Source organism: Maylandia zebra, linkage group LG3 (genome assembly GCF_041146795.1).
Source record: "Maylandia zebra isolate NMK-2024a linkage group LG3, Mzebra_GT3a, whole genome shotgun sequence".
Lineage (NCBI taxonomy): Eukaryota > Metazoa > Chordata > Actinopteri > Cichliformes > Cichlidae > Maylandia > Maylandia zebra.
Window position 1 is genome coordinate 12283945 of NC_135169.1, and position 144179 is coordinate 12428123.

Genomic DNA, 144179 nt, shown 5'->3' on the forward strand with positions numbered 1-144179 from the left:
AGATGATTTACTGACTCCTCTGCTGGTTACAAAGCTGTGATTATACTTTGGAGTTTTGTGTTATACTGTGAGGAACTGACATGTTTGGAAGTTGCAGTAAGAAGAAAACATGTCTGTATATGATGTTGTGGATAGAGAGAGTGATGGATGATTTTATTTATTTCAGAGATAAATGAGCATTTACAGCACGTCCATGCAGAGACTCTTAAAGACATGAGCGTGAGAAACAAGCTTTTCACCGTTTCTCTTGATGCCCACATGCTTTATTTATCCTTTAGTCCAGCATGTGTCATCACCACAATAAAGCTACTTTTAACCTGTTTTCACACATTGTCATACCTGCACATTTCCACTGTGCTGTGTTGAAAGATGAACGTTAGATTTCAGGCTGAAACCACAGGCTGCATTTCCTCTTTTCTTGGAGGCCCAGACAGAAATTTTGTGGTGTCTGATTTTCAGCAGATAAAAATAAACCAAAAACAGTCTTTTACACACATGCAGTCATCACAGTCTGTCCGGAGGGGGGTGGGGGATATTAAAGGGTGACCTGAACCACTAGACATGTCATATGTAGCCATTTGTCAATTACTATTATTCTGAAACATCATCACTCCCCTCTTTCTTCTGTGTGTGTGTGTGTGTATGAAGATTTGTAAAGTTGTGCCTTTAATCTTCATAATATCAAAACCCCTTAAACAACAGCAAAGTGCACCATGGTGAGACTCAGAATCGAAACATTACAGCAAAGCTGAATACACTAGTGTATATAACACCCAGCAGTGTGGTAAATTGTGCTTAGAGAGTATCTGCATCTCATAAGTCCAAGAAGCCAAGAGCACCAGCATGCTGTGTGAGAAACATGGATGAAAGTCAGAACACCTCTGGTGTCTTGCCCACAGTCTTGTGGGTTCATGTGGCTAGTGGGTTCTCTCTGTGGCTGACTGGCAGTTAACCCAGTGAGTGAGATTCTCCTGCTGCTCCGACCATATCGCTTTGCTGTACTGAAGGACAGTGCTGCAGCCATGTAGCTCTGCTCATCTCACATGTGGCCTTCTCAGGACTATGGGGGTTGTGGCTTGCAGTGCCGTGCAGGGAAGGCGGTTGCACCTACACGGCATCCACAATCACGCCCCGCTGACTGAAGTATTGTACTGGGCCCTGTGATTGGGGTTGTTGTTGATATGTGTGCTAAATTTGTCCACCCCTACAAACAGTCACGTGTTAGAGAGCACAGCTCATGCAGGGAAAACCTTGTGTGCTGTCCATGGTGCTGAAATAATAACAGTATAATGAATTTAACATCACTATTTGTTAGTTGTGTTCAATAATACAAGATTTGGTATCAATCTGATACCAAGTAAATACAGGGCCTGTATCGCTGATACTTATATTAGTACCATTACTTTTTAATAATTAAGGTACATGATCATTGTCACTAGTTCTGAATGAATTTTCATCACCTTTAAGACAGCCAGGTTGCCTCTTTGGTGAAATTGCAGTAGTGCGTACAGGAAAGAAACACAAAGTAAAGTATCGAGTTCATTACACTCGTAAGGAAAAAGAACGTGTTGGTTGACCAGGTGGACTGGGAGACCATGACAGATACAATAAATTCTAAATGGATCAATGTCTTCCTCTATTGGCCACCAGCTGTAAACACAGTCCTGTGATTCTACTTGGAAGCTGTGTTAAGAGTCTGACATGGGAAATATGGGACAAGGAACTATATCTGTATATCCACACTGACACTTAACTTTATTTACCATGGGCCCACCAGCGGGTGGGCTCATGGTAAATAAAGTTAAAGTTTTTTTTTTCTTCAAACCTCTTCCATCCACTTGATTAGCAGTGGTTGATGAAAGCTGCAAATTTACGGAGCCCCGCAAGGGACAAAAAGAGAAAAAGAAAATTAAGATGACCTAAGATTAACTTTTGTGAGCACTCGCAAAACTTTTGCTAGATCTTTTGCAAGACCCCGTGCTTACTAACATCACACTCATTCATAGCATGCATAGATGCACCAGAGAGCAACTTAGGTTAGTATCTTACCCAAGGATACTTGGCATGCACACTGGAGGAGCCAAGGATCGAACTGATCAGTAGATGACCTGCTCTTCCTCCTGAGCTACAGCCACCCCCCTGTTCTTCTGAGGAAAGAAATGCTGGCAGCTCTGCTCTGTGTGGCAGGTTAAATATATTGGCAATGCTGAGGTCTTATTGAGTCAGTAGAGGGCGCTCTGGTGCCGTTGTGAATTCAACAGACAGCCTGCAGCAGGCTCTGCGCATGTGCAGCTCAGCAGTAAATAAAACAGCTTCCCAGATTTGGCTACATCTGTGACTTCAGTAACACTTTAACATAAATACTAGTGAGCATAAGTGATGTATAAGCAAATATTGACTTAATCTCTCATAAAGCTTTTCTCCTCCATTACTACACTTTAGTGTGTAATTTATAAACATGGGCAACTATATTATTCTTTATTAAAAATATGTATGTAATATGCTTAAGTAATGTCTGATGTTATAAATGATGATGTAATGATTTTTAAATAAAGTATTACATGAAGTACAAACCTATTACTATGGTTCATGGGGTCATTTTGAATTACCATTTGGAAAACAGAAAATGTTATAGACTAAATTTAACATTACAGTCTCCTGCAGTGGAAGCTGCTGTTAACCTCTTGTTGTTAGTTTGGGAATAATCGTACACACTGAACCAAAATCAATGTAAAACATTCAAATGTAAAAAGACTTTACTCTCTACCTTCTAACTATACAGGTAGAAAATTATAAATTAGGAAAAAAAACAGAAAAAAAATACATGAAACATATTTATTGCATTTAAATTCATACAGTACCGATCATATCATTTGTATCAATTTAGACCAATAAAGATATTTGTTGTTGCCCATACCATTACGTCCTAATGTGAGTCGTCCTATCAGATACTAAAGATCACGTTTCAAACTTTCTTCTCACTGCTCTTGAAAAAGTCTTTAACAAAAGTTTTAAGAATGAATATAAGAAATACCTGACTATAACGTACAAAACTCAAATATGAATATACCTCCATTTACTTTTTGCTATAAGTAAGTATATGATATTATGATTTAATATTGTAAATGTACATAAAGCTGAGCATGTCTGATATTTGGGCAGCAGAGGAGCAAGAGTGGCTTCATAAAAAGCTTCTTCTTGGCTTTGCTGCTACAGCTCTCCTCACTGACCTGTAAGACAAGCACAAAAAGACAAAGTGATTTCCACAGAGATTTCCAACATGTAAAGATATTATGAGCTGAAGACATTTAATAATGTGAAGAATAAACCAGCCTGCATGGCAGCAGAATTACTGAGAGAGAGTAAAAACATGAGAGAAACTGTTTAGTTTGGTGACATATAGATGGACAATACCATACTGTACAATAACAACATCATTCTGTATATGAAGCAGACAAACTTACCCTAAACTCTGAACGGCCCTCGATGTGTATAAGATCGGTTTAAGTGCTGACCAGGATGAACAGAGTCGTACACATGAGTTTCATCCTGGTTGACTCCATGATTTGTGGAGGAGCCCGGACTGTGACTCTCAGACTGGATCGACCTGAAACAGGAAATAAACACAATAAACTCAAAAGTAACTGATGTTTGTTTAAAATAATAATAAAAAGTATTTTACCAACCTGGTGAAGCAGGAACCTGTGAAAGAGACAAATGTTATGACACATGTTTGTGATGTGAATTGTTCGATCAGAATACATGTATATGTGTGAATAATTAAAGTGTGTGTAGTAAATAAACTCTCTAATACAGCATGAAAAGAAGAGGCTCTTACACTTGGACTGTCTGCAGCGATACAACAAGAGCAGGAGAATAATAATGAGAGAGACTCCACAAACCAGTCCAACCATCAACCACACAGGAGACGAAGAGCTGTCAGCTCCTGACACAGTTACTGTGACAACAAACAAAAATTAATTATTAATCAACTTTTTTATGTTTAATATTTCATAACATAACTTTATAAAAGATCCAGTTCATCTGTTTTCCTTGACTAGATTCTGAGTCAACCCCTGCTGTGTTTAAATGACTTGACCCTCCACAGTGAACACATCAACACGAGCCGAGTCTCTTAAAATGTCCTAACAAACTCACAGGTTTTGTTAATCTGAACTTCTTGGCTGTACTCTGTGTAGTAAACTGGGTTTCCTCTTCCTCCTCTGCACCTGTAGAGTCCTTCCTGTGAGACACTGATTTGTCCATTTGAGTGGAAAACTGCATCTTGTGTGGTCAGGGCTTCAGAGTAATTTCCATCTCTGTACCAGTAGTATTTCCATCCAGATGATGATGATGGGTTCACAGAGCAGGTCAGGGTCACACTGCCCCCTACTGGAACAGCTGTGTTATCAGCTCTCAGTTTGGCCTTTGGTTTATCTGCAGTTCAGATTAGACAAAGAAAAAACAAATAAATGACTCAATCTAAACAATTTAAACAACTAGATGGAAATGGTGAACATAAACAATAAACTGTAAACTAATTTAGATTGACACTGTGAAACTTTTTTATTTTCTTTGATGTATTTAAAAAGTAATTTGTCATGGTCTGTTGACTCTGTGTTTAGGTTTTTGATTCTTTAAGATTCTTTTATTTAGTGGTTTTTCATGGTTTTGCCTTTTCTATTTCTAGTTCCCTTTGTTATTCCTTAGCCCTTAGGTTTGTGACTGTGCCTCTCGTGTTCAGACATTACATAATTAAGGATGCATTAATAACCACCAGTGTTGGGGAGTAACGGAATACATGTACCACCGTTAGGTATTTAAAATACAAAATATAAGTAACTATATTCTGTTACAGTTACCGTTTAAAAAGGTGGTATTTAGAATACAGTTACTTTGTTGAAATAAATGGATTACATGGCGGTCTTTTCCTGTTTCATATTGTCACGGGTCAGGACTGTTTGGGTTTTGTTTGACTGCTATGTTGTGTTGTTCCAAGCGGCAAGGTTATGGTTGCCTTGGTTACAGGGTGATGCGCTCTCGCTGTAGTGATGGGATTTCCGACTCTTTTTAGAGAACTGGTTCTTTCGGCTCACTAAAAAGAGCCGACTCTTTCGGCGTTAACTGAACTTCCAAAACAGAGCTACCTAGATCACTTAAATTACACAATTGAAAGCATAAGTGTATTGTTTGTATATTTATACACAAGCACTCAAATATATTCAAATTATTTAAAAAAAATGTTCATTTACCTTTTACTTTTACACACCAAATCTGGTCGTTGGTACTTCTTGGCTTGTGTGGCCATTAGGTAACAAAAGCTCAACACTGCCCTTAGCATCGTGGAGCACTTCTGTTGTGTTTTGTACGTGCTTCTGAGTTTTTACGTGTTTTGGAATTTTTACATGCTTCGGGGTTTGTACGTGCTCTGTCTCTAACGGCCACCGTAAGTATACTTTTATTTATTCACTCCACATAAAATGTAATAAATAAATCATATAATACAAAAACCAACTATTTACATTTCAACTTTTAACTATTAAAATTTTCGCTTTTTCCTTTCCAAAACACTGCAAACCACAACACAATTAAATATAAATAAAAATATGAAAACAAAAAGAAGATGCATATTCTCTGTCATATAGGCCTGCATGAATAAACATTCTGATTTCTTTATCATCTGCAACTGAAAATAGTTGTGGATGATTGCTATGCCTTTCTAATTTGATGTTATTGTCCCTGGCTCTCTTTCCCTCCCGCTCTGTTCCTGTGCTACTGGGAGTGTAACTACTGCCCCTCCCCCTACTTCCCAGCAAAGCACAAGGCTCGCGTGCGGAGTGAAGCGGAAAAAAAGTGCGAGAGAGAGGGTGAGAGAAAGAAAAAAAAACCACGGCTCGCGATAAGGAGACGACTCGCGTCGTTCACTTCAAAGAGTCGGCTCTAAGAGCTGCTTCGTTCGCGACCGACACATCACTATCTTTCCTGGGTGACAGAGCACCTTTTTTTTGTTGTTGTTGTGCTAAGCTAATAGGCAGAGTGTTACAGGCATAGCCCTAAAGAATGTAGCCTCATGGACAGTGTAGTCCGTGCAGCAAGGAGAGTGGACTGCCATACCCGTTATGTGTCTGTGAGGGGGAGGAGGGAGAAAAAGGAGAGTGGAAAAGTACGAGTTGTCATCGAGCAGAAATGGGAGCTGGAAGCATGTAAATATAATAATAACCACTGCAGCCAAGAAGAGTGCCTGACGAGCCCGGTTGTAAGTACGCTATTAAGACTCGACTGTACACTGTGTTCGTGTTTTCCTCCGAAACAATAAGTTCCGTTGGAGCAGTCTTTCAACGCCTCTCTCTGTCTCTCGCTAGCAAACTTGACCCAGACAACAAAGTAAAGCTATTTTTCGGCTACGAGCCCGACACAGAACCTGACATATAAGCCAGAGGTCCCTTTACTACGGTTTGGAGCTGCAGACCTTCAGTAATAGTAATAAATCACATTCATGTAGTTGTAAACAGCATGAATATATATTAAGTAATCCAAAGTATTCAGAATACGTTACTGTCATTGAGTAACGTAACGGAATATGTTACGAAATACATTTTTGGGGCATGTATTCTGTAATCTGTAGTGGAATACATTTTAAAAGTAACCTTCCCAACATTAATAACCACCACATGCAGGAGACTCTGACAGCACTGAGCAGCTCCTTCAGTGGCAGGCTGTGGCACCCACAATGTGGGACAGATGTAGGTGTTTCCTTCCTGCTGCTGTCACACTCCACAACAAAGACTTTGCAGCTGACCAAACACACACATCCACACATGTGCAATAACTCTAAGTACAATTCTCTTTCTCTGACAACATTGTATTTTACTCAGTTGTATATAGCATTTGTATTCTATTGTTTATAGTATTTTATTTTATTCTATTCTATTGTGTACGGTACAGTGGTCCCTCGCTATAACGCGGGTCAACTTTCGTGCCCCTCTGTTTCGCGGATATTTTTTGTGCAGCTTTCATGCTTTTTTATTTTTATTTTTTATTTTCAGCGCATTGTGTTCTGCGTCCTGATTGCCTGTAGACCATTGTCAGTCAATCTCGTGCAATGTCTCCTGTACAGAATGCATTCAGCTTGTCAAATTTACATAAATCTTTGATTGCTAGCAGTGACTCTGAAGTGCTGTACTGTAGATTTGTAAGTTTTCTCCCCAACAAACACAACAATGTTCATGAAATGTTTTGTACCATCAAAGGCAACCTCAGTATGCTAGCCTCCTACTGTAGGTGAATGGTGGCGGTGAGGATAGTAGTCATATCAACAGTAATATTATTTTGATGTTTTTCTTTTGACTTCCTTCCCTCGATTCTCCTCCATCTGCTGCTTTGCCCTCAAGCTGGTGTGGCTCCAACCCTGAATATTTTCACTAAAGCTCCAAATCTGATTGGCTTTGTATTAAACCCAGTCATGTGTCTGTTTTATTTTAACAAATGGCAGTGCTTTATGAGATCACAGGCCAGAATGACTTATTCTTTCTTATAAAAATTGTAGATTTGCTGCTATTTGTTGGAAATTATCATTATTATTATTAGTAATAGTAGTAGTAGTATTTGTATTTCTGTTTATTTCTGTAATTATTGTCCTCAGGTGATGTAGCATCGGGGTAGTATTGCCGTCACTATACCAGGTGAAAGGTTCCACGGCTGGACTCCGAAACTCTGAATGTCACATCATTATTGTGTGTCCACTGTGTGGTTTCACCTCCTTCCTGCACCTCACATGTCAGAGTGATCGTCTCACCTCTGAATATCTGAGGCCAGTTGGGTTGTTGTTTTACAACAACTTTATTGGAAACTGTTTACACATATTAACAGTTGAGATACAAATAGAAACATGAAATCAACACAGAAAACTTAACATTGTATGTTTGATAATCATGAGTGAATGTATATTTCAAACTAAATGACTGAACTCACAGGTTATCGTAACAGTGACATCATCACTTCTATCACTGTAGTAAACTGGGTTTCCTCTTGTTCCTCTGCAGCTGTAGATTCCTCCTTGAGATACTCTGATATCTCTGTTTTGTTGACCTCTTATTGGAACTTCAAAGGTTGTTTGGGTTCGTCTGAACCACTCATATTTCCATCCATCAGAGCTCTGCACAGAGCAGGTCAGTGTCACACTGCCCCCTACTGGTATGATTGTGGTTCCTGCTGTCAGTGTGGCCCTGGGTCTATATGCTGTTATGAAAAAGAAGAGAGGACAATGTACACCTGATCCATTATAAAGATTTAAAAAATCCTAAATTTTAAAAGATTTTTTTTTTTCATTTGACTCAAATTCCAACAAAACAAAATCTCCAAATGTTTTCATTATATTCTAAGGAGCTTGCAAAGAAAAGCGTCTGGACTTCTTTGAGTTGCTTGAAGACGTTTCACCTCTCATCCGAGAAGCTTCTTCAGTTCTAAGGTCAAATGGTGGAGAGTCCCAGATTTTAACCCCGGGGGAGTTTCCCCCCAAAGAGGGACAAAGAACCCCTGATGATCCTCTACCTAATCACATGAGCCAAGGTGTGAAAGCGGGTGTGGGTCACATTCAGCCAAGGTTTTGGGTGAGCTCATTGTGAAACCTGGCCCCACCCTATCATGTGATTTCCTGAGATCAGATGGCCCAGGATGTGAGTGGGCGTTAAGGTGTCTGGGAAGGGATCTCAAAACTGGATTATAGATCGCACACAGTTGGTGTCGTAAACCACCGCCTCTGTTCAAAGATGGTTGCTCACAAACCATCTGTCATGGTTTGAAAGAGGAGTGAAAGAAGCCATTTGGGGGGAAACTCCCACGGGGTTTAAATCTGGGACTCTCCAACATTTTACCCTAGAACTGAAGAAGCTTCTCGGATGAGAGGTGAAACGTCTTCAAGCAACCTAAAAAAGTCCAGACGCTTTTCTTTGCAAGCTCCTTAGACTACGATGACCTGGATGACTGAGAACCTTCACAGACATGTTTTCATTATATTGTTTTTTTCTTTCCTAGCAGTTTAAGACATTTCAAATGTTTGCCATTTTTCTGTCTCAACATGGTGACAGAGCTGCAGTAATTCAGGTTGTAGATCTCTAAATAAACACAGTATAAATGTTTGTCCAAGCTCAGGCCTGAAGAAGTCACACTGGATGTAAACTAATGCAGTTCACTGTTGAAGGAAACACAATGATGGGTTCAGAGGGATCTGCCTAGTTTCAGGTTTAGACAACAGAAACATCATCACCCTAAATTTTATGAAGCTTTTGATGCTTCTTCTTCTCCTTATTTAAAATTAATTTAATCCACAGTTATTCTTGTTATACATTAAAATACACACGTTTAGTAATAATGAATGACAGTCTGTGAGTTTTGTAATACTGTGTATACTATGAGCAAAGTAACCAGTAAAATACAGAAGTTCTTGTTAAAGTTTCTAGTTTCAATGTATCAGAAAAAAACAAGTTTCAGTGACAATATTCATTAAATGTCAGAATTTTATGATTCAAATGATTTTCAACATGAATCATCACATTATTGGTCATTGAGGACTTACCTAATACAGTTATAGAGACAGTGTTACTGATCTTTGTATAATATGATCCCTTCATGCGACCAGAGCACTGATATTCACCACTGTGACTTGAATATTTAATTTCTAATGTGTACTCTTTGATTGTGCTGTAGCGGATTAATTCTCGACCATCCTTGTTGGTTTTGTATTCCCAGTCAGTGTCTTTTCCTTCATTCATGTCACATTTGAAGGTAACAAACTCTCCAATGAAAAAATTGGACCAGCTGGGTTCAATAGTTAGCACAGCATCTAGAATCCAACACAACCACAAAGTTAACAACCTGAAAAACATTTATGCACGACACAATCTGTGACAGTACGTTCATACACTGTTCATATACTGAATAATAAAAAATATAAAACACATGTGAACTGTAATTAAGATTTATGTAGTATTTTAAGATGAATATTTAACAAATAAATTAAATAAAAGTGAAAACCTCTCAGTCACCTTGAGCGTGTCCAGTGCAGAGGAGCGTACATAGCACTACAATAAAGACAGAAACTTCAGACATTATCAAACTAAAGACACTCAAATGTGGCTGTTATCGCCTAGGGATGTAAGGAGGTAACATCAGAGACAGCCCCAGTCAGTGTCAAAGGTTTGGGCTTTATTAACAGAGGCAAACACAAAACACACACACAACAGAAAACCGGCAGCGGTCGTGTATTTGACCTCACATGTAGGGAAGCGGCCAGTGCCTGTGTCAGCGCTAACACCCTAGTCACATATCAAGTGAAGGGTCATAATCAGAGTCTCTAGAGGTAACTGGGGTGTGCGTGTGGGGAGGGGGGGGGGGGGGGGCTGGCAGCCTCAGCACCTCACAAAGTGCCTGTTTCGCTTGGCACATCATCCTCCTTTTATAACCGTGGAATGCCAGGACTGCCAAAATGAATTAATTAAATACACCGTTAAATAATTAATTTAATGTGTCATTAATTAATTAAAATTAGAATTTATAAATATGTATTTAATTAATTAATTATTGACACATTTAATAGTTTTTTGACACATTTAATTATTTATTTATTTATTTCACATTTTAATTAATTATTGACACATTTAATTAATTATTTCATGGTGTATTTATTTATTTCATTTTGGCAGTCCTGGCCCTAGAATATCTTTTTTTTTTTTTTTTTTTGAAGTCAGAAATCCAAATCTTTATTAAAAAACAGGCGGCGGTTACAAACAGGAAGACAAGCAGTCCATCAAACAGTCTACAGGGATGGCCCTAGAATATCAATATGACCCGTGAATTAGATTCGTATGACCATTTTATTCGTTTGATACTACCGACACTGTTAACCCTGGGTTAACATAACGTGCTCCAGTGTGACATTAAACTTCAGTAAAACTATGCAGTTATGAAACGTAACTTTAATCTGAGCCAAACCGATTTGCTCAGTGTTAAATAAAACAGTGAAGTAAACATGACCCAGCAGACAGAACCTGAGTAAATTAAGTCCAGTGTTCATTCGTTTTAAAGCTGTGTGCCAGTGACCAGATATCAGCCGCTGATAAAGTGCTCTGTAGTTTTCTAGGTGTCCATCGCTCTCGGTTTAAATTGTGTTTGTCGTCTGTAACCCAGGTCAGTCACTGTGAGGGAAACACAAGCACCAGCAGCTCTGAACTAAAAAAAAAACAACTAATTTACTTGTGCACAATATTGTGACGACATTACGTTATATTGAACTTTAGCTGCCCACGTTAAACAGTGAATATCACCAGGTAACGTGGGCGTTTCCTGAATAAGCAGCAGGTGTTAAACAGCTGACAGGTGAGCAGGATGTGTGCTAGAGCGCTGAAGATATCCTGGATATGCTGACATCGCTCTGAGGTGTACAGGGCTGCAAGGCAGCAAAGTGAGCTTTCAGTTTACCCTCATGATCAATATTCACAATAAAAATATTTGTCGAAAAGCATAAGGTCTGTACGTGTTTCATAGTGTCTAACAAGCTTTGTACAGTTAAAGCTAATGGTTACTACATGACTGAAACACCAACGTTATCTCTTTTAACCCTTGTATGGTGTTCGGGTCTGTGAGACCCGTGTTCAGTTTTTTTCAAAAGAAAAATTAAACAATTAATTATTTTTTCACGTGTAAGTGTGTTGTGTCTTTCCACTCACTCCACTTGATTATAACTGATTTATTTATAACATTTTATATAAAAGAAAAACGAGAAGCACATTAATTCATAAATGTGATCTAACAAAGGTAAAGGGAAAAAATTAACCATGTTTGCTGTTCATATGTCTTGTAATTGGGATGAAGTAAACATCTGTTGAGTAATTTAACATAAAATTGTTTGATAGTGTTAATTTGGAAAGCCAAAACTCTAGCGGGTCCACCAGACCCATGAACACTGGCTGAGTAACAAAAATACGAACACCACACAAGGGTTAATGAAGTTTATGCGTTTATACACAGGTCACGATGATTACTGAACAAAAAGCACAAAGATCTGATGTTAACTTTAACAATGTTAACTTTATCACACACTTTGCGGTGAGACTGGGCGCTGAAAATTATTTAATCGTGTAGTTAATTTATTCATTTAATTCATTTTGGCAGTCCTGACCCCTAGGGCCAGGACTGCCAAAATGAAATAAATACATCATGAAATAATTAATTAAATGTGTCAATAATTAATTAAAATGTGAAATATATACATACTTAATTAAATGTGTTGATAATTAACAAATTAAATATGTCATAAATATGTATTTAATTAATTAATTTAAATTGTTATTAATTACTGACACATTTACTTAATTATTTAACGTTGTATTTAATTAATTCATTTTGGCAGTCCTGGCATTCCACAGTTCCTCATTGTGTGAGGCATATAAATAGAATAAATAGTCAGTTTATGATCTTCTTAAGGGACAAATGCCATTAGGGTTTAAACTCAAGTCGCTTTCCTAACCAAGCTTCTTAAATTGCTTGGAGTCTTATCAGTGTCTAGTATGATTGGTTACATTTTATATTACAATACAAAATGCATCAAATTATCACTGATGGAGAAACAAACCTTTCTTAGATAAACTAAACCAGCTCCACTCTGATCTGAGTCAGTGCACTCAAATCTAATCCAGTCTACAAACAACCATGTTGATAACAAACATGAGTCCTCTGATCACATGACCTGCAATGGTACAAATGACTGATGCTCTGTTCTTCTTACTAAAACATGTTTATGGATCAGTATGAATCAAACAATAGGAGTCAGTGATGTACTCACAGAATAGGCCCAGCTCACAGAGCAAAGTGGCTCCCATCCTCACATCCAGCAGTGACACGTCTGAAAACTTCTACAACTTTCTGTAAAGAGAGAGAGTGAAGCAGCAGCACAGCAGATACCAAAGAGCTGAGAAGGAAACAAAGAGGTTTTAAAACTTCTCTCTGCTTCCTTCCTTTTACACAGAAATAACAACTTAACAAGGTCTGACCATGTCTGTCAGATTTTTATGAAAAGGCCTGTAATATGCAGACTAAACTGACCAATAACAGACAGACAGTACGTTTTATTACACATATGTATAATTTTAATAAATATTTACAAACCTCCAAGCGCACATATATATGAATGAAAGATAATAATTATCCATAAATAATCTAAACAGTAAAACCAAACTCCTCTCCACCTGCACTCATAAACTGCTGGAACTAATTAAATGTGTTTTTGCCTCTGAAAATTAATTTGAACACACTGGGAGATTAAAATAAATTAACAAATGAATGTCTTAAAACTTGACTGAATGAATTATCAAAATTGGTGCCATTCAAACAACGACAGAAATGTACTTACAGAATAACCCCGTCATGCAGAGCAAAGTCTGCCATCATCACTGACTCTGATTCACTCTGATGTGATGCAGACGATCACAAAGTGTTTTGTATGAATAATAATAAATGCAGAAATAGAAGCTGCACTTAAACCAGATAAGATCAGATTTTCATCTCTCTGTGCTTCTTTCGCTGTTACACTAACCTCAAACAGTACCTGTAGCTTTGACTACAGCAGTTGTTTGACGTGAGTACATTTCCTGTCCATTGCAAACACATATCCGCTTCTTTCACATGTTGTGTTTCATGTCTTTCTCTATGATATATAAATGTGTTGTTTTCCTTCAAGTCAGGAAGTCAGTTTTTGCCTTTTTCTTCTTTGAAAACTCTCAAGTCATTCTTGAAGTGAAACACTTTTAAGCTGCAATGTTCCTCTTCTGTCAGGTTTTGTATGGTGCCATCTATAAATCTAATATATATATATATATATATAAATATATATATATATATTAGGGGTGCAACGATACTCGTATCGATATTGAACCATTCGATACAGTGCTTTCGGTTCGGTACGTATATGTATCGAACAATACAACATTTTTTAATTTATTTGATCAACTTTTCTTCTGAGGATGCTGTCTGTGTTGAGAGCTCAGTGGATCTGCGTTCGATTGCTCCGCCTAGGGTGCACTGTCGAGCGCAGATTCACTGAGCGCAGCGCAAGCTAGCAAGACAGAAGCTAAGCTCATTGCAACATGGCAAATTGAACCTCCCCCACCCTCATTCAGATCTGGCCTTTGGAATTATCTTGGTCTTCATGTGAAGCATGACCCTGAAGGTAAGTGTGTCATGGACAAAAGTAAAACAGTACGTTGGATATGCCACGCAATGCTCAATTACATGGGTGGGAACTAGTGTGTTAGCGCAGTTAGCTCGTTAACGTGTTGGCCGTCCAGCCCCACGCACGGGGCGATCCGTGGTAGCTCGTTAACGGAGATTTGCCGTGTTGTGGCGTTAAGGTCAATTCAGCTTAACGCTGACAGCACTAATGGGAACACAACGAATATGACTGCACATTTACTCCGACAGCATCCTAGTGCAAAGACAAGTGGAAGCAGACAAAAACAACAAGCACGCATGCTACAAACTTTACCCGAGTCATTTAGACAGCCGTTAGCACATGATTCTCCTCATGGGGACCTGATATGTTTAATATGCTCCTGAGAATATAGCCCAGAAGAAGCGTATAGTATAGCTTTTATTTTGGAAAGAGAAATTTTTCTGTAATAAACTCTCTTTTCCAAAGATGAGTGATTCCTCAATCAGATAGATTTATTATTTTATCCCTTTGTTGTTTCAGCAACATTAAATTTAAAAACTGTACGTTTGAGTTAAAATATATATTTATTATTTTATTAAATGACAAATTAAAAAAGCATGAGCATTTTTTGTATCGAAAAAATATCGAACCATGACACAAAAGTATCGAACCGAACCGAATCGTGAATTTTGTGTATCGTTGCACCCCTAATGTATATATACATTAGGGGTGTGTCACAGTTCGATATTTTTTCGATATAAAAAATGTTCATGCTTTTTTAATTTGTCATATATTAAAATAATAAATATATATTTTAACTCAAACGTACAGTTTTTAAATTTAATGTTGCTGAAACAACGGCGTCAACACGTTAACAAGCTAACTGCGCTAACGCACTAGTTCCCACCAATTGAGCATTGCGTGGCACATCAGACATACTGTTTAACTTTTGTCCATGACGTGCTTACCATCAGGGTCATGCTTCACATGAAAACCAAGATAGTTCCAAACGCTAGATCTGAATAAGGGTGGGGGAGGTTCAGTTTCGGGTAGCGTTGAGGCAGTTGCCATGTTGCAACGAGCTTATCTTCTGTCTTGCTAGATTGTGCTGCGCTCAGTGGATCTGCACTCGATAGTGCAGCCTAGGCGGAGTAGTCGAACGCAGATCCACTGAGAGCTCAACACAGACAGCATTGTCAGAAGAAAAGTTGATAAAATAAATAAAAATTTCGTATTGTTCGATACATATGCGTACCAAACCAAAAACACTGTATCGAACGGTTCAATATTGATACGAGTATTGTTGCTCCCCCTAAAAAAAAATATATATATATATACATATATACATTGATTTGGCTTGATATATATATATATATATATATATATATATATATATATATATATATATATATATATATATATATATATATGTTCTTATGCAGTGCCCTTTGCACTGTCTGAGACAGAATTAATTAATTAATTAATTAATTAATTAATTTATTTATTTATTTATTTATTTATCTTTTTAAGTAACTGTTAGTCTGATGTATCTCTCTCTCTCTCTCTCGTTCTCTCTCTCTCCTTTTTTTTTTAGCTTGACCTCACATTTATACTGTATTTTGCATATAGAAGACCGCTCTGGTGAGTTGTAATCTAATTTGTTCTTCATGCACAGATCTTCCTATACCCTTCTCATCTTTCTTAAAACTAAAAATGTGATTTTTGAGTCATTCTGGAGATTCTTTACGTTTTTATGTTGTGATGCCGACCATCAGACTGAGGTGGCAGGTATGAAACTGAGAAAGGTCTGATTCACAGCATGTTTTATTTATGTATTTAATGCCCGTTGGATAATGGAAATCACAGGTGTATTTTTATTGCTGTTTAAATAGTCACAGGGTTTCTAACTTATGAAGTATCAAAGTCTCACCTTTGTTAGAGTTTTTTATCTTTGTAGTATTTGCTTTTGATTGTTTACAACAGGAAATATGTTAACATCCTTCCTCCATACTTCATAAAAAGATATAAAATATATTTGACTGTTAGATTAAATATTATCATGCAGCACTAAAGTGAAAAAGCTCACTTAACCTCAGAATAGATCTGTGAATGTTCTCACTTTGTGCTGGAAATATGTTTTAAATTTGGCTGTGACCCGAAACACAGGAAATGACTCACTGTGTGGCTGAACTGAAGCTAAAGCTTAAGATGAAATCTAAAGACAACATTTACATTCACAGTTACATTTATTATCTGACGGCATAGCAAAGTAACATTAAGTACTAACACATTTAATCTGAAACGATTATTTGTATTACTTGGACATAAACGTACAGACTAGACCTGAACATCTGACTAAAGGTCAAAAAATAGTTAAGAGAATCCAAATATGTGATGTGAAATTTTTGTTTTTTTTAAAGCTGCAATAAAAAAAAAAGGTTTGTTTTGAAAACTGCATGTTGTGGATCAAGTTTATGTAACTCTACCATGTGGAAATGTAAAGTATGCATTTCTAGTATTTAACTTACAAATGTTTTGAATTACATCCTTCATAAAACTAAAGAAATAAACTGTAAACTTATGTATACTTATGTATATTGTATACTTCCATAAAACCAGTTCTACAAAGTCCTGCCCTCTTTCCAAACTATTTAATTGCATGTATAACACCCCATCAGAAGATGTTGTGGTGTATTACCAGCAATATGACTGAATTAACTCTGAACGGTTACCAACACATGATACATTTTTTATTGTAATGTGTAGTTTGTTTGTTTTGTTGTTCTTTTTTTTCCTAAAACAAATAACAATTTAGCAAATTTGTTGTCGGAGCTCAAAACAGAGCTACTGTAGAGGTAGAAGTATTCTTTTTACTGGTTAACTGTATCCTCAGTTTAAGTGAGCAGAACCTGGACTATACATTGTGTAAGTAGAGCACCGCTATTCCCTCCTGAGTTGACTGAGGGGTTTTCCAGAATCACTTTGGCGATGACAATAAGTCTCGTTCTCTAGCCTTATTGTTTTTGCTTCAGCCACTGCCAGAGCCACACACCATTTGGCCCGTTGGTACCTATCACTTGTTTCCTGCGTCCCACAACTTCACCCACCACTTTAACTTGATGGCTCCATGCACCTCAGGTGTCCACCTTTTGGTTCGTGGATCATCACGAGAGGCAACAACCACTTTGCAGCCACAATTTAATACAGTAGTTCTGATGCAGAGCATAAGTTATTTGAATCCCATGTCCCCAGTCTCCCTATCGAAACCCTATGCTATCAAAACTGTGCTGGAGGGGAGAATTGAAGACCTTGCCCCCAGCACACCCTCACTTCACAGTATGGTGTATCAGGCCTGTCTAGCATCCTTTCCCACCATCTGATCCAACTCACCATCAGGTGGTGATCAGCTGACAGCTGAGCTTCTCTCTTTATCAATCATTATTACAGAGTTCAACAGAAGGGATCTAAGAACACAGACACATGTAACTGAGATTTCTATGAGCATTTACATCATGTCAATGCAGAGACTTTTGAGGGCAGTTGCTTATCAATGTGGGAAACAAACTCTGCACAGTTTCTCTTGATGCCCACACAGTTTTTATCAGTAGTCCACCATGTGTCATCATGACAACAGTTTTTGATCCGTTTTCACTGAATGTTATGCATGCTTACATGTAGCAGTGATAATTATTACTATCATTTCAGTACAGATAAATCATAAACATAAACATGTGCCATCCACACAGAGATCAAAGTGAAACTTCCACTGTGCTTTTTGCAACTCGCTGTTGCTTGCTGCACGCTGCTCTATGCACGTTTTAACAGACCCCTTTTGGCTGAAACCACAAGCTGCATTTCCTGTTTTCTAGGTAGCCTGACTCGAAACCATGATGTTTTTCAGTAGATTCACAATAAGCCTGAGGCAGAATAGATCATAATCTACAGTTTGACAGACATGCAGGCATTGGAGCCTGCTCAGAAGAACAAAAAACATTATGCTGCATCTCTATGTTTCCAGTTTGATCTTTTAATGCTTGATATTGTTTCTCAAAACTGTATTTTTAGTAGATCTGGATTTACTGTATTTTTGTTTCATTGTTTAATTTTTTTTTTTTTTTGCATTAATCAAAAAGTCTACTGTATTCTTTATTTCTCCAAGTGACACAAACAGAGGTCAAAAACAGTCTGCTCTGGTGTCCAACAGCTCCAAAGTTCTTCATGTCAAAAACGAAGGTTGTTGATTTTGAGTAGAAATGTCTAAAACTGATATCATAAAATTGGACATCTGCTGATACTGATATGAATCCGATATAGTGTATTTTATAATCAATAAAAGTCAAGTTTTAAAAAAGAAAACACTAAAGCTATTCTTTTATACCTGTATGCAAAACATACTCTGCACCAAAAATATTCCACAGTTCAGCAATACGGATCTTTTTATTTAAACTATTAGCAGAACTTTAAATGTAAGTATTTAAGTAATATTCAAAAAGTAATTTAAAATGCAATTTTATGCAGATTCCAAAAACTCTTTGGTTCTGAAAAATGTGTGATATCAGCACAAAATAATGTTTGCATTCAACAACTTAAAAACAAACAAACAAAAAACAAGAACTTGTAGAATGGACGCTTTTATACTTACAGCTCAACATAAATAGACATCCAGTGGTAAGTATGAAAAAAGTCATTTTCATAGTGTTTTTGAACCACAAAAAAATTGTTTAGCCTGCAACACTGCGTTTTGCAAAGTAAAACTTGAGTCTATCCATTGTACAGTCAGACTTGACAATGCAGAGTCAGGCCATGAAAACGAACAGACGTCGGCGCTCCACATATCGGTTGTTAAGCTTAACATAGGAATGCTTTACAAACATTCAGAGATGAACTTAAACACTTAATTTACTTAATTTTTAACCCTTTAAGACCTACCATAGAACCACGTCCGCCAGGGCTTATAGCATATTTTTATGTTGTAGAGCCATTTTTTGGAGCATTTCAAGTTGCTATACATCAATACAAGCATTATAGCCCAAATTTTAATAATATGTCTGCATTAAGTGCATAGTAATTACATAAATTGCAAAAAAGTGCAATAAACTACAAAATAATTGAAAATCGTTTTTGATTTTTTAACGAAATTTAAGAGGCTTATCCCTCAAAACTGTAAATACAAAAAAGTTGCACAAACTAGTTTCCCACCAAAGGAAAATTATTTTAAGTGTCTTCATAGTTTTATTTTTGAGATACACGAATTTTCATATACTGCAGGAAAAACGAAAAAATATATTATAGTGCAAATTTTCAAAATAACAGCATATGCATCAAAATAAAATATTTCCAGCAGTGCAATATGAGTCCTCAGCATCCCAGAAACGACACAGAAAGTCATAAAGTCAAACATAACTTTTAAAAACACAAGTATAGGCTCATAAGGCCACGATGGTAAAAAACTACATTTCCGCAAAATGACGTCACTTCCGGTTTCGGGCAGGTCATGCGGTCATGTGATAGTTCACGCTGATCGACGTAGGAAGTGTTACGAACAGCTGATTGGATCGGCAAAGCGTGTTTCTGGAATATTATGTTTTTGTTCCTGCAAGTGCTTTTTATGCAGTTTTTGCAAAGCTTTATGTGGAAGGAAGCTGATGGCATCAGATGTAAGTACAACTCCTCCGGTTTCATATGCAAAAAAAATTATTGCGCTAGCTTATGTGGTTGCAGTGCTACCGGGATTTAAAAATAGTTATGCAAAATGGAGCGTGTCCGCTCCGACCAGCTTTAAAGGGTTAAACAATGGATAATTCGTATATAAACAAATTTATGCTTTTCTCCTCAACAGAGGGCGTTCCCTGATTGAACAACAGCGCCGTAAAATAAGAAGAATGGCGCCTAATTACAGAGTTAGTAATACAGACTTTGTAACATGTCACGTGAAGATTCATCAGCCAGATGAAGTGTTTACTGACAATTGACAGTGATAGCAGACATCATCATCACTATTCCAATCAATCCTCTCCACACAGACAGGCATTAAACACACTCGACTATCACTAAATCTAATTTAACACACGTTTGTAATGACGCTAATTCGGTTTACAATAGGGTTCATTCACTCGGTCAGCAGGTGGCAGTATCCTCGTACACTGGGGAGTACTTTGCACATGCGCAGTAAGGATCGGTGAGTCCTGATCCATAACTATCTTTTTATTTTTCATTTTTGTCTACATTATATTGAAATGATTGATTATTGCAAACATTTTAAGAGATACTTATTATTCTTAACATCTTAACAGATACTCTGACCTGTAACTATCGTAAAACGCTTCGACCGGAAGTAGACACCTTTCGCGCATGCCGGGTACCAATCGGGTTTCTGGTACGGATCGGGTAGTGACAGCCACATCCTTAAAATTCAGGGAAATGAAGGACGCATTTGAGGGCCGCATTTCGAGCAGCTTTTGAATTGGGACAGCCTTTGTTGCGTCGCTGTGACGTAATTAGCCTTAAAATGCAGCTTTTGAGGCTGCAGACCCTGAATTGGGATACAGCCTCTGTCTTATCATTTCCCTGTTTTGCGGTAAAACTATATTAAAACATTGTAAAATATTGATAAGAAACACAGCTAAATGTGGGGGTATAAATCAGTGGGTAAACCCTGTTATTTGTTACGTTTTATAAAGTAGAAGGACTGGAAAAATGCCGAAGCCTAGCCAGCCGCGGGCGCCATTTTGGTTTTATTTTGCACTTGTTTCAGGACGTTTAGCTGAATAAGCTCCCTGTTGTATCCTGATATTGTGAATATGAATGTTAATATGCTGTTGGCAGTGAAGAATGACTGTTTACTGGTTCTAAAAAGTGATTTTGAGAATGTTAAAGCTAAAGCTAAGCCTGCCCTGCCAGCATACACATGCCTCTTTCATGTATTTGTGAGCTACTAAGCTAAACTGGTTTAAGACCAAGCACTGGTATGGTGGTTAAAACAATCAGAATACATAGGTATTTGGGTTAAAAGTTAAATACAGGTAAAAATGTATTTGAACATGCATTTGTTGCAAAATGGTGCCAGAGATGTGATGATGCTTTCTGACCTTTAATTTACACTTTCATTCTTTAATCACACAGAACTGCAAATTTAAGAGGCTCGCTATTTTATTCAGACACCACAACAGAAACACAACATAACTAAAACCAGTCGTGATTCTGCTCATCAGCTCCACAAAACTTTGAAACTTTAACAATGATGTCACACATTTTACTGCACATGTAATCTGATTACTAATGATTCAGTGTGTGTAGAGTTCACATTTGTACATGAGGCTGATTCAGGATTCACATTATTGTAGTCAGAGCTCTCCTCTGTGCCATCATGTCTGCCTGTTGTGATGATGGATTATTGTAGTTAATAACATGGAGACTGTCTTCCTCTAAAATTACACAAGTTACAAAAACATTCGACCAATTATTACATTTCATGTTTCTTGTACTCACTCCTCTTATCAAGACCTTCAAGCTGAAATCCAGATGTGACGTTGTTGTATTCATCTGCTGAAATAATGAAGTTTGATCAGTCAGAATAAATATTTACATTTCTTACAGCTCTGCTATTATCAAAGTTTATACTGTTTGTACCACTTCCAGTGTTTCCAGAGCCTCTGATTGATTCATAGACTGAAAGATCACCTACAAGTCATTGAAAATAAGAAAGAAAAAAAAATATTTATTTTTGTTTTTGTTTAATAAAAGATGTTTTTTTTTCTAAAGAGAAAGAAAAAAGTAATAATTTCTGGTCTCACCATGAAGAAGAGAGGAGTAAACCTGAGTTTCATTCTGGTTGGATGTTTGTTGTGAAGCAGAGCTTTGATTGGTGCTCTGAGACTGAGTGAGACTGAAACAAATAATGAAAATTTAATGAGGAATAATTCAAAGTTAGCTTCATTTGAAGTTATATAAATGAAAATAAACTGCTGCACCAACCTGTTGCAACAGGGTTCTGTAAAAAGCACAAAGATTATTACATCAGTTTGTTTAAAAGTGTCACAGCATCAAAATAAATTATTTTTCCTTTAAAAAGTCAAACAGAAAATCTCTCACCCTTTATCTGTTTATAGCAACACATCAGCAGCAGCACGACAATAATTCCACTAACAAGTCCGATGATGAACGGAACGATAAATGAACTTCTTTCACATCCAAAACCTGAAACTAGAAAATGTCAGATTTTGGATCTGAAATCTTAATATAAAGAAACAAAAACTGATGTTTACATTGAGATTTTCTGTTTCCTGTCCGAAACTGTCAGCATGACTCTGCTCTGTGGTTTCATGTTGTGACTCCTGTTCTACACTACTTGCAGTCTTACTTGTAGAGTTGCTACAGAACTAATTGTGAATTTATGTTGATTTGGAGATTTGCTGAAAATGATTGTTTCACATTCATAATCCCACCTAGTCTCCTCTCCTTGGATCACATTCCTGACACTGATTCTCTAGACTCCACATTTTACATGACTATTTATGTTCAACCATTTCCAATATGAACATTATTACAATGCCAAAGAGGTTACCATGAGATATAATGCTGTTTGACCTTCATAGTAACCCTCAATCATCAATCTATTCAACATTGTTGCTGAATCCAAACTCACCAGTTGTGTTAATCTGAACTTCTTGGCTGTCCTCTGTGTAGTAAACTGGGTTTCCTCTTCCTCCTCTGCACCTGTAGAGTCCTTCCTGTGAGACATTGATTTGTCCATTTGATGGGGAGACAACATCCACTGTGGTATCATCTCTGTACCTGTACTGGAACTGTTTGTATGTTATTTCTCCAGGCCTATAGGGGGCGCAGGTTTGCACAGTTTGCTATGTTGAGCCAATTAGTCACTAAAAGAAGTGTGATAGGAAGTGTTTGCTCATGAGTGAAGCAAGACATGGTGTGTTTTCCTCCGATCCAAAGCCATCCACTCCGTTAAATCCCTTTGAGTGGCAATATGAGTAAGTTTCTTAATTGTGTTTACCTTTAAGAGAGGGTATATGACATTATTGAAGTGATTTGGAAACTTTTGATGTGTTTTATATGTCCACTTAAGTTCAACCCAAGCTAATGTTTATGTGACATTTCTGTATTCTGTATCATTTCAGTTTCACACTTTTTTGCATTAAATCCTGTCCAAATACAACACGTGCCTGTTCCTTGGAGGAAGTGATGCAAGAGAGAGTTTAGCTGGCTGTGAATCTCAATATAGGACACTGGGTCACATTGGGTGCAACAGTACAGTACCAGTAATATTTCCATCCAGATGATGATGATGGGCTCACAGAGCAGGTCAGGGTCACACTGCCCCCTACTGGAACAGCTGTGTTATCAGCTCTCAGTTTGGCCTTTGGTTTATCTGCAGTTCAGTTTAGAAAAAGAACAAACAAATAAATGACTGAATCTAAATAATTTAAAAAACTAGATGGAAATGGTGAACATGACCAAATCTTGATGACAAGATAAAATAAACTTTAAACTCGTTTTTATCAACACTGTAAAACTTTTATATTTTCTTTGCAGTATTTAAAAAGTAATTTGTCATGGTCTGGTGACTCCGTGTTTATGAACAAATGAATGAAGCCCATATTTGTCACTTCCAGTTGCCTGCAGTGAAAATGGACCCTTCCCACCTTGCATATATTATACAAACATCACATTACAGGTCAGAATAGGTAGCATTTAAGAAAGGCAATGAAAATACACAACATCGGGGACAGGAGGAGAAAAAAAGGACTCGACTCAGACTGCGTTCCACTAGGAGAGCAGTTTGTGTGTGTCTGTGTCAGTTACACGCATATGTCAACAATCAAGAATCAAGAAAGCCTTTATTTGTCACATGCAAGTTGCCCTGCAGTGAAATCGACAGCATTATGGAAAAACACTGAAATGTACAACACAATGGGCAAGTCGAGAGAGGGAGAGAGTGCGACCACCTTCGTAAAGAGCCAGAGAACAAGAAAAAAAACTGTGTGCGTGTGTGTGTGTGCATATGTGTGCGTGGGTGCATGTGTGTGTGTGTGCATGTGTGTGCATCTCATGTTCAGCTGAGAGAAAGTGTCACTATGCCCGGTTAAGCTCAGCAGTCTCCAGTGGACCCAGGTGGCCTTGAAGGAGGGACAAAGAGTTCCAACAACGGTATTGTACGGAGCCCCGCAGGGGACATGGGAGGAAAAAAAATTAAGACGGACTTTTGCGAGAAATGTAGTCAAAGTTTTATAACCTTTTATAACCTTTGACTACACTTCCTGTAGTTTTGAAGGAGGCCCTGCTGAGGAGAGATGAGATTATGCTAATGATCCTGTTACAGAGGTTAAGCACAGTAAAAGTGCTAAAATGGTTCAAATCTTGCTTGATGTATTCAAAGACACTGTTTCTTTTAAAGCTGTGCATGTAGAAGCCCAATCACATGAAGTTGCTGAACTGAATTGATTTTTATTTAAACAGTGTTGGAGAATAAACTCAGCAGGCAAAGCAACAGCTGACTCATCTCCTCGTTGACACAACACAGTTTGCAGCAACAGTGTGAGGCCAGACCGGCTACACACAGTGAAATCAAATGGCTTCTTTCTTTGGCTTTGATCCCCCAAATTTCATAAACTGTGTCCTGGTGGTTTTAATGTAATTGCACTGAAAGACAAACAGACTGAAGAACTGCTGGTATCACTGCTGTGATTGTGCTTTCTGCTCTCAGTGTGAATCTGACTCTGACTGGCACCAAACACAAGGTTATAATCTCACACAGGCAATCTGTCTTAGCTCAAAACTACACAACAGACGCACCTGATTTATTATTTTTTTTCTTAAAAGTTTCCTCTCTTTACATTCCCTTTTAAATAAATCATTGTAGAGTCACAATGCACTCAGTTGTGAGTCTGTTTGCACAGTGAGTCTCTTGGAGGGTCTGAATTGTTTTTTGATGTCTTAAAACAGGAAACTTCAGTTTGATTCATAGACCAGCTTACATGAAACTGTCAGTCTGAAGGCATCACTCCATCCTGTTAAGAGATAGTCACTGCTACCCCGACATCTGTAGTCTCCACTGTGGGACACTGAAACTCTGCTGATCCTGTATTCACTGGATGTTGGAGGGCTGTTTGTGTTGGGTGCTGTCCATTCATATTTCCACACCTTTCCTTCACCTCCCTGAATCTCACATCTGAGAGTGATTGTCTCACCAGTGAATATCTGAGACCAGCTGTGCTGCAGCGTCACATCAGTCCTGTTGGAAACTTTCCACAGCAAAATTCCTCAGGACACAAAAGGAATAAATGAACATTTTTATAATCCCTGTGGCTGAAACTCCTCCTGCTGGCTGATCTAAGAAAAGGCTGATTAACCAGAGTGAGAAGTTTGCAGTTTGAAATCCTAACAGAATAAAATCAGATGCAGAAATCTGGAATGAATGTTTTATGTTCATGTTTCTGTTCAGATCAATAATTTTTAAACAGCTGAAGTCATTTCAAACATTTATCCTCTGATATAATATATATTATATCAGAGGATAAATGTGTGTGTGTGTGTATATATATATATATATATATATATATATATATATATATATATATATATATATATATATATATATATATATATAAAAATAAATAAATAAATAAATAAAAGGATGGAGTGGTTTCCAGTAAAAAGGAAAAGTGAGCAAACACTGCATCATCAAAAACATCATTCACTGTTATTTCCATCTACATATAAAATAACATCGAGCTATGTAATTGAATGTTTGGGTCAATTATTAACACTTTTTTAATTTGTGTGTGTATTTAGTATCAGAATTTAACACCAAAGGGCCGTAGTCTGTGACAAACATGACAAATCTCTGTTTGTATTTTTATTCCAGAACCATTATATCATTAAAAATTCAGCTGAGTGGGTGAGCAGTACGGCCAGGTTCAAGTCCCAGCTGCACCCCTACAATGTCTCTATCCAATAAAAGATAAAAGGCCTAAAAAAAAAAACCATCTTTAAAAAATTAGGAGACGTGGCTCACACACATGTAATTATTGCTTCACAGGTCATGATGATGTCGATGACTGTAGCCGTGCTTCTAGGTCACATGTCTGTGTACAGAGCCACAAACAACCAGTACAGAGGTCTGATCGCCCAGTCAGTGACTGGACAGAAAATGTGCTGCTCACATCTGCAGCTCATACCTCAGCATAGCAAACCATTTTGTTTCAGTCATTAAATATTAAACTATTATTATTGTTATACTTGTCTCATTGTTTGTCTCACAGAAAAAGATGTTTGATGGTCCCAGAACATGAAGTTCTTTACACCCTCGCTGTGTTTCGCCCTCTTCACTGATCCTCAGTCAGTCCTGTTCATAATCACGTGAGAATCACAGGCTCAGAGAAATCTTTATTAAACTATCTCTCATCTCTGAGCTGACTCTTCAGAGTATCTTCAGAATAATTCAAAAATGTTTCTATGACAGCTCCACAGCCATTGGTCAGGATGGCCTCTGAAATGAGCCAATCACATAGAGAGACGTCACTCTGTCCTAAAACTGTAACTGATAACAGCAACTGGTGTCATGGTCTGTGTGCAAAATGCAGACTCAACACAGAAGCAAAGCTTGAACTCAAAATAGCAGCTTTATTGCTGCACACAAAAAAAAAAAAAAAAAGAACTAAACTGGAAAACAAAAATAAACTTGACAGGCTTGTAGGCAGAACACACAGACATGGATGAGGGAGATCAAACACTGAAAAAGAGAAACACAGGGCTTAAATACACTGAGGGATAATGAAGGGAATGAGACACAGTAGGAGAGCACAGCTGGGAGTAATTAGGCAGGACGAGACAAGGGAAACAAAACTAGAAACACTGACATGAGACGCAGACCTTCAAAGTAAAACAGGAAACACACCGACTGAACTGTAGACACGTAAACTTAACAGAGACTGTGAGACAGAACATAGAGACCTGAAACGTGGGACAGAAATGCACAAAGTAAACACAACATGAACACATAAAACAAAACCTAAGAACTAAAACCGTAACAGCCATAACTGAGCCTGGGGTAATAATAATAATAACTGCAATAATCAAAACAGCAAAGGACTCAGAACATAAAACATATTATAAAATACCAAAACACACGAGACTCAAAATGCTGAACCGTGACAACTGGAGCATCAGGGGCCAAATCACAAAACACGTTTATGAACGACTGAGCCACACATTTAATTTCTGACTGATTAACATATTATCATTAAAAATAAAAAACAATATTATCAAATATTATAACCCAATTATTGTTTATTATTTTTTAACTTTATAACACTTTATATATTCAGAAATAACTTGGCAGGTTGGGGCCGTAAATCACTTTGTAACATAAGTTTTTGTCATAATTTTGTCCCTCTCTGATCTCCAAACTTTGGAGAATCCATGTTGTTTTATTTCATATGACATTTTTAAACTCACCAGTTTCCTGAATGATGACTGGATCACTTTGTGCTATGAGTAAAGTTGTGCCTGTTCTCCGCCCTCTGCATTGGTATTTTCCTCCTTTAGAGATCCTGATCACTTTATCTGATCCAACAGCTTCTGTGGACTTTACTGCAGATGAGGTTTCTCTGAACCACTCATATTTTAAGTCAGCAGAGTGTTTCACATCACAGGTCAGTGTCACACTGCCCCCTGCTGGTATAGTTAATCTGTCTGCTGTCAGAGTGGCCTTCACTCCAAGGTCTGTAATTTAGAAAAAGATCAAAAGAATAAAATTGTTGCTCTGAATGTTTGATGCAAACTTAAATAATGTGAATCATCTTTTGCAGCCACACAATTCGACACACTGAACATCTACAGAGACTTTGGAGTGACGTGTTAGAAATCCCAGTATATCATCCAGCATACAAACCAACAACATAACTCGTGAGTGAGATAATCTGCACTACACACACTGTTGATATTTTCAGATCAGATAAACATAAAAAGAAAATCCACATGTATGTGTCACGGTCGGGCGGATCACACACAGTAATTCGGCGTGCCCGTGTGGCGTGCTGGCTAGACCCAAGCGCGGCGAAGGCTAGCGGTGGGTTTGGAGCAGACACGCAGTTATTCTAGTAATGACCAGTGCACGAAGCGTGGCTTCGGAACTGTCGTTACAGACAGAGAGCGAGCGGAGCCGGGAAGAGAAAAAGGATTGAAAGGGATTGTCACTCACGGTTGCTGAATCAGGCGGAGACTGACGTCGGCAGAGTTTCGGAGCTCCTGACACGAAGAGACTGATGTCTGAGCGGCGAACAGGTGGGTGGCGTCTCTCTTTTAACCCCGGCCCCGTGATCAGCTGATCACAGCCGATCACCGGCTGACAGTATGAAGCCACAGCTCTTCAGTAAATATACAGTTTATATCGTGGGTGTGTGTTTCAGTGCTCACACACTTAACATGGTTATATTAACATTTTAACCAATAAATCAATGAAATGTTTGGTTTATGATACAAAATATAACACAGAGGACGTCATTTAGAGCAACACAAGAAGAAAAAACCGTTTCTCACCTTCAGTGTTTCCATGTCTGACTGTACTGAGCACTAAAATAATGAATGAAACATCATCAGACATTATACAACTGACAAAATCACAATAAATATATAAACTGAGGCTTTTTAAATCTTCACATGGCACAGTTATTGCTCATCACCAAATTGATGTGTTTCTATTAGCTGTGAAACAGGCTGGAAACATGAAAAAAAAACTAGCCTGCTGTGTTGAAGCTGTCAGATAAACAGGTTAAAGCAGTGATACACTGTAATTGTCACCAGTGAGAAACATTTTCCTTCATCGCTGCCATCCAAACAGTAAAGGTGTGTATTGTACTCACAGAATAACCCCAGCAAACAGAGCAAAGAGTGCCCCATCCTCACGTCCAGCCCTGCACGCTGATCTGCATCTAATCTCAAAGTGTTCGACTTTGCATTGATAAAGAGAAGCTGCACTTAATGGAGATAAAACCAGAGTTTATATTCAGCTCATCCTTTTATCATCTCTCTGTGCTTCTTTCCTTTTACACCAACCTCAAACAGCTCCTGTAGCTTTGACCACAGCAGTCGTGTGACGTGTTCACATTTCCTGTCCACTGCAAACATTTAAGTTTCTTTCCTGTTTAGTGTTCCTACCTTTCTCTGTGATATACAAAGGTGCTCTGTTGCTTAGCGACACACTTTGCAGGTCATAGTTTTATCTTTGTTGTCGTGTCCTGCCTCCACCCTTCAGTATCACAACTACAGACTCACTGATCTGTCTGACTGAATGTGAACAAATTTATCTTTGTCTCCTCTGACAGAAGAATATTCGACCAACATTCATCAAGTTTCTTTTCATCCTCTTTAACAAAGTTTGTTGCTTGGCCTTTTCTGCTCACGTTAATGAACCTGATGTCTACAGACACACATGCAGTGCACAGATTAACCAGCAGGGATCAGCAACTCATGCAGTGCCCTCAGCTGAGACATCCAACATGGCTGACATCAGTCAACGAGCCTTCAACGATTCCTCAAAGATATTTTTACCAGTTTTCTAAAAGATTTTTGAACATTTTGAAAGGAAACTCAAAGTTTAATGTGTTAAAAAAAACGTTATGTTTTTATTTGAAGATAAACTGAGCAACAAATTGTACAAAAATGCCAGATGCAGCTAAAAAAGATTTTTTCCACCTCATGTGAAAAATATTTATTTCTCATAAGGTTAAAAAAACACACCAGCTTATAAAAAAATTCATTTTATTTATGATTCAGTCTTAAGAGGGTTAATATCGGAGCTTCTAATAAACAAATAAACAGAGGTCTGATATCAGGACTGTAATAAAATAATTATTACATTTTTCAGAATCAGAATCAGAATCAGAAAGGGGTTTTATTGCCAAATGTTGAGCAGGTTAACAACATTAGGAAATTGCTGCAGTGCTTCAGTGCAAACATACTGTCATAAATTGCGCTTAAATAGACATGAAAAAAAAAGTAAGAATAAGAATTAAAAGTGCTACGTAGAAAGATATATACATGATATATACATGAGTGCAGGTGGTGATCAGTGCCAAACATGGAATGATGCAGTGAACACAGCGTAGGGTCATGTGTTAGTGGTGGGAACAGTCGTACGTTTATTGTTCATGTGTCCAACAGCAGAGGGGAAGAAACTGTTCTTATGGCGAGAGGTTCTGGTGCAAATGGACCGGAGCCTCCTGCCTGAGGGGAGCAGGTCAAACAGACTGTGTCCAGGGTGAGAAGGGTCAGCTGTGATCCGAGCTGCACGCCCCAGTGTCCTGGAGGTGCACAGGTCCTGCAGAGATGGGAGTCTGCAGCCAATCACCTTCTCAGCCGAGTGCACAACACGCTGCAGTCTCTGTTTGTCCCTGATAGTGGCTCCAGCATACCACACGGTGATGGAGGAGGTGAGGATGGACTCGATGATTGCGGTGTAGAATTGTATCATCGTCCGTGTTGGCAGGTTGAATTTCTTCAGCTGCCTCAGGAAGTACATCCTCTGCTGGGCTTTCTTAATGGTGGAGGTGATGGTGGGCTCCCACTTCAAGGTGCCTTTTTCATTGATGTTGCCACAGTCTGTCACAGCTCCACAGCTCTTCCTTCTCAGTGGGATGTGTTAGTTATCTTCCTCACCTGCTCCAGTCAGCTCAGGTTGGCACATTTGTTCTCCATCCTCAAATAGCTGCACATAAAAGGGTCGACTGTTCATCCACTCACTGAGTTACAGCACACTGAGGAAACTAACCTGACTGCAGAGAATCATCCTTGTAGTTGATCCACTTAATCCAGTCTTCTTCTGTCTCTGATCTTCTCCAGTGTTCAACCTGCAAACCTTCAGTTGTGCAAACACACACCTGCTGTGGAAAACACACCTGCCTGTTTACTCTCTACTCATCTGAGCTCTGTGTGATTACATTTAGAGAAAGTTGGTCCTGTTTTAGCATCTTGTTTTAGATTTTAGATTCTTATGGTTTTCTTTTTCTGATAATAATAATAAATATTAACTATTAACAGTAAATTAACAATTAAGGCAATTTACACACCGAGGTGTTATTTATAGTAAAATGAAGACCAGTAAACATTCTCTCATGTTTTAAGGAGTGTGAAAACAACAAACCAGAACGTGTAAAACTCTGAGCTCTGTATTCTGCCTGTTTAACGTCTCACAGTCTCCTCATCATCTGTCTGTGCTGTCAGAGCTAAAGCATGTGATCTGGAAGGCAGCTCATATTTAGCTTCAATTGTTCTTCCTCATTTTAGTTCTGCAGGCTGATGGAAATAATGAAGTCACTGTAACGTTTAAGTGCAGAGATGGTGCAGATAAGCCTGCAGCTATGAGGTCACCAACAGTTACAGAAATATCCACACAGTTTTTTCCACAGTGTGTGGAACAGAAAAGTTTTCTTAAAGTGCAAAAAATGAACAAAAACATGAAGAAATTTCATTTTCTTTTCAGTTATTAGCTTTGAATAAATTAACTTTGGTGCAAATGATTGTTTGATTTGAAAAATGATGAAGAAGTTTACAAAATAATCTCTTACTTTAGCGCGACATGATTTTATAAAGATAACTGAATATTTGATGATCATTACTGTTATTCCAGTACAGGCACATCATGTAAACATGTGTCATGCACACAGAGGTCAAAGTGAAATTCATACTGTGCTCTTTGTCTGTGCTCCTTGTTAACTCTTTGCTGTGAGCTGATAACATAAAACTAAACATCAGCTACACCGAAGACTTGAGGCTGAAACCACAGGCTGCATTTCCTCTGTTCATGGTGACCCAACCAGAAACCATGAGGCCTGTCAGTGGATAAAAATAAGCCTGTGGCAGAAAAGATGGTGACCACCAACAGTCTTTCACACACATGTAAGCTGCTCAGAAGAGTAAAGACGTTATTCTTTGCAGTTTGATCTTGTGATACTGTTTGATATTGATTCTTGAATAAAACATAATCAATGCATTTCTTTGCAGATCTGAATTTATTTGAATTTTCTTTCAGTGTTTTAAAAGTTTTACATCCATCAGAAATATACAACATTTTCCATTTGCAAAAACTTCAAGAGATTTATTCAAAAACACAAACACAGGTCAAAAATAACCTGCACTGGTGCTCAACAGCTTTAAATGTTAGCAAATCTTTAACTGAGGTTGTTGAGTTTGACTGTACGCTGTGTATTCAGACACATGATGGCAGTGCTGAGAAGTAAAACAGAAAGACTGTAACGGCAGCACAATAATCACACACTCAGAGTAAATGCATAAAACAACAACAACAAAAATCGCTCTCAGCTGTGATTCAGTCAGTCAATTTATTTCAAACACATAATAAACTGAATTATTGCTGATCAAATAAACAAAAATTAGTTTGTGGATAATTTCATACAGGAAACAAAGGAAACATAAAATGTTCAAATGTAAAAAGATTTTATTTCTACCTTCTAACTAAAAGATGCAAAAAATGATCAGAAACACAAAAATATACATGAAATACATTCAAATGTATTCACTGCCTATGATATAATTCTTATTTATATAATGTAAACAAACACAGTTAAAGTATTTGTTGGTGCCCATATCAGTATTTACACTGCAAACACTGACTGTAAATTGTGCTGTCAGATACTAAACATCACATATTTCTCACTGCTGTTGGAACATGTTAGATACAGTCAAGGTTTATTACAATTTTTTTATAAAAGTAACCGAAGATAAAGAGCATGAATATTGAATATGAATACACCTCCATTTGGTTTATACTGAATTATATGATGTTATGATGTAATATTGTAACTGCACATAAAGCTGAGCATGTCTGATATTTGGGCAGCAGAGGAGCAAGAGTGGCTTCATAAAAAGCTTCTTCTTGGCTTTGCTGCTACAGCTCTCCTCACTGACCTGTAAGACAAGCACAAAGAGACAAAGTGATTTCCAACATGTAAAGATATTATGAGCTGAAGACATTTAATAATGTGAAGAATAAATCAGCCTGCATGGCAGCAGAATTACTGAGAGAGCTTCCTGATGTGACTTCAGAATAAACTGCTGCATCAGCTGCAGGACTTGATGTTCCTGTGAATGAAGAGAAGATCATTGAAAACAATAATATCATTAACCAGGAGGAAACTGGATGTCTGCAATAATGCAAAGATAGAACTAGATTTTATTAACCAAGTAATTAGTACGCATGAAGACCTAAATAAAAATATTAAAATAAACAGATTTACATTTTAGGAGCAGATAAACATGTTGAACAATATTCAGTGGAGATGATGGCAGACTTTGCTCACCTTTGTTTTTCTTGGCTTTTTCTTTTTTGGGCTGTTTGACCTCAGCATACATCAGACTGTCCTCTAAAAGAGACGTCAGAGCTCAGGACACATTTGTTCAGCACAGATATGATACAAACATGTTGGATACATATGAACTTTAAACTTTTTACAACTACAGGGAAAGAAATCTAAGTAAAAATCATTTGTTGCCTGTGACACTTCAGCTTTGCAGGTGTGTGTTTTGTGATTGAGGTCTGGGTCAGAATCTGTGGATGCTGTGATTCAGTAAAGCTGAAACACTGATTAGTAAGTGAATAACTAAACTCCATGTTGACCTATAATTACCTGCAATATAATGATGTGATGACACGTTCAAGTACAAACACTGAATGAGACTGTTGTGACTGTACCTGCAGCTCCTGTCTTTACATTAGTGTAAACAGCACTCTGCTCTGGTTTATGATGCTTCCCTGTTAAGATGATCGAATTCACAAAGAAATTTAATTAATACATTTTTAAACATTTCAAAAACTTTCCAGGCTTTTCTTCTACATTCTATATGTTTTGTGTACTCACACTTATTTCCAAAGTTTTCCAGTTCAATATTAGAGTAAATGACATCTGGGGGTTTATCTGCACCTAAAATGTTCATATTTTAGTTACACAATTGTAAACCAATGACATGGTGCCAGTTACCTTAAATTAAAAGACTGTTTCATCTCTAGCTGCTCTGTGCTTTTCACATGATGTCCTGCACCAGTGTTTCAGTGGCTCACATATGAAAAACAACATGACAGATTTTTCAAAGATAAATGAAAAAACAGAAAAACCTTTTACAGAGTTTCATTAGTTGTGTTTAAGTCAACAACAGGACTATCAGATATTTTCAGAGCATGAACCCATCATGGTGTTACTGTTTCTGTTGTTCTGATATGAAACAACAACATTTGTGGATTCTTTCAGTCGAGTTAAAGATACAATCAGGTTGTAAAATCCTGTTTGTTTCTGATCTTTTGTGCATGTAGTCAGTTGGTTATTTGGATGAAACTGAACCTAAGAAAGGTTCCTGTCAATGGAGATGAATGAAGAGTCAATATTAATAATGATAATAAAGATCGGTTTAAGTGCTGACCACTTACTCGAGGTCTCAGTGTCAGTCATTTCCTGTTTTATTTTCCCCTGTATCTTGTGTCATTCTGTTAACATGTTTTCCATTAGTAACTAAAACACAGTTTTCAGGGTTTTCCATCAGATCCAGTAGTACCATTTTAGTATTTACTCAGCCGGAGTTCCAAGTGATCCGAGGTGATCCCAAAATGTTACGTCAATAGCGTACATGCCGATTGACTGGTCAGTGGCACCACTTGATGAGTTATGAGAGCGTCTTGTTGATAAAATAAAAAAGCCATTTTTGAAACCCGGCAACCCAGAAATGGCTACACAAGCAACACCGTGGCCCCCGAGTCTATAGAAAGATGACCGAGCAACAGGTATATCATCGCCGTGATGTTCACCTTTGTTGAATCATTTGTGACAAATACTAATTAAGTCATGGGGTGCTCGACCACGTCACTATGACGATGACCACACACATTAGGTGGTACTTGAGCGTGATGGAAAACCAGTCGATCTGAGTAATTATTAATGGCAAAGAGGCTTTAGTTAGTTAGTTAACACCTGTTACTCATCATCTCATTATCATGTGTTTTATAAACTGCCTCAGTTTTCCTTTGCTTTGTCACATCTTTCCTCATAGTTTGTTTTCCTAAGAATTGTAGAAATGTGGTTTCCAACTTTTATTTAAATTTGGATTTGTACTGAGTTTAATTTCTACAATAAAGTCATCATTTAGTTTAGTAACCCTGAAAGATTCCTAATGTAATATGAATAATAATAAAAATAGAAAAGAGGCTCTTACACTTGGACTGTCTGCAGCGATACAACAAGAGCAGGAGAATAATAATGAGAGAGACTCCACAAACCAGTCCAACCATCAACCACACAGGAGATGAAGAGCTGTCAGCTCCTGACACAGTTACTGTGACACAAAACAGAAATTAATTATTAATAAATTATAATCTTATAAACAAATGCATTTATAAAATAGAGCCAACTGACTTTGAGACTTAAATCAGACAATCTAATGTTCCTTCTCAGTCATTAAACTCATCTACAAAATCCATCAAATGTCTTGATCCTGCTCACCTTTAACTGACATCCAGCTCTGTGCTGACTCTCTTCCTGAGTACTGACACTTGTAGAAACCTTCATCAGACTTTGACACTGCAGAGATCTTCAGCTCCCCTCGGGGATCATTTTGAATAAGTTTGTCATTGTGATAGAAAAACACATTGGAAAGTATTTTTTGTGTTCTCAAACTGCAGCTCAGACTAACAGAAGCTCCCTCAGTCACAGGATGAACAGGACTCACCAGGATAGGACCATTACCATCATCTGTGACACAACCACACACAATTGTTTCAGTCACATCAGCTGGTGCACACTTTGAGAAAAAGCTGACAAACAATAAAAAGAACAGATTGTACAAATGTTCATCATGAAGATCTGATCTTGTGTATTTAAAAACTGCTATTTCTCCAGATAAAATGACTTCACATACAGCAAAGCTGGGACAAATGTTCATGTCACGTCTAAATCATTCAAATCCAAGTAGTAAATGTATAATAACATACTCTGTACAGTGATGTTGACTGCACTGCTGAACTCTCCTGATCCAGACTCACACCAGTACACTGCAGTATCTGACTTTGATGTGTTGATGTCACATGTGGATCCAGTCATTCTCCTACAGACAGAGAGTCGGCCGTCCTCAGAGAACTTCCTCACTCTCCACTCAGTGAAGTTTCCCTCACAGGTCAGTGAGACAGAGTCAGAGGTGAAGTGTTGCACTCTGTCAGGACTCACTGTGAGAGACGCTGCTGAATGAACATCTGGAAACAACATGCAGTGAAGAGACAAAGCTCACAGATGTTAGGATCAACATATCACAGTGGAAATATTCTTTTACTTTAATGTTTAAAGGTCAGTGCTAAAAGACGCAGTGTTCGTATAATTTTCACCTTCAATGCTACCCCCCCCCCCCCCCCCAAAAAAAAAAAAAACCCATCAATTTACATTTTTTTGCTGTTGCATTACTTGAAAAAAGATAGACAGAATCAAACTGACCTGCAGACCAGACAAACTTTGGTTGACTGTGATCAGTGTGATACTCTGGGTCTCCTCTTCCAGCTCTGCACACATATCCTGCTGTGTGTGTCTGTCCATGAATGATGTAGGAGTCCTGTGCAGTCCCACTGCCATCAGGTAGCAGCTCATAACTGGAGGATTTCTCTGATAGATCAGGAACAGCTTTATACCAGTAGAAGCTCCATCCTGCAGACGGATGTTCAACCTCACAGTTCAGAGTTACTGAGGCTCCAGGACTCAGCCATGATGGAGACACAGTGAGGACAGGACGGGGTTCATCTGTTCAACAAAGATTTTCTCTCAATCTTTCATCTCTTAACTCTGAATTCAATGTCACTAAAATGTTGACTCACAAATATTTATGATGAACTTTAAGAGTGAGACTATCTAAACATGTCAAATATCTCAACATGTACTAATAAAAACACATTTTTACAAACTGTTTCTATTTCCAGGTTAAATGAACTATGACTCTACTTACTGTCAGAAACTGTCAGTGTGACTGAATCACTCCACTCTGTTGTTTCATGCTGTGAACTTTTCATTCTGCCCTTACAGCGATAGTTTCCACTGTTGGATGATGAAGCAGATCTAATCCTGTATTCATTTTGATTTGGAGCTTTTATCATGCTGTTTGTTTCCCACTCATAATCCCACTCAGTGTCTCCTCCGTGGATCTCACATCGGACAGTGATCGTCTCTCCTCTGTATATCTCAGACCAGTTTGGATACAGAGTCACAACAGGCCTGTTTGAGGCTGTTACTGTTCAAGAAAGTACAATAAAAACACGTGAATGTCAAAAATGTTGAAGTTTTTTTTTTTCTTCATCTTCCTCCTTAATCAGGAATTTATCTGACTTCATGTTAAACTGACCAGTTTTCCCAATCCTGACTGACTGGCTGTCCTCTGTGTAGTAAGCTGGGTTTCCTCTTCCTCCTCTGCACCTGTAGAGTCCTTCCTGTGAGACACTGATTTGTCCATTTGAGTGGAAAACTGCATCTTGTGTGGTCAGGGCTTCAGAGGATTTCTCATCTCTGTACCAGTAGTATTTCCATCCAGATGATGATGATGGGCTCACAGAGCAGGTCAGGGTCACACTGCCCCCTACTGGAACAGCTGTGTTATCAGCTCTCAGTTTGGCCTTTGGTTTATCTGCAGTTCAGTTTAGAAAAAGAACAAAAGTCAATGACTGAATCAAACCAGTTGAAATAACTTGGTGGAAATATGTAAATAATAAATATCACATAACTTTAATGGTGAAGCTGCAACAAACTGTACAACTGTCACACAAACACAACACTAATCTTTCATATTTAATTTGCTGCATTTCTAAGTTAAAAACACACACGAGGAACAATCAGTGGATTTAATGTTTCTTAGTGGATGTGGTGGAGCAGCTGAGACAGATTCAGCATTTGTTCTGCATTTCATCTTTCATGTATTAGAGCTGCACAGCAGAGAAGTTACTCTCATATGTTTTGTTCTCTTCACTGTGAATAAAAAGCTGCTGTTCAGGTTTTTGTTGTTGGAATAAAAACTAAACATTTTACTGACCAACATGAAAGACAGTTATAAAGCTGTAAGAAAGAAGAAGTGCTTTTTCCTTATTTAGATACTCTGGATGAAAGATCTTACATGATACAGTCAGTGTGATGATATCACTCCACTCTGAGAAGAAATAGTCCCTCCTGCCCCGGCAGCTGTATCCTCCACTGTCAGACTCAGTAGCTCTGATGATTCTGTATTCATTGGATGTTGGAGGTGTGTTTAACTTGGCTGCTCTCCATTCATACGTCCACTGAGCTCCTTCACCTCCCTGAATCTCACATCTGACAGTGACTGTCTCACCGCTGTATATCTGAGTCCAGGATGGCTGCAGGGTCACAGTGGGCTTACTGGGAACTGTTCACAGAAAAATATCCAGTTAGAGACAAATAGAAACATAAAAATTCAGATGTTTAAAACATGAGAGTAACGTGAGTGGAAAAAAAATCAACCTCAAACAGGCTACAGGTTTAAACCACACCTCGGGCCAGTCTGACCACAGGTAACTGTTTTGATCACGGCCACATCCCACTTAGTAAAATTGCTACAATCAGCACAAAGACAGTCAAAACCAGGCCAGAGGCAGGACTGTTTCATCAGGATGCACTGAGATATTTTCAAACACCCTGACCTGTAGCTGGTTTTTGATAGCATACTGTGCTACATGAAGAACTGTATAGCACAGCTGCACAGTAGCACAGAGGAAATAGCTCCACAGGGTTATACAGGTCACCCAGAGGATAGTCGGCCATCCTTTGCCCTCACTTGAAGACCTGCACAGCTCCCGCAGTCTCAGGAACACGAAGAAAATCCTTCAGGATCCATCTCACCCAGGTCATGCACTGTGTGAACGTCTACCTTCAGGCAGACATTTCAGAGCCATAAAGACAAAAACTAACTAACAAACTAAGGAACAGCTTTGATCCCTCAGCCATCACCATGCTGAACACTGAACAATCAGATCCAACACAACTCTCATATACAGTGTTTACATTGTTACAGCACAGTCTCATGTTTACACCTGCAGGTATGGCTGGTGTTTACATCAACACTGTAACACAGAAACATTTGTTTTGTTGTTTGTTATTAAAACAAAATCTGAAACTTTTCACTGCAAGGTCTCATTTTTCTTTGGAATTTGAACTTTTGTAGCTAAAACACATTTTTTAAAGGTCTGAATTGTTTTGTTGATGTTTTTTGGAGAGCACATTCTCTGTGAGGGTGAGTCCTTAATCTCACAATTTTGGACTTAAATCAAAAACAAAGTTGAATAAATGTTTCTATTTTCCCACCTCTCCAAGTAATCTTAATGAGCAGAAAACTTATCTGAGGGTTAATAAACTCACAGCTATTAGATAAAGTTGTTAGCACACATTACATAATGACCTCTTAGTGTTGTAGAAATAAAATAATTAAACTCACGAGTTTCTGTAACAGTGACGTCACTGCTGTCCTCTGTGTAGTAAACTGGATCTCCTCTCCCTCCTCTGCAGTGGTACAGACCTCCTTGTGAGACACTAATAACTCTGTTTGCTTCATTTCCTCTCATGAGCTGAGCTTTAGAAGAGACTGAATCACGTCTGAACCAGTCAAACTTCCAGCCAGCAGAGCCCTCCACAGAGCAGCTCAGTGTCACACTGCCCCCTGCTGGTATGACTGAACTTTGTGCTGTCAGTGTGGCTCTGGGTTTACTTGCTGTTGAAGAAACAAAATAAGTAAAACATTAAATCACCCTCAAGAATAAACTTGTTACAGCACTGATCAAACTTTAAACTTTCACTGATTAATTTATCTACAAACAGAAACAAAGTAGTTTTTGTTGGAGCTCTTTAAAGCACCTGCAAGGATAGCATGCTAATGCTAAGCTAGCCAATAACCAAGAGTGATGAACTTCATCCTAACAAACTGATGAGCAGTCAGGCTGCAGCTCCATTTCTACCTGTTCATGTTTCTACTGTAGAATCACCATGACAACCGATGTAAGGTCTCTTTGTGCTGATTTTGTGTAAGAGCTTTTTTGCTTTACATTTTTCTAGTAATGATCCCAACAAAGAGGAGAAATACCTCCAACATGCACAAACATTTGCCCTCACAGCCTCTAATTTGCATGAATGTCTTTGATATTCTGCTTAGAGATGGTGGCGACTCTCAAAGTGGAGCCAGTGAGAATCAATAAATTCTTATCCATTCCCATCCCTACCTGCATGTGACACATTAGACTGTCTAACAAACTAAAGATTTCACTGATTTATCATCCTCTTATCAAACTGTCATCTCTGTACATTCCTCTTTAAACTGCTGATATTTTAAGAGCCTCCATGGTGTCTCTCCTTTCTGTTTCAACAGTGAGAAAAACTGTTGTCCTGAGCTGCCTGCAGACAGCTGGATCATTGTTGGAGTTTTCCTGTTAAGACAGATGTAAACATGAAAACATGAAATGTCAGCATGAATCATGGTCCAACTCACATGAAACTGTCAGTCTGAAGGCATCACTCCATCCTGTGAAGAGATAGTCACTGCTACCCCGACATCTGTAGTCTCCACTGTGGGACACTGAAACTCTGCTGATCCTGTATTCACTGGATGTTGGAGGGCTGTTTGTGTTGGGTGCTGTCCATTCATATTTCCACACCTTTCCTTCACCTCCCTGAATCTCACATCTGAGAGTGATTGTCTCACCAGTGAATATCTGAGACCAGCTGTGCTGCAGTTTCACAGCAGCCATAACTTTCCCTAACAAACAAATAAACACAAACATTAAACTGAAAAAATCATAAATTAATTGTTACTGTTATTGTTACAGTTTAATCATGATGTTTCGTTTTATTTCACAACAAAATTTCAGCCTCACCTTGTTTCTGAATTGTAACTGCAGCACTGTCCTCTGTGGAGAAAACTGGATCTCCTCTCCCTCCTCTGCAGTAATAGATGCCTCCTTCTGAAATACTGATCGTGTGCTCTGATGTTCCAGCTCCTATTTTCTGAGCTCCAGAAAACTCTGAATCACGTCTGAACCAGTCAAACTTCCAGCCAGCAGAGCCCTCCACAGAGCAGCTCAGTGTCACACTGCCCCCTGCTGGTATGATTGAACTGTGTGCTGTCAGTGTGGCTCTGGGTTTACTTGCTGTTGAAGTTACAGGAAAGACAAAGATCAGATTGTCAGTTGCTTCAGGAAAATCTTTGTTACAATAAATAAAGATTTTAAAGAGAAAGTAAAAAAATTCAAGAATCATTTTAGAAATATGCAATTTGTTGTTTTTTTCAGTAAGTGCTTAATAGTAATGATCAAACTTTACACATTCACTCAGTCATTTAGCTTCTAGCACCAAACAGAAAACATTTACCTGCATGTGACACATTAGACTGTCTTCATGCACAACTACACAACAGATTCCCTCTGATTTATTCTTCATCTATTCAAAGACAAATGTCACAAATACAAAGTACTTTATCCATGTTTAATCCATGGTCAGTTTGTTTGTGTCCTCTCTACATTTCCCTTTAATAATAGTCTAAAGTCACACTACACTGAATGGTGTCTGTTATTGTTCGAGCACCGTGACCATCGCTGACATGGTTCCAACATCAAGTTCATGTAGTTTTCTATGATGTAATTTTGAATAATGTAAACACCTTATTTACAGAGGAAAACTCAACAATCAGAGAGGCTGACAGACTCCAATGAAGCCTCCAATAGAATAAAACCACACAGGAGTCCTTTGAGTTTAATTCAGCTAAAGATGGAGTTTGTGTTCCTCATGAGACCAAACTTGCCAAAATGTGATCAACCTGTGGAGGGTCTTGTTTAACGCTGCCACTGCAGCTCGTCTAACATCTGATTGGTTACCATGTAGAGTAAGTCAGCACAGATCAATACTAGACAATCGACTGTGATGAACTGGTGGTACTGTGGACGTGAGGCAGCCAGGTATCCCAGAATGCATTTCAATTCACAAGCAGTAATTATAGTGCTATCGAGTATAAGTAAAGTTTTAAAATACCCTGTTTGTCTCTCACCAAGTGTACTTTTTTAATCCATGGTCAGTTTGTTGCTGACGGAGTGTTTTGAGCTCTCGATGCCACAAAGCATGACTCCAGTCACACAGTTTAACACCCACACTGAGTGAACACTGGACATAATTCACTGAGGTTGTATCTGCGGGGTGATGTTTATTTCATTGATTTATTTAATGCTGATTAAATCAGTTTGACTCAGATTAAAGTTTCATAACTGCACAGTGTTACTGAAGTTTACTGTCTGAATGGAGCGCTTGTTGAACTGAAACATTCACTTGCTTTTTCTTTGATGTTTATATGTGTTACATGTTTTTAACCATTAATTTTGAATTAAAACTAACATTAAAAATATTTTTATACAAGAAGAAAAGAAATAATTTCTATCCTGAGAAGAAACGTCTGAACCAGCATGTTGATGCTGTTCATGGACACTGAAGACTGCAGCCTGTCCACAAATGGTTAAATGATCAGTTTTGTAATATAAACACAAACTGTCTGTTATCATGTTTGAAAGTTACTGGAATAAAAAAGAAATAAATTAACATCTGATTTGTGATTTTATTTAATAGGCAGATGAATCATTTTCCCAGTTAAAGGTTAGATTAACACAATAAGTAATTTGAAATAATCTGGATGAAAGATCTTACATGACACAGTCAGTGTGATGATATCACTCCACTCTGAGAAGAAATAGTCCCTCCTGCCCCGGCAGCTGTATCCTCCACTGTCAGACTCAGTAGCTCTGATGATTCTGTATTCATTGGATGTTGGAGGTGTGTTTAACTTGGCTGCTCTCCATTCATACGTCCACTGAGCTCCTTCACCTCCCTGAATCTCACATCTGACAGTGACTGTCTCACCGCTGTATGTCTGAGTCCAGGATGGCTGCAGGGTCACAGTGGGCTTACTGGGAACTGTTCACAGAAAAATATCCAGTTAGACACAAATAGAAACATGAAGTCATTTTGAAGCCTGGTTTTCTTTTTTCTGTTGTTCAGAGGAGAAAGATTTACTGCATCCTGGTGACACTTTGACTGTAAATGAAGCTGGATTTAAAAGTCAGTGTTTACATTTATTTACCGTGTGGTACACATGTGTGGTGGCCCACTGGTGTATCTGACTCACACAGCCTGTTCTCCACACACTCCACATTTATAAAGTGATCTACAAATCCTAACATTACAGCTAACAGCTGCATTTTCCCTTTGAAGAACCACTTACTGCTACAGAGACAGGGAGTGAAGGTGGACAGTATATCCTTGTTTTTATGGCAACAAATTTACCTTGAAAGTGGTACAACTGTGTATAATATGATTCACAAGCAGAAAGTAAGATTTACAGATGTGTGCAGTGATTTGTGTGAAACTTTTCAGGTCTCCAGTTCACACAAACTATTGTACAAATGTGTCGACACAAACCTGAGTAACTGCTGATCATTGAGGCACAAATTTTAACGTCTGGATTGTTTTTCAGATTTCTTTCTTTAAAATTCATCGTCCATAATTCAGAGATGATAATAAATATACTTAATACAATACAAGATGTCTTAATAAGAAGAAGAGCTTTTTTACCTTTTAAGAACTTTTTAACAAAACTTTAAAGAGGAGAAAAACAGCACAGGCCTGTGCAGGCCTACTTTAAATAAAGCATCATTCTGCAGGTCTGTTTGAGTTCAGAATAAGTAAATAAAATGTAGCTGTGGTCCAATAATTGTAAAATAAGAAGAATAATCATGAAAACTATTTGTATATAATTATGTCTTCAGTCCATTTCAATGAGCGATCATCTTCTGTTGTTTTCATGCAGCCACGGGCAGCCCTGAGTATAAAATACATCAGCTCAGGGTCGAAAACATAAAGATATTTATTGCACAATAACAGCATATCTGGTGATAATACACAGCTCACAACACCTTAAATACATGTGGACGAATCACCTGACACGCACAGATCACGTCTCGTGCCCACGTGGGGTTTTGAGTCTAATTTAACTGCCAGCTTCACACAGATCCACAAATGTGAGCTGCTTTCAAGCCACAAATCATTGCTTGTTGATCATGTCGTGCACATTTGTAACACTTTCAACACAAATTTGTCTCCTTATGGAAAGCAGACTTTGTCATGTTGACATGAGTGTCAGAACGGCAGGTTTCTCTCCAGATCCACGGCTCTGACCCACGGAGACCTCTGGCTGATGCTCAGTGTTCTGAGTTTGGCTCATAGCTGCTAACTAGCTTTCTGCTCTGGGTCAACTTACGGCAAAGTGCAGAGATGGAGAGAGGCGTGGGAAGGTTACAGCAGCACACTTTCTTCCTCTGGAGGCGGTGAACACAGTGAACAGCTGGATACTAACATGTGGCTCACAGCTGGGCCTGTCAGACTCTCTCTGGCTGCAGTAGCTGCTGCTATAAACACACTTTTCTTTTTCTCACTCTGTAAACTTCCTCCTGCAGATGTTGGGGATGTTGTGTGGGACTTTTATTTTTCATTTTTTCACCCAAAGCTTGCGGGAGCCACAGCTGAGGGGCGGAAGAGCCGCTGGTTACCGACCCTGATCTGACCTGATGTTACCTCGGATGACAACATGTTCAGGATTAACCTTTATTTTTGTTTGTTTGTTTGTTTGTTTTTATGGCTCTGTGGCTTCATACATGTAGTCTTTCATGTCCACTTAAAGTCAGTTTAAGGTGAAGAAGCATTTAAAGAGAGGCCAAAAATATTTAATACAACACAATTTAAAGACTAACAGCAGCTAATGAGCTATAAATATGCAGGTTTTTTTGGAGGTGATGCCACAATGTTTATTTTTACATTTGTATGAAACACATGAAAAACTTAAATAACAGAAAGTTTAAAACTCACAAGTCTCCACAACTGTGACGTCACTGCTGTCCTCTGTGTAGTAAACTGGATCTCCTCTCCCTCCTCTGCAGTGGTACAGACCTCCTTGTGAGACACTAATAACTCTGTTTGCTTCATTTCCTCACATGAGCTGAGCTTTAGAAGAGACTGAATCACGTCTGAACCAGTCAAACTTCCAGCCAGCAGAGCCCTCCACAGAGCAGCTCAGTGTCACACTGCCCCCTGCTGGTATGACTGAACTTTGTGCTGTCAGTGTGGCTCTGGGTTTACTTGCTGTTGAAGAAACAAAACCATTAAAAAAATTAAATCATCATAAAGAATACATTTCTTACAGCACTAATCACACTTTAAACATTCACAGAGTAAATAAAAAAAATTAGTTTCCCTGCATGTGACACATTAGACTGTTTAACAAACTAAAGATTTCACTGATTTATCATTCTCTTATCAAACTGTCATCTCTGTACATTCCTCTTTAAACTGCTGATATTTTAAGAGCCTCCATGGTGTCTCTCCTTTCTGTTTGCACAGTGAGAAAAACTGTTGTCCTGAGCTGCCTGCAGACAGCTGGATCATTGTTGGAGTTTTCCTGTTAAGACAGATGTAAACATGAAAACATTAAATGTCAGCATGAATCATGGTCCAACTCACATGAAACTGTCAGTCTGAAGGCATCACTCCATCCTGTTAAGAGATAGTCACTGCTACCCCGACATCTGTAGTCTCCACTGTGGGACACTGAAACTCTGCTGATCCTGTATTCACTGGATGTTGGAGGGCTGTTTGTGTTGGGTGCTGTCCATTCATATTTCCACACCTTTCCTTCACCTCCCTGAATCTCACATCTGAGAGTGATTGTCTCACCAGTGAATATCTGAGACCAGCTGTGCTGCAGTTTCAAAGCAGCCAAAACTTTCCCTAACAAACAAATAAACACAAATATTAAATTGAAAAAAAAAATCATAAATCAATTGTTACTTCAGTTTAATCACGATGTTTCGTTTTATTTCACAACAAAATTTCACCCTCACCTTGTTTCTGAATTGTAACTGCAGCACTGTCCTCTGTGGAGAAAACTGGATCTCCTCTCCCTCCTCTGCAGTAATAGATGCCTCCTTCTGAAATACTGATCGTGTGCTCTGATCTTCCAGCTCCTATTTTCTGAGCTCCAGAAAACTGTGAATCACGTCTGAACCAGTCAAACTTCCAGCCAGCAGAGCCCTCCACAGAGCAGCTCAGTGTCACACTGCCCCCTGCTGGTATGACTGAACTTTGTGCTGTCAGTGTGGCTCTGGGTTTACTTGCTGTTGATGTTACAGGAAAGACAAACATCAGACTGTCAGTTGCTTCAGGAAAAACTTTGTTATATAACAAATAAAGATTTCAACATAAAAACTCAATAGTAATTTAAAAAAATCCAATTTATTTTTATTAATTTACAATTTATGTATTTTTTTAATTCAGTAAGTGCTTAATAGGTCACGACCCTGGATGATGGGTTAAGAAGATGGATGGAGTTCAATAATAGATCTCAGGTTTCTCAGGTAGGTCGGTCCCTGATCTCAGTGTGATCATCACACTTGATGCAAACAGGCACCAACAGCACAAAAACAAAAAGTGACTTCAAAGCAAATTTGATGAGAATCAACAACTGGCAGCAGCACACATGAGGACAGCACAGGTATCTCAGCTAACTGTTAGCCAGCTAGAGAGCCAGGAGCTAACACTGGATGTATATAACATGATGAAAACTTTATCAGAGTGAATCAAGAATCAGGTGAGACTGTTTTTATGCTCTGTCACCAAACTGTACTCCTAAATGCAGAGACAGGTGAACTATACACTGTTAGCTGATCTGAGGCCAGTTGATTGTGGTCGCTCTTATTATCAGATTTTTTGTTAATCTGTTTTTTATTTAAATGTTTGTTTTAAGGATCATGATCACATAAATATATATGCATAAAGATAGATAACCAGTGCACAGTCAGCAGCATTTATCAGTCATAATTCACACAAAATGTTTTTCATACTGTATGCTATCCCCGACCCCAACCAGGGCTGTGATGTGGTAACAGAACTCTTCTCTGTTGATGATCAGCCTTTTCTTTTTTCAGCATCTGTATTTCCATCGTCAGACAGCAGCTCTGCTCATTCTGTATTTATTGATCATGTTTGATCCACAACTTCAAATAAATTATAAAAACAAAATAATTGTGTCATAATTCTGAGCTGCAGTGGTGGAAACTACACATGTGCAGGTACTGAAGAAACTGAGATCATCACATCTGTGTTTAATGTTTGTTACGATTTTCTCTGATTTTGTTACTAAACTAAAACAAAGAACAATATGACTCAATGAAATGTGTCCAACTTACACGATACAGTCAGTGTGATGATGTCACTGCAGACTGAAAGAGTCACGTTGCAGCAGCTGTATCCTCCACTGTCAGACTCAGTAGCTCTGCTGATTCTGTATTCAGATGTTCGAGGTCTGATTAATGTGCCATCTCTCCATACAACCAGCGACTGACTTCCTCCACATCTGACAGTGACTGTCTCACTGCTGTATATCTGAGGCCAGGATGGTTCGAGGATCACGGTGGGCTTATTGGGAACTGTTCACATAAACACATCAAGTTAGAGATTGATGGAAGCATAAAGTCATTTTGAAGCTGAACTGATTTTTATTGCTGCTGTTAAGAGTCAAAAGATTTACTGCATCCTGGTGACATTTGGACTTGAAAATAATAAGATGTGTTTTTATGAAACAAATTAAAGCAGTTAATTAATATTCTGAGTAAAACCACAGAGTGACTGCACAGACCTGCAGGATTTAACTCACTCACTGTTTATAAACCCATTTAGTATCTTAAATAAAACGATGCACAAACAGAGAAACAGGATGTGATTTAAAATGGTGCATGGAAATATCAGAGCAAAATTATTCATATTTGATAAATATGAAGAAAGGAAAATGAACCATTTCTCACCTTCAGCATTAAGGTAGAAGAGAGAACCGAGCACTAAAGTAAAGATTAAACATCATCAGCATCAAACTGACAGAAAATCAAACTCAAAATGAACAAAAGTGTTTTTTAAAGATTAATTTTCACATGACACAGTTACTGCTCATCAAAATATTTCTGTGCATAAAACACTATTAATATATGAACTTGTACACAACAATGAGTCAAGTGCAACAAGCAGCGATGTATCCAACACGATACTCAGACTAAACTGAACCAAGGAACCAGCCAACATTTGTCTGTAACTTTCATAAACATCACAAATATGCTTTGTTCAAACTCTCACATAAACACTTCAAACCAGTGATACACTCTAATTCTCACACATGAGAAACACTTTCATTAATCAGTGCCATTCAAACAATGTCACAAATGTACTTACACAATAACCCCGTCATGCAGAGCAAAGAGTGCCCCATCCTCACATCCAGCCCTGCTGCACTCTGATCCTCAGCTGATCTCAAACACTTTGACTTTACATCAATAATAAAAAGAGAAGCTACATTTAATACAGATAAGAGCAGAGTGTTTCTTCTGACTGTGGCCTCTCTGTGCTTCCTTTCCTTTTATACAAACCTCAAACAGCTCCTGTAGCTTTGACCACAGCAGTTGTGTGACGTGTTCACATTTCCTGTCCACTGCAAACATGCAGGCTTGCTTCTTGTGTTTGCTTCTTACCTTCTGTTGTTTCAGGTCAGGTGACATATTTTACCAGCTCATAATTATGTTTTATTCTCAGAGACTTTTATGTGATGTGTGCAGTGTGCTGTGGATCATCATAATGTTGGAATATTTTATCTTGAGTCATCTTATCAGTCAATGTTTGTGTAGATCCACAGACATTTATTGTGCGATACATGAATGCTGTCTTCCCAAAATGTGTTGTTTTCAGTTTCTGGCCACCACACTCACTCCCTCTCCAGGATTATGCACAGACAATGATCTCCAAATATTTATTTGGTTTCATCTGTTCCCAATATCATATCAAATATCACTCATAGGTGCCAGTGTTCACATTTGAACAGACTAGTATGATGGTTTGAAAGAGGAGTGAAAGAGGCCATCTCTACTGTGAATGACCATCATTAACCAGAGGTGGTGCCTTATGGCGTCAGCTGTCAGCCAACTACAATCCTGTTTTGAGATCTCTTCCCAGGCACATCAACCCCCACTAGTATCTTTCTTCAGGTGACCTCAATACATCACATGATGGGGTGAGGCAACCTCTCACAGCATTCTCACCCAAAATCTCCGATGATAATTTCTGAATAAGCCAGAAGTTGGAAATTTCTTTTTTTTTGTGGAACTCAACTCACATTTACCGCTTGGAAAGGCTGAGCAGACACACATACTGTGAGTTAAAACAATGGTAAAATTGTAAACTTTCATCTGTACGGCCACTCTTTTCTATTTTTGACTCACTAAATAAGTCATACACAGAGCACTGATTAGCTTTGATTCATGAATGTGTTTTTTAAGTACAAAAAGCTCCATAACGGCTCACTTTCTTTTTTTTTTGCCTGTCCCATTTAGATCTTTAGCCATCAGAATTGTTGTCTTAAGGCCAAGAAAGATTTACGTTACCAAGTGGATCATCATGGCCTTGCCATATTGGTCCATTTGATTGACCTTTATTATAATTATGTATTTATTTTATTTTATTTCCTGTTGTTACAGACGGGACAGACATGATTAGGGGATAGGACAGGGAGAAAGAATGAAAGAAAGAGAGGGAGAGAAAGAAAAATAGAGGGGAGAAGAGACGGTGAGAAAGGGGGGAGAAAGAAAAACAAACAAAACACCTGGATCAACTATGTGGAGAAAAAAAAACAGAAGAGAAAACAAACAAAACAGAGCAACATAATAAATACAACACCATCACAATGAACTAGCTAGCAGTAGATAACAGTAGATACTAAATATTAAATGTTATTGTGCAGCACGCAAGATCGACAGCGCACAATGTGCTTTGAGGTAGCAGCCAAGAAAGGTGTAGTTTGTGTCTGTGAACACCCGTGTGTACACCTGTGTGCACACCTGTGTGGATCAGCACACTTGTATTCAAAGGGTTTCTCCATGTAACGATCTGCTAGGGCAGCGGTCCCAAACCCCCGGGCCTCGGACCGGTACCAGTCCATGAGTCGTTTGGTACCAGGTCGCGAGAGTTGAGGCTCAGGTGTGAAATGCATGGTTTTGAGGGTCTTTATCGGTTTTCAGCGTTATTTTGTTATCGTTTTTATCGTTAACTCGGTTTTCCTGGGTCTTTTCACGTGTGTTATAAATCAATCTTCTTTTTTTCGGTACCGGTACTAGTTTTATTTTGTTGTATTTATCCGCGACACCTTAAAGGCCGGTCCGTGAAAATATATATCGTATATCTCTCCCCCACCTGCAGAGTGAGCTCCTGTAGAGAGGAGACCTCCTGCAAAGATATAACAGCCTCCTCACCAGTTAGAGAGCCCTCCAGTTGGGCCGATGCACCAGGGGTCCCCTGCACTGGGCTGAGTCCCCATGCACCCACAGCTCCAGCGACACAACAACCAGGACCTAAGCCCCCAAGGCCCAGCCAGCACCCCAGACCAGGGCGGAGCACCCCAGACCCCCAAGCCTCCACGCCCGTCCCAGACCCACCCAAGGGTAGCCAGGCTACCAGGCCAGTAACCAACGTCCGCCAGCACAGACCCTCCCCAGACGCTCGCACCTTTTTTCACAGCTTGGTTCATGTGATGACTCACGTCATTAATTGTGGGTCTATGACCCACTTAAAGTAAAACCCTCACTGAGGTTGAAATACCTGAGACTCTCTACTGTTTGCTTTTAGAAATGAAAGAGCCTCTTAGATGAGAGGTTACACGTCTTCAAGAAAGTTAAAGAAGTTTAGTCACTCTCCTTCCAAACTTCTTAGACCACCATGAGCTGAATGACTGTGGTTCATACTGTTGCCTCACAGGAAGAAAGTTGTTGGTTTGAATCCACCAGCTGGGCTGTTTGTGTGAAGTTTGCATCTTCTCCCTCTACCTATCTGACTTCTCCCCAGAGTCCAAAGTCATATATTATTATGTTAACTGGTGATTCCAATGATTGCCTGCAGGTGTGAATGTGAACATGAATGGTTGTCTGTCTCTCCATAACCTGTCTAGGTGATCTTTTACACAATGAAAGCTACTACAGGCTCCGCCCACATTAGAGTCCAAAAGGACAGCAGAGCAGTGAAAGCTTTGTGTGGTAACTTTGTGATTGGCTAATCCCCTCCATATGAGAATGCGGTGTACCTCAGTTTCTCACTTCTCATTCTCAATATACAGTGTATAATATTAATAATAGTTAAAGCCTGCAAACACAGCATCTATCCTTATTCTGTCAAACACTTTCTTACAAAGATAACCTTTGATTAAGGTTTGTTGCAGTATCATCTACACACACTCACAAACATGTTGATATCGAAGTGTTTTAGATTGTTGAACAGCAGGTGTGTTTTTCCTTCCCTCCACTTTTCTGTGGGAAAGGTAAAATACATTAACATGTTACTTCATGTTTTTATGTTATTTGCAGTTTATATGTAAACATAAGTGCAGAAGTTTCAGTACATATCAATATGTTATGAGGCTTGAAGACAGCAAGTCTCTGTGATACTGCAGAGTCCAGCAGACAGTTTGGAGTCAAACACTGACGTCATCATCACAGGTGTAGGAACCATTTCTGTAACAGCAGCCAAACAGACACATTAGTATCAGTAGGTATAGATGATTTACTGGCTCCTCTGCTGGTTACAAAGCAGTGATTATACTTTGGAGTTTTGTGTTATACTGTGAGGAACTGACATGTTTGGAAGTTGCAGTAAGAAGAAAAGCATGCAGGGAGGAACAGAAGTATTTGAACACCCTGCAAATTTGCAAGTTCTCCCACTTAGAAATCATGGAGGGGTCTGAAATTCACAATGTAGCTGCATTCCCACTGTGAGAGACAGGATTTTGAAAACAATTCAGGAAATCACATTGCATGATTTTTAAATTTATTTGTATCACTGTATCTGTATATGATGTTGTGGACAGAGAGAGTGATGGATGATTTTATTTATCTCAGAGATAAATGAACATTTACAGCACGTCCATGCAGAGACTCTTAAAGACATGAGCGTGAGAAACAAGCTTTTCACCGTTTCTCTTGATGCCCACATGCTTTATTTATCCTTTAGTCCAGCATGTGTCATCACCACAATAAAGCTACTTTTAACCTGTTTTCACACATTGTCATACCTGCACATTTCCACTGTGCTGTGTTGACTTTAAAGAAGACAAACGTTAGACTTCAGGCTGAAACCACAGGCTGCATTTCCTCTTTTCTTGGAGGCCCAGACAGAAATTTTGTGGTGTCTGATTTTCAGCAGATAAAAATAAACCAACAACAGTCTTTTCCACACATGCAGTCATCACAGTCTGCTCAGAGAAACAAAGAACAAGCAGGGAGGGGGTGACGTGCACCATTAGACTCATATGTACTATCATCTACAGGTTGAGGAATCTGCAGTACTCTGAAACTTCCTTAATCCCACCCCAAACCCCTGATTTATTTTTTTAATGAAACTGATAACTCTGTAGGATGAACAAGGATTGCATAAAAAATGTGAGAAACTGAAGCATGTTTTAACACAGTCCCAACAGTGGTGGTCTCACAGGGGCTACATCGAGCTCTCCATCGGTGGAGGGTACTCAACCAGCCTGGAGGAAGGCCAAGGGATGGGTCCTGTGACTTACCACTAGTTGGTCCTCACAGATGACTCCCCAACAGGTTGGTGCACAGTCCATGAAGGCTCTCGGCTCAGCAGCTGTTAGATCAGTCATTGGTTGTCTCAGACATTTACAGTGAGGTCAATAAGTATTTGATCATCCTGTGATTTTGCAACTTCTCTTACTTAGAAGTGATGGAGGGGTCTACAATTTTCAGCATAGGTGCATTTCCACTGTGAGAGACAGAATCTAAAAAGAAAAATCCGGTAATCACATTGTATTATTTTCGAACAATTTATTTGTGAATTACTGTGTCAAATAAGTATTTGATCACTTGCTTATCAACCAGATTTCTGACCCTCAAAGACCTGTTATTTTGCTTTCAAATAGTCCAGCTACACTCTGCTCATGATTCTAAATAAGTAGCACCTGTTTGAGGTCGTTAGCTGTCATAAAGACACCTGTGCACCCCACAATCAACCAAGTCTAAGTAGCAGCATAGGCAAAACCAAAGAGCTGTCAAAAGACACAAGAGACAAAACTGTAGACCTTGCTGGAAAGGGCTACAGGGCAATTGCTAAGCAGCTTGGTGAAAAAAGAACAACTGTTGGAGCAATTGACAGGAAATGGAAGAGGCTAACGATGACTGTCAATGTCCGTCGGCCCCACGGAAGATCTCTCCTCGTGGGGTTTCAGTGATGCCAAGAATAGTGAAGAATCAGCCCAGAACTACACGGGAGGAGCTGGTCGTTTCCAAGGCTACTATCAGTAATACACTAAGACATCATGGTTTAAAATCTTGCATCGCACAGAAGATTCCCCTGCTTAAGTCAGCCCATGTCCAGGCCTGTCTGAAGTTTGCCAGGGATCATCTGGATGATCCAGAGGAGTCATGGGAGGAAGTCCTGTGGTCAGATGAGCCCAAAGTAAGTAAGTAAGTAAGTAAAATTTTATTTATATAGCACATTTCTAGATAGAGATCACAAAGTGCTTTACAAGATATAACAGATTAAAAAGACAAAATACAAACAAAGTTAGCAAAAGGCAGTTTTAAAAAGATGTGTTTTTAGCTGTTTTTTAAAAGTAATCAATGAATCAGCGGATCGTAAGTCCTGAGGAAGAGAATTCCACAGTCTGGCGGCCACAGTAGCAAAAGCTCTATCACCCCTAGTTTTCAGTCTCGTATACTGAATGACAAGTAGGCCCTGACTACTCGACCTCAGAGACCTACTAGGGGCATAGGGCTGTAAAAGTTCAATGATATATGGTGGTGCTTGTTGTTGAAGAGCCTTGAAAGTTAAAACCAAAATCTTAAACTGGACTCTAAATTCAACAGGAAGCCAATGTAACTGCATGAGCAACGGTGTTATATGTGAAAATTTAGAAGCTTTCGTCAAAAGTCTTGCTGCAGCATTCTGAACGATCTGCAGACGCTCCAAAGAACCTTTATTTAAACAAGTAAACAGGGAATTGCAATAGTCCAGTCGTGAAGAGATAAAAGCATGAATAACAATCTCCAGTTCGGTATAGGATATAAAAGTAGAACTTTTTGGTCTTAACTCCTTTCACCGTGTTTGGAGGAAGAAGAATGATGAGTATCATGGCCTGCATTTGTATAGCGCTTTTCTAGTCCATAGGACCCCAAAGCGCTTTACACTACATTCAGTCATCCACCCATTCACACACACATTCACACACTGGCGATAGCCACAGCTTCCCTGGGGCGCACTGACAGAGGCGAGGCTGCCGGACACAGGCGCCATCGGGCCCTCTGACCACCACCAGTAGGCAAACACGGGGTTAGTATCTTGCCCAAGGATATTTGGCATGCAGCCAGGATGCAGCCTGGGATCGAACCACCGACCTTCTGATTAGTGGCTGACCTGCTCTGCCACCTGAGCTACAGCCACCCCATCATCCCAATAATACCATACGTACAGTGAAGCATGGGGCTGGAAGCATCATGCTCTGGGGGTGTTTTTCTGCATAGGGGACGGGACGACTGCACTGTATTAATGAGAGGATGAACGGGCCATGTATTGTGACATATTGGGCAAAAACCTCCTTCCCTCAGTTAGAGCATTAAAGATGGGTCATGGCTGGGTCTTCCAACATGACAATGACCCAAAGCCCACAGCCAGGAAAACCAAGGAGTGGCTCCGTAAGGAGCATATTAAGGTTCTGGAGTGGCCTAGCCAGTCTCCAGACCTAAATCCAATAGAAAATCTTTGGCGGGAGCTGAAACTGTGTTGCTCAGCGACAACCCTGAAACCTGACAGATGTAGAGAAGATCTGTATGGAGGAGTGGGCCAAAATCCCTCCTGCAGTGTGTGCAAACCTGGTGAAGAACTACAGGAACCGTTTGACCTCTGTAATTGTTAACAAAGGCGTCTGTACCAAACATGTTTTGACTCAAGTGATCAAATACTTATTTGACACAGTAATTCACAAATAAATTGTTCGAAAATCATACAATGTGATTTCTGGATTTTTCTTTTTAGATTCTGTCTCTCACTGTGTAAATGTACCTATGCTGAAAATTGTAGACCCCTTCATGATTTCTAAGTAAGAGAAAAAAAATCACAGGGTGATCAAATACTTACTGACCTCACTGTAAATGCTGGAGCTGCAAGCTGTCGTCCTGGCACTCAAGTAAGTTCTGTTGTGTCTGCAGGGGCACCATGTCATTGTCATAACAGACAGGGCAGAAGACAACCTTTTTCTTTTTTTCCAGGGAGTCAACATTTTACCATCTGTTTGTCTCCCTGCAGAACGATGTTCTTCCCCTTGTGTGTGACAACCTGGCAAACCCTTTTGCCTTCCCTCCATACTCCCTCCTCCAGTCATTCCTTTGCCAGGTCCAGACCAAAGAGGTGGGGTTGATCCTGGTGGCCCCACTTTGGCCCCACATGGCCTGGTTTCCAACTGTCCCACCACTCAGAAAGGGACACCCTTTTCTGAAGGTCCTCCTGTCCCAGGTGAAGGGGGTCACTGTTCCACCTTTTCCCAGTAGGGCTCAGGCTGGCAGCCTGTTGTTAGGTATAGCTATGGGTGGACTCAAGAGCAGAAAACATGGAAGTTCGGGGTTTGCAGTGAAGGAAGTTTATTTACAGTGAAAGGCTATATACAGGGAAGGAACGTATTTACAAGACAGGACATGTATGGAAACACGGAGCCAGGACGTGCAGGGTGAACATGCACTGGTGGCGCACTTGATCTCAGGGGGAGGGATAATAGTGTTAGTGGTGTTTTGCCATAAACCGAGAAGAACACAAACGGGAAAATAAACGAGAACTGGAGAGCTTACTTGATACAGTCTGACATATAGACACTGGGGAAGTTATTAGAAGCCAGACTTAAGAGGCACGGAGGGAGACTGAGAGGTGAGGTGCTGGGACATGAACTGAATCTCCGTATAGACTCGGAGAAGATGATCTCCACAAGCTCCGGTAGGCGGGCGCACAGTTATACAGACACCCCTGAAAAGGACAATACTCTGACACTAGACGACCATCGTGCAGCTCCTTAAGAACGCTTCTGATGAAAGCGTCTGACGAGTAGCAGGTGTGCCAGAGGCTCAGTGAATTGGTGCCCTGCCTACCTGTGCCATAAAAAAGGAGACAAAAAAAAAAACACAACAATAATCCGGCTCCACAGTTGACATTATCCTGCAGTTTCTGTAGTCCCTGATCCAACTTGATCCAGAAGTGAGAACACTAAAGGAGTCTTTTACACCGCCCACCAGGACTACTAATCCTTCTGCTGGTGGCTGTTGGCCTCCTGGTGTGGTCCACCAGCTGGACCCCCACAGTTGACATGATCCTGCAGTTTCTGCAGTCTCAGCTGGAGGTGATAAATGTGCAGTTACCCTGCGAGGCATGGTGGCAGCAATCAAGGCTGTTCTCTTGGGTCATTTAGCACTTAATGAGGCCGACTCCTCCTTAATTTCCCAGTTTCAGATGGACACCCAGTGACTTACAAGTAGAAGGACTGGAATATTTAACAGTCAGCCAAGCAGACTAATTCATTGCAATAAATAACTCAATTGCGCCCTCTGTTGAATACCAGCTCTAAACACAACCCAGTGTTTATATTGGAGAGGTGTTTTTGCATGAGAAAGATGGAGAATGACAAGGATCTGACTGTCTGAAGTTACACAAAGATCTGGTTTTGTGGGCAGAGAGAGTGACAGATTCTCTTGAGATTTCTTATTTCAAATATAATTACACTGTTGCAGTGACATGATGTAACCCAGGGACAGGGACCCTAGAAACAGTACAACAGTAAATTATTTCATTTTTCTTTTTAATGAAAATTATTAACCTATGCCCATAAATGTGAAAGAGAGATCTATATGTGCATGCAGCTAAATTTGTGCAGGTCCACCACGACAAACAGTCACGTGTTAGAGAGCACAGCTCATGCAGTGAGAACCTTGTGCGCTGTCCATGGTGCTGAAATTGTAACAGTTTAATAAATTTAATATTTCACTATTTCTGGACGTGTGCAATAAGATGTGTGTGCAAGATTTGATATTAATCTGATACCAAGTAAAATACAAGGCCTGTATCGCTGATACTGATACCAGTACCAATACTTTTTAAGTATTAACTACATCATCAGATTGCTAATTCTGAATGAAGGAGTTTTCATGACCATTAAGTTTTTTTCTTTTGTCCTTTGGATTATTAATTAGTTAAAAACTGGGACCGAAATAAAAAACAATAATCTAGCACATCTAATAGTATTTTAACTACAGTAATCATACAGTATCCTTTTCACATTTAGCACAACAGGGTAATTATATTGAATTAAATCTGAGTCATACTATGTTTGGTATATTTGTTTCAATTCCTGTAATTGTTTTCATTTAAATGTTTCAGTCAGATAAATGTATTATATCAATGTTTTAGCATAAATGACACTTTATGAGTAAGAATCAGCCGGTCCCACTTTGAAAATTAAAGTAATATAACTGAAATATTACTATTACCACAGTTATCTACATAGATATTCTCTGCTTACTGCGTTGCTGGACGGTCCTGGTTAGCTGAGCACACTCGGTTACTTGTTTGCCTGGCACTGCTGAGTCAGTGACAGTAAAACATAAAACACAAGAGAGGAGAAGCAAACTGTGGCTGCTCTGTGACACCTGAAAGCAGCAGCATTTACACAGACAGCCAGGTTGCCTCTTTGATGAAACTGCAGCGGTGCACACAGGAGAACAGAAACTGAAGTATCAAGCTCATTACACTCGTATTGATCAACATTGATACAAATGCTGGTATCAAAATTATCAATATTTGGATCGATCCGCCCATGATTACTATTTATTTGAGTCCAATAAAACTTTATTAATGAAACTGTATTTTTAAAGTTTATTAATGTAAATGCTTTGATCACTATGACATCCATCCAGGGCCTGATTATTTTCATGATAGGGTCCAAAGTCAATATCATTCCTCTGTTCTGTCTGTTCTTCGGTCATATCAACTCTTCTCACTCCTTACAATAAATTATAAATGAATTAATGTCTCCCTCTATTGGCCACCAGCTGTAAGCACAGTCCAGTGATTGGACTTGGAAGCTGTGTTCAGAGTTTGACATGGGAAATATGGGACAAGGAGCTATAACTTTATATCCACACTGACACTTAAAGCCCGTCACAGGACCAACCTTGAACACTGATGTCTCTCTGATGTGGAGAATAGATGACTTCAAATGTTCTGTTCGCAAGATTTCGGGGAGCAATGAAGTGAAAACAGAATAACTAAATGAACATATCATAAATAATGATAAGAACAGCTGTTAGGAAGCTGGAGTTCATGGAGGAAACCCACACAGATGCAAACTAAAATGAATGTGCATCTAAAAAGTAAAATATGAGAACTTACATTAAACGACTTGATGGTTCTTTGATAATAAATAAATAGCTTCAAATGTTCGAGTAACACATGTAGCAATAAAGTGAACACAGAAGCACTAAATAAACAGATCAAACAGCTGCTCATGAAATTCCCGCTGTGCTCTTTGTCTGAACTCCTTGTTTCCTCTCTGCTGTGTGAAGTTTGATGAGAACATGAATCAATCATAAATCTGCTAAAAGGAAGACTTGTGGCTCAAACCACAGGCTGTGTTTCCTCTTCTCTATGTGGCTCAGTCAGAAATCAGGAGCTCCTTTAATTTCAGTGCATAAAAAAGTCATGAAGCAGAAGAGAAAGTTAGAAACTATATTTTAAGTAGTTTAAAAGCGATTTGATTTTATGTGTCACACACAGAGTTATCATGGTCTTGCTGAACATGTGATTGACACTGTCAAAATGAATCGGTATTACATGAAAGTACAGGCCGGACCACCTCGAGAAAACTGGAAAAACTGCTACACAGTAAAAAGGCTGCTGAGCATCATCAGAGCAGTTGTTACTTCCCATCATGTTGATAGCTTTAGTTCATTTTGGAGGGTTTGAAGCTGTTTTAAATGACAATGAGTGATTTTAAATGAAAGCTCTCTTTCAGTGGATTCATGTACAACAATGAACAGCTGTAACATTGTCAGGGGTTGACATTTGTTCAAACACAAGTAAGAGAAATGAGACACTGTAGACTGACTCTGAGAGTATTAGAAAGCGTGCGCACGGGTGTGAATGCCTCTCAGAAGACACACACCCCGAGTGCAGGCTCGGTTGCTTTATTTATAGTGAAAGTAAGTTTACATAGTACTTCCTCTTTCTGTAAGCAGTCGGGGAGAGTTTAGACGTTAACTCAGTGCTTATCTTGACCTCACACCTACTCACATACTAAAATATAACAATACAGAAGTATATCATGCTTATCTGACATCACATATTGAAGTAAGTAATGCATCATGTTCTCTTTAACAATAAGCTTGGTTATGTGAAAATATATGAACACACAAAATATAAGTCACACTTGATTATATTGTATTATAGAGATTTGGTTATATTGTATAATGAAGAAAATCTCTTGACAAACATGTACTCTCAGTCTGACACACAACAACAACAACACACTTTATTTATATCACACTTTTATTAACAAAGTTGCAAAGTGCTTCACAGAAAGACATTTATAATATATTACAAATAAAATAAACAATTAAAAAGATTTAAAAAAAGATCTACAGTACATTAAAGTAAATAAAAATTATTATCTAAGGGGAGAGAAACAAGTGAAACACACTAAACGATTCTTTCTGAAGGAAATATAAACTCAGGCATCAGGATCATTGCTTTGAATTCAAAATCTTCTCCTTTTCACTCAAAGTGACTTCAAGTATTTAAGAGACTTTAAAGAGAAAAAACAGCTAAAGAGCTGCTGTTAAGACTTTAGAGCTGTGGCTGAATTTGGATTTTGTCACAATCTGTGGCTGCAGACTCTGTGGCTCTTTGTAAGGATCCAAATGCAGACAATGAGAGACAAAATCAAGATTTTAACAAAAAAACGTTTTTCATGGCCAACAAACATGAACCAAATCAGGTTAACCAAAAATAAATAAAGAAAAAAAAACTAAGCTGGGAAAGCTAAAACTTAAACTAACAGAAAATGTGGAACACTGGGAATACCTTGAAACACCTTGGAAGGATTGAGAGATGATCAGTGAAGTGGAAACACATTGGAAAACAGCTCTGATGAATTGAATATAACGAGACAGGGAAGCCAAACCAAACACACTGAACACATGATGAAATACTGTCACACTAAAACAGGAAGTACACGAACGCACGAGCTTGATGCAGAAACAGGGATAAACAAACAGAGAGACAAAAGACGAAACAGAAGGAGAAGACAAAACACACTGACACTACTAAGACACACGGAGGGCGAGTGAGCAGAGACATGGATGACACAACAGACTCTCACAAGCGACACAGGGATGAGACAAACACACAAGTGGAACCTCACAGACAACAAACCATAAACTGGAAATACAAGAAAACTCAGAAACACAGAAAGAACTAAACTCCTGCTTAAACTGTATAAACTTAAACTTAAACCATCTTCACACTTTCACAGAGAGACTCACAAAAGCAAAATAACCTCAGAATCTTTGGTCAACGACCCAGCACCCTGACAGATTGACATCATTGTAGTCAGAGCTCTCCTCTGCGTCACCACGTCGCCCTGTTGAGGTGATCAAATGAAAGCATTTCAAAACAAACACCTTCTGTTCTCTGCTTAAATACATTTATTATCATTGAGAATAATTACCAATGTACATTTTGCATTTTAAATCTCACATTTTGTGCACTCGTCTTGTTAATGACTTTGAGCTGAATCACAGATGCGACATTGGCAGCAATGAAATAATAATCTTACTGATGTTAATGTTCCCTTCCGTGAATCTCTAAATTATTATCTTGGAGGGGTTTGTGTGTCCCATGGATCCCAGGGGCTGTGTTGTTGTTGGAGGAGGAGGGGGGGGGCTCCTGGTAGGGTCTCCCATGGCAAATTTTATCCGGTCCCTCACCCAGGACCAGACAAAGAATAATAAAAAAAAAAACCTGAATGAAAGGAAAAGTTCACTCTGCCCTTGAAAGGGTTAATGGGGTCCCGCCATGAAGCAACGTCTGGGGAGGGTGCCTAAGAGCAAGCACCTGGTGGCCAGGCATTGGTCCATGGGGCCCAGCTGGGCATAGCCCAAAAAAAGGACATGGGTCCACCCTCCTATAGGCCCACCACTCGCAGGAGGAGAGGGGAGTAGATTGGTGCTACGTCCACTGTACCGGTACGTCAAGATGAAGAGAGAACTGACCGTAAATGTGAAGCGCTCAGTTTACATCTCTACCCTCACTTATGGTCACAAGCTCTGGGTTAGTGACCCCAAAGAACGAGATCGTGGATATAAGCAGTGGAAATCAGCTTACTTCAAAGTTTGGCTTGCTTCTCCTTTAGAGATAGCGTTAGGTGTTTGGCCATGTGGGAGGGGCTCAGAGTAGAACCACATTTGAGGTGGTTCAGGCATCTGACAAGGATGCCTCATGTGTGATTTTTTCAGGCATGTCCCACTGTGAGGAGACCCTGGGGCAAAACAAGGAAATGCTGAAGAGATTATATCTCTCGGCTGGTGTGGGAAGCCTTGGTGTTCCCCCAGACAAGCTGGAGGATGTGGCCTCTCTGTTTAGGATGCTGCCCCCACGACCTGGTCCCAAGTGTAAGAAAATAGTTGGACGCATGGACTTCAATGTTAAACACAGTTATTATATAATCATCCAGCGTCCACAAGCTCAATATTAATGAAAGTTTATACTTTACCATTTTCAGAGTTTTCAGACCTTCTGATTATCTCATAGCCACAACGATCACCTGCAGGTCAGAGAAAATCAGTCACCTCATGTCTGTGATGCTATTTTAAAAAACAAATATTATTGAAAATATTATTTATATTAAAAGCTGCAGCAGATTTAATAAGTACAGTCTTGTTGCAAACAGCAGCAAAATATTATAACTGGATGAAAAACTAACCAGCAAGAAGAGAAGAGTACACTTGCTGCTGATGGTGTTGATTAAACGTCTGCTCATTAACAGCACCTTTATTAAAAATGTAGAATAAGACTTTTGCTTTTAAATGAACCTCATGATGCATTTGTGTCTTTGAAGGATAAAGAGTTTGTGTTAAGTAAAGGAAAAGGTCTCACTGTTGGTTGTTGTGCAGCGATACAACAAGAGCAGGAGAATAATAATGAGAGAGACTCCACAAACCAGTCGAACAATCAACCACACAGGAGACGAAGAGCTGTCAGCTCCTGACACAGTTACTGTGACAACAAACAATAAAGTTTAACTATACTTTATAATTCATAAAATCATTTTAGGAAACTTCTCAGAAAATAAATTGAGGTGACTTCAAGCCTTAAACCAAAATTCATTTATAAAAATCCATCAAATGTTTTGATCCTGCTCACCTTTAACTGACATCCAGCTCTGTGCTGACTCTCTTCCTGAGTACTGACACTTGTAGAAACCTTCATCAGACTTTGACACTGCAGAGATCTTCAGCTCCCCTCGGGGATCATTTTGAATAAGTTTGTCATTGTGATAGAAAAACACATTGGAAAGTATTTTTTGTGTTCTCAAACTGCAGCTCAGACTAACAGAAGCTCCCTCAGTCACAGGATGAACAGGACTCACCAGGATAGAAACATTACCATCATCTGTGACACAATCACACACAATTGTTTCAGTCACATCAGCTGGTGCACACTTTTAGAAAAAGCTGACAAACAATAATAAGAACAGATTGTACAAATGTTCATCATGAAGATCTGATCTTCTATGTTTAAAAACTGCTGTATGTGTTTTATTTTTCCCACATGAAATGACTTCACATACAGCAAAGCTGGAACAAATGTTCATGTGACGTCTAAATCATCCAAATCCAAGTAGTAAATGTATAATAACATACTCTGTACAGTGATGTTGACTGCACTGCTGAACTCTCCTGATCCAGACTCACACCAGTACACTGCAGTATCTGACTCTGATGTGTTGATGTCACATGTGGATCCAGTCATTCTCCTACAGTCAGAGAGTCGGCCGTCCTCAGAGAACTTCCTCACTCTCCACTCAGGGAAGTTTCCCTCACAGGTCAGTGAGACAGAGTCAGAGGTGAAGTGTTGCACTCTGTCAGGACTCACTGTGAGAGACGCTGCTGAATGAACATCTGGAAACAACATGCAGTGAAGACACAAAGCTCACAGATGTTAGGATCAACATATCACAGTGAAAATATTCTTTTACTTTAATGTTTAAAGGTCAGTGCTAAAAGACGCAGTGTTCGTATAATTTTCACCTTCAATGCTACCCCCCCCCCCCCCAAAAAAAAAAACCCCATCAATTTACATTTTTTTGCTGTTGCATTACTTGAAAAAAGATAAACAGAATCACACTGACCTGCAGACCAGACAAACTTTGGTTGACTGTGATCAGTGTGATACTCTGGGTCTCCTCTTCCAGCTCTGCACACATATCCTGCTGTGTGTGTCTGTCCATGAATGATGTAGGAGTCCTGTGCAGTCCCACTGCCATCAGGTAGCAGCTCATAACTGTAGGATTTCTCTGATAGATCAGGAACAGCTTTATACCAGTAGAAGCTCCATCCTGCAGACGGATGTTCAACCTCACAGTTCAGAGTTACTGAGGCTCCAGGACTCAGCCATGATGGAGACACAGTGAGGACAGGACGGGGTTCATCTGTTCAACAAAGATTTTCTCTCAATCTTTCGTCTCTTAACTCTGAATTCAATGTCACTAAAATGTTGACTCACAAATATTTATGATGAACTTTAAGAGTGAGACTATCTAAACATGTCAAATATCTCAACATGTACTAATAAAAACACATTTTTACAAACTGTTTCTATTTCCAGGTTAAATGAACTATGACTCTACTTACTGTCAGAAACTGTCAGTGTGACTGAATCACTCCACTCTGTTGTTTCATGCTGTGAACTTTTCACTCTGCCCTTACAGCGATAGTTTCCACTGTTGGATGATGAAGCAGATCTAATCCTGTATTCATTTTGATTTGGAGCTTTTATCATGCTGTTTGTTTCCCACTCATAATCCCACTCAGTGTCTCCTCCATGGATCTCACATTTCACAGTGATCGTCTCTCCTCTGTATATCTCAGACCAGTTTGGATACAGAGTCACAACAGGTCTGATTGAGGCTGTATTCAGGAAATGAACAAGTGAATGACAAAAGGGGTCAATTTTCATCAGGTAGTGATTTGGGGTTCATTAACTTTGAACTGACCAGTTTTCCCAATCCTGACTGACTGGCTGTCCTCTGTGTAGTAAACTGGGTTTCCTCTTCCTCCTCTGCACCTGTAGAGTCCTTCCTGTGAGACACTGATTTGTCCATTTGAGTGGAAAACTGCATCTTGTGTGGTCAGGGCTTCAGAGGATTTCTCATCTCTGTACCAGTAGTATTTCCATCCAGATGATGATGATGGGTTCACAGAGCAGGTCAGGGTCACACTGCCCCCTACTGGAACAGCTGTGTTATCAGCTCTCAGTTTGGCCTTTGGTTTATCTGCAGTTCAGTTTAGAAAAAGAACAAAAGTCAATGACTGAATCAAACCAGTTGAAATAACTTGGTGGAAATATGGAAATAATAAATATCACATAACTTTAATGGTGAAGCTGCAACAAACTGTACAACTATCACACAAACACAACACTAATCTTTCATATTTAATTTGCTGCATTTCTAAGTTAAAAACACACATGAGGAACAATCAGTGGATTTAATGTTTCTTAGTGGATGTGGTGGAGCAGCTGAGACAGATTCAGCATTTGTTCTGCATTTCATCTTTCATGTATTAGAGCTGCACAGCAGAGAAGTTACTCTCATATGTTTTGTTCTCTTCACTGTGAATAAAAAGCTGCTGTTCAGGTTTTTGTTGTTGGAAAAAAAACTAAACATTTTACTGACCAACATGAAAGACAGTTATAAAGCTGTAAGAAAGAAGAAGTGCTTTTTCCTTATTTAGATACTCTGGATGAAAGATCTTACATGATACAGTCAGTGTGATGATATCACTCCACTCTGAGAAGAAATAGTCCCTTCTGCCCCGGCAGCTGTATCCTCCACTGTCAGACTCAGTAGCTCTGATGATTCTGTATTCATTGGATGTTGGAGGTGTGTTTAACTTGGCTGCTCTCCATTCATACGTCCACTGAGCTCCTTCACCTCCCTGAATCTCACATCTGACAGTGACTGTCTCACCGCTGTATATCTGAGTCCAGGATGGCTGCAGGGTCACAGTGGGCTTACTGGGAACTGTTCACAGAAAAATATCCAGTTAGACACAAATAGAAACATAAAGATAAAAAAAAAAAAGATGGAATAAATTCTTCTATTTGTCAGGAGGTGTCTCTCATTTCAGGGTTATTAAACTCACAGTTGGTGAATGAAATTGTTAGCACAGAACACAAAATGACATCTCTCAGTTTGGCAGAAATAAAATAATTAAACTCACAAGTCTCTGCAACTGTGACATCACTGCTGTCCTCTGTGTAGTAAACTGGGTTTCCTCTTGTTCCTCTGCAGCTGTAGATTCCTCCTTCAGATACTCTGATATCTCTGTTTTGTTGATCTCTGATTTTACCTTCAGCGGTTGTTTGGGTTCGTCTGAACCACTCATATTTCCATCCATCAGAGCTCTGCACAGAGCAGGTCAGTGTCACACTGCCCCCTACTGGTATGATTGTTGTTCCTGCTGTCAGTGTGGCCCTGGGTTTATCTGATGTTATGAAAAAGAACAAAATGTACACCTGACACAATATAAATGTATAAAAGTTTTAAAAAAAATCCTCTTTTTTTAAACCCCCCCCCAATAAAATCTACAAATGTCTTCATTATATTTTATATATTTTTTTCTACAGTTTAAGTCACTTTAAATTTTTCTGATTTCTGTCTCAACATGGTGACAGAGCTGCAGTAATTCAGGTTGTAGATCTTTAAATAAGCACAGTATGACTGTTTGTTCATTCTCAGGCCTGAAGAATTCACACTGAATATAAACTAATGCAGTTCAAGGAAACACACACACACACACACACACACACTTAGACAACAGAAACATCGTCACCTTAAATTATATGGATCTTTTGATGTTTCTTTTTTCATTATTTAAATTAAGTTTCATCCACAGTTATTCTTGTTATACAGTAAAACATGCACATGCTGTAATGACATATTGTCTGAGTATTTTGGTTGTAGTGTGCACTGTGAACAAAGTTAGGTAAAATGCAAGGATCTTTGTTAAAGTTCCAACACATAAGAAATACAATACTTTCAATGAAACATTTATTAAACACACATTTTTATAATTCAGATGTATTTTAACAGAAATCATCACAGTATTACAGTTTTTTACAGCCGCTAGGACACATTTCTCAATACTTAGGTCACTTTTGCAAAACTCTTCACACAATCCTCCTAACTGACCGTCAGCTTGGCAAAGCAGTTCATTTCACATTCAAAATGCACTACAACTACCAAAACACTTCATTCAGGTCTCAAATAACCTCATTCTTCCAGAACACTAGCAAAGGTTGACAGCCGACAAACACACTTTGTCACCCACAAAACAATGACCTAAAAAACACTAACAACATGTAGCATTACACAGTGTTTTCTTGTGTAAAACAAGGACACATCTCGGTTTATAATTTCAATATATGTTACTGGAATGAATCAGACATCATGCAGAATTCGTTACAGTTTTTTCTGATTGCTTAAGCACATTTTTTGTAACTATTGGCTAATTTTGCAAAACTCTTCACACAAATAAGAAAACCTGTCACCCAATAATCAAAACATTGTAGTTCTCTTGCAAAAGCAAACACAGCTAGATTAACTCTTCACACCTTCGTAAAAATGGTGTTTCCGTAACAACCAGTACACACAAGCCATCATCTACTAAGCACACAATGCGCCAACTGCACACTGATGGTATGAATACAAAACACATCTGGCTTTTGCTTTCTCTGTGCACAAGGTAGGCTATGTCAGTTTGAGCTCATACTTCTGTCATAGATCCATAAGCATAGAGGGATCCAAACTTCAAGTACTGGTGTGTATTCAAACACATCAAAACAAACACAAGTGTTTATTTCCAAGTATAGGATTATTTGCAGTCGCCATAATGACTATATGGGTTACTTGGTCTGCAGTGAACATGCTTCCTCTGCCCCACAGGATCTGGTCATCTAGCAATTCTGTAAAGTAACAATTTCAGTATTTTTACATCAATGGTGTTGGTGTGTTTCTCATTGGCATATGGCAGTGCTACAAATCTTTGTGCGAAGTGACTGTACTCACCGATTCTCATTTCAAGATGTCCTTATGGTACTTGCTACAGTGTAGCGGCTCGAGTTAGGCTGGACCCGTTGGCCAGCTACCCTCAGGGTCATTCCACGGTTGATTACATGGTCCACTATTGTAGCTCTGATGTCATCAGCAATTCTATTTCTTACTCTTCCTACCCTTCCTCTCCCCCCCTCCTCATCTTCCTCTCCCCCCTCCTCGTCTTCCTCTTGCTCCTCCTTGTCCTTGTCGTCCTCTTCATCCTACTTCTTCACCTCCACGTCCTCTTCCTCGGCCTCCTCTACTTCTCACTCTTTCTGCTCCCTCCATTGTACTCCGCACACACAGCTTACCTGTATTATAGTGCTTAGGCTGATTGCAAAGTGAACTAATTATCTAAAGAAGTTTTCACATGTGAAAGTGTGCCAGACAGTTGGCAAATTGGTGTTAATGATAGCCATACATGTGTATACTTTTGCTAGGAGTGTGTTGGAAATTTGGTAATTGAGTGTTGTGCAGTGAATTGTGCCTACAGTTTTGCAAAGTGTGTGTTACAAAATTGCAAACTGAGTGCAAAGCAGTTTTTGTGCTTTTAGTTTTGCAAACTCAGTGAGTGGTTTTGCTATAAGTCTGAATAGTTTTAGAGATTGTGCTACAGGAATCACAGTTAGGGTTTAAGCATTCAGAAAAAACTGTAAGACTCGACTGTACACCGTGCTCGTGTTTTCCTCCGAAAACAATAAGTTCCGTTGGAGCAGTCTTTCAACGCCTCTCTCTGTCTCTCGCAAGAAAAGTTGACCCACACAACAAAGTAAAGCTATTTTTCGGCTACGAGCTGACAGGGACCCCGCCGTATTAGTCAGAGGTCCCTTTACTACAGTTCGGAGTCGCGGACCTTCAGTAATAGTAATAAATCACACAGCAACAGTACATTCACGTTGTTGAGTAACGTAACGGAATACGTTACAGAATACATTTTGGGGCATGTATTCTGTATTCTGTAATGGAATACATTTTAAAAGTAACCTTCCCAACACTGTGCATAATGTCACCATTTATAACACTTAGACCTAAATTACAATCAGTGATTGAAATAACATATAACTACTGTCAAAAATGGGAATGTATTGTAAGAGTAACACATGTAACATTAAATGTGTTTTTTAAAAGACCAAACAGTCACCCACTCCAAAAAAGGTTCATGCCAGACTGGTTCAAACTGGAAATATTTTTTGTATGTCCTTAAATAAGCGTCCCAGTGGTCCATCAGGGTGTCGCGAACCAAGCCAAGATGACCACTCAAGAACCATCAGGTGTTCCTCCAGCAACTTCTTAGTCTACGGACATGTCCTTTGATGGTCATCCAAGCCCTTTCGATATGCTGTGTATGACTGCCAGATTGAGGATCTACAAACCACCTGCTGTGATTTACAGTGTAATGTCTGTACCCTATGTTTGTCAAAACATTCTTGTAGGCTCTCCACTCATCACTGATAATGGCACTACCCAACTTAACATGCTGTCTGATCAGAGGAACAAGGTGGCGCCTTGATCGTTTTTCAACAAGTTTTAACACGAGCCTTCGCCTTTTGTCTTTAATTCCCATCATTCCAAATACCCATTTCTTCCTTTTCCATGCATTTCCAAAGCGTCCACGTGCATACTGAAAACAAAAAGAATAAAATTAAACAGAATATCTACAAAGAAACATTCAAAAAGATGGTTGCTTCTACTAATTTTTTTTACTTATGGTAAAGGTTTCCATGTTTAGAGGACACCTTCAGATGTGCATTGATTCTAACAAACCTGTCTGAGAGTTTACCAACCTTTCGCTGATGACGGAGACAGCTTTCATCTATAACCACAAATTCTCTGTCACCACCAAGACGGTGTCCATTGTTTATTCTGTGTCTTTTAATTGCACGTATACAAACATGTCGAATGTGTCTTGCCATGCTACTTAGTGTTCTGGAGCTGCCAGCCACTTCATCATCCATCATATCTATTTGTCTGAGCCTGAGCCCTTGTGAAAATCTGTGATAGAAATTGAGGCAATTATTACTTACTGAGGCCCTAATTTTATTTCACAAGTTTCGTATTGGTGTTCAATTATGAAAGGTGCATTGCTATTAATGTCTACATCTACATATACCTGTAAATGAACTTCATCCAACTGAAAAGAGATGTTTTTGATTTCTCAAAGAAGGAGCCAGTTCTAATTGTTCTGGAAACTTTCCTATGACTTGCTCTTTTGCAGCACCTGAGAACATACCAATGAGTTAAGTAAAGAAATGGACCCTTAAACAAGAGCATTAATTGAAAAGATAATCACAAAATTAAGTATGAAGAAAATAATAATGAAAAGAGGTTAATGCTCCCTCTCGCATTGATAACCGAAATACTTTGTTATATTTACTACATGCACTACATTATCATGCATTATACATACCACATATATTGGTCTTTCTTCACCACGGAAATCATTTTCATCTTATGGTGACAAACAGGACATCTAAGCTTCTTTTTTAGCAGGCGTTTCTTCTGCAGCCATTTAATGAGCCTTAGTGCCTTATATTTAGTTTGTTTTCCTTCTATTCTGGCGCGCAATCTCATTCCCAGAGACATTCTGGTGGAAAAAAATGAGTAATTTATTTTATTATCACCTCGAAACACCGTAAAAATACTCTATGGGAGTCTAGTGCAAATCAGTTCAGAGTTAAAGAACTTCACATGCTATATAAAACAAGCCCTATAATCAAAAATAGTCCCACGCAAAAAAGAGGATTGTCTCACCTGTTATAATGTATCTCCGACTTTGTTATGTAGATCTAACCCGCTGGATTCATGCTAAAGAAATATGTTCTGCCGCCAAAGGGAGGGAAAACAAATTTAATTTAAACGCAGAGGAGCTTATACAACCATCCAATCACAGTTAACTTTATTAAGGAAAGCCCCTCCTCTCAGAGCGCGACAGGCAGTGGAGCGCTCTGGAAGGTCAAGCCAAAGGGGCACGAACAGACACACTGAAGGCGCTCGTTCAAGTTGCTGCGCCATGGATGGAGCAGAAGATAAAAATTTGTGTGCGTCTGCGACTTACACAGTTAGCACACGTTCGAAGAGATACAAAAAGCAGAGACTGGATGATCTAGATTGCACTAAGCCAACGATGTCAGCAGTTAGACATGAAGGTGAGTATAATGCTAGCTAGCTATCTACTGAGCCATTTGGCTGCTAGCTACAGTGGCTAACTAACATCACATAACATGTGAATAGCTCTATTACTATTGGTTATTCCAAACGATTTATGTATCTTAGTTGTATATTTTTATTTTTGTTTATGTGCATCATTCAATTTATATTAAACACCCTGGTAAGGCAGTACACATAAGAATTATTTGCCTTGTTTTAGAAATAAATTATTTTAGTATTGTAATTTAATAATTGTTTGTTCTTTAGATTCTTCTTCTAATCCTGCCCCTACTGCAACTGCCCTTCTTAACAAGGAGCGAGAGAAACTGACTTTTCTTAAGGAGAAACTGGAGTGGCAAAAGAAGAGAATTGAAGAACTGGAAGGAGAGAGAGATTTTCTCCGAAGTCAGCTATCATCCCTTACAAGTATGAAACTAGACTTGTTCCATGAACATTGTTTTTATTTTACAGTCTTCAAATAAACATTAGATAATTTATCAATCCCAGTGAAGTTCCCTTATTGTCATTGTGTTGATTAAAAGATTTTAGTCAGTTAACTTTAAGTGTTGTGCTAGTTCATTCCTAAAGAGATCTGGTTCCAAATTCAGTTCAGCCAGGTCTAACTTGATTGATTCAATTTCATAGTTCATAAGATCATAACTCCAACTTGAACTAGTAATGTAACAGCCTTACAATCAGAATCACACACACACACACACACACACACACACACACACGTTCTTGCTCTGCTGCCAGAAAATACCGAGCACACCCCTTCGACATTTTCGCCGACCAATCAGAGGGTTGCCGATCACTGTTTCTGCTATCGATGCGTATCCCCTTTTATGGCACCCAGTGATCGCACATTACTTCATCCAGCTGTACTAATCGTCAACAGCAGGTGTGTTCGGGGAACCGGATTAGCGAGCTCACGGTTAGCGCGATGATTTGATCTTGGATGTTTCATTTGATCTTGGATGTAGTAAGCAACGTACGAAGCACAAGGCCCAGAACTCAAAATGCAGCTTTATTGCTGACAGGTGACAAACGATAACAGAGATACAAAGCAATACAAAACTAAACTAGGAAGAGCTAATTGTAACACATACCAGACGACAAGGGGAGACTCACACACAGCATGAGGGACGACGCGACACTGACTCAGAGAAACACAGGGTTTAAATACACTGGGAAGTAACGAGGGGAATGAGACACAGAAGGAGGGCACAGCTGGGAGAAATCAGGACTGACGAGACAAGCAAAGGAGGACACATTTACATAAGACACGGACCTTCAAAGTAAAACAGGAAGGATCACACAGAGACGCGAACTTGACACAGTGGAGACAGCAACTAAGAAACACAGAGACATAAACCATAAGGCAGAGGACTCTAAGAACAGAGGGGACACAGAGAAACATGAAGGGCAAGGGATCGAAACTAGAAACCATAGAATAAATCACACACATAAGTACAATAATACAAAAACCACAAAGAACTAAAAACGCTGGGTCAGGAGACCCAGGACCGTGACAAAAAGAGCTTGCCTGGTACATATGCTTTTATATTTTCTACCCTGTGGTGCAGAAGCACACGCACACACGTGCTAAATGTGAACAAACCTTTTTTTTGTACATTTTTGGAACATGAACAGAGCATTGATGTTCTTTATTAATGTGACCAGAAAGTCATTAAAATGTATTATGTGGTATTTGTACTTATTCACAGTTTTGGAGGCGAGAGACGTGCTGAATGAGAGCCAGGTGTCACAGGCTGGGTCTCTGACCCAGCGCTCTGAGTTCATGTTTGTATTTGTCTCATTTTGTTATGTGATTAGTTTTTGTGTCATTTCCTATCTGTCTTTAGTTTGGGCAGTTATTGTTTATTGTTCCTCTGGTTTTCTATGTTTTGGGTTCTTGTATTATTCATCACGCATTAGGTTTGTTAAGTTTGTGTTGTCATGTCTAGTTTTAGTGTTTCCTGTTTTATTCTGACAGTGTCATGTGTTCTTTGTTCATTGTATTTAGCTTTCCTCTCCTGGTCCTGTCATTAGGTTTATGTCAGTCAGGTGTTCCCCCATGTGTCTCCACTTCCCCTGATCACCTCATGTATGTATTTAAGCCCTATTTAAGTTCTACATTAGTCATAGTCTTTGCCTGTTATTTTCCACCACAGTTATAGTTATAGTTTTTGGTCTTAGTACCGCTTAGTGTTTTGTTTCTTAGTGTTTTGACAGTTTGCTTTGGTTTCCTGGTTTTCCCTTGCCGTTATCATTAAAGGATCACTTTTCTGTTCAAACTTACAACTCATCGTCCTCATCTGCTTTTGGGTCCTGTTTCATCACACATCGGCGCACCCCGCCGTGACACCAGGAGCCATGTGACTCTTATGTTAAGGTATGTGCTACAGAACAGAATGATGAAAAAAGCCATTGTGGAAACTCTAAGACAGTAGTTAGTACTGTTTTTTTTTTTTTTTTTTTTTCCCCTCTTCTCCTCAGGTTGGCTTGTTTCCAGATTCTGATCCCTTAGAAAGACAGAAGACCCCGCTGTAGGAACCCCCATCTTCTTACGAACCTTTTACTTGTAAGACTTTATCCAGTTGCTCATCTTGCATCATTTGCATTAATGTGATAGGCTGCAGTCTCTGATGTTGCCCTGACAGTGACTAGGGCTGTGCCATATCATACTGTTTGTATTAATACTGTTATAAACATTCATGCCAAACATGATGTTCTTTTTGTCCAAACATGATGTTCTTTTTGTCCAAACATGATGTTCTTTTTGTCCAAACATGATGTTCTTTTTGTCCAAACATGATGTTCTTTTTGTCCAAACATGATGTTCTTTTTGTCCAAACATGATGTTCTTTTTGTCCAAACATGATGTTCTTTTTGTCCAAACATGATGTTCTTTTTGTCCAAACATGATGTTCTTTTTGTCCAAACATGATGCAGTGTTGGTTAAGTTACTTTAAATTAGTAACTCGGGTTTTACTCAGAATTCTCTTGTTAATTTGTTGCTTCCGTAACTGGATACCCAGCAAGATTACCAGTCTTCTACCTTGCTTACTTACCACAGTGCACTATGCCACCTACCAATAGAAAGGAAAAAATAATGTGCACATTTCCACGAGAGAAATCCCACGCCTGAGTCTATCCTAGCCTGCTTTTTACATCCAACACAAAAACTACAGTCGTGGCGCTTTCGATTGTACTCGGAAATTCTGCCTTCTGAATAGGAAGATGTAGGTAACACCAGACTGCAGATGAGCTGCATACAGGGCTGGACTGGGACAAATAAATCGTCCCGGGCATTTTGCCCACCATTATAGGAAAAATCATAAAGCCTTTGAATGAAAATAAACACTGTTGTGACAGTAATGTACACTGTTCTGATGGTATATATGTATCAATCAATTGTTTGTTGTAAGACTAAGATAATTCTTTTTTTAAAAGTGAGACATTTTAAATGAGAATAAGAAAGTATTTCCTTGTGCCCCCCCTCTCCCTGTTAATGCCCTACATGGACCCCCTGGCAACACTTTGCTAGATCCGCCCCTGCACAGTTACCAGCTGTCAGCTACTTAGAAAAGGATCCTGGTGTTTTTTGTCTCTCAGAAACAGTTCATAACTTCCCTTCAACTCATTCATGTTAACTAAAAGGTAAACCTGTTTCTCCATCACAGCTCTGGTGATTCAGTGAGGACATCTTCTGGTTTCATCTTCATGTTTCCCTCTCACCACATATTCAAACTGATATCATAACCAGCAGCTTTACAGCTGTGGCTCCAGCAAACATCAGCTGATACTAGAAATTAATATTAAATAAATTCTAACAACAGCTGATCAAGCTTAAAAGTGATGCTGTTGTTTACCGCGACATCCGCTGGTTTCCTCTTTCTGGCGCAAAGTGGGAGATAAACAAACAAGAGAGAAAAGCAGTTCAGCTGATCATTGATCAGTTTCATGATTGAAGTAGAAACAGGAGAGGGAGAGGAGAGAATGAGAGAAGAAGCGGCAGCTGTGCAGCGTAAACACAGAGTAACTCCAGCTTTGTGTCTTTTTCATTGTAGCTGAAGTCCGGGACAAACTGTTCCTTTTCACCTGAATACGAAACGCGTAATATTTTTTCTGATTACGAGATGATTCCGTTTTTTACGGGACGGTTGGCAACTCTAATAATTAACCTTATGAACAAAATAAAGTTCAACATCATCATAGCACCCACCCAGCTGTATAGAAACTCCGTCATGCTAGCTAGCACGCAGTACGAAAAAGTCAGCATAACGAAAATAAACTCCACCTAAACTTGGTTCATATCTGACCCAGATGGACTGCAGGTTACAACTTCTTACCTGAAGTTCAGTTCACCTGACACTCTCGGACCAGCGGCCGCTTCGGGTCTCTCCTCTTACCTCCCTTTTCCTTCATCCACCTGCTGGCCTCCACCTCTTGCTAATGTTACTGAATCTGTGGATTCAGTAACATTAGTGAGCCTTTCTAAATCCCAGTAACGAGTAACGCGTTCCTGGTTTTGGCATAATAACTAGTTACCGTGCTCGTTACCACAATAATAACGTAGTTACTGTAACGCGTTACTTAATAACGCATTAGTCCCAACACTGACTGTATGTCAGGAGCCGGTATTTTTTGCGGTGTCACCATGGCAACAAACACAAAAAACATTTAAAATATGTGACAGACGTAATATTTTTTGTAAAAGTTAATCAAGTAGTTTCGTGATGAGTGCTCAGTCATCCTGGTAAGGAAATCCCCAAAAGCTGATTCTCTTATTTCCAAACGTTTCTCCCACTGAAAACACTAAATCCAGATGAACAGAATAAACTTTTTGGGATTAATCAAGTAGTGTTTAATGGATAAACCTAATTGCCTAATGACAACCCATTACTTTTTAAATACATATTTTTAATCCATAACCCTAAGTAAACAGCATTTGTAATTACCAATGTATTTAAAAATGTTGGGACTGTTGGGACTTATTTTGCTGGTTTGAAAAGTTTTCCCAGTTTTCAGAGGTGGACTTTCTCTTGCTTTTTATTAAGAGCACATGAGAAAAAAGGGAAACAAAATACTGTTTTGAAACTTGTGTTGAGCAACACGTCAAGATACATATGAGATATAATAAACTGTTGTAAGGTTGGGCTGCTTTACATATAAAATAATCAAATGAGATAAAAACTTAAGACAAGATGACAGAATTTAAGAACATAAGAAAACCTGAGAAATAAAAGGAAGAAACTTAGTATTGTGGATGTAAAAATCACGGTGAGTTGCTGGTCATTAAAAGGTGTTCCGAATGTACAGATCATGAGAAACTGCTTGCCCCTACATGAACTTCTATTATAGGTTGAAAGTATTGGAATCAGTGAAATCGAGCAAAATATGCAGTGTTGCACAGCACTAATGCTTACTCTATCGGATGCACAACAGCTAGACAACCCAAGACATGTCTGAGAGCCAAAGCAGTCAGCACCCCCGTGACCACAGCTAAAAAGGGACCTGTAACAAAGCGCAGTGCTTTGCAAAATATGCAAGGAAACTGTTGCCACTAGAGGTGGAAACCACGCGAGGCAAATTCACACCATTGTGCAGTGGAGATACACAAAGAAGAAATGCTAGCAGCTGGTGATGTGTGATCCAAAATTAAACAAATGACTCAGTGAAGCATCACTGGAGCGCTTGCTAGTTGCATGACATGTGAAGAGCAAACGGTGGATGGAAATTACTACTCTTGATGCTCTTCTTTCCCTGTGGGAAAGAAGAGCATCAAGCAACTGGTTAAAAAAGTCAAACTCGGCAGGCAGAAAAATGTGTTTTATTATATGAAAATATTGTGCAGCTCATAACGAGTTGCAACGTGAACCTAATTTTTAGTGTTTCTTAAACAGAGACATAAGCAGGTATTTTATAATTTCACTTAAGATTTCCAGGGAAAATACAGCCTAGGCTACTTTTGTGCTTACATTTGACTTTGCTGTGTATCTACTTTTGCACTACAATGCTGAAGCTTCTGGCACCTTGTGGCAGTCGATTCACATTTTGAATTAGGCAGTCTATCATCAATGGCACAACCTCATTGGGAAAGAAGAATGAAAAATGCCCTTTCATTTTTGTTGCACTAATAAATACTGCTGCCTGCCAGCTGCAATCACTGGTAAAATGTACAGTTTTTTATCTTTATTGTCAGAAATATCACTAATGCAGAGTTTCTTGAAAAATTATTGTAATATAACGTCAAGGCTATATTGCCTAACAGCAACTGTATAGACATTTTCAGAAGGCAGCTAGCAACACACACACTAATCAGGAGTGCATCTGAAGTCACAGTGGACCCCCCGATTTCTTTTTTTCCGTTCAATCCGCTCGCTCTCCTTTTCCCGTTTGTCTCTTTGCTGTGTTGAAGCAAGAACAGGCCCCAGGATAAGCGGCACATTTTTGGCTCAAGTTGAAATATTTAAAAGACTGATGTGTAAATTGTGTCTCAACATTACCTTTCCACCATTTGTCTGCATAAACACACTGTCTCAATTTAGAAAGTACTTGACCTAGTTTCCTTTCTTTGTTTTCAGTGTTGTCAGTGAGAGGGGTCTTCATAAGAGACTTCTTTTTACAATGTGGAACTCCAACTCCAAAACAAGGTAACTGCTGGGAAAGTTAACGAAGGTGATGTTGCTGACGATAACGTGACAGTAAAAATTATAATGGTTTTATATAATAATGCCTTTTTTATACTTGTGTTGAAATGTTGCACATTGGTGTTTCTACATCTTTGCAAAGGCACAACACTTCATGTATTATTTTATAATTAATGCTGCTGCCTGCAGTGTGTGTAGTGTTTTTCGTATCTGAGTCTGGCAGAGGGAATGTGTTACTCTCGCCTGCCTGCAGACTTAAGCTGAAACAGTGTCATTGCTGGGGATGGAGGACACATGGTTGAGTGAGTCACAAATTTCGTTGTGCAATGTTGTATTGAGAGAAAAGAAGAAAAGTCTTTCTGTTATTTTGGAAATGCTGAAGAAAACACTTCATGGCTCCTTCAAGCCTCTGCTGAAGAAAACAGTAAAAATCTTCACGCCAATCTTCACAATATTTTCCTTAAATGTCCTGTTTTCTGCATTAAAAACAAAACAAAAAACAGCCCAATATATATTTAGCAAGTATTCCAAAAGATGCAGTTGTTTTATATGCAAGGGGCAGACTTACATTAGTGGTCAAGTTCAGATCATGGAATGATTATAAAGATAAAGACCTTTTGGGAACAGTTTCTGGGACACAGATTAAGAGCGATTTTCGCATCTTTGGTAAGCAATTAAGCCTCATTCACGCCAAATGTCTATATGGTATGAGGCCGGATCAAATCTCTGCCTGATTGCTTTGGTATCTTTTTTATCTTTTAGTTATTTCTTGGATTCCAAGTGTAATTTTCCTCAACCGGTAGGCACTAAGCCCTCCTTCTGGCCAGGTATATCCATTAAGTTAAAGATTAGATGTTCTGATTTTCATTGTGCAGAACAGAGCCCGGGTTTTGAAGATTTACTTGCGTTTAGCAGGCTTTGTTAACACATGTAAACAGAAAGACATCTCATACAGAGCTGTGGATTCTTCAGATGCTCTGTAAAGCAAGGACAGTGTTACAGTCCCCTGTAATAACCCAGGGCAGCATCTGTTCAGTGAATGCAGTCTGTCACTTCAGATGAACAATAATCATCTGACCGTTTTCTACAGTAGTTCAAGGAGGCCGATCTGTTGAGTCCAGTCTCATGCACTCAAGGGTATTTTATGTATTTATTTCATTCAAAGTAATATTCATATTTTTGCACATTAAAAAGATTGGTTTGGATCTTGTCAGTGCATCTGCAGACATGGTTCTGGTTGTTGTTAGCAATCATATGTATGGCTTCCACCTGCCTCTCATGTGTGATATAAACATACACAAAACGATACAAGGGACAGACAGAAATTGAGACAAGTGCTTGAATCACTCTTGATTTGGACTGTTTGTGCATGTACATATTATAATCCTGCTTCTTTATTTTCTCTGTTCAAATCATTCTATTGTATCTAAAGAAAGTCTACATTGTACCAAATCTGTCTCGGGTGGCCTGCTGCCAGCACAGCAGAAATGTTTATTCGCAGCTGTGGCATGCTCTAAGCTTCACAGTGTTTCATCAGTGCTTGACTGTATAATTTTGAAAACAAAACAGAAGAAAAGAGATAAAAAATACTGTAACAAAGACTCCTTTGGATGTGCTATAACCATTATGCATCTTTTATTTTCTTAAGTAATTTGTTTTGCAGAGTTAGTTGTGATGAATCTACAAAGTACCAATTTCTCATTATGACAGGTGGCTGGCAATACAATATTGTGTATATTGGGTGTTGATGTGAAAAGACCATCGCTCTCTCCTTTAGCACCAAGTCTTTAGCACTCATTTCAAAGGGATTTGTGACAACAATAAAAACCCACTTATATACCGTACATTTACATTATTAAATGTCCAACAAACAAAACAGCTTAGTACTCTTGTTTAACATCTATCACGAGATACAGATTGGAAAACAATTTCCAGTGATGCATTTGGTGCACTAATGAATATTTAAATATGTTTATCATAATAAAGGAAGGTGCCACAACTAGAGTGGTGAAGCAATTTCATCTGTTCTATACCATTTTGCATGCACCCTAATAGACTTTAGAGGAATATCTCTTACATGGTGAAGCATGTGCTTACACTGAGTCTCCATTCAGACACTTTTAGAAGCATTGTCTCTTATCAAGGTGTCTCAAATCAAAGATCACGATAAGTGTAAGCAATCACAATTACATCACTGAAACAACATTGGAACAATTACAACATTTTCTGATGTCACAAACTACAAAACTCTTCTTTACCAAAGGCAACCGTTTAACATACATAAAGACCTCATCTCATTTATCTGTATTTGTTTTTCTATTGTTTTCTCTTGTTCTTAATTATTTGTAAAGCACTTTGGTCAACTTTATTTCTTTTAAATAAATGTGCTATAGATCTAAATTTGATGTTGATATTGATAAAGACCAAATAACGATACAGCTCATATAATGTGGTAAAAAATAATATGCCAGTGTTAGTTAAGTATCTTTCAGTGGCAGAAACCATGAAACCAACATCGCTCACCACGTGTCTTCCTCCAAATGGTTTAAAAGTGGTCAGTGTTTTTTTTTCTTTCTTTGTTAAATACTCACAATGGTAACCACTGAAGATCAGAGGTGTACGTCATGTCCTGTTTGTTTTTCGACAGTATTCAGCTATGCAATACTGTGCAAAAGTCTTGAGTCACCCTTCATTTCTTTGTAGTTTGCTAGGGATAAGGGAAATAGGAGCAGTGAGTTACTGACAGATATGCAAACATACATTAAATACTTGAAACCACTTTGAGTGAAAAAGAGAAGATTTTGAATTCAAAGCAATGATCCTGATAGCCTGATTTTATATTGTCTTCAGAAAGAATCACTCAGTGTGTTTTGCTTGTTTCTCTCCCATTAGAAAATAATTTTAATGGACTTTAATGTTCTGTAGGTCTGCTTTTTTTTAACTGTTTCTTTTATTTGTAATATATATTATAAAGTCTTTCTGAGAAGCACTTTGTAACTTTGCTAATAAAAATGTGATTTAAATAAAGTGTGTTGTTGTGTGTCAGACTGAGAGTACATGTTACAGCTGTTCAGTGTTGTGAATCCACTGAAAGAGAGCTTTTATTTAAAGACACTCATTGTCATTTCAAACAGCTTCAAACCCTCCAACATGAACTAAAGTTATCAACATAATGAGAAGTAACAACTGCTCTGACGTTATGCTCAGCAGCCTTTTTACTAACTTAATTGAATCACAGGTGGAGGTGATTCTGTGTGGAGTTTGCATCTGTGTGTGTTTCCTCCATGAACTCCAGCTTCCTCCCAGTGTCCACTGTCCCTCTGTGACCCTAAACTGGAGACATTGTTACAGAAATGGATAAATGTGTTTCATGTTTTTCTGTGACTTGTGCTACTTTTGCAGTCTTCATGTGGTCCTCTTACATTTCATCGCAGCACTTCCATCATGTGTCACTGTTCACACTGTTTGGTCACATCAGCAGCAACAAACTCATCTGAAGAGTGTTTTATCAGAGCAGTTGCACACCAGAGCAGGTTTGTTTTCTGTAGGTGATGTTTGTGTCTTTTATGATGCTTACAGTTTAATGTGCATCAAATAATTGTGGTGCTTTTAAAAATGCAACATTTTCTACGAAATAATATCACACAACACTTCTTTGTTCCTCTAAGTAAACTGTGATGCTTACATGTGTATTAAAATGTCATTTCTAACTGCAATATGTTGTTTATTAATCATCTGAAAATGACTCATGATTTGTATCTGAGCCCCAGAAAAGTGGAGAGAAGAGAAAAATGTTTTGTTCAGTAAATAACTTGACAACTACATGCTGTAATGGTCAAATATAAATATAAAGTATTTCCTTAGTTGAAGGCATAAAAAGTGTCAGGTTGATAGGTTTGTAGCATAAACCTATTCGCTGGAATGGTCAAGACAATTCAACCACACAGCGAAAAGCATTGAACACCAAGCAGGCAAAGTTCTTTATGTTTCTCGTGCACGGGAGAGAACTGGACAAACGCCGTTACTTTGCTTGACCCCAGTCGCTCTCGTCCGCTCCCCCCGTAATACTGCTCTGTATTGAGGTTACATGAGTATGCATAGGTTCATTAACATATGACGTATGCATACAAACAAAGAGCACCTTGTCTGTGCGTTGTGTAAGTATGTGTGTGGTGGTGGGGGGGTGTCAAGATGTGACCCCATAAACGACTTCCCTAAACCTGCTGGTCTGGAAGTCCAGAGTCTATTAAGAGTCTATTAAGAGTCTATTAAGTGAAGGAGGACAGAGTGTCACATTTTGACAGAGTATCAGTGAATCCTTACAGAATGGTTATGATTGGACTGTGTGAGCACCAACATCACTGTGCAGTTTGTTTGTACCTCTTCACAGCAGTTTGATTGATCAAGAGAAAGCATCGACCCCTCTGTGACATTAAAAGGTGGCCATGAGCATAAAATGAAGGCGAGTGTGTCTGTGAGAAATTCAGGGCTCACAAATGAACATTAATATGGCAACTTTTTCTTAAAATGGTGTAATAACAAGAATGGCCAGTAGGAGGCAGTGGGTTGATCATTACTGGAGCCTCTGTGTTTCCTTCCCATTAACTATTTTGAACTGAGCTCAGCAGCTACAAACTACAGTCAGCTGTCCACCTCAAACATATCAGCTCGTTTCTTGTTCAGAAGTTTACACAAAATTAAATCATATCCCATCATGCATCTGTGGTTATTTGCTGAATATGCTCAGTGCTCTTGAACCCACAGTGCCTGTCATGTGTTGTGTGGATATATATAACACTATGTGCAGAAATTTTGCATTTTGCTAACTGTATGTGAAATAAATTGATTTCAGTGAGTTCTCACCTCAACACCTAGTTATTATCACAGGATGGAGGCCCTAAACCACACACTCACACACCATTAATATTCAGTGTCATGTTTGCTGTTCTGAGATCAGCTGACAACATGCAAACATGGAAAACCTGAAGCAACAGAACAGGATCAATGAGCAGCTGTGACATCGACTGAGTCAGAAACAACATGAACTCAGAGATTTGTTGTTTGTGGATTTATATTAATTATCCTCGTTCTGTTGTTGTGTGGCTAAAGGGTGAAACGTTTCTTGATAATTGGCTGAAAGTGATTCATAATTTCTAATATTGTGACACAACATGTGTGATATTATCTTATGTTGTGTTGAGACTTTTTCTTGTGGACAAATCTTTTTTTAATGGAAAAATAAACACCACACTTAATACTTTTGCTCTTTCCTATTCTGCTGATAACCACCTGGCCTTCCTGATCCCCGCCCCTCTGCTTCCTCCTCCTAATCTGCTGGTTAACTTGGTGGTTTGGACACCATACATTGTCTTTGTTTTTGCCTCCAGGTGGAGAAAAATGTAGATTTTTTTTGATAAATGCAAAACTTTTGCGTGACCTGAAAATATATACAGTGATCTGTTTTATTTAAGAAGCAATGAGCAGTAAAAATACAAGATTAAACCATATATAAGACAATACAGAATAACATCTTTGTTCCTCTGAACAGACTGTGATGCCTACGTGTGTAAGAGATAGTTGTTGGTTAAGTCTTTTCTCCAACAGGTTTATTTTTATCTGCTGAAAGTCAGATACTCTTATAAGAGGAAATGCAGCCTGTGGTTTGTTTCTTTAAAGTCAACACAGCAGAGTGGAAATGTGCAGATATGACAATGTGTGAAAGCAGGTTAAAAGTAGCTTTATTGTGGTGATGACACATGCTGGACTAAAGAATAAATAAAGCATGTGGGCATCAAGAGAAACGGTGAAAAGCTTGTTTCTCATGCTCATGTCTTTAAGAGTCTCTGCATGGACGTGCTGTAAATGTTCATTTATCTCTGAAATAAATAAAATCATCCATCACTCTCTCTGTCCACAACATCATATACAGACATGTTTTTCTTCTTACTGCAACTTCCAAACAGGCCAGTTCCTCACAGTATAACACAAAACTCCAAAGTATAATCACTGCTTTGTAACCAGCAGAGGAGCCAGTAAATCATCTAAACCTACTGATACTAATGTGTCTGTTTGGCTGCTGTTACAGAAATGGTTCCTACACCTGTGATGATGACGTCAGTGTTTGACTCCAAACTGTCTGCTGGACTCTGCAGCATCACAGAGTCCACACGTTTTTAGATATTGTTAGTTTTCATATCTTGAAGCATTACAATATTAAAATATTGATAAGTACTGAAACTTCTGCACTTAACTTTTACATATAACCTGAAAATAAGCTAAAAACAGGAAGTTACATTTTAATGTATTTTATCTTTCTAAAAGAAAAGTGGTGGGATGAAAAAAACACACCTGCTGTTAAAGAATCTAAAACACTTGGATATGAACATGTTGGTGAGTGTGTGTAGATGATACTGCAACAAACCTTAATCATAACCTTTGCAAGAAAGTGTTTGAAAGAATGAAGGATGGTGACTGAGTTTTCATGCTTTTACTATGATTAATACAACAGCCTGAGTGACAAACTGAGACACACTACATGCTCGTGTGGAGGGACTAGCCAATCACAACGTATTCACTGTTTTGTCCTTTTGGACTCACTGTGGGTGGAGCCTATAGTAGCTGTCATAGTGTGAAAGATAACCTAGACAGGTTATAGAGAGACAGACAACCATTCATGTTCACATTCACACCTGCAGGCAACAACCTGAATCACCAGTTAACATAATAATATATGACTTTGGACTGTGGGAGGAAGCCAGAGTACCTGGAGAGAACCCAGACAGACAACCATAGTGGGAGTTGTCCCTTATGAGGGTCATGAATCTCATGTCATGACACACATAATTAATAATGTGTGTCATGACATGAGACAAGGTGTGAAAAGTGGGTCATTGTGCTGCGTTCCAGATACCTCCAAACTTGGATGTTGGAAATCGGGCGTGGCATCACTCCCGAGTTGCAGAAAAAGACAGGAAACACAGGATTTGTGTTGGTTCTTGGCAAGTTAGAGCAATGCAGGTATGATAGTAGTGCAGTATGATGCTTGTTGTTGTGACTAATCAGTGTTCAAACATAATCATGGCTCATTCAAGGAGTTAAAAATACACAACAGTGTAAAGTTTTTTGTCAGGTGGCCGGTGCGTGGTGTAAGAGTAAGAGCAGATGTTCGAGACAGGAATGAACAAAAACTGAGACGTTTACTTTAGGTTGGACCAACAATATAAATGAAGAACGCAAGGAAACTAGGACGATGTTAACAGCAAACTAAACTGGACAGAATTAACACTAGACACAGTGAACATGAAACTTAAACGTCACCAACATGAATGACATGAATACCTGAGACATGACTCGTGATGAACAGAAACATGGCCCATGGTGAAAAGATGACCTGCCAATGAACGAATGAAAACTCACATCACACAAGGGTGACGAGGGAAGTGGAAACACAGCTGGAAGCAAAACTAAACACAGAACGTGATACTGTCAAAATAAAACAGGAAACATGCAGACTAAGAAACACAGACCTGAGACTCAGACCAGGGAAGAAACAGACATGGAAGCAGAAACGGGAGATGAAGAAAAAATTACATAACTGGATGCAGTGCGAGGGACACAGAGATCTTCTGTGTTATTTAGTGCGTTTATGAAGTGTAGAGGTCCAACACCTCGCTGCATATGTCATGACAACACACTGCACAAATCACATAAACGTCTCTGAGAATAAAACATAATTATGAGCTGGTAAAATATGTCACCTGACCTGAAACAACAGAAGGTAAGAAGCAAACACAAGAAGCAAGCCTGCATGTTTGCAGTGGACAGGAAATGTGAACACGTCACACAACTGCTGTGGTCAAAGCTACAGGAGCTGTTTGAGGTTTGTATAAAAGGAAAGGAAGCACAGAGAGGCCACAGTCAGAAGAAACACTCTGGTCTTATCTGTATTAAATGCAGCTTCTCTTGTTATTATTGATGTAAAGTCAAAGTGTTTGAGATCAGCTGAGGATCAGAGTGCAGCAGGGCTGGATGTGAGGATGGGGCACTCTTTGCTCTGCATGACGGGGTTATTGTGTAAGTACATTTGTGACATTGTTTGAATGGCACTGATTAATGAAAGTGTTTCTCATGTGTGAGAATTAGAGTGTATCACTGGTTTGAAGTGTTTATCTGAGAGTTTGAACAAAGCATGTTTGTGATGTTTATGATAGTTACAGACAAATGTTGGCTGGTTCCTTGGTTCAGTTTAGTCTGGAGTATCATGTTGGATACATCGCTGCTTGTTGCACTTGACTCATTGTCATTGTCTTTAAGGTCATATATTAATACATTTTAAATTAAACTTTTATAACATTTTTTATAACTATAAGTTTAAAAATGTTTTCTCATGTGTCAAACACACTTTTTATGCACAGAGACAGAAAAATGCTCTTAAACTCTTAAAACTAATGTCCTAATTTAGTTTGTTTTGTTTGATTTTCTGTCAGTTTGATCCTAATGATGTTTGATCTTTACTTCATTACTCTCTTCTACGTTAATGCTGATGCTGAGACATGGTTATTTTTCTCTCCTTTTTGATGCTCAATAAATAATTAGACTTTTATTTTTACTTTTTAATGCTAAGAAAAGACAATCAGATTTTAGAAATTCAAACATCTGCAGTGAAATGTCAGAGACAGAAAATATCAGAGTAGTGTTATTATCATAGAGACTAGAGTCTAGAGTAGGGTTAGATATCTACACTGTGTTGTTAATCATTACTAAAACAGAATGAAGATACTCATTTGCATCAATGTTGATATCCATAGTGTTGTCTTGGCTTCCTGAGGCACAATTTGATGCATAAAGGAGCCATCGCACGCCAGATTTACGCTCTCGCATGTGTGCATTGTTGACCTTTGAAGTGTTTTTTGTGCTTCTTCCTTTCCTGCTGTATTTCGCTACACTTGCCAACCAATGAACATTCAGCAGACGCTGACATCATCAACTTCAAACAGCGTGCAGTCAGGACCTTAGAGGATGCATGAAAGCATGTGTTGGGTGGGTGAAAGTCCCTCCCCCTCTTTGTCCCAATGAAAAGTCTACACAGTCGACACATTTGCAGGACTCTGCTCTCGAAGCTGAATCCTGCTTCTGTGAATCAGCTGAGCTTTGATAGTTTGGAGGGACACATAGTGCCACCTGCTGCAGAGATATTATTAAATAGTGACTAAAAATCTTTAAATAATATCAAACTTAAAACATTAAAATGTAACACTGTTGTAAAAAAGGACAAGATATGAATGCTGTAGAGACTCATTAATCTGATGATGTAGCACACAGAGCAGTAAATTAAACATTTTTATTCCCGTTAACTATTTTATCATTGAGTCCAGTCTCAGTGCTGCTGTTGATTTCTGAGGCTCTGAAACTTTAGACTGGATCCATTTAAAATAAAATAATTGTTTTTCACACTTAAAACAAGTCTTGGACTTTTGTTTTCCTTATTTCCTCTTTAACCCTCAGTCAGCTCACATATGTGTAATGAAACTTAATGTCTGTCTGTTATTGGTCAGTTTAGTCTGTGTGTTAAAGGCCTTTTCATAAAAATCTGACAATCATGATCACACCTTGTTAAGCTGCTATTTCTGTGTAAAAGGAAGGAAGCAGAGAGAAGTTTAAAACCTCTTTGTTTCCTTCACAGCTCTTTGGTATCTGCTGTGCTGCTGCTTCACTCTCTCTCTTTACAGAAAGTTGTAGAAGTTTTCAGACGTGTCACTGCTGGATGTGAGGATGGGAGCCACTTTGCTCTGTGAGCTGGGCCTATTCTGTGAGTACATCACTGACTCCTATTGTTTGATTCATACTGATCCATAAACATGTTTTAGTAAGAAGAACAGAGCATCAGTCATTTGACCATTTCAGGTCATGTGATCAGAGGACTCATGTTTGTTACCAACGTGGTTGTTTGTAGACTGGATTAGATTTTAGTGCACTGACTCAGATCAGAGTGGAGCTGGTTTAGTTTATCTAAGAAAGGTTTGTTTCTCCATCAGTGATAATTTGATGCTTTTGACATCCTAATATAAAATGTAACCAATCATAGAAGACACTGATTAAACATATAACAGCAGTGATTAAAGCCAGTGCTAGATTTAAATAGCCTTTTAATGCAGACTAACAGTAAACTGCTTCCTTAGTCAAGGTATAAAAGAGTACTACACTGATCCTACTCCTTACTAAATGAAACTTGCGTCCTAAAGGAAGATTAGAGCTCGTCCAGCCATAAATAGAGATCTTTTTTTAAACTCCCAGTAGGCAGGTTTAACTTCAGCTTAATGGTGTTTGCTGTTGAAGACATGTAAATTATTTCCACTTTATATTATATATCACCTTCTAGAGAAATTCTTGTTGAGAGAAGTGACCTATTACAATTTGTCAATGACATCAATTTTTGAGATGTCATTGATCTCAAAAATACATTTTGAGATAAGTACTGAAAAGTCAAATACATAAAGGAAATACTGGGGAGATCATTTCCCTGTTGGAAGCCAGTCGTTCATCTGTTGCCCAAAGAGGATGGACTGTACCGTTTTTAGGACACTAATGTTTTGTTATCACCATGTTTGTTTGTAGACTGGATTCTATTTTAGTGCACTGACTCAGATCATAGTAGATGTAAATCTCCAAGTGTTTTAAGGAGCTTGGTAAGAAAGCGACTGCACTTTAAACCCTAGTGGGATTGTCAATTAAGAAGGTCATTAACTCACTAATGATCAAGAAATGAGACACATCATTACCAACAGTGTTTTATTTATGTTACATTTCAAATCTAACATCAACAAAACACTCACATGATTTGAGTGTCTTTAGTTTGATAATGTCTGAAGTTTCTGTCTTTATTGTAGTGCTCTGTATGCTCGTCTGCAGTGGACACGCTCAAGGTGACTGAACAGTTTTCACTTTTTCTATTTCTTCCTTTTTATTTAGCAAATATTATTCTCAACCTGTATGACTCTACATAAATAAAGTATTAATAATCAATCAACATTCTGCCTTGAGCATAAAGTGTTTCAGATTGTCTGTTGTCTGATTGTTTGTGTTGGATTCTAGATGCTGTGCTAACTATTGAACCCAGCTCGTCCAGTTTTTTCATTGGAGAGTTTGTTACCTTCAAGTGTGACATGAATGAAGGAAGAGACACTGACTGGTATTACGAAATCAAGAAGGATGGTCGAGAGTATGTCCCCTACAGTGAATACAAAGTCTACACATTCAAAATTAGCTCTGCAGATCAAAGTGGTGAATATCAGTGCTCTGGTAGCTGGAAGGAGTCACATTATACAAAGAACAGTAATACTGTCTTTATAACTGTATTAGGTAAGTCCTCAGTGATTACAGTTTTTTACAGACGCTAGGACACATTTCTCAATACTTAGGTCACGTTTGCAAAACTCCTCACACAGTGAGCACAACAGAAGTCTATGTGGGCTAAACTGAGGATCAGTTATCATTGTTTTGGCACAAAATGCATTCAATGACTACATCTCTCAAATTTCATGAATCATCTTCTCACTCAGACACAACAACTGCCAAAAATATTTGTACGTACAGGACATTTTGCATGTGCTTACATACTGTTTTCAAAACTGTTAAACTTATGGCCAAAACAATAACACAATGCAAAACTTGAAAAGACAGCAAAATTCAACAACAATATTTTATTGAAACATATTTTAAATCTAAAAATGCAGTTTAACCAGCCACAGCTTATTCTCATTGTAGATGAACATCTACACAGGTGTTACTCCTTCAATTTTTCAACTCCTTCAATTCTGGCATGCCAGAAGATTCTTTCCTAGGTGTGTTGCCCTAGATGACATAAGATGTGATGTGGATGAGAACATGTGGCCAAATGGAGAAGACCGAGTAGATTAGCATTACTATTGTATGTGTATCAGTGGATGGTGTGTATACAAATTCTTGTACTTTGGGATTACTTAGTGCAAAAAAATAAAAAATACATAAACAAATATTACAGTTTTTTCTGAATGCTCAAACCCTAACTGTGATTCCTGTAGCACAATCTCTAAAACTATTCAGACTTATAGCAAAACCACTCACTGAGTTTGCAAAACTAAAAGCACAAAAACTGCTTTGCACTCAGTTTGCAATTTTGTAACACACACTTTGCAAAACTGTAGGCACAATTCACTGCACAACACTCAATTACCAAATTTCCAACACACTCCTAGCAAAAGTATACACATGTATGGCTATCATTACAGTTTTTTCTGATTGCTTAAGCACATTTTTTGTAACTATTGGCTAATTTTGCAAAACTCTTCACACAAATAAGAAAACCTGTCACCCAATAATCAAAACATTGTAGTTCTCTTGCAAAAGCAAACACAGCTAGATTAACTCTTCACACCTTCGTAAAAATGGTGTTTCCGTAACAACCAGTACACACAAGCCATCATCTACTAAGCACACAATGCGCCAACTGCACACTGATGGTATGAATACAAAACACATCTGGCTTTTGCTTTCTCTGTGCACAAGGTAGGCTATGTCAGTTTGAGCTCATACTTCTGTCATAGATCCATAAGCATAGAGGGATCCAAACTTCAAGTACTGGTGTGTATTCAAACACATCAAAACAAACACAAGTGTTTATTTCCAAGTATAGGATTATTTGCAGTCGCCATAATGACTATATGGGTTACTTGGTCTGCAGTGAACATGCTTCCTCTGCCCCACAGGATCTGGTCATCTAGCAATTCTGTAAAGTAACAATTTCAGTATTTTTACATCAATGGTGTTGGTGTGTTTCTCATTGGCATATGGCAGTGCTACAAATCTTTGTGCGAAGTGACTGTACTCACCGATTCTCATTTCAAGATGTCCTTATGGTACTTGCTACAGTGTAGCGGCTCGAGTTAGGCTGGACCCGTTGGCCAGCTACCCTCAGGGTCATTCCACGGTTGATTACATGGTCCACTATTGTAGCTCTGATGTCATCAGCAATTCTATTTCTTACTCTTCCTACCCTTCCTCTCCCCCCTCCTCATCTTCCTCTCCCCCCTCTTCGTCTTCCTCTTGCTCCTCCTTGTCCTTGTCGTCCTCTTCATCCTACTTCTTCACCTCCATGTCCTCTTCCTCGGCCTCCTCTACTTCTCACTCTTTCTGCTCCCTCCATTGTACTCCGCACACACAGCTTACCTGTATTATAGTGCTTAGGCTGATTGCAAAGTGAACTAATTATCTAAAGAAGTTTTCACATGTGAAAGTGTGCCAGACAGTTGGCAAATTAGTGTTACAGTTTTTTCTGAATGCTTAAACCCTAACTGTGATTCCTGTAGCACAATCTCTAAAACTATTCAGACTTATAGCAAAACCACTCACTGAGTTTGCAAAACTAAAAGCACAAAAACTGCTTTGCACTCAGTTTGCAATTTTGTAACACACACTTTGCAAAACTGTAGGCACAATTCACTGCACAACACTCAATTACCAAATTTCCAACACACTCCTAGCAAAAGTATACACATGTATGGCTATCATTAACACTAATTTGCCAACTGTCTGGCACACTTTCACATGTGAAAACTTTTTTTAGATAATTAGTTCACTTTGCAATCAGCCTAAGCACTACAATACAGGTAAGCTGTGTGTGCGGAGTACAATGGAGGGAGCAGAAAGAGTGAGAAGTAGAGGACGCAGAGGAAGAGGACGTGGAGGTGAAGAAGTAGGACGAAGAGGACGACAAGGACAAGGAGGAGCAAGAGGAAGACGAGGAGGGGGGAGAGGAAGATGAGGAGGGGGGAGAGGAAGGGTAGGAAGAGTAAGAAATAGAATTGCTGATGACATCAGAGCTACAATAGTGGACCATGTAATCAACCGTGGAATGACCCTGAGGGTAGCTGGCCAACGGGTCCAGCCTAACTCGAGCTGCTACACTGTAGCAAGTACCATAAGGACATCTTGAAATGAGAATCGGTTAGTACAGTCACTTCGCACAAAGATTTGTAGCACTGCCATATGCCAATGAGAAACACACCAATACCATTGATGTAAAATTACTGAAATTGTTACTTTACAGAATTGCTAGATGACCAGATGCTGGGGGCAGAGGAAGCATGTTCACTGCAGACCAAGTAACCCATATAGTCATTATGGCGATTGCAAATAATCCTATACTTGGAAATAAACACTTGTGTTTGTTTTGATGTGTTTGAATACACACCAGTACTTGAAGTTTGGATCCCTCTATGCTTATGGATCTATGACAGAAGTATGAGCTCAAACTGACATAGCCTACCTTGTGCACAGAGACAGCAAAAGCCAGATGTGTTTTGTATTCATACCATCAGTGTGCAGTTGGCGCATTGTGTGCTTAGTAGATGATGGCTTGTGTGTACTGTTTGATACGGAAACACCATTTTTACGAAGGTGTGAAGAGTTAACCTAGCTGTGTTCGCGTTTGCAAGAGAACTACAATGTTTTGATTATTGGGTGACAGGTTTTCTTATTTGTGTGAAGAGTTTTGCAAAATTAGCCAATAGTTACAAAAAATGTGCTTAAGCAATCAGAAAAAACTGTAATAGCTTACTTACAACTGGGCTCGTCAGGCTCTCTTCTTGGCTGAAGTGGTTATTATTATATTTAAATGCTTCCAGCTCCCGTTTTTCCTCGATGACAACTCGTACCTTTCCACTCCCCTTTTTCTCCCTCCTCGCGCTCACAGACCCATAACGTGTATGGCAGTCCATTCTCCCTGCAGCACGGACTACACTGCCCATGATGCTACATTCTTTAGAGCTATGCTTGTAGCATTCTGCCTGTTAGCTTAGCACAACAACAACAACAACGAAAAGGCGCTCTCTCACCCAGGAAACACACAGTCGCAGAGAGAGAGAGAGAGAGAGAAAGAGAGAGAGCGTCACCCTGTAACCATGGCAACCGTAACGCTGCCGCCTGGAACAACAGAACGTAGCTGTCGAACAAAACCCAAACAGTCCTGACCCGCGACAAAATGAAACAGGAAAGTACCGCAGTGTAATCCATTTATTTCAACAAAGTAACTGTATTCTGAATACCACCTTTTTAAACGGTAACTGTAACGGAATACATTTACTCATATTTTGTATTTTAAATACGTAACGGCGGTACATGTATTCCGTTACTCCCCAACACTGATTATACATTTAAGACTCACTTTTGGCAATTAAATGTTTATTAGTGATTAATAAAGGGTGTTATGCTTTACACTTTACAATAAGGCTCCCATTTGGCATTTATAAATGTTTATTTGTCATTAATAAATGGTTTTATGCTTTACACTTTACAATAAGGCTCCCATTTGGCATTTATAAATGTTTATTTGTCATTAATAAATGGTTTTATGCTTTACACTTTACAATAAGTCTCCCATTTGGCATTTATAAATGTTTATTTGTCATTAATAAATGGTGTTATGCTTTACACTTTACAATAACGCTCCCATTTGGCATTTATAAATGTTTATTTGTCATTAATAAATGGTTTTATGCTTTACACTTTACAATAAGTCTCCCATTTGGCATTTATAAATGTTTATTTGTCATTAATAAATGGTGTTATGCTTTACACTTTACAATAACGCTCCCATTTGGCATTTATAAATGTTTATTTGTCATTAATAAATGGTTTTATGCTTTACACTTTACAATAAGGCTCCCATTTGGCATTTATAAATATTTATTAGTCATTAATAAATGGTTTTATGCTTTACACTTTACAATAAGGCTCCCATGTGGCATTTATAAATATTTATTATTCATTAAAAAATGGTGTTATGCTTTACACTTTACAATAAGTCTCCCATGTGGTATTTATAAATATTTATTATTCATTAATAAATTGTTTTATGCTTTACACTTTACAACAAAGCTCCGATTAATAGTTGTGGATATTTATAATACATTTATGAAGTAAGTAAGTAAGTAAGTAAGTAAGTAAAATTTATTTATATAGCGCTTTTCACAGATAAAAATCACAAAGTGCTTTACAACACAGAAAATGGGAATATAAAACAATATAACAGTAAATAAAACATTGTAAAACAATAAAACTATAAAAACAGCATAAGAAGAAATTAATCAAATGCTTTTCTAAATAAAAATGTCTTCAGCTGTTTCTTAAAACAATCAATGGAGTCCGTGCAGCGAAGAGACAGTGGGAGAGAATTCCACAACCGTGGTGCCACAGTCTGAAAGGCCCGATCACCAGGAGTTTTAAAACGAGTGCGTGGTACCACCAACAGTCTCTGATCTAATGACCTTAAAGCCCGAGAAGATGTATGTGATTTCAGCAGGTCAGATAAATATTGAGGAGCCTGACCATGCAGGGCCCTAAAGGTTAGAACTAAAATTTTAAACTGAAACCTAAAATTTACAGGCAACCAGTGAAGGGAGGCCAAGACTGGAGTGATATGCGATCTTCTCTTGGTGCCTGTTAAGAGACGTGCTGCAGCATTCTGCACAGTCTGAAGACGATTTAAGGCTGATTTGTTAAAACAAGTAAAAAGGCCATTACAATAGTCTAAACTAGAAGAAATAAAAGCATGAATAATCATCTCAAGTTCAAGCTTTGATACCATTAGTCTGAGTTTAGAAATATTCCGTAAATGATAAAAACAGTTTCGGACTAGCTGCTTAGAATGCTGCTCGAGCGACATCGAGCTGTCAAATAAGACACCGAGATTTCTAAGGCTTGATTTTACGTAAGGGTCTAAGAAGCTGATATGCTGTCTAATTTCTGGGACCATATGGTCTGGAGCAATAATTAGAGTTTCTGTTTTATCAGAGTAAGTACAATTTTATATGATAAAAAATATGTTTACAAATGCTGATTGTGCTTACAGGATAGTAACTTAGTCTGAAATGTTTAATATAGCAACTCTAGATTAAATATATAGATGAACACATTTGGCTCACTATTTGGCAAGAAACCGGTCAGTTTTTTTTCTTTTTCTCACCCTTAACTAATGCATAATAAACCATTAATAATGGTTTATAAAGCATTTACAGATTAATTAATAATATAGCTATAAACTATTTATTAGCATCTATAAGGGGAGACTTATTGTAAAGTGGTACCCAACCATGTTATAACCAACCATGTTACAACCATGTTATAACCAACCATGTTACAACCATGTTATAACAAACCATGTTACAACCATGTTATAACCAACCATGTTATAACAACCATGTTATAACCATGTTATAACCAACCATGTTACAACCATGTTATAACCAACCATGTTATAACCATGTTATAACCATGTTATAACCAACCATGTTATAACTAGTGTTGGGTAAGTTACTTTAAATTTTTAACTTCGTTATATTACTAGTTACTTCTATCAAAAGTAACTCAGTTACTTCAAGTTACTCGTTACTTTCAGAGTAACTAGTTACTAGGGAAAGTAACTTTGGTTTTACTCAGAATTTTCTTGTTAGGTGGTTCAAGGTTGGTGGTTCAAGCCCACAAAGGGACGATATCACTGTTATTGCCAGGTGCTGCACAAACGTGCAGTGCAACTGTTATGTTGGTTATAACCAAGCATGTAATAACCATGTTATAATCAACCATGCTATAACCAATCATGTCATAACCAACCATGTCATAACCAACCATCTTATAACCATCTTATAACCAATCATGTCATAACCAACCATGTTATAACCAACCATGTTTGAACCAACCATGTTTGAACCAATCATGTTATAACCAACCATGTTATAACCATGTTATAACCAACCATGTTATAACCATGTTATAACCAACCATATAACCATGTTATAACCAACAATGTTACCACCATGTTATAAACAACCATGTTATAACCATGTTATAACCAACCATGTTATAACCAACCATGTTACCACCATGTTATAACCAACCATATAACCATGTTATAACCAACAATGTTACCACCATGTTATAACCAACCATGTTATAACCATGTTATAACCAACAATGTTATAACCAACCATGTTATAACCAGGACGGCCGTTTGATGAACGCAGTCAACCGTTTTATTAAGGGTGATATGCATCTTTGGGGTTGTGTTGTTCTTCAGCAACTGCATACTTACTCTCAAGTTCATTACCTACAAGTCACATATTTTAATTAATCAAGGCAGTATGGAGAGGAAGTACCAGAGCACCTCAATCCAGCCACCCGGTCCTCTGTCGACGCCCCTGCTCTGCTTTACTCAGTCTCTGTTGCACAATCGTTTACCCCACAACCAAAAAGACCGTAACACCCTCCCCCAGTCCCCCGTCCAGTCTCGACACCTGTGGGTTGCGCATTGTCAGTCTCTGTGGCGCAATCGGTTAGCGCGTTCGGCTGTTAACCGAAAGGTTGGTGGTTCAAGCCCACCCAGGGACGATATCACTGTTATTGCCAGGTATTGCAGAACGCTTCACAAACGTGCAGTACAATTGTTATGACCGCTACGTTGGTTATACCATGTTACAACCAACCATGTTATTGCCAACCACGTTATAACCATGATATAACCAATCATGCTATAACCAACCATGTTATAACCAACTATGTTATAGCCATGTTATAACCAACTATGTTATAGCCATGTTATAACCAACCATGTTATAACATTATATAACCAACCATGTTACAACATGTTATAATCAACCATGTTATAACCAACCATGTTATAACCAGTGTTGGGTAAGTTACTTTAAAATTTTAACTTAGTTACATTACTAGTTACTTCTATCAAAAGTAACTCAGTTACTTCAAGTTACTCGTTACTTTCAGAGTAACTAGTTACTAGGGAAAGTAACTTTGGTTTTACTCAGAATTCTCTTGTTAGGTGGTTCAAGGTTGGTGGTTCAAGCCCACCCAGGGACGATATCACTGTTATTGCCAGGTAATGCAGAATGCTGCACAAACGTGCAGTGCAAGTGTTATGTTGGTTATAACTAGGGCTGTCAAATGATTACAATTTTTAATCAGATTAATCACAGCCTAAAAATTAATTAATCATGAATAATCGCAACTCGAAATATGACCAAAATGTGTGCAAACATACGGACAGATAGCGGATTTTTACACACTTGTTAGTGTTATTTAATGCTAAGACCACGCTGAGTGGCCTGCTTTCACTCAGCGTGGTCTGACGTAGGCTGGGTGTTGTGCTGGAAGCGAATTAATCACAGCCTAAAAATTGATTAATCGCAACTCGAAATATATGTGTATATGTGTATATATGTGTAAAAATCGGGACAGATAGTGGTTTTTAACACACTTGTTTGTTTTATTTATTATTAATTGTGAGTACAAGCAGTACAAGCAGAACAGGGCTTCAAATAATTGTGAGGGATTTTTACTGAATGTTTTCCACCCGTTTAAATCTAGCACATTGTTTTATCCATATACATCTTCAAGTTCACAGAACATAGGCCTAATTCAACAGGCAAAATAGAAAAAAATTCCAATCATCCTTTTGGGTAAGGTAGATTAGTGCAAAAAAATATGAACAACAGTGAAAAGTATTGTTTAAATCACATTCAACCATAGAACAAGCTCTAAACACACGGTCCTCTGGTCTACTCATCCTTCAGCCAGTTGCTGAGACAAACCAACTTGTCCACGTTCTCTGAGTGCAGAGCAGACCTCTTCTTGTTCACAATGTGCCCTGCTACAGAGAACAGCCTCTCACAGGGCACTGTGGAGGCAGGAGTGGCCAGGTATCTGCGAGCAAGGCGGGCCAGCTGGCTGTGGGCTCCTGCATGAGCTGCCCACCACTGTAAGGGACAGTCCTCTAAGGCAGTGCAGGGCTCTGCTCTGTAGCGCTGTATGGCTCTGTCATGCTGTACCTCCTCCTCTGACTCAGAGTCAGAGTCCATCTGCAGCAGGCTCAGCCTCTTCTTGGCTGGACCTTCTTCTGCAGTGCGTGATCTTCTAGGAGAGTCTTCATGCAGCATGCCTGCCAGTGTGGTCCACACTGCTTCTCTGTCAGTCTTGGGCACACTGCGTAGGTCTTTAAAACGTGGGTCCAGTGCAGTTGCGATCTGGAGCCATGCATAGTTGGTATGTTCCTGGCGGGAAGCAAGGTCTTCCTTAAACTTCTCTTTAAACCTCATCACATATGCAGGGTCCTCATCAGTTACTTCCATGACACGGCGCAGGTGGCAGAAGGCTGGTAGAACTACACAGCAGGAGACGTAGGCCTCTCCTCCCAGCAGTTCAGTCACATATCTGCAGTGGAATACACACACACACAGATAAGACAGCAAATTAAAAAAAGCTTTTTAATACTAGGTAATATTAATAAAATATTTGATTTCATTAATTTTTTAAATAAGACATTTTCATAATAACAAAACTGATTTAAGATGTATGTTTGATACATTTAATCTAAACCTACAATTATGGTCACAATGACAGGCTCACCTGCAGGGCTCTAGAAGTGTCTCCAGTCTCTGGAGTTTGTCCCACTCTGGAGGCGTCAGGAGGACAAGTTTATGCTTTTGTTTATCCAGAGTCGCGGTTACTGCAGTTTGGTTGCGGATCAAGCGCTTCACCATCTCCAGCGTGGAGTTCCAGTGCGTAGGCACGTCCTGGGCCAACGGCTCCTGCTTGCGCCCCAGTGACACCTGCTCTGCGTTCAGCTCTGCTGTGTTTGCTGGGCTGTGCTTAAAATGGCCAACAATTTTGCGGCATTTGGCCAGCGCAGTGACAAAGCCACTGTCTGCGAGACTCACTGTGATGCATCTCTGTAGAATGTGCGCGGTACACGGCATGTGATTGAATGGCATGATGCGAGCCGCGGCGATCATATTGCGCGCACTGTCCGTGCCTACTGTTGTCACCTTCTCCTCAATTCTCCACCTGCGAGCAACAGTCTGGAACTGCTCTGCACAAGCCTCTGCAAAGTGCCGCTCTTCCGTTTTCATTATAGTCAGCGCAAAGGATGTCAGACCCCATGCTTCAGTGATTAAATGCGCAGTAACTCCCAGGTAATTGTCATTACTCAATGATGTCCAGTGGTCTCCTGTCAGAGCCACGCATTCTGTGTGAACTAAAGCCTCTTCTTTTTTCTTTTTCTCTGTTTCATACAGTTCGTGGATTCGAATTGTTATTGTGCTTCTCGCTGGGGGCTTGTAGGACGCGTCCTGAGATGCAACCTTTAAAACATCCGCAAAGCCCTTGTCCTCCACAATGCTTAGCGGTCTACAGTCCTTTGCTATCCATTTGGCTATATCGTTGGTCAGTTTGTCCAAAGAAGACTTACCGAGTGGCCTGCGTTCACTAAGAGTGGTCTGACGCAGGCCGGGTGAAGCTGCTGCCCCGACAAACGCGTGTTTGGCATTAAGGTGGTATTTTAAGGTCGAATTTGAACGGTGAAATTGAAACTCTTTACTACAGTGAGTGCAAATTACAACGTGTTTGTTTATTGTCCCATCTATGTTCTTCTTGTATTTAAATTCCCCATCCAGAAGGCCATCCTGTTCCTGCTTCTCCATTTTCAGTGGCGCGGTAAACAAATCAAGTGGAATTATGGGAGAAACTTATCTAAGTGTTGCGCTAAATAGTTAAATATTCTAACGTAATTAATTCCAAAATTTAATTATCGCAATTAACGCGTTAATTTCGACAGCTATAGTTATAACCAAGCATGTAATAACCATTTTATAACCAACCATGTTATAACCATCTTATAACCATTCATGTCATAACCAACCACGTTATAACCATCTTATAACCAATCATATCATAACCAACCATGTTATAACCAACCATGTTATAACCAACCATGTTTTAACCAACCATGTTATAACCAACCATGTTATAACCATGTTATAACCAACCATGTTATAACCAACCATGTTATAACCATGTTATAACCAACAATGCTATAACCAACAATGTTATAACCAACCATGTTATAACCAACCATGTTATAACCATGTTATAACCAACCATATAACCATGTTATAACCAACAATGATACCACCATGTTATAACCAACCATGTTATAACCATGTTATAACCAACCATCTTATAACCATGTTATAACCAACCATGTTATAAGCATGTTATAACCAACCATGTTATAACTATGTTATAACCAACCATGTTATAACCATGTCATAACCATGATATAACCAACCATGTTATAACAATGTTATAACCAACCATGTTATAACCATTATATAACCGACCATGTTATAACCATGTTATAACCAACTATGTTATAGCCGTGTTATAACAAACCATGTTATAGGCATGTTATAACCAACTATATAACCATGTTATAACAAACCATGTTACAACCAAGTTATAACCATGTTATAACCAACCATATAACCATGTTATAACCAACAATGTTACCACCATGTTATAAACAACCATGTTATAACCATGTTATAACCAACCATGTTATAACCAACCATGTTATAACCATGTTACAACAAACCATGTTATAACAAACCATGTTATAACAAACCATGTTATAACCAACCATGTTATAACCATGTTATAACCAACCATATAACCATGTTATAACCAACAATGTTACCACCATGTTATAACCATCCATGTTATAACCATGTTATAACCAGGACGGCCGTTTGATGAACGCAGTAAACTGTTTTATCAAGGGTGATATGCATCTTTGGGGTGGTGTTGTTCGTCGGCAACTGCATACTTGCTGCCAAGTTCATTACCTACAATCACATATTTTAAACAATCAAGGCGGTATGGAGAGGAAGTACCAGAGCACCTCCATCCAGCCACCCGGTCCTCTGTCAACGCCCCTGCGTGGCTTTACTCAGTCTCTGTGGCGCAATCGGTTAGCGCGTTCGGCTGTTAACCGAAATGTTGGTGGTTCAAGCCCACCCAGGGACGATATCACTGTTATTGCCAGGTATTTCAGAACGCTGCACAAACGTGCAGTGCAACTATTATGACTGCTATGTTGGTTATACCATGTTATTGCCAACCACGTTATTGCCAAACATGTTATAACCATGATATAACCAACCATGTTATAACCAACCATGTTATAACCAACCATGCTACAACCAACTATGTTATAGCCAACCATGGTATAGCCAACCATGTTATAACCAACCATGTTATAACATGTTATAACCAACCATGTTATAACATGTTATAACCAACCATGTTACAACATGTTATAACCAACCATGTTATAACCATATTATAACCAACCATGTTACAACAGGTTATAACCAACCATGTTACAAAATGTTATAACCAACCATGTTATAACCAACCATGTTATAAACATGTTATAACCAACCATGTTATAAACATGTTATAACCAACCATGTTATAACAACCATGTTATAACCATGTTATAACCAACCATGTTACAACCATGTTATAACCAACCATGTTACAATCATGTTATAACCAACCATGTTAGAACCACTGTTGGGTAAGTTACTTTAAAATTTTGACTTAGTTACATTACTAGTTACTTCTATCAAAAGTAACTCAGTTACTTCAAGTTACTTGTTACTTTCAGAGTAACTAGTTACTAGGGAAAGTAACTTTGGTTTTACTCAGAATTCTCTTGTTAGGTGGTTCAAGGTTGGTGGTTCAAGCCCACCCAGGGACAATATCACTGTTATTGCCAGGTAATGCAAAATGCTGCATAAACGTGCAGTGCAACTGCTATGTTGGTTATAACCAAGCATGTAATAACCTTGTTATAATCAACCATGTTATAACCATCTTATAACCCAATCATGTCATGACCAACCATATTATAACCATCTTATAACCAATCATGTCATAACCAACCATGTTATAACAAACCATGTTATAACCAACAATGTTTTAACCAACCATGTTATAACCAACCATGTTATAACCAACAATGCTATAACCAACAATGTTATAACCAACCATGTTATAACCAATAATGTTATAACCAATCATGTTATAACCAACAATGTTACCACCATGTTATAACCAATCATGTTATAACCCTGTTATAACCAATCATGTTATAACCATGTTATAACCAACCATGTTATAACCATGTTATAACCAATCATGTTATAATCAGGTTACAACCATGTTATAACCAATCATGTTACAACCAAGTTATAACCAACCATGTTACAACCATGTTATTACCAACCACATTATAACCATGATATAACCAACCATGCAATAACCAACCATGTTATTTCCAACCATGTAGTAACCAACCATGTTATAACCAACCATGTTACAACCAACTATGTTATACCCATTTGTTATACCCATGTTATAACCAACCATGTTATTGACATGTTATAACCAACCATGTTATAACCATTATATAACCGACCATGTTATAACCACGTTATAACCATGATATATCCAACCATGTTATAACCAACCATGTTACAACCAACTATGTTATACCCATGTTATAACCAACCATGTTATAGCCATGTTATAACCAACCATGTTATAGCCATGTTATAACCAACCATGTTATTGACATGTTATAACCAACCATGTTATAACATACAGTATAACCATGTTACAACCAACCATGTTACAACCATGTTACAACCATGGTATAACCAACCATGTTATAACCAACCATGTTATAACATGTTATAACCAACCATGTTACAACATGTTATTACCAACCACGTTATAACCATGATATAACGAACCATGCTATAACCAACCATGTTATAAACAACAGTATAACCATGTTATAACCAACTATATAACCATGTTTAAACCAACCATGTTACAACCATGTTACAACCATGTTATAACCAACCATGTTATAACCATTATATAACCGACCATGTTATAACCAACCATGTTATAACCAACCATGTTATAACCAAATATTGTTATAACCAACCATGTTATAACCATGTTATAACCAACTATGTTATATCCGGGTTATAACCAACCATGTTATAGCCATGTTATAACCAACAATGTTATTGCCATGTTATAAACAACCATGTTATAACCATTATATAACCAACCATGTTTTAACAATGTTATAACCATGTTAAAACCAAACATGTTATAACCATGTTATAATCAACCATGTTATAACCATCTTATAACCAATCATGTCATAACCAACCATGTTATAACCATCTTATAACCAATCATGTTATAACCAACCATGTTATAACCAACAATGCTATAACCAACAATGTTATAACCAACCATGTTATAACCAACCATGTTATAACCAACAATGTTACCACCATGTTATAACCAATCATGATATAACCATGTTATAACCAATCATGTGATAACCATGTTATAACCATGTTATAACCAATCATGTTATAACCATGTCATAACCAACCATGTTATAACCATTTTATAACCAACCATGTTATAATCAGGTTACAACCATGTTATAACCAATCATGTTACAACCATGTTATTATCAACCACGTTATAACCATGATATAACCAACCATGTAATAACCAACCATGTTATATCCAACCATGTCATAACCAACCATGTTATAACCAACCATGTTACAACCAACTATGTTATACCCATGTTATAACAAACCATGTTATAGCCATGTTATAACCAACCATGTTATTGACATGTTATAACCAACCATGTTATAACCATTATATAACCGACCATGTTATAACCACGTTATAACCATGATATAACCAACGATGCAATAACCAAACATGTTATATCCAACCATGTCATAACCAACCATATTATAACCAACCATGTTACAACCAACTATGTTATACCCATGTTATAACCAACCATGTTTTAGCCATGTTATAACCAACCATGTTATTGGCATGTTATAACCAACCATGTTATGACATACAGTATAACCATGTTATAACCAACTATATAACATGTTACAACCAACCATGTTACAACCATCTTACAACCATGGTATAACCAACCATGTTATAACCAACCATGTTATAACCAACCATGTTATAACCAACAATGTTATAACCAACCATGTTATAACCATGATATAACCAACCATGCTATAACCAACCATGTTATATCCAACCATGTTACAACCAACCATGTTACAACCAACTATGTTATAGCCATGTTATAACCAACAGTATAACCATGTTACAACCAACTATATAACCATGATACAACCAACCATGTTACAACCATGTTACAACCATGTTATAACCAACCATGTTATGACCATTATATAACTGACCATGTTATAACCATGTTATAACAAACCATGTTATAACCAACCATGTTAAAACCAACCATGTTATAACCATGTTATAACCAATCATGTTATAACCATGTCATAACCAACCATGTTATAACCATTTTATAACCAACCATGTTATAATCAGGTTACAACCATGTTATAACCAATCATGTTACAACCATGTTATTATCAACCACGTTATAACCATGATATAACCAACCATGTAATAACCAACCATGTTATATCCAACCATGTCATAACCAACCATGTTATAACCAACCATGTTACAACCAACTATGTTATACCCATGTTATAACAAACCATGTTATAGCCATGTTATAACCAACCATGTTATTGACATGTTATAACCAACCATGTTATAACCATTATATAACCGACCATGTTATAACCACGTTATAACCATGATATAACCAACGATGCAATAACCAAACATGTTATATCCAACCATGTCATAACCAACCATGTTATAACCAACCATGTTACAACCAACTATGTTATACCCATGTTATAACCAACCATGTTTTAGCCATGTTATTACCAACCATGTTATTGGCATGTTATAACCAACCATGTTATGACATACAGTATAACCATGTTATAACCAACTATATAACATGTTACAACCAACCATGTTACAACCATCTTACAACCATGGTATAACCAACCATGTTATAACCAACCATGTTATAACCAACCATGTTATAACCAACCATTTTATAACCATGATATAACCAACCATGCTATAACCAACCATGTTATATCCAACCATGTTATAACCAACCACGTTACAACCAACTATGTTATAGCCATGTTATAACCAACAGTATAACCATGTTACAACCAACTATATAACCATGATACAACCAACCATGTTACAACCATGTTACAACCATGTTATAACCAACCATGTTATGACCATTATATAACTGACCATGTTATAACCATGTTATAACAAACCATGTTATAACCAACCATGTTAAAACCAACCATGTTATAACCATGTTATAACCAATCATGTTATAACCATGTCATAACCAACCATGTTATAACCATTTTATAACCAACCATGTTATAATCAGGTTACAACCATGTTATAACCAATCATGTTACAACCAAGTTATAACCAACCATGTTACAACCATGTTATTATCAACCACGTTATAACCATGATATAACCAACCATGTAATAACCAACCATGTTATATCCAACCATGTCATAACCAACCATGTTATAACCAACCATGTTACAACCAACTATGTTATACCCATGTTATAACCAACCATGTTATAGCCATGTTATAACCAGCCATGTTATTGACATGTTATAACCAACCATGTTATAACCATTATATAACCGACCATGTTATAACCACGTTATAACCATGATATAACCAACCATGCAATAACCAACCATGTTATATCCAAACATGTCATAACCAACCATGTTATAACCAACCATGTTACAACCAACTATGTTATACCCATGTTATAACCAACCATGTTATACCCATGTTATAACCAACCATGTTATAGCCATGTTATAACCAACCATGTTATTGGCATGTTATAACAAACCATGTTATGACATACAGTATAACCATGTTATAACCAACTATATAACATGTTACAACCAACCATGTTACAACCATCTTACAACCATGGTATAACCAACCATGTTATAACCAACCATGTTACAAAATGTTATTACCAACCACATTATAACCATGATATAACCAACCATGCTATAACCAACCATGTTATATCCAACCATGTTATAACCAACCATGTTACAACCAACTATGTTATAGCCATGTTATAACCAACAGTATAACCATGTTACAACCAACTATATAACCATGTTACAACCAACCATGTTACAACCATGTTACAACCATGTTACAACCATGTTATAACCAACCATGTTATAACCATTATATAACTGACCATGTTATAACCATGTTATAACAAACCATGTTATAACCAACCATGTTAAAACCAACCATGTTATAACCATGTTATAACCAACTATGTTATAGCCGTGTTATAACCAACCATGTTATAGCCATGATATAACCAACCATGTTATTGCCATGTTATAACCAACCATGTTTTAACAATGTTATAACCATGTTAAAACCAAACATGTTATAACCATGTTATAACCAACCATGTTATAACCATGTTGAATCCTAACATGTTATAACCAACCATGTTATAACCATGTTATAACCAACCATGTTATAACCAACCAGCTCGGCTACAGACTCAGCACCCGAGTGCCTTTATTGTGATCTCGGGTGACTTCAACCATGTATCACTGGACAATACACTACCAACATTCAAACAATATGTGGACTGTCCCACCAGGGGAGAGAAAACTTTAGACTTACTGTATGCTAACGTCAAGGATGCATACAGCTCCTCCTCCCTCCCCCCACTTGGTAGGTCAGATCATAACCTGATTCACCTCACCCCCCGCTATGTGCCAATTGTGAGGAGGGAACCTGTGACCACCAGGACTGTTAGGAGGTGGTCAGAGGAGGCAATAGCGGAACTACAGGGCTGTTTCGAGGTGACCGACTGGGAAACACTCTGTGAGCCTCACGCCGAGGACATCAATGGGCTTACTGAGTGTATCACAGACTACATAACTTTCTGCACCGACTCCATTGTTCCAGCTCAGACTGTTCATTGTTACCCAAATAACAAGCCGTGGGTGACTAAGGACATCAAAGCCCTCCTCAACAACAAGAAGAGGGCTTTCAGAGGGGGCAACAAAGAGGAGGTGAGGAAGGTCCAGGTGTTACTAAAGGACAAGATCAGAGAGGCTAAGGACAATTACAGGAGGAAGCTGGAGTGGAAACTCCAGCAGAACAGCATGAGAGAGGTGTGGAGGGGCATGAAGACCATCACTGGATTCAGGCCAACCAACAGCAGGGGAGCTGAGGGAGGTGAGAATAGAGCCGACGAGTTGAATCTGTTTTTCAATAGATTCGACACCACAGTGTCTGCTCCCACCCCCACAACCTCACCTGCAGTCAGCCTGGAATCCAGAGCCACACCACTGTGCCAGCCTCTCTCTTCACATGTTGCCTCCTGTGAGATTCCTGACACCCCTCCCCCACCCATCACCTTCACTCAATACCAGGTTGAGATGCAAATGAGGAGACTTCACTCAGGCAAGTCTGCTGGACCAGACGGAGTGAGTCCCCTTGTCCTCAAGACCTGTGCCCCCCAGCTGTGTGGAGTCTTTCATAAACTGTTTATGCTGAGTCTGAGTCTGCAGAGGGTCCCGGTGATGTGGAAGACATCATGCCTCGTCCCTGTACCAAAGACGCCTCGTCCCAGTGGCCCCCAGGATTACAGGCCCGTGGCACTGACCTCCCACATCATGAAGACCCTGGAAAGGCTCATCCTGGACCAGCTGCGACCCATAGTAAGACCACATCTGGATCCCCTTCAGTTCGCTTATCAGCCTCGTCTCGGAACAGAGGACGCCATCATCTACCTGCTCAATCGTGTCTACACCCATCTGGACCAGCCGGCGAGCACTGTGAGGGTCATGTTTTTTGACTTTTCCAGTGCTTTCAACACCATCAGGCCGACCCTCCTGGGTGATAAGTTAGCAGCGATGCAGGTGGATGCTTCTCTGGTGTCCTGGATTGTTGATTACCTGACAGGAAGACCACAATATGTACGTCTCCCACAGTGTGTGTCTGACAAGGTAATCAGCAACACAGGGGCACCACAGGGGACTGTCCTCTCCCCCTTCCTCTTCACCCTCTACACCACAGACTTCAGCCACTGCACAGAGACCTGCCATCTTCAGAAGTTTTCTGATGACTCTGCGGTGGTTGGATGCATCAGCAGGGATGATGAGACAGAGTACCGGGCTGTGGTCGACTCCTTTGTCACGTGGTGTGAGCAGAATCATCTGCAGCTCAACGTGGCAAAGACCAAGGAACTGATCGTGGACTTCAGGAAGACCAGGAAACACTTGACCCCTGTTTCAATCCAGGGGGTCAGTGTTGACATTGTGGAGGACTATAAATACCTTGGAGTACACATTGACAATAAACTGGACTGGGCTAAAAACACCACAGCACTTTACAGGAAGGGCCAGAGTCGTCTCTATTTTTTGAGGCGACTGAGGTCCTTCAACATCTGCCAGAAAATGCTGAGGATTTTCTATGAGTCTGTTGTGGCCAGTGCGATCCTCTATGCTGTTGCATGCTGGGGGAGCAGGCTGAGGGTCGCAGATGCCAACAGACTTAATAAACTGATCCGTAAGGCCAGCAATGTTGTGGGGATGGAGCTGGACTCCCTCAAGGTGGTGTCGGAGAGGCGGATGCTGTCCAAGATAAAGACAATGTTGGATAACACCTCCCACCCACTCCATGACATGTTGGTCAGTCACAGGAGCTCGTTCAGTGAGAGACTGAGATTACCGAAAAGCACCACTGAACGACACAGGAAATCATTCCTGCCTGTGGCCATCTCCCTGTACAACGCATCCACTTAACACACTGTTTGCTGCTACAGCTACACATGTTTCTTTTCCAAATATTTATTTATAAGTGACTTATGTATGTATGTATGTATATATATGTATATATTGTACTATTCTTAGTTAGCGTATTGTCTGTCTTGTCTTAATGTTGGTTTAAAATGGAGCACTGTAACAAAAAATAATTTCCCCCAGGGATCAATAAAGTATTCTGATTCTGATTCTGATTCTGATTCTGATGTTACAACCATGTTATAACCAACCATGTTATAAACATGTTGTAACCAACCATGTTATAACCAACCATGGTATAACAACCATGTTATAACCATGTTATAACCAACCATGTTATAACCATGTCATAACCAACCATCTTATAACCATCTTATTACCAATCATGTCATAACCAACCATGTTGTAACCAACCATGTTTGAACCAACCATGTTATAACCAACCATGTTATAACAAACCACGTTATAACCAACCATGTTATAACCATGTTATAACCAACCATATAACCATGTTATAACCAACAATGTTACACCATGTTATAACCAACCAAGTTATAACCATGTTATAACCAACCATGTTATAACCAACCGTGTTATAACCATGTTATAACAAACCATGTTATAACCAACCATGTTATAACCAACCATGCTACAACCATGTTATAACCAACAATGCTATAACCAACAATGTTATAACCAACCATGTTATAACTAAACATGTTATAACAAACCATGTTATAACCAACCATGTTATAACCATGTTATAACCAACCATATAACCATGTTATAACCAACAATGTTACCACCATGTTATAACCAACCATATAACCATTTTATAACAAACCATGTTATAACCAACCATGTTATAACCAACCATGTAATAACCATGTTATAACCAACAATGCTATAACCAACAATGTTATAACCAACTATGTTATAACAAACCATGTTATAACCATGTTATAACCAACCATGTTATAACCAACCGTGTTATAACCATGTCATAACAAACAATGTTATAACCAACCATATTATAACCATGTTATAACCAACAATGCTATAACCAACCATGTTATAACCAACCATGTTATAACCATGTTATAACCAACAATGCTATAACCAACAATGTTATAACCAACCATGTTATAACCATGTTATAACCAACCATTTAACCATGTTATAACCAACAATGATACCACTATGTTATAACCAACCATGTTATAACCATGTTATAACCAACCATGTTGTAACCAACCATGTTATAACCAACCATGTTATAACCAATCATGTTATAACCAACCATCTTATAACCACGTTATAACTAACCATGTTATAAGCATGTTTTAACCAACCATGTTATAACATGTTATAACCATGATATAACCAACCATGTTATAACAACGTTATAACCAACCATGTTATAACCATTATATAACCGACCATGTTATAACCATGTTATAACCAACCATGTTATAACCAACCATGTTATAACCAACCATGTTATAACCAACAATGTTATAACCATGTTATAACCAACTATGTTATAGCCATGTTATAACCAACCATGTTATAACCATTATATAACCGACCATGTTATAACCAACCATGTTATAACCAACCATGTTATAACCAACCATATTATTGCCATGTTATAACCAACCATGTTATAACCATTATATAACCAACCATGTTTTAACAATGTTATAACCATGTTAAAACCAAACATGTTAAAACCATGTTCTAACCAACCATGTTATAACCATGTTGAATCCTAACATGTTATAACCAACCATGTTATAACCATGTTATAACCAACCATGTTACAACCATGTTCTAACCAACGATGTGACAACCATGTTCTAACCATGTTATAACCAACAATGCTATAACCAACAATGTTATAACCAACCATGTTATAATCAACCATGTTATAACCATGTTATAACCAACCATATAACCATGTTATAACCAACAATGATACCACCATGTTATAACCAACCATGTTATAACCATGTTATAACTAACCATGTTATAACCAACCATGTTATAAACAATCATGTTATAACCAACCATCTTATAACCACGTTATAACCAACCATGTTATAAGCATGTTATAACCAACCATGTTATAACTATGTTATAACCAACCATATTATAACCATGTCATAACCATGATATAACCAACCATGTTATAACAATGTTATAACCAACCATGTTATAACCATTATATAACCGACCATGTTATAACCAACCATGTTATAACCAACCATGTTATAACCAACCATGTTATAACCAACAATGTTATAACCATGTTATAACCAACTATGTTATAGCCATGTTATAACCAATCATGTTATAACCAACAGTATAACCATGTTATAACCAACTATATAACCATGTTACAACCATGTTACAACCATTTTATAACCAACCATGTCATAACCATTATATAACCGACCATGTTATAACCAACCATGTTATAACCAACCATGTTATAACCAAACATGTTATAACCAACCATGTTATAACCAACCATGTTATAACTATGTTGAATCCTAACATGTTATAACCAACCATGTTACAACCATGTTATAACCAACCATGTTACAACCATGTTATAACCAACCATGTTACAACCATGTTATAACCAACCATGTTACAACCATGTTCTAACCAACGATGTTACAACCATGTTATAACCAACCATATTATAAACATGTTATAATCAACCATGTTATAACCAACCATGGTATAACAACCATGTTATAACCAGTGTTGGGTAAGTCACTTTTTAACTTAGTTACATTACTAGTTACTTCTATCAAAAGTAACTCAGTTACTTCAAGTTACTCATTACTTTCAGAGTAACTAGTTACTAGGGAAAGTAACTTTGGTTTTACTCAGAATTCTCTTGTTAGGTGGTTCAAGGTTGGTGGTTCAAGCCCACCCAGGGACGATATCACTGTTATATTACCAGGTAATGCACAATGCTGAACAAACATGCAGTGCAACTGTTATGTTGGTTATAACCAAGCATGTAATAACCATGTTATAATCAACCATCTTATAACCATCTTATAACCAATCATGTCATAACCAACCATGTTATAACCATCTTATAACCAATCATGTCATAACCAACCATGTTATAACCAACCATGTTATAACCAACCATGTTTTAACCAACCATGTTATAACCAACAATGTTATAACCAACCATGTTGTAACCAACCATATAACCATGTTATAACCAACCATATAACCATGTTATAATCAACCATGTTAGAACCATTATATAACCAACCATGTTTTAACAATGTTATAATCAACCATAACCAAACATGTTATAACCATGTTATAACCAACCATGTTATAACAAACCATGTTATAACCAACCATGTTACAACCATGTTATAACCAATCATGTTACAACCAATCATGTTACAACCATGTTATAACCAACCATGTTATAACAAACCATGTTATAACCATGTTATAACCAACCATGTTACAACTAGAGATGGACCGATCCGATATTACGTATCGGCATCGTTCCGATACTGACCTAAATTACTGGATCGGATATCGGAGAAAAATAAAAAATGTAATCCGATCCATTAAATATCACGAAAGCACCTCACAAAACTTGCAACATGCCGTAACTTACCTCAGATCGTTAGCACGTTGGAGCAGTATGCATCACTTGATAGAGCGGCTGTGGCATGCGGGACCTGTCGGTGGTCTGGATAGCATTTGGAGCTTCGCTAGCAACCCGGCATTTCATCTCCGACAAAGGTATCCCAGAGAGAAGTAAAGCAAGTGTGTAAGTCCATCTCTGAATGTTTGTAAAGCATTCCTGCATTAAGCTTAACAAGCGACTGCCTCTCGCTCTCCGGCTGCTACTTCAATTGTGAAACTGCTTAATGATCAGCTGATCAGCTTTTCTGTCGCGAGTCCGTCTCTCTTGTTTGTTTTTGGCCCACTTTGCACCAGAAAGAGGAAACCAGCGGCTGAACAACAGCAGCACGTTTTAAGCTTGATAAGCTGTTGTTAGAATTGATTTAATATCACTTTCTACACCAGGATCTTTTTCTACGTAGCTGACGCTGGTAACTGTGCAGGGGCGGATCTAGCAGTTTAGCCAGGGGGGCCGATAGGGCATGAACAGGAAAAAGGGGGCACAAAGACAGACTTTTCTTTCTTATTCTCATTTAAAATTTCTAGCTTTTAATAAATAATTATCTGACACCCAAAGTTTTAATTTGATGTAAAAGGAATAGAAGTCAATTACTGTATATAGTGACTATTAAGTCTAATATATATACCCTAGTAAGCTATAGTACTTTTTCCTTTGGGAAGGTACCATCTGTGCAGTCTGCAATTTTGTTGAAGAAAGATGTTGAATCTATTTAATATTTCTTGAAAAATAATTGATTTCTGTGCATTTTCTTCCCACACTGCATCAAATTAAGGTTGATTACGTCGATTAAGCATCATGAGGTGGAGCGTGAGGGGTGGTTCCCTATTTTTTATTTATTTATTTTTGTTGTTACTGGGAATTGGAACCCTATTAGTTAGGTTGCTTAATATTTACGCTAAGTACTCTTCAAAATACCAGAATAGGGAGGATGGTGTAGGTTTAAGTTTATTAGATTGATCAGTATTGCTGAACTATGAAATATTTTTGTATACAGGTATAACAGAATAGCTTTAGTGTAGTTGTTGTTTTTAACTTGAGTATGAACTTATACAAAATTCAGCAAGATATTTAAAAAAACAGTTTTGTTGATTAAAAAACACTATATCGGATTCATATCGGTATTGGCAGATATCCAAATTTATGATATCGGTATCGGTATCGGCCATAAAAAAGTGGTATCGTGCCATCTCTAATGGAGAGGAAGTACCAGATGTTATAACCAACCATGTTACAACCATGTTATAACCAACCATGTTACAACCATGTTATAACCAACCATGTTATAAACATGTTATAACCAACCATGTTATAACCAACCATGGTATAACAACCATGTTATAACCATGTTATACCCAACCATGTTACAACCATGTTATAACCAACCATGTTACAACCATGTTATAACCAACCATGTTATAACCATGTTATAATCAACCATGTTACAACCATGTGATAACCAACCATGTTACAACCATGTTATAACCAACCATGTTATAACCAGTGTTGAACCAAAGAGCGTGGATATAATTGTCCGGTGAATTGGTTTGGCAGTGTGAGCAGTTGTTGGTAGACGTAAAGCCCATCTTGAACATCCGATGACCTGTATAGTGCACTCTATGTAATATTTTGTATTATATTAATTGAAGACTGGGATTTCTAATTAGATGAAAGGTTTTTAAGCAAATCTGAGACCAGAAGTTTAGGTCTAAGTTAACTGATAAATCCGCTTCCCATTTTGCAATAGGAAGTGATATTGATTCATCTGTTTTAGAAAACATTCTGTATATTTTGGATAGTAATTTGGGGGTTTTAAGAGTAAGAAATTGAACCACACTTGGTGGTGTTTGTAGTTCAACTTGACCCGGTTTAAATTTCTTTTTTACTATGGATTTAATTTGTTGATATTCTAAAAATCTTTTCTTGTTGATCCCATATTGTGTAACTAGTCTGTCAAATGAGATAAATTCTGTTCCTTCTAGTATATGTTCTAAATATTTGATTCCTTTACCACTCCAATCTGAAAAGTTTATTATATTATTGTTTTGTAATATGTCAGGGTTGTTCCAGATAGGTGTACGTTTGCATGGGATTAATGAAGACGCCGTCAATTTTAGAAACTCCCACCATGCTGTCAGAAAAGAGCTGATGTTGATGCTTTTAAAGCATTCATGTCGTTGGATGTTTGAGCTGATAAATGGTAGGTCTGAGATCTCTAGATTATTGCAAAGTGCTTGTTCTACGTCTAGTCAAGGTTAATCTAAGAGGGTATGTTTTAGCCATCCTCAGATAAACTGAAGCCTGTTGGCTAAGAAGTAGTGCTGAAAGTTAGGCAGTTCTAGTCCTCCTTTATCCTTGGTCTTTTGTAGTGTTTTTAAGCTTATACGTGGGGGTTTATTTTTCCAAAGGAATTTGGACATACATGAATCTAGCGATCTGAACCAATCTTGTGGTGGTTTAGTTGGGATCATTGAGAATAAATAATTTATTTTTGGTAAGACCATCATTTTTATAGCGGCAACCCTTCCCATGAGTGATATGGGTAGACATTTCCATCTAGCCAGATCATTTTCTACCTTCTTTAAAAGTGGGATATGGTTTAATTTAGTTAGATCTGCAAGCTTGGGAGAAGCATTAATACCTAAATATTTTATATTTCCCGATTGCAGTGGTGTAGAAGAGGAATTATGGAGGGAGCAATTAATCGGTAGAACTGTAGATTTTGACCAGTTAATTGAGTAATCTGATATTCTTGCAAAAGAGTTTATCAATTCAATCGCCCCAGAGATATTGGTTTGTGAATTTTGGAGAAAGAGTAACACATCATCCGCATAAAGGCTGATTTTATGTTCCACGTTCTTGCATTTTATGCCCTTAATTACTGAATTCTGTCTAATTGCTGCTGCTAGTGGTTCAATAAAAATTGCAAACAGTGAAGGGGAGAGTGGGCATCCCTGCCTGGTGCCCCTCAAGAGACAGAAGCTGGAGGATGTCTGGTCATTTGTTCTAACACAAGCTGTTGGGGAATTATATAATATTTTTAACCAGTTTATGAAAGAGGATCCAAAACCAAATTTGTGTAAAGTTGCAAATAGAAATTTCCAGTTAACTCTGTCAAATGCTTTTTCTGCGTCTAAAGAGAATATTGTAGTTTATAGGTTTTTACTGTATGAGTAGTCTATCAAATTAAGTAATCTATGTGTATTTGTTGATGAGTGCCTACCTTTTATGAAACCAGTTTGGTCAGGATGAATTAAGATGGGGGTTATTTTCTCCAGTCTCTTTGAGAGAGCTTTGCAGATTATTTTAAGGTCTACATTTATAAGGGATATTGGACTATAGCTTGAGGGATATACAGGGTCTTTGCCTGGTTTTAGCAGGAGATTAATGTTTGCAGAATTCATATTTGATGGAAGTCTGCCCTTTTCTTTAATTTCCAACAACGTTCTGTAGAAAACTGGTGCTAGAATCGACCAGAATTCTTTGTAGAATTCTGCAGGAAAGCCGTCTGGACCTGGAGCCTTATTATTGGGCATACTTATCAGGGCTTCCTGGAGTTCACCTGGTGTCAGTGGTGAATCCAGTGCCATTGCTTGAGTGTCTAATAATTTTGGAAGAGTTATGTTGTCCAAAAACTGATCAATTTCTTTTTTAGATGGGTTTATTTGTGGTGAATACAACGTGGGGATATCATCACCACCCAGGGACGATATCCCTGTTATTGCCAGGTAATGCAGAAAGCTGCACAAACGTGCAGTGCAACTGCATCCTGAAAAAGCACTGCTTTTGTTTCACAATAGCATCCATGCTAGACTCGGTCGTTTGATGAACGCAGTCAACCGTTTTATCAAGGGTGACATGCATCTTTGGGGTGGTGTTGTTCGTCCGCAACTGCATACTTGCTGCCAAGTTCATTACCTACAATCACATATTTTAAACAATCAAGGCGGTATGGAGAGGAAGTACCAGAGCACCTCCATCCAGCCACCCGGTCCTCTCTCGACGCCCCTGCTTGGCTTTACTCAGTCTCTGTTGCACAATCGTTTACCCCACAACCAAAAAGACCGGAACACCCTCCCCCAGTCCCCAGGCCAGTCTCGACACCTGTGGGTTGCGCATTGTCAGTCTCTGTGGCGCAATCGGTTAGCGCGTTCGGCTGTTAACCGAAAGGTTGGTGGTTCAAGCCCACCCAGGGACGATATCACTGTTATTGCCAGGTATTGCAGAATGCTGCACAAACGTGCAGTGCAACTATTATGACAGCTATGTTGGTTATACCATGTTATAACCAGCCATGTTGTAACCAACCATGTTATAACCAACTATATAACCATGTTACAACCAACAATGTTATAACCATGTTAAAACCAACCATGTTATAACCATGTTATAACCAACTATATAACCATGTTACACCAACCATGTTATAACCATTATATAACCAACCATGTTTTAACAATGTTATAACCATGTTAAAACCAAACATGTTATAACCATGTTATCACCAACCATGTTATAACCATGTTATAACCAACCATGTTACAACCATGGGTACCACTTTACAATAAGTCTCCCCTTATAGATGCTAATAAATAGTTTATAGCTATATTATTAATTAATCTGTAAATGCTTTATAAACCATTATTAATGGTTTATTATACATTAGTTAAGGGTGAGAAAAAGTGAGCCAAATAGTGAGCCAAATGTGTTCACCTATATATTTTATCTAGAGTTGCTATATTAAACATTTCAGACTAAGTTACTATCCTGTAAGCACAATCAGCATTTGTAAACATATTTTTTATCATATAAAATTGTACTTCATAAATGCATTATAAATATCCACAACTATCAATTGGAGCTTTGTTGTAAAGTGTAAAGCATAAAACCATTTATTAATGAATAATAAATATTTATAAATGCCAAATGGGAGACTTATTGTAAAGTGTAAAGCATAACACCATTTATTAATGAATAATAAATATTTATAAATGCCAAATGGGAGCCTTATTTTAAAGTGTAAAGCATAACACCATTTATTAATGACAAATAAACATTTATAAATGCCAAATGGGAGCCTTATTGTAAAGTGTAAAGCATAAAACCATTTATTAATGACAAATAAACATTTATAAATGCCAAACGGGAGACTTATTGTAAAGTGTAAAGCATAAAACCATTTATTAATGACAAATAAACATTTATAAATGCCAAATGGGAGCCTTATTGTAAAGTGTAAAGCATAAAACCATTTATTAATGACAAATAAACATTTATAAATGCCAAATGGGAGACTTATTGTAAAGTGTAAAGCATAAAACCATTTATTAATGACAAATAAACATTTATAAATGCCAAATGGGAGCCTTATTGTAAAGTGTAAAGCATGACACCATTTATTTATGACTACTAAACATTTATAAATGACAAAATAGAGTTTTGTTGTAAAGTTTAAAACATGTCAACATTTATTTATGATCAACAAACATTTCTAAGTATTACTAGGCATTACTATAAAAAGTATAAAGCACCAACAGTTATTTAGCATTGCTAAACTTATATACAAGCCCTTTAAAGATAGCTAAAACTATATTAAGGAAACAAATCCCATCCCTAAATCCACCACTGGCATAAAACAAAGGAAAATTATAATAATTATAATATAATAAATTATTATACCTTAACTGAAACTGCACAGCTGTATTATTTACTCTACACACATTTATACAAATCAAAAAAAAAAACAAAAAAACAATAAAATAAACTAACAGGTAAATCTCTTATTTGTGTGGAAACTCAACACATATGTGAACAGATCTTTGAAAAATGTTTGGTTTTGCACATCTTTTCTTCAGTTCAATATGCTCAAAAAAACAAAACCACTTAGAACAAATTAGGGTTTCAGACAGATTTCCCTCTTCGAATTGGAAGCAAAGTACCAGCGGCCTTCATACTTTCTATTTTGTTTTTTACTTCATCACTGCCTTGAATTGCAGCCTCACATCGCTTAGCAAAAGCTAGTACCGTATCTCCACTAGGCCTGTTGGACAGTAGCTCCTGGTACACATTGGGGATCGCAATAGCAAGCTCCCCAACTGATGAAGTGGACACAACAGTGTTCCTGTCTAGCCCATGCTTCTGAAAAGCTTTGGTCATGGTCTTCGTCTTTGGAAATGTCTTGAGGAGGGATTTGTATCGCAGCACAATGTCATTTGGCGTTTGAACTGAAAATGAAAACAAAGCAAATAATTAGAAAAGCAAATGCTCAAAGCATACTAATCTCTCTCTCTCTCTCTCTCTCTCTCTCTCTCTCTCTCTCTCTGTATATATATATATATATATATATCAAGGTCAAGGTCAAGGTTCTTTATTATTTGTCACATGCATAGTTATACAAGTATAACACACAGTGAAATGTTGTCTGACACGCTCCTCGACATGTGCAAAAATTGGGGGGGGGGAGGGGGGGTGTAGAGGAAGAACATTATATACAGTGGGGCAAAAAAGTATTTAGTCAGCCACCGATTGTGCAAGTTCCCCCACTTAAAATGATGACAGAGGTCAGTAATTTGCACCAGAGGTACACTTCAACTGTGAGAGACAGAATGTGAAAAAAAAATCCATGAATCCACATGGTAGGATTTGTAAAGAATTTATTCGTAAATCAGGGTGGAAAATAAGTATTTAAGTGTGATCACTAACAGGCTGCAGGCTTGGGGTGCACCCCAGGAATGCACCCCCACGTCCTGGGAGCACGAGAGAGCTTGTACCTGGTTTTATTGTTTTATGGCAGGATTAACGTAGTTACGTTTTGTTTTAGTCTAAGTGCTCTTTGTTTAGATGAACTGCAGGACTTCCTCACCGTGTTATCTAGGGTGAACCATCTAGGGTGAGGGGGAGGCTACCCTCTTCCTGACCAAGGATGTTTGACCCTTTGATCAGCAGTAACAGACACACACACACACACACACACACACACACACACACACACACACTGAAGTATAAATAAAGGGCAGTTTCTTAGTGCGAGTCTCTCAGTAGGGAGCTGCCCTTGCTAGCAAGAACTCTGTGTGTTTCTCTTCTCTGAGTCTTTACTGAAGAAGTGTTTTAGAACATTTTCCCTAACAGAGGCTGTTACTGTTCAAGAAAGTACAATAAAAACACATGAATGTCAAAAATGTTAATGCCTTTTGTTCTTCATCTTCCTCCTTAATCAGAAATTTATCTGACTTCATGTTAAACTGACCAGTTTTCCCAATCCTGACTGACTGGCTGTCCTCTGTGTAGTAAACTGGGTTTCCTCTTCCTCCTCTGCACCTGTAGAGTCCTTCCTGTGAGACACTGATTTGTCCATTTGATGTGGGGACAACATCCACTGTGGTATTATCTCTGTACCAGTAGTATTTCCATCCAGATGATGATGATGGGTTCACAGAGCAGGTCAGGGTCACACTGCCCCCTACTGGAACAGCTGTGTTATCAGCTCTCAGTTTGGCCTTTGGTTTATCTGCAGTTCAGTTTAGAAAAAGAACAAAAGTCAATGACTGAATCGTGTATATGCGGATGTTCACTGTTCATAGACACAAACTGCATCTTTCTTGGCTGCTACCTCAAAGCAGATTGTGCGCTGTCAGTCCTGTGTGCTGCATGTGACTGAATCAAAACCTTTTAAATAACTAGATGTAAATGGTGAACATCACCAAATCTTGGTGATCTTGAAGAGATACTAACTGTACAATCGTTTTGATCGAAGCTGTGAAAGTTTTATATTTTCTTTGCTGTATTTAAAAAGTACTTGAAGATTGATTAATAAGCTGGTCCCTCTTTAGGACCTGGGAGTTTAAAGGGATCAATCTGAATAAGCCTCCTGCTAAAGGTGAGTGGCAGTGACTCAGAGTTGTGAGAATGTTGATCATAGAAACAGTAACATTATTTTTGGTGGTGTGTCTGTGTTTGTTTATTTATTTTAAAAGATGGCAGTATTTGATCAGATGGTAGTTCAGAATTACATTTATTATTTTCTTTATATAAATTGTAGATCAATTGTTATTTGTTTGAATATATTATTTATTTATCCTGTTTATGCCATTGTTGTCCTCAGGTGGTGGAGCAGCAGGTCAGCATTGGCGTCTCTATACCAGCTGAAAGTTCATGACACAAAATCATGAGTGAATGTATATTTCAAACTAAATGACTGAACTCACAGGTTTTCTCAATGATGACATCATCACTTCTGTCAGTGTAGTAAACTGGGTTTCCTCTTGTTCCTCTGCAGCTGTAGATTCCTCCTTCAGATACTCTGATATCTCTGTTTTGTTGATCTCTGATTTGAACTTCAGAGGTTGTTTGGGTTCGTCTGAACCACTCATATTTCCATCCATCAGAGCTCTGCACAGAGCAGGTCAGTGTCACACTGCCCCCTACTGGTATGATTGTTGTTCCTGCTGTCAGTGTGGCTGGCCCTGGGTTTATCTGCAGTTATGGACAAGAAAAGAAAGAAATGTACACCTGATACAATATGAATGTATAAAAGATTTAAAAAAATCCTTTTTTTTTTAATCGCCCCCCAATAAAATCTACAAATGTCTTCATTATATATATTTTTTCTACATTTTAAGTCACTTTAAATTTTTCTGAATTCTGTCTCAACATGGTGACAGAGCTGCACAGATAAGCACAGTATGAATGTTTGTTCAATCTCAGGCCTGAAGAAGTCACACTGAATGTAAACTAATGCAGTTCACTGTTGAAGGAAACACACACACACACACACACACACACACACGCACACACACACACACACACACACACACACACACACACACACACACACACACACACACATTTAGACAACAGAAACACCGTCACCTTAAATTATATGGATCTTTTGATGTTTCTTTTTTCATTATTTAAATTAAGTTTCATCCACAGTTATTCTTTTTATACAGTAAAACATGCACATGCTGTAATGACATATTGTCTGAGTATTTTGGTTGTAGTGTGTACTGTGAACAAAGTTAGGTAAAATGCAAGGATCTTTGTTAAATTTCCAACACATAAGAAATACAATACTTTCAATGAAACATTTATTAAACACACATTTTTATAATTCAGATGTATTTTAACAGGAATCATCACATTATTAATCACTGAGGACTTACCTAATACAGTTATAAAGACAGTATTACTGATCTCTCTATAATGTGACCCCTTCCAGGTACCAGAACACTGATATTCACCACTTTGATCTGTAGAGTTAATTTCCAATGTGTAGTCTTTGTGCTCCCTGTAGGGGACATAGTCTCGACCATCCTTCTTGATTTCGTAATACCAGTCAGTGTGTCTTCCTTCATTCATGTCACACTTGAAGGTAACAAACTCTCCAATGAAATAACTGGACGAGCTGGGTTCAATAGTTAGCACAGCATCTAGAATCCAACACAAACAATCAGACAACAGACAATCTGAAACACTTTATGCTCAAGGCAAAATGTTGATTGATTATTAATACTTTATTTATGTAGAGTCATACAGGTTGAGAATAATCTTTGCTAAATAAAAAGGAAGAAATAGAAAAAGTGAAAACTGTTCAGTCACCTTGAGTGTGTCCACTGCAGACGAGCATACAGAGCACTACAATAAAGACAGAAACTTCAGACATTATCAAACTAAAGACACTCAAATCATGTGAGTGTTTTGTTGATGTTAGATTTGAAATGTAACATAAATAAAACACTGTTGGTAATGATGTGTCTCATTTCTTGATCAATGGTGAGTTAATGACCTTCTTAAGGAACAATCCCACCAGGGTTTAAAGTGCAGTCGCTTTCTTACCAAGCGCCTTAAAACACTTGGAGATTTACATCTACTATGATCTGAGTCAGTGCACTAAAATAGAATCCAGTCTACAAACAAACATGGTGATAACAAAACATTAGTGTCCTAAAAACGGTACAGTCCATCCTCTTTGGGCAACAGATGAACGACTGGCTTCCAACAGGGAAATGATCTCCCCAGTATTTCCTTTATGTATTTGACAATCTCAAAAAGTGATGTCATTGACAAATTGCAATGGGTCACTTCTCTCAACAAGAATTTCTCTAGAAGGTGGTATATAATATAAGGTGGAAATAATTCACGTGTCTTCAACAGCAAACACCATTAAGCTGAAGTTAAACCTGCCTACTGGGAGTTTAAAAAAAATCTCTTTTTATGGCTGGACGAGCTCTAATCTTCCTTTAGGAAGCAAGTTTCATTTAATAAGGAGTAGAGTCAGTGTAGTACTCTTTTATACCTTGACTAAGGAAGCAGTTTACTGTTAGTCTGCATTAAAAATTGTTTAAATCTAGCACTGGCTTTAATCACTGCTGTTAAATATTTAATCAGTGTCTTCTATGATTGGTTACATTTTATATTAGGATGTAATAAGCATCAAATTATCACTGATGGAGAAACAAACCTTTCTTAGATAAACTAAACCAGCTCCACTCTGATCTGAGTCAGTGCACCTGATGAAGACCCTGGAGCGGTTGGTCCTGGCTCAGCTTCGGCGCCTAATAAGCTCATCACTGGACCCACTTCAGTTTGCCTACCAGCCTGGCATTGGAGCGGATGATGCCGTCATTCACCTCCTACATCGTTCCCTCGCTCACCTGGAGACCGCTGGAAGCACTGTGAGAATCATGTTCTTTGATTTCTCCAGTGCCTTCAACACCATTCTTCCCTCGGTTCTAAAGGACAAGCTGGTGAACTCTGGAGTGGACCATCACCTCACTACCTGGATCCTGGACTACCTCACTGACCGACCACAGTATGTGAGGACTCAGGGCTGTGTGTCGGACAGGGTCGTCTGCAGTACGGGGGCCCCACAGGGAACGGTTCTGGCTCCGTTCCTCTTCACCATCTACACTGCAGACTTCTCCCACAATTCCACCCAGTGCTTCCTGCAGAAGTTCTCTGATGACTCTGCAATAGTCGGCCTCATCACTGATGGGGACGACAAGGAGTACAGAGGTCTGACCCAAGACTTTGTGGACTGGTGCCAGCTGAACTACCTCCAGATCAACGCCAGTAAAACCAAGGAACTGGTGGTAGACTTCCGCAGGCACAAGCATTCTCCACTGCAACCACTGAACATCCAAGGTATGGACATTGAGGCTGTGGACAGCTACAGGTACCTTGGTGTTCATCTGAACAATAGACTGGACTGGACTCATAACTCAGACGCCCTCTACAGGAAAGGGCAGAGCAGGCTGTACCTGCTGCGGAGACTCAGGTCGTTTGGAGCGGAGGGCCCACTCCTGAAGACCTTCTATGACTCTGTTGTGGCTTCTGCTATCTTTTATGGCGTGGTCTGCTGGGGCGGCAGCATCTCTGCTGGGGACAGGAAGAGACTGAACAGGGTGATCCGAAGGGCCAGCTCTGTTCTAGGATGCCCTCTGGACCCAGTGGAGGTGGTGAGTGACAGGAGAACGGCGGCTAAGCTGTCATCCCTGATGGACAACATCTCCCACCCCATGCAGCAGACTGTGACAGCACTGAGCAGCTCCTTCAGTGGGAGACTGCGGCACCCACGGTGTGGGACGGAGAGATTTCGCAGGTCTTTCCTCCCCACTGCTGTCAGACTCCATAATAAAGACTTTAACTGATCAAGCACACACATCCATACATATGCAATAATACTAAGTGCAATAATCCTTTCTGTCATCGTTGTATTTTTACTCAGTTGTTTATAGTATTTGTATTTGTATTCTATTTTTATCTTATTGTATATTTATTTTATTTTATTCTACTGTATATAGTATTTTATTTTATTATATTCTGTACAGTTGTGTACTGTATTTATTCTTATTGTATTCTAATTTTTGCCTCATAACTTTTGCACTGTCCACTTCCTGCTGTGACAAAACAAATTTCCCACGTGTGGGACTAATAAAGGTTATCTTATCTTATCTTATCTTATCTTATCTTATCTTAAAATCTAATCCAGTCTACAAACAACCATGTTGGTAACAAACATGAGAGTCCTCTGATCACATGACCTGAAATGGTCAAATGACTGATGCTCTGTTCTTCTTACTAAAACATGTTTATGGATCAGTATGAATCAAACAATAGAAGTCAGTGATGTACTCACAGAATAGGCCCAGCTCACAGAGCAAAGTGGCTCCCATCCTCACATCCAGCAGTGACACGTCTGAAAACTTCTACAACTTTCTGTAAAGAGAGAGAGTGAAGCAGCAGCACAGCAGATACCAAAGAGCTGTGAAGGAAACAAAGAGTTTAAAACTTCTACAACTTTCTTTAAAGAGAGAGAGTGAAGCAGCAGCACAGCAGATACCAAAGAGCTGAGAAGGAAACAAAGAGGTTTTAAAACTTCTCTCTGCTTCCTTCCTTTTACACAGAAATAACAACTTAACAAGGTCTGACCAGATTTTTATGAAAAGGCCTTTAACACACAGACTAAACTGACCAATAACAGACAGACAGTAAGTTTCATTACACATATGTGAGCTGACTGAGGGTTAAAGAGGAAATGAGGAGAACAAAAGTCCAAGACTTGTTTTAAGTGTGAAAAACAATTATTTTATTTAAATATTGTTAACATAAAATAATAACACAAATAATTCTCATAAAATATTTTCAGTGAGAACAGCTGCAGTAAAATCAGATGATAATAACTCATTTGGAAGGTTAAATATTTGGATACAGCACAGCCACAAACACAGCAGTTATATGAATGTTGTAAGTGGTGAAACAGGAAGAATGTAGTTTTAACATTTGTGCTTTAAACCATGTTTAGTTTAGTTTAGTTTAGTTTAGTTTAGTTTAGTTTAGTTTAGTTTAGTTTAGTTTAGTTTAGTTTAGTTTAGTTTAGTTTAGTTTCCTGATCTATGTCTGTTTTTAGATTTAACACTGCAGCAAAGTTTTACAGAGAATAGTCACAAGAGAAAATAACCAGTGAGCAGCAGTTCACTGGGTGAAAATAACTCAATGTTAGAGGAGAATGGCCAGACCACTCATTGCAACCGAGATATGCAGAACAGTGTCTTTGAATGCACAACATGAAGTAAATGTCATATAGCAGCAGATGACCACACCAGCTGCCATGCCTGTCAGCTAAGAACAGGAAACTGAGGCTATAATTCAAAACCAAAACCTGACAACATGAGTTTGTAAAAACATTGTCTAATCTGATGAGTCTCAGTTTCTGCTGCAACATTCAGATGGTAGGGTCAGAATTTGGCATAACATCATGAAAGCATGGATCCATTGTATCAGAAATTAGGCTGACTGATACTAAGTGTCTTTTACAGAGAACAGATGCAAGAGATATGCATCGCCATAAGAACAGTTTCTTCCCCTCTGCTGTTGGACACATGAACAATAACCATATGAACAATAACCATATGACTGTTCCCACCACTAACACATGACCCTACGCTGTGTTCACTGCATCATTCCATGTTTGGCACTGATCACCACCTGCACTCATGCACATATCTTTCTACGTAGCACTTTTAATTCTTATCCCTACTTTTATTTTTTCATGTCTATTTATGACACTATGTTTGCACTGAAGCACCGCAGCAATTTCCTAATGTTGTAAACCTGCTCAACATTTGGCAATAAACCCCTTTCTGATTCTGATTCTGATTCTGAGTGTCTGATCATGCAAATCAAATTTATTTCACTTTCATCTGCAAATAAAGTTATGTCCGTGTTTCCTTTTTTAGGCTGTGGGACTGTAACCTTTAAAGTTTAAATTGATCCAGTTTAAAGTTTCAGAGCCTCAGAAATCAACAGCTGCACTGAGAGCGCACTCAACAATAAAACAATTAATGGGAATAAAAATGTTTCATTCATCGCTCTGTGCTCTACATCTTCAGGTTAATGAGTTTCTACAGCATTCATATCTTATGTTTGATATCATTTACAGATTTTTAACCACTATTTAACAATATCTCTGAAGCAGGTGGCACTATGTGTCCCTCCAAACTATCAATGCTCAGCTGATTCACAGAAGCAGGATTCAGCTTCGAGAGCAGAGTCCTGCAAATGTGTCGACTGTGTAGACTTTTCATTGGGAGGGACTTTCACCCACCCAACACATGCTTCGTGCATCCTCTAAGGTCCTGACTGCACGCTGTTTGAAGTTGATGATGTCAGCGTCTGAAACAGGAGCTTTGCTAACCTCTGACCTTTCCTACTAAAGTGTTGAACATTATGATCATTCAGCTGTTAGTGAGGGGAGGAGCTGCGTGCCTGTCTGTCTGCAGCAGTGCTGTCAAATTATGCCTCAGCTGGAGGAAGCCAAGACAAGACTACTGATATCAACATTGATGCAAATGAGCATCTTCATTCTGTTTTAGTGATGATTACTAAGGAAGTGTCAATTTTGGACAACCCTACTCTACACACGTACAATGATAAAACTACTCTGATATGTTCTGTCTCTGAAGTTTCACTGCAGATATTTGCGTTTCTAAAATGCAAACATCTGCAGTGATCTTTACTCTTCTTAACATTAAAAAGTAAAAATAAAAATCTAATTATTTATTGAGTAAAGAGAAAAATAACAATGTCTCACCATCAGCATTAACGTAGAAAAGAGTACTGAGTAATGAAGTAAAGATTAAACAGCATCAGGATCAAACTGAGAGAAAATCAAACAAAACAAACAAACTTAGAGCATTGTTTTAAAAGATTCTTATTCATATAAGAAATTTTACCACAGGTGACTTGAATTGGTCACATGAGAGGGTGAGGCAAGGTCTCTCCTGAAATCTCTGGTTATAATGCCTGAATAAGTCAAAAGTTGCCAGTCAGAATTTTTTTTGTGGAACGCTTCCTCAACTCAGATCTCCCACTCTGAAAGTCTGAGCAGACCAGCGTACTCTGAGTTAACGATCCAAGATGGCGGCACTGAACATAAACAGGAGTAAAACTGTTATGGTTCGAGGTCGTTTGACCCAGCAGTTTGAGTTTTTTGTGTTTTTGTGATTTCTTTGTGTTGTGATCTTTTAGTTTTCTATTAGTTAGTATTGAGGTTAGACCTGGTTTTGCATCCAAGTTTAGTCATATTTCTGATCGATGTTTTCTTGTCGCTGTGTCATTCCCTGTTTCCTGTCTGAGTCATGTCCTCTGTGTTTGTTCCTTAGTCATGTCCGTGTCTCGTCTCCTTGTTCCCCTCGTACTTCCATGTCGCCTCTGTCAGTCTTGTATGTCCACGTGTGTTGTGTCCAGTCATGTCACTGTTTTCGCCTCCCATTTCTGCTTCTATGTCCCCATGTCTGTTTCTTCCCCGGTTCAGGTGTCTTTTTCCGTTTTTTCTGTTTTATTTTGACAGTATCACGTCCTGTGTTTGGTTTGTCTTCCTCGTGCGTCATTATGTTTATTGCAGTTGTGTTTCCCGTGTGTTCCACTTCCTTCGTCAGCCTCTTGTGTATTTTTGGTGTGAGTTTTCATTCGTTCGTTGGCAGGTCATCTTTTCACCATGTGCCATGTTTCTGTTCAGTCAAGTCTCAGGTATTCATGTCCATGTTAGCCACATTCAGGTTTCATGTTCACTGTGTCTAGTGTTAGTTTTCCCCAGTTTAGTTTACTGTTAACATCGTCCTAGTTTCTGTTTGCTTTTGTTTATATTGTTGATCCAGCCTAAAGTAAACGGTTTGTTTTTTGTTAAGTTCATTCCTGTCTCAACCGTCTGCTTTTGGGCTCGCGCCACTCTCCAGTCATCTGGCCACGACAAAGTCTGTACTGCCACTGTGGTGTATTTTTGACTCACTAAAAAAGCTGTCATTAGGTTTGAGCACCAATTAGTCAAAAAAACAAGTATTATGCTGCACTGCTATTCATACCTGCGTGGCTCTAATTTACCAAGAACCAAAACAAATCCTGTTTCCTAGCTTTTTCTGCAACATGCTAACTCAGGAGTGACGTCACTCCCAATTTCCAACATCCAAGTTCAGAGGTGTCTTCAATGCAGCATAATGACCCAAACCTTTATTCACACCTTCGCTCATGTGATGACACACATGATTAGTATTGGGTATACGAACCTTTTTAAGAGACAACTCCCACTGGAGTCTCCACTGTTTGCCTCTAGAAGTGAAGAAGCCTCTTAGATGAGAGGTGACACGTCTTAAAGAAACTTAAAGAAGTTTAGTCACTTTCTTTCCAAACTCCTTAGACTACCATGAGATGGATGACTGAGAACCTACACAGACATTAAACATTAAGAAGGTTGCAGGTTTGAATCCACCAGCTGAGGATTTTTGTGTGGCGTTTGCATGTTCTCCTTGTCTGGGTTCTCTCCAGGTACTCTGGCTTCCTCACACAGTCAAAAGTCACATATTATTATGTTAACTGGTGATTCAGGTGATTGCAACTAGGTGTAGATGTGAACATGAATGGTTGTCTGTCTCTCCATAACCTGTCTAAGTGGAACTCATCTTTCACAATATAAAGGTTATTATAGGCTCGACCCAAATTAGTCCAAAAAGACAACAGAACAACAGAGCAGTGAATGTTTTAAGTTGTGGTAACTTTGTGATTGGCTAGTCCCCTCCATATGAGCATGCAGTGTACCTCAGTTTATCACTCAAAAAACAAGACAGTGGCCATTGTCAATATACAGTCTATAATATCAATCTAAGTTAAAGTATGCAAACACAGCCTCCATCCTTAATCCTGTCAAACACATTCTTACAAAGGTTATAATTAAGGTTTGGTGCAGTATCATCTACACATACAAACATGTTGACATCCAGGTGTTTTAGATTCTTTAACAGCAGGTATGTTTCTTCTTCCCATTACTTTTCTCTTTGAAAGGTAAAATACATTAACATATAATTTCATGTTTTTAGCTTATTTGCAGCTTACACATTTTTGTGTTATACTGTGAGGAACTGGCCTGTTTGGAAGTTGCAGTAAGAAGAAAAACATGTCTGTATATGATGTTGTGGACAGAGAGAGTGATGGATGATTTTATTTATTTCAGAGATAAATGAACATTTACAGCACGTCCATGCAGAGACTCTTAAAGACATGAGCGTGAGAAACAAGCTTTTCACTGTTTCTCTTGATGCCCACATGCTTTATTTATTCTTTAGTCCAGCATGTGTCATCACCACAATAAAGCTACTTTTAACCTGTTTTCACACATTGTCATACCTGCACATTTCCACTGTGCTGTGTTGACTTTAAAGAAGATGAACGTTAGACTTCAGGCTGAAACCACAGGCTGCATTTCCTCTTTTCTTGGAGGCCCAGACAGAAATTTTGTGGTATCAGATTTTCAGCAGATAAAAATAAACCAAAAACAGTCTTTTACACACATGCAGTCATCACAGTCTGCTCAGAAGAACAAAGGGAGGTCAGAAAAGAATTAAAGGGTGACCCGAACCACTAGACTCACATGTCACATGTCTTCTTGTCTACACGCTGAGGCATCTGTCAATTAATATTAATCTGAAACATCATCACCCCCCTTTCTTTTCTTTGTGTGTGTGTTTGTATTCAGATTTGTGAAGTTGTGCCCTTAATCTTCATAATATCAAAACCCCGGAAACACAAGGAAGGTGCATCATGATGAGACCCAGAACCAAAACATTACAGCAAAGCTGAATACACTAGTGTAGATAACACCCAGCAGTGTGGTAAATTGTGCTGAGAGAGTATCTGCACCCCATAAGACCAAGAAGCCAAGAACACCAGCATGCTGTGTGAGAAACATGCATGAAAGTCAGAACACCTCTGTCAGTGCATTCACGTGGCTAGTGGGTCCTCTCTGTGGCTGACTGGCTGTTAACCCAGTGAGTGAGAGTTTCTCCCACTGCATTGGGCCGTATCCTTCTGCTGCACTAAAGGACAGTTTTGCAGCCATGTAGCTCTGCTCATGTCACGTGCAGCCTTCCCACATCACATGATTTCTGGGCATGACCGTGGAGTCCAACAGAGCCTCCATGTCCCTCACCCTGAATTGACAGCAGACCTTTGGGGTGTGCCTAGACCCATTTGGGCTTCACTCGTGGGGTAGCCCAATCCAACAGGAGTGGAGACTCCATCCAGATGTGGTCCACCAGATCTGGAGTTGCTTCAGAGGGGCAGAAGTAGACCTTTTTTTCCCCCCAGAGAATCGACACATTGCCATCTGTTCTTCTCCCTGGAGACAACCTGTTGCACTCCTGGCCACAAGCTCTCTCTCCATACTTCCTCCTCCAGTTATTCCTTAACCGGGTACAGACTGAGGAGTTAAGGTTGATCCTGGTGACCCCTCTTTGGCCCTACATGCTAGTTTTCAGTTTTCCTGCCAGTCATGGCCAGGACACCCTCGGAGCTCCCTGTTCTGAGGGACCTCCTGTCCCAGGTGAGGGGGTCACTGTTCCATCTTTTCCCAGTAGGACTCAGGGTGACAGCCTGTACCTTGAGAGGGAGAGGCTCCAGGCCTGGCCTGATCTAAAAGTGAGAATGCTGCAGGAGTTTTGTGCACCATCCACCAGGACTGCCTACTGCTTTCTTTGGGGGCTGTTTGCCTCCTGGTGTGCGGTCCACCAGCTGGACCTCCACAAGGCTGCAGTTGACATGATCCTTTGTGTGTTGCATGCTCTGTTGGTCCAAAGGCAATGATGAAGGTGACACAGGGGTTATCCTCTGGCCTAACTCTGGGTTGCTGCTGATGACCTCGATTACCAATCTTGGGTTAAAAATTGACTCTGCACTTACCTTTGATGGCCACGTGAATGGGGTGGTGAAATCGTCATTCTATCAACTCAGGTGTCTGTCGAAGGTTAAACCTTTTCTTTCAAGGCGTGACTTGGAGACTGTTATCCACACTTTTATAACCTCACGCTTGGATTATTGTAACTCCCTTTTAATAGGGGTTGGACCGGGCACTCTGACACGCCTGCAACTAGTACAGAATGCTGTGGCACGGTTTTTATCCGGTAAAAGGAAATTTGAGCACATTACTCCGGTTCTGGCCTCCCTGCACTGGCTTCCAATTGAATTTAGAATTCATTTTAAAGTTCTTTTATTGGTTTTTAAATCTTTAAATGGTCTGGCACCTGCGTATCTGTCTGATTTGCTGAAGCCCTATGTCTCCACTCATTCGCTCCGGTCAGCTGAGCAGCTGTTGCTCTCAGTCCCCAAATCACGGTTGAAACTGAGAGGAGACCGAGCATTCTCTATTGTGGCTCCTAAGCTTTGGAATAATCTTCCTCTTCAAATTAGGCAATCGACATCAGTGATGGTTTTTAAATCCAGATTGAAAACGCATTTTTATTCACTGGCTTTTGATTCAGTGGTTGACTGACTTGTATCTTATTGTTTTTGCTATGTTTATTATTTTATCGTATTTATTATTCTTATGGTATCTGTTGTGTTTCTTTTGTTCAGCACTTTGGTCGGCCTTGTGTGTTTTTAAAGTGCTATATAAGTAAACGATGATGATGATGATGACCTATTTGAATTTCACCTGTCCAAGTAAATGCAGAGTTACGAATATCTCCCACTGGGGACCTGCACAAGGAGACAGCTGGGAGCCAGGTTGCCCTGTGCTATCTCCATGCTTTGGCACAGCATGTCTTGCTTACCCGGCCGTTTAGGAAGTCGGGCCACTTCGGAGGTGGGGTGCCCCCGGCCTCTCGGCCTGGGGCTCGGTCACTCAGGCGCGGCTGGCTGCCGGCGGAGCTCACGGGCGCATCACTTCAACTCCCCCTGGCTTCTGCTCCGCAGCTGCTGAGTGAGCCCTCATCTGGGACTCTCCTCAGCTCTTTCCGGGACAGTGGCGCGGCTGCCCCTCTGTTGGTCTTCCTTGGTCTCAGAGGGGCAGCCGCGCCACTGTTCCAGTAAGAGCTGAGGAGAGTCCCAGATGAGGGCTCACTCAGCAGCCGCGGAGCAGAAGCCAGGGGGGGTTGCAGTGACGCGCCCGTGAGCTCCGCCGGCCCCCAGCTGCGCCTGAGTGACCGAGCCCTAGGCCGAGAGGCCGGGGGCACCCCACCTCCAAAGGGGCCCGAGCGAGCCCCAGGCCCCAGGCCCCGACAAGCGGCCGCCAAGGAGTGAGCCGGTGTGTACCCGGACGCCCACCCCCAGACTGCTGATTTTTTTTCTAAATGAGAGTTTTCATCAGTTCTCACAGTGTGGTATTTTTCCCAGTACAGGTAGATCATATAAAAATGTGCAGTCCACACAGAGAACAAGTGCAGAGCTACAGGGGCACACCTGACACTTTTTATCCCTTCAACTGAGAAAATATTTTATATTTATATTTGACAATGTCAGCATGAAGTTGTCAAGAGAACACCACTGTGCTGTTATTGTCTGCATTTCTTGTTGCCTCTTTGCTAAAACAAGTCATTTACTAAACAAAACATTTTTCTCTTCATCCACAGGCTGCACTTCCTCTTTTCTGGGAGCTCAGCCAGAAATCATGAGTCATTTTCAGCAGTTTAATAAAATGGATAAAGAAGAAACAACATTTTTATACACATGTAAGCATAACGGGTCACTCAGAGGAAGTGTTGTTGTGATATTATTTTGATTAGTTTTTAAAGCACCAAAATTATTTTACACACATCAAACTGTACACAGCAGAAAAGACACAAACATCACCTACAGAAACAATCATTTTGATCAAACACATTTTTTTCTCTTTCATGGCCTCAGTGATGACATGAATCACACTGTAAAATCTGAACAATGACTATACAGTTTTTGTGCATCACAATTTGGCAACAAGTAATGTAATTAACATGAAAATTATTAATTCTTATTAATTCTTATTATTAGTATTATTATTATTATTATTTGTTGTTGTTACTGATATGCAAAAATATGCAATAAAAATGTAATACAGTAAGCTTTAAAGATCGCAGGTAAAATCCAGGAGGAAGTGAGTGAAAGATAAATAAAGATATTTTTTTTAAATAAGAGACTGAAACAAACTCACAGAACCAAATCATGAAATTGTGTCATGATGGAAACAATGTCCCACACCATCCAACCTCCACTTATTACAACAGAAATAAACACAGTAAGATTTGAATACAAAGATGAACCATATTATCAGTCTTCTGACATTAAACCAACAGCATGTCATTGTTTAATATAACTGCTGTTGATCTGGATGCTGGCAGTTCTCTAAACGTTGTCAAAATGTTCTGAGTTGGATTTTGTTGCTGATGTTGTTCGTGAGTCTTGAGTTTTGTTGAAATAATCTTTTTATGGACCTGAAACAAAATCAGAACAAATACGACTTCAAAAATGAAAAACAAAGAAATAATGGTGCCAAAGATGTGATGATGCTTTCTGACCTTTTACACTTTCATCCTTTAATCACACAGAACTGATCTCATCAGGGAAACTTACACTTTCCCACATTTTAGCTGCATGTGTGTTTGAAATTTAAGAGGCTCATTATTTTATTCAGACACCACAACAGAAACACAACATAACTAAAGAAAGTCGTGATTCAGCTCATCAGTTTTACAAAACTCTGAAACTTTAAGAGTGATGTCACACATTTTACTGCACATGTAATCTGATTACTAATGATTCAGTGTGTGTAGAGTTCACATTTGTACCTGAGGCTGATTCAGGATTCACATTATTGTAGTCAGAGCTAGGGATGGGTATTGATAAGATTTTCACGATTCCGATTCCATTTTCGATTCTGTTTAACGATTCGATTCTTTATCGATTCTTTTTTTTTTTTTTTTTTTTTTTAAGGAGAACACTAAGGTCGATTAGCTTAGAACTTTGTTTTATATCTTCTCTTTGAACAAGATAGAAATTTAGGAGTAACATGGCCTTACAAACCCAACAGTGAGATCTTAAGAGATCCAGCCTATGGCTCTTCAATGGGGTGTCACGGAGTCCCCAGGAAAAAAAATTGTAAATGTAAAATAATAAAATAAATATTCTTCTGTAGCAATTACACAAGAATATCCAGTAATGTCCCTGCCTACAATTAAACACATTCACTTACCGAAAATCGACCGTCTCACACTTCTGGGTGCAAATGGGTGCAAGCCTTTTACCACAAACTTAGACACTGCTCGGTGGCATTCGTATATCCTGGCCTGAAAGGAGACGCTAACGGTAGACTGCAGCGAGAACTGCCAGCATCTGAGCCAACCAATTCGTCGACTCCTTCAAATGCGGCCGACAAATGCGTCCTTCATTTCCCCGAATTTGAAGGATGGGTCGGGTGTGTCCTTCGTGGCCAACCATATCCCAGAATTCATAGCGCGGCGCAGCCAAATTTCAGCTGCCAACAATTGCGGCCGCTGCTAAGTTTTAAAATTACTCTTATTAATCTTTCTGGGTCACAAAATAAACTTCTAACATATTTTCAGGCGAGAAAGAAGCTGTGTAAATTTTAAATATCTGCTTGGTTTATCAAGACATCGCATATTTGCAAAAGTGCGCTGACGTTTTTGGAGACGTCTGTTAGCCACCTGCTGGATAGCAAGCCGGGGGGTTCAGTGGTCACTCGAGCCGGCGAGAGCAGCGGAATCACGGCTTCGTCGTTTTCAGACCGCCGCTCTTTCGCTACTCAGGTTAAACATGACATATAAGTCACTCGGATAACTTAAAAATGTAATTGTTTGCCTTTTTTCTGTGTTTTATTGGTTCCGGAGTAAATCGGTTTGGCTGAGATCAAAGTTATTAGATTATTAGATTAAATAAAACGTTATTAATCTATCTGGTGGGTTCCTCCAGGATTTTCACACAGCTGAATAAACGTCAAACAGAAAACTGATTAAACAGAAGTGTGAGACTGTCGAGAATTTACGCCAGTGTCCTGTTATATTTTAGATAGCAAGGAGCAGACGGCCAAGTTTATTAAACTCCACCGAGACAGCGGTGACGAAAATCTGAAGGCTAGACGCAAATCTGAAGGCTAGACGCAAATCTGAAGGCTAGACCGTTCCGTTTCACATCCTCGCACTTCCGGCCTTCTCGGTCTTCGAAGGACCCAGCCCACGTAGACCGCGAAGGCCGGGTCCTCCAAAGGATGCAGCCGACGTTTTGGAACACAGCTTCTGTCTGTCTCTCTCATCATGGTCGCCTAAATGCACACTAATGGCAGGTTTTGTAATAAGGCAGATCACGCTAACATAATATGCGCTGTTAGTTGATTATTTACCTGCCGCATTAACGGGAGAGGACATACAAACGTTACCGCTGCTGCTGGGTTGAGATTCATGAGTCCGGAGCGGAATTAAAAACACGACATTCATTTAAGGTCATTGCGTGTTTTGTGAGCAAATGCTTTTGCATATTCGTAGTGTTTCCTCCCTTAAAAGAAATATCTACTTGCAAGTATAGAGATTGACAGACCGCGTGACTTTCGTGCATTGCATGCCGGGAACTCGTGGCAAAACAATCCAAGTACCTGCATCAAATGCAAGCATTTGCAGCACCGCAAAACGTTCATTCTTCGGTTCCAATGAATTCTTGCTTTTTCTTTGCCCCCCAAAAAGGTATGTACAAAACGAAGGAGAACAATGCCGGTCCGTACAAAGACAGACTTGATGAAAAGACAAAGAAAAGATACGAGGAAAAAAATCAAACCAGTGAAAGGGTCAGACCCTTACGAGCACACAGAGGGACAAAATACATTAGCGTGCTGCCCAACTTTCACCACGCTTATATTTATAATTATACGGTTCTTGGAGTGAGTGCATACACTCATGAAGTTTAGTAACTTCAGGTCACTGCAACAAGCCCAGGTACAGTTTACCGACGGATGGGTACAGGACCTTGAAATGCACCGTGTAGAAAGTAAAGCCCATCGTACATATTTACCAGTCTCACAAATCGTCTTCATAAATACACATTCGTTAACCGTTTATTAATAGGACCTTTGAGCTCAATGGTAATTAATTAGTAGTGGAAATTATTTCTGGTAGCATCACAGAAATGTAGCAGTGACAATAATATTGTATGCTGTAATCGTACTGGGCAATTAGTGATACAAAACAACTGTTTTATCCTGTGAATAAAAGTATATGTTTTTGTCAATGTACCATGGTAATAACAGAAGCGAAACGCAATATTGTGTCAGGACCAGTGTTGGGACTAACGCGTTATTAAGTAACGCGTTACAGTAACTACGTTATTATTGTGGTAACGAGCACGGTAACTAGTTATTGTGCCAAAATCAGGAACGCGTTACTCGTTACTGGGATTTAGATAGGCTCGTTACTCGTTACTTCGTGTGGTGGCTATCGCGGAGCTTCCACAGATTCAGTAACATTAGCAAGTGGTGGAAGCCAGCAGGTGGATGAAGGAAAAGGGACGCAGAAGGAAAAGAGACCCGAGGCGGCCGCCGGTCCAAGTGTGAACTGAACTTCAGGTAAGAAGTTATGACCTGCAGTCTCTCTGGGTCAGATATAAACCAAGTTTAGGTGGAGTTTATTTTCGTTATTCTGACTTTTTCCGTACTGCGTGCTAGCTAGCATGACAGAGTTTCTATACAGCTGGGTGGGTGCTATGAAGTTAATGATGTTGAACTTTATTTTGTTCATAAGTTATTAGAGTTGCCAACCATCCCGTCTCGTATTCAGAGAAAATATTACGCGTTTCTTATTGAGGTGAAAAGGAACAGTTTGTCCCATAATTCAGCTACAATGAAAAAGGCACAAAGCTGGAGTTATTCTGTGTCTTTGCTGCACAGCTGCCTCTTCCTCTCTCATCCTCTCACCCTCCCTCTCCCATTTCTACTTCAATCATGAAACTGATCAATGATCAGCTGATCGTCTTTTCTCTCTTGTTTGTTTATCGCTCACTTTGCGCCGAAAGAGGAAACCAGCGGATGTCGCGCTAAACAACAGCAGCACGTTTAAGCTTGATCAGCTATTGTTAGAATTTATTTAATATTAATTTCTAGTATCAGCTGATGTTTGCTGGAGCCACAGCTGCAAAAAAGCTGCTGGTCATGATATGGTTTGGATATCTGGTGAGAGGGAAACATGAAGATGAAACCAGGAGATGTCCTTACTGGATCATCAGAGCTGAACAGGTGATGGAGAAACAGGTTTACCTTTTAGGTGACATGAATGAGTTGAAGGGAAGTTATGAACTGTTTCTGAGAGACAAATAACCCCAGGATCCTTTTTTAGGTAGCTGACAGCTGGTAACTGTGCAGGGGCGGGTCTAGCAAAGTGTTGCCAGGGGGGCATGTAGGGCATTAACAGGGAAAGGGGGCCACAATGAAATACTTTTCTTTCTTATTCTCATTTAAAATGTCTAGCATTTAAAAAAATAATTATCTGAATCTTACAACAAACGATTGATAGATTGATGCATATATACCATCAAAACAGTGTTTATTTTCATTCAAAGGCTTTATGATTTTTCCTATAATGGTGGGCGGTCTCTAGTCAAAATGCCCAGGCCAATTTTCTGTCCCAGTCCAGCTCTGTATGCAGCTCATCTGCAGTCTGGTGTTACCTACATCTTCCTATTCAGAAGGCAGAATTTCCGAGTTCTGAGTACAATCAAAGCACCACAACTGCAGTTTTTGTGTTGGATGTAAAAGGCGCACATGACACTGTGACGTAGGCTAGAATCATGGCAGCAGTCAATGACGGTCCAGGCGTGGAATTTCTCTCGTGGAAATATGCACGTTATCATATCCTTTCTATTGGTAGGTGGCACAGTGCACTTGCGGCAAGTAAGCAAGCTAGAAGACTGGCAAAGTTATGGAAGCAACACATTAACAAGAGAATTCTGAGTAAAACCAAAGTTAGTTTCTCTTAAAAGTAACTCAGTTACTTTGAAAGTAACGAGTAACTTGAAGTAACTGAGTTACTTTTGAGAGAAGTAACTAATAATGTAACTAAGTTACTATTTTAAAGTAACTTACCCAACACTGGTCAGGACAATTTACTATTTATGCACAGTAAACAAAGGAGCATAGCGCGACAATTTCTGTTCAGCGCCAGACGTGCTTGTAACCTATATCACCAATTATGTTAAGAAAAATGACGCATTAACTACAACAGCAGACTGACCTTTGTGGAAATGCTTGGAGCAGACTAACCTGTGAGCTGGAGTGTTCTGGGACGTTATATTTGGTCTTTGAATGGCTGCAATCCAGTCGCCTCTTTGTTACTTCGGAAACATGGCTCGAACAATTTCTCTTCAACGACGTAATCCGATAACAACTGATCTCTTTACCCGTCGGCTTTCCGTGGCTGTCATGCGACCGGCTATTGCAGTTAATAATACAACAGCTTCTTGCCATTTTTTGTGTTTCTTTTTATCGCTGTTTAACTGATTTCAATTGAAAGCCTGCGTGCGCTAGTACCTCTTGCCACGAGTTCCCAGAATTCTTTGCAGTTTTACCCCTGAGTGACGTCACATTTTCAATCTCTATTGCAAGTTGCCCTGTCGTCTCGTAAAGTATAACCAAACTTTTGAGCGTTTGAGCCGCTTAGTAAATGACGGTCCGCAATGTGGTGACGTCATTCGGGGCGACTGGAATCGATAAGGGAATCGTTTGCAAAAATGGCAAACAATTCCAAGGAATTGAAACAGTGGGAACCGGTTCTCAACAAGAACCGGGTTTCGATACCCATCCCTAGTCAGAGCTCTCCTCTGTGCCATCATGTCTGCCTGTTGTGATGATGGATTATTGTATTTAATAACATGGAGACTGTCTTCCTCTAAAATTACACAAGTTACAAAAACAATCGACCAATTATTACATTTCATGTTTCTTGTACTCACTCCTTTTATCAAGACCTTCAAGCTGAAATCCAGATGTGACGTTGTTGTATTCATCTGCTGAAATAATAATGAAGTTTGATCAGTCAGAATAAATATTTACATTTCTTACAGCTCTGCTATTATCAAAGTTTATACTGTTTGTACCACTTCCAGTGTTTCCAGAGCCTCTGATTGATTCATAGACTGAAAGATCACCTACAAGTCATTGAAAATAGGAGTTATAAAAGAAGTTAAATATAATGATTTATTTTTGTTTTTATCTAATAGTTTTTTTTTTTCTTGATAAGAAACTGAGTGTTAAAAACTGTAATAAAGAGAAAAGTAATCATTTCTGGTCTCACCATGAAGAAGAGAGGAGTAAACCTGAGCTTCATTCTGGTTGGATGTTTGTTGTGAAGCAGAGCTTTGATTGGTGCTCGGAGACTGAGTGAGACTGAAACAAATAATGAAAATTTAATGAGGAATAATTCAAAGTTATTGTTGTGTTTAAAATGAAACTAAACTGCTGCACCAACCTTTTACAACAGGGTTCTGTAAAAAACACAAACATTATTACATCAGTTTGTTTAAAAGTGTCGCAGCATTAAAAAAAAAAAAAAATTAAAGTCGATCAGAAAATCTCTCACTCTTTATTTTTCTGTAGCAACACATCAGCAGCAGCACGACAATAATTCCACTAACAAGTCCGATGATGAACGGAACGATAAATGAACTTCTTTCACGTCCAAAACCTGAAATGAGAAAACTCATTTCAGGTATAGGTATAGGTAGGTATATATATATATATATATATATATATATATATATATATATATATATATATATATATATATGCTAAAATCCAAGAGAAGTAATAAATATATAAATTAATAATGAAAGAAACAAATGACAGAGTCAGTTGTTAGAACCTGCTGAGTGGTGTCTCTAACAGACAGCATGAAATTTTTAAAATTTGTATTGACGCAATTGGATTTGTGAAGAATTTAAATTTAGAAAAACAAAAACTAATGAATACCTTGCACAGTGAGTTTGACTCCATTACTGAACTCTCCAGAGTCAGACTCACACCAGTACACTGTAACACCCTCCTGTAAGCTGTGGATCTTATAAGAGGATCCACGCAGTTTCTGGCAGTCACAGTGAGACAGGAAGCCGTCCTCAGAGAACTTCCTCACTCTCCACTCAGTGAAGTTTCCCTCACAGGTCAGTGAGACAGAGTCAGAGGTGAAGTGTTGCACTCTGTCAGGACTCACTGTGAGAGACGCTGCTGAATGAACATCTGAAAAAGTGAATATTGTAAACCTTTTACTAAACCTCTGCATGTCTCCAAATCTTTATTTCTTGTCACACGTTAACACTCAGTCTCTGTGTTCATCTATTTATCCTCTTTTCTACCAGTATTTTCTTTTCCTCTCTGATTCAGTCTTTTTCATCTTTTTTAGTTTGTTGTTCATTTCTTGGGCCCCATTTCGTGACGATCGTGGCTCAAGAGTTGGGAGTTCACCTTGTAATCGGAAGGTTGCCGGTTCGAGCCCCGGCTCGGACAGTCTCTGTCGTTGTGTCCTTGGGCAAGACACTTCACCCGTTGCCTACTGGTGGTGGTCAGAGGACCCGGTGGCGCCAGTGTTCGGCAGCCTTGCCTCTGTCAGTGCGCCCCAGGGTGGCTGTGGCTACAATGTAGCTTGCCATCACCAGTGTGTGAATGTGTGTGTGAATGGGTGGATGACTGGATATGTAAAGCGCTTTGGGGTCCTTAGGGACTAGTAAAGCGCTATATAAATACAGGCCATTTCTCACCACCCTGTGACAGCTGAGATACATCTGTGGGTCCTCAGTCATTCTCAGGTCATCGTAGTCGTGAGCACTTGAAAAGAAGGTAACTGTTTCCTTCTTTCCAAGCATTCAAGACAGCTGGGATAGACTCAATGTTCCCCACAACCCTGAATTAGAGTTAAGGAAGTCAACAGATGAGTGGATGTTTGTTTCTTTGGGCCTGTCTGTGTCCTCTTCTTTTCAAAATAATCTCCTCATTTTACTCCCCCCATGTGTAATCTGCCCTCCATGTTTCCATGGTGGAGAAAAGGTTGTAATTAGGAAATACCTAATTAGAAAACATAAAAGTACCAGTCATCTGCCAATATGGGCTTTAAATCTCATTTTATCTTTGTCACTGGAAATAGAGGGTAAATAGTCATGGAGAGGAAAGACAAAATCTCTCACCTGCAGACCAGACAAACTTTGGTTGACTGTGATCAGTGTGATACTCTGGGTCTCCTCTTCCAGCTCTGCACACATATCCTGCTGTGTGTGTCTGTCCATGAATGATGTAGGAGTCCTGTGCAGTCCCACTGCCATCAGGTAGCAGCTCATAACTGGAGGATTTCTCTGATAGATCAGGAACAGCTTTATACCAGTAGAAGCTCCATCCTGCAGACGGATGTTCAACCTCACAGTTCAGAGTTACTGAGGCTCCAGGACTCAGCCATGATGGAGACACAGTGAGGACAGGACGGGGTTCATCTGTTCAACAAAGATTTGCTCTCAATCTTTCGTCTCTTAACTCTGAATTCAATGTCACTAAAATGTTGACTCACAAATATTTATGATGAACTTTCAGAGTGAGACTATCTAAACATGTCAAATATCTCAACATGTACTAATAAAAACAAATTTTTACAAACTGTTTCTATTTCCAGGTTAAATGAACTATGACTCTACTTACTGTCAGAAACTGTCAGTGTGACTGAATCACTCCACTCTGTTGTTTCATGCTGTGAACTTTTCATTCTGCCCTTACAGCGATAGTTTCCACTGTTGGATGATGAAGCAGATCTAATCCTGTATTCATTTTGATTTGGAGCTTTTATCCTGCTGTTTTGTTCCCACTTATAATTCAAGTCAAGTATTTCCCATATGAACATCATAATGTCAAACAGGTTAAACAAATGTCTTTCTGTTTGGTCTTCAATGAAATTTAGAAACATGAATTCACCTTGTATTGTGTTTTAAACCCAAATTTTAAAAAAAGAAGTTAATCTAAACTGACTGGCTATACTCTGTGTAGCAAACTCTCATCTTCCTCCTCAGCAGAAACCTTACTGTGAGACTGATTTGTCTATTTCACTGGAAAAGAGGATTTCCTGTTTCTACACCTGCAATTCCATCATGGGTTTACCAGGGTGTCACTCACAGCCAGACTCACTCAAGGCTCTTATTTCAGTGTAAGCTGCACTGTATCTTTAATATTTAATTGATTGTTTTAGAGATATATTTGTTGAAATGATAGTAAATATTATATTGAAGTATGAAATAATTTACTGATTAGACTCTAGAAGAAGCATATCTTCTACTGCAGAGATATGAACACTTTCTAATTCTAAGGTTTTTCTTTAACAGTGAGAAGAATAGTGGAAATCAACATCTCTGGAGTTGTGTACTTGTAAAACTTGTTTTGACTGTGGGAGGATGCCAGCGTTCCCATAAGGGAAGATGTAAACATCACACAATGGATTCCTCCCAGTAGACCCACCTATGGCATCAATTTCAAACTGCCATGTCGCTTCATTCTTTAGTTATCACATTTACAAACTTGTGTGTCCCCTTGGCCTTAGAGAGTAAGACCTGAACTAACTACATCGTAATACAGTTTCTGCAAGTTTCTGTAATCCACGTGTGCAACAACATCAGAAAAGAAAAAAAACTTTTAAGTTTATTAAAAAAAATGAAAAAAGTATCTGTTTAAGATCTTTGCCCACTGAAAGCAAAAACTATTTAGTGAGCATCACTAAGACAGCTACAAAGTTGTATCAAAAAGAAGCATTTTTTTTTAACTATTATAGATGAAAGATCTCCAACTTACATGATACAGTCAGTGTGATGATATCACTCCACTCTGAGAAGAAATAGTCCCTTCTGCCCTGGCAGCTGTATCCTCCACTGTCAGACTCAGCAGCTCTGATGATTCTGTATTCATTGGATGTTGGAGGTGTGTTTAACTTGGCTGCTCTCCATTCATACGTCCACTGAGCTCCTTCACCTCCCTGAATCTCACATCTGACAGTGACTGTCTCACCGCTGTATATCTGAGTCCAGGGTGGCTGCAGGGTCACAGTGGGCTTACTGGGAACTGTTCACAGAAAAATAAATAGATATCCAATTAGGAGAAAAATGCTGGGCTCACATGAGGCATAACTGCCACATACATTACCCTTAGTACAGCTGTGAAGTGATTTGCAATTTGGGAAAAGAGGTGCGAGGCAGAGTCTCACATCTTTGATATACAGGTGATCTGAGGCTACTTGTGTATTGGCTGCTTCAAATTTTAAACTCTTCAATCAATCCTGTTCAGATCATATTACAGGACTCCTGGGTTGTTTATAAATATCGGTATGGAGAGTAATTTGCCTTAAGTGTTAAGTGTTGCAAATGTGTACAACATAATCCAGAAGGGTAAAGTAATATCTACAGATGTGTACAATAAGTGTGTAACTTTCAAAGACTCGAGAGCGCCTGGATGACTCACACACAAATACAAAGCAATCTGACCACCAGTGTTGGTCAAGTTACTTGAAAAAGTAATCAGTAACTAATTACTGATTACTTCCCCCAAAAAGTAATTCCGTTACTTTACTGATTACTTATTTTCAAAAGTAATTAATTACTTAGTTACTTAGTTACTTTTAAAAAACACTATTTACAACCTGAATAGGTGATAAAGCGATAGCTCTTTCAGCCCAATTCTACTTTTTCTGCATAATCCATCATACAAAATGTAATCAAATGGAAAAGTCTTTTTAAAACTTGTTTTATTAATTTTAATCTTTTAACTTTATGCATCAAGCAAAAATTAAATTATATGCAACATTCTCTAACTGGAAGAAATTTGTTTAACATATAAACCAATTTTCTGCACATTCCAGCACATAAAATAAAATATTTTCTTGGTGTTTACACTCAGTCTTTCAAATAAATGCAAGTGAAACACAGCAGAAAATAAATAAAATCAAAGACTCAGCGGTCCTGTTGCTCTGTTTTCACCTGTATAGCAGGCGGATGTTTGCCCTGGTGCAGGTGTGCCGCAGCGGTCAGTGGAAGGATACGCGAGTTTCTCTGTGAGTTTCCCATTACGTCATAGCGCACTCGTGCTCGCTCGGAATTAAGGGGTTTTTTCGCTGTAAAAAGAAGTTTTCTTCCCACGCAGTGAACAGCGGACGCTAATGTTTTTGTCACTTTTTACGGAATCAAACTCAAAGTTCAGTACTTCCACGCTTTAAACGCTGCACGCTCATACTCTCTCTGCACTCCATTTATTATCCATTGTTGATCTGCACACAGCTGTTGCCACGAACGTCGCACTCACTTACTTCATTTTCATGAGACA

General features: G+C 38.8%; 4 protein-coding genes, 5 long non-coding RNA genes and 2 other non-coding genes across 13 annotated transcripts; 3 read left to right on the top strand and 8 right to left on the bottom strand.

The window, feature by feature from the left end:
• Positions 1 to 7673: 7673 nt before the first annotated feature.
• Positions 7674 to 12965, bottom strand: LOC143412356 (Fc receptor-like protein 5). Its single transcript, XM_076882116.1, has 5 exons — positions 12839 to 12965; positions 10044 to 10079; positions 9575 to 9841; positions 7972 to 8238; positions 7674 to 7849 (listed from the first exon to the last, which is right to left on the bottom strand). Exons 1-5 carry the CDS (start codon positions 12873 to 12875, stop codon positions 7674 to 7676), a joined length of 783 nt encoding a protein of 260 aa, XP_076738231.1. The 5' UTR covers positions 12876 to 12965.
• Positions 12966 to 20839: 7874 nt separating this feature from the next.
• On the bottom strand, positions 20840 to 22097 carry LOC143416966 (uncharacterized). The gene is made up of 4 exons (XR_013097206.1): positions 21997 to 22097; positions 21833 to 21883; positions 21692 to 21748; positions 20840 to 21577 (listed from the first exon to the last, which is right to left on the bottom strand). It is a non-coding gene; the product is annotated as an uncharacterized LOC143416966 (long non-coding RNA).
• Positions 22098 to 23003: 906 nt separating this feature from the next.
• Positions 23004 to 23378, top strand: LOC143416968 (uncharacterized). Its single transcript, XR_013097209.1, has 2 exons — positions 23004 to 23193; positions 23341 to 23378. It is a non-coding gene; the product is annotated as an uncharacterized LOC143416968 (long non-coding RNA).
• On the bottom strand, positions 23165 to 28570 carry LOC143416967 (uncharacterized). Of its 2 annotated transcripts, none has more exons than XR_013097208.1 (3): positions 28425 to 28570; positions 27680 to 27946; positions 23165 to 23591 (listed from the first exon to the last, which is right to left on the bottom strand). It is a non-coding gene; the product is annotated as an uncharacterized LOC143416967 (long non-coding RNA). The 2 variants fall into 2 exon arrangements; XR_013097207.1 differs by lacking the exon at positions 23165 to 23591 and adding an exon at positions 26885 to 26954.
• Positions 28571 to 32660: 4090 nt separating this feature from the next.
• Positions 32661 to 33647, bottom strand: LOC112436494 (uncharacterized). Its single transcript, XR_003025104.2, has 3 exons — positions 33541 to 33647; positions 33260 to 33322; positions 32661 to 33148 (listed from the first exon to the last, which is right to left on the bottom strand). It is a non-coding gene; the product is annotated as an uncharacterized LOC112436494 (long non-coding RNA).
• Positions 33648 to 35446: 1799 nt separating this feature from the next.
• Positions 35447 to 36475, bottom strand: LOC143412412 (uncharacterized). Of its 2 annotated transcripts, none has more exons than XR_013097211.1 (3): positions 36216 to 36475; positions 35728 to 35976; positions 35447 to 35548 (listed from the first exon to the last, which is right to left on the bottom strand). It is a non-coding gene; the product is annotated as an uncharacterized LOC143412412 (long non-coding RNA). The 2 variants fall into 2 exon arrangements; XR_013097210.1 differs by having other exon boundaries at positions 35535 to 35560.
• Positions 36476 to 36551: 76 nt separating this feature from the next.
• On the bottom strand, positions 36552 to 43786 carry LOC143416665 (Fc receptor-like protein 5). The gene is made up of 7 exons (XM_076882117.1): positions 43711 to 43786; positions 43132 to 43206; positions 40742 to 41008; positions 38366 to 38632; positions 37211 to 37492; positions 36709 to 37008; positions 36552 to 36571 (listed from the first exon to the last, which is right to left on the bottom strand). Exons 1-7 carry the CDS (start codon positions 43784 to 43786, stop codon positions 36552 to 36554), a joined length of 1287 nt encoding a protein of 428 aa, XP_076738232.1.
• Positions 43787 to 62206: 18420 nt separating this feature from the next.
• LOC112430737 (Fc receptor-like protein 5) lies at positions 62207 to 66074 on the bottom strand. The gene is made up of 7 exons (XM_076882118.1): positions 65906 to 66074; positions 65444 to 65710; positions 63818 to 64117; positions 63330 to 63587; positions 62830 to 63078; positions 62627 to 62682; positions 62207 to 62230 (listed from the first exon to the last, which is right to left on the bottom strand). The coding sequence occupies exons 1-7, from the start codon at positions 66072 to 66074 to the stop codon at positions 62207 to 62209; spliced, it is 1323 nt and encodes a 440-aa protein (XP_076738233.1).
• Positions 66075 to 95932: 29858 nt separating this feature from the next.
• Positions 95933 to 96006, top strand: trnan-guu (transfer RNA asparagine (anticodon GUU)). The gene has a single exon. It is a non-coding gene; the product is annotated as a tRNA-Asn (tRNA).
• A 20175-nt stretch (positions 96007 to 116181) lies between these two features.
• On the top strand, positions 116182 to 116255 carry trnan-guu (transfer RNA asparagine (anticodon GUU)). Its single transcript has one exon. It is a non-coding gene; the product is annotated as a tRNA-Asn (tRNA).
• Positions 116256 to 132675: 16420 nt separating this feature from the next.
• Positions 132676 to 141670, bottom strand: LOC143414765 (uncharacterized). The gene is made up of 9 exons (XM_076879602.1): positions 141522 to 141670; positions 141020 to 141319; positions 139815 to 140078; positions 139426 to 139530; positions 139315 to 139330; positions 139141 to 139232; positions 138944 to 138994; positions 138800 to 138856; positions 132676 to 133287 (listed from the first exon to the last, which is right to left on the bottom strand). The coding sequence occupies exons 1-9, from the start codon at positions 141583 to 141585 to the stop codon at positions 133280 to 133282; spliced, it is 957 nt and encodes a 318-aa protein (XP_076735717.1). The 5' UTR covers positions 141586 to 141670; the 3' UTR covers positions 132676 to 133279.
• Between the last annotated feature and the right edge of the window lie 2509 nt (positions 141671 to 144179).

Bases quoted from the DNA above. Each gene is read 5' to 3' on its own strand.
- LOC143414765 (XM_076879602.1), bottom strand. From the start codon at position 141,585: ATGAAAAGTTCACAGCATGAAACAACAGAGTGGAGTGATTCAGTCACA. The intron at 138,995-139,140 runs GTGAGACCAGAA...AATGACTTGTAG, and splicing joins TTACTCCTCTCTTCTTCATG to GTGATCTTTCAGTCTATGAA. The intron at 138,857-138,943 runs GTACAAACAGTA...TTATTATTTCAG, and splicing joins CTCTGGAAACACTGGAAGTG to CAGATGAATACAACAACGTC.
- LOC143416665 (XM_076882117.1), bottom strand. From the start codon at position 43,786: ATGAATTTTAAAGAAAGAAATCTGAAAAACAATCCAGACGTTAAAATT. The intron at 43,207-43,710 runs GTTTGTGTCGAC...TTCTGTGAACAG, and splicing joins AATGATCAGCAGTTACTCAG to TTCCCAGTAAGCCCACTGTG. The intron at 41,009-43,131 runs GTGAGATTCAGG...TTTGTTTGTTAG, and splicing joins TGAGACAGTCACTGTCAGAT to GGAAAGTTATGGCTGCTGTG.
- LOC112430737 (XM_076882118.1), bottom strand. From the start codon at position 66,074: ATGAGTGGTTCAGACGAACCCAAACAACCGCTGAAGGTAAAATCAGAG. The intron at 65,711-65,905 runs GTTTAATTATTT...TTCTGTGAACAG, and splicing joins ACAGTTGCAGAGACTTGTGA to TTCCCAGTAAGCCCACTGTG. The intron at 62,231-62,626 runs GTTTGTGGAGTC...TCTGACCTGCAG, and splicing joins TGTGGTTGATTGTTCGACTG to GTGATCGTTGTGGCTATGAG.
- LOC143412356 (XM_076882116.1), bottom strand. From the start codon at position 12,875: ATGGGAGCCACTTTGCTCTGTGAGCTGGGCCTATTCT. The intron at 9,842-10,043 runs GTGACTGAGAGG...GTTGGATTCTAG, and splicing joins CTGCACTGGACACGCTCAAG to ATGCTGTGCTAACTATTGAA. The intron at 8,239-9,574 runs GTAAGTCCTCAA...TTTTCATAACAG, and splicing joins TGTCTCTATAACTGTATTAG to CATATAGACCCAGGGCCACA.